At 42.1% G+C, this 144179-nt stretch overlaps 2 protein-coding genes across 4 annotated transcripts in view; one reads left to right on the top strand and one right to left on the bottom strand.

Moving 5' to 3' along the window:
• Positions 1–15898: 15898 nt before the first annotated feature.
• LOC145344162 (uncharacterized) lies at positions 15899–79498 on the bottom strand. Of its 2 annotated transcripts, XM_080191072.1 has the most exons (5): positions 78510–79497; positions 30874–30932; positions 30653–30783; positions 20367–20570; positions 15899–19952 (listed from the first exon to the last, which is right to left on the bottom strand). In XM_080191072.1, exons 1-5 carry the CDS (start codon positions 79298–79300, stop codon positions 17466–17468), a joined length of 3672 nt encoding a protein of 1223 aa, XP_080047198.1. In that variant the 5' UTR covers positions 79301–79497; the 3' UTR covers positions 15899–17465. The 2 variants fall into 2 exon arrangements, with proteins under 2 accessions (XP_080047198.1, XP_080047197.1); XM_080191071.1 differs by having other exon boundaries at positions 15899–20570; positions 78510–79498.
• Positions 79499–114495: 34997 nt separating this feature from the next.
• Positions 114496–144179, top strand: part of foxp2 (forkhead box P2) — a 708352-nt gene continuing 678668 nt past the window's right edge. The window contains exon 1 of one of the 2 annotated variants that reach the window (XM_080191077.1): positions 114496–114533. The gene's annotated coding sequence lies outside the window, so the exon portion shown is untranslated. The remainder of the gene's footprint in view (positions 114534–144179) is intronic. The other variant, XM_080191073.1, reaches the window with a different exon arrangement.

The following is a 144179-nucleotide window of genomic DNA, read 5'->3' on the forward strand; positions in this document are numbered from 1 at the left end:
TTGCAACTATATAATGAGACACTTTGGGATTAAATCTGAATCCCTGTATGTATCATTTGAATTTCCCATATTCATTTAAATAACCTACTTTATCTTTTATTTATATATTTTTCTATGAAATTATCACCAAACTGTTTAGAATTCATGCAATGAAGGGAAAGGTTGCATTTTTGGCAGGTCCTTAAAGACAAAACCTAATGATAGCCTAAATGGGTCTCTGTTAGTTATCTAAAATTATGGTTCTTAGTTCCAAATACGTTTTTCTCAAGGCTTATATAGTTTTAAAATGTGTTGAGCTTGAATGTCCTGTGTGCTTCACTTCTTAATATCAGACTTTTGCAGTCAGACTTTTGCCATTATATTCTGAAGTCACACTTTCCTTCTGTTAAGCTTAAAGTACCGGGGGTATTGCATCATTGTGCATGTGGTACTGAAGCAGTAATTCAGAGTGGACATAAGTTAAATTTCCACCCTGGTAAGTAGATAGTAGGAAAAGACTGGCTTACACCCATGGCATGGTGACACAGTTGTTAGCACTGCTGCCTGATAGTGCCAGGGAACCGGGTTCGATTCCGGCCTTGGGTGACTGTGTGGAGCTTACATGTTCTCTCTTTGTTTACATGTTTCCTCCCACAGTCCAAAGATGTGCAGGTTAGATGGATTGGCCATGCTAAATTTTCCTTAGTGACCAAAAATATAAAGGTTAGATGGATTGACCATGGGAGGTGTGGGGGGGTGATGTGGAGATGCCGGCATTGGACTGGGGTAAGCACAGTAAGTAGTCTCACAACACCAGGTTAAAGTTCAACAGGTTTATTTGGTAGCACAACCTTTCGGAGTGTCACCCCTTTTTTCAGGTGAACGAAGAATTGTGTTCACAAACAGGGCACATATAGACACAAACTCAGTTTATAAGATAATGGTTGGAATGCGAGCCTTTACAGATAATCAAGTCTTAAAGATACAGACAATGTGAGTGGAGAGAGGGTTAAGCACAGGTTAAAGAGGTGTGTATTGTCTCCAGCCAGGACAGTTAGTGAAATTTTGCAAGCCCAGGCAAGTCGTGAGGGTTATAGATAGTGTGACATGAACCCAAGATCCTAGTTGAGACCTTCCTCATGTGTGTGGAACTTGGCTATCAGTTACTGCTCAGCGACTCTGGGTTGTTGTGTGTCATGAAGGCCACCTTGGAGAACGCTTACCCAAAGATCAGAGGCTGAATGCCCGTGACTGCTGAAGTGCTCCCTGACAGGAAGAGAACACTCCTGCAATAGTGTGGGGGTGAAGATGCTCTGTTTCTTTGTTTTGTTTTATTGGGATGCCCATTAAAACTAAATTGATCACCTCCCCTCCCGCCCAACATTGTGACATTATCGGACTTCCTCCTCAACCTTTTTTAAAATCGGCCACTAACAATGCATCCCCTTTTTTTCCCACCTTCTGTGCAACTCTGCCAAAACATGAGAGAATTGCATCTCGTGAAGCTGTCAGTTGTTACCAATGGGTGATTTCTTTAAGCGGGCAGCCACCTTAAATTCTTTGGGACTACCACACACATGTGGTGTTTTAAAGGGGTACATTGCCTGCCACCTTACTTAGTCTGGCCTTTATGTGAGGGTATCCCCACACCACATGATTGCCTTTTCATTTCCTGAGACTAACTGGGGATGAATAATACGTTCTACAGTGTTGCCACATTCCAAAACCATAAAAATGAATTAGGACTCCCGTCAACAAAAGTGGTTCATTTGCATCATACTGAGCTGGCTTAACCTGGTGTTGTGAGACTTCTTACTGGCTCCAAAGGACAGAGCTGTTAGACTGGACTTGTTGAAGGTGTTGAAGGAACTAACAAGAGGGAATAACCTATTGGACCTCATTCTCAACACGTGTATCTGTCAAATATGCATCTGTCCATGAAAACATAGGTAGGAATGACTGCCGTACAATCCTTGTGGAATGAAGTCCTGTCTTCACACTGGGCATACCCTGTGTTACATTTTGTTACACAACTACTGTGCTAAACGGGATAAATTCAGACTCAAAACTGGACATCTATGAGGCACAATGGACCATCAGTGGCAGCAGAATTCTATTCAACCACAATCTGTAACCTCAAGGTCTGACATATCCTCCACTCATTATCGTCAGGCCAAGAAACCAACCCAGAGTCAATGAAGAGAGCAGGTGGGCAACAAGCCAAGAACAGCACCAGACATGCCTAAACCTGCAGTGTCAATCCAATGAAACTACATCATGTGACAGGCAAAGCTAAGCAATCCCATAACTAAAGAATCAGATCAAAGCTCTCCAGTCCTGTCACATCCAGCCATGAATGGTGCTGGACAATTAAACAACGAATAGGAGGAGGAGAATCCACAAATACCCCCATCCAGAATGGTGGGGGAGACCAGCACATCGGTGCAAAAGGCAAGGCTGAAGCATTTTCAATCATCTTCAGTCAGAAGTGCTGAATGAATTGTCCACCTTGGCCTGCTTCAAAAGTCCAGAGTATCAGAGATACCAATTTTCAACCAATTTGATTCACTTCATGGGAAATCAAGGAATGGCTGATGGTGCTGAGTACTGAAAAAGCTCAGGGGCCTGACCACAGCCTGACAATAGTACTGAAGACTTGTGCATCAGGACTAGCCACATCCCTAGATAAGCTGTTCCAATACAGTTGTAACATTGGCAACTACCCAACTATCTGCTTCACCGCTCCAGGGTCCTGGGTTCGATTCTCGGCTCGGGTCACTGTCTGTGTGAGTTTGCACGTTCTCCTTGTGTCTGCGTGGGTTTCCTCCGGGTACTCCAGTTTCCTCCTACAGTCCAAAGATGTGCGGGTTAGGTTGATTGGCCATGCTAAGAAATTGCCCCTTAGTGTCCAGGGTAGCGGAGGTCAGAGGGATTAGTGGGTATAATATGTAGGGATATGGGCATAGGGCCTGGGTGGGATTGTGTTCGGTGCAGACTTGATGGGCCAAAGGGCCTCTTTCTGCACTGTAGGGTTCTATGATCTATCCAACAACATTCTAGAAACTCAATACGATCCAGGGAAAAGCAGTTGTTTGATCAGCATCCCATCAATCAACTTGAAACATTCGGTGCCTCCACCATCGATACGTAACGGCAGCAATGTGTGCCACATCCAATATGGACTGGAGCAATTCACCAAGTGTCCTTCACAACACCTTCTGAACACACAACCTCTACAGACTGAAAGGACCAATCAGAATAGAGGCAATGGGAGGGGAGACATGGTGGTATTGTCACTGAACTAGTAATCCAGTCACCCAGGGCAATCTTCATGGCAGATGGTGGAATGTTAATTCAATAAAAACCTGCACTATACAGACATAGCCACATGGACTGCAGCGGTTCATGAAGACAGTTCACCACCACCATTTAAATGGCAATTAATGCTGGCCTAGCTGGTTACACTACATCTCATGAAAGGATGGGGAAAAAAATTTAAGAGGTGAGGGACAAACCAAAAGTAGGGAATCATAAAATCCCTACAGTGTGGAAGGAGGCCATCCGGCCCATCAAGTTTGCACCGACTACAATCCCACCCAGACCCTATTGCTGCAACTGCACATACTTACTCTGCTAATCTCCCGACACTAGGGTCAATTTAGCATGGCCAATACACATAACCTGTACACCTTTGGACTGTGGGAGGAAACAGGAGCACCCAGAGAAAACCCACATAGACATGGGGAGGACATGCAAACTCCACACAGGCCAGCCGAAGCCAGGAATCAAACCCAGGTCCCTAGAGCTGTGAGGCAGTACTGCTAACCAAACCATCATTGTGCCATCAGAAGGAGCTAGAAAGCTGCCAATGTGGAACTATGAAGGATTGTTAAAAATCAAACATTCTTATTGACCACACAGAGAAAAAAACTGAAAAAGGAATGTGACCATCGATTGATAAAGTAATAGATATTTACCCTGTCCAAGTAAGCTTATTTTTAAAAAAAGCATCAGGAAATTAATTTTACTAATAACATGATGTATTGAAGAAACTGAACTGGACCAATCATATAAATACTGTGGTTACTAGAGCAGGTCACAGGCGTGAAATCTTGCAGCAGATACTCATCTCCTCATTCCCCAAAACTGATGCACCCTGACAGCACTATGGGTGTATCTACGTCTCAGGAACTGCAGTGGTCCAGGAAGGCAGCTCTCCGCCCTCTTCCGAAGGACAAATAAATGCTAATCTAGCCAGCAATGTCCAAATCCCATAACTTAATTTTTTAAATTGCACTGATCACCAGACATTTATTAAAGTTTTTGTTTGAAGGACTAAATCCTAGTCTCTCCAAAAAGATTAACAATGGAGTTGGTGTCACAGATTTTACTCCTTTGGAATTATTTGATTTGATTTATTATTGTCACATGTACTGGTTTACAGTGAAAAGTATTGTTTCTTGTGCACTATACAGACAAAGCATACTGTTCATAGAGTGCATAGGGGGAGAAGGAAAGAAGGGAGAGCAGAATATAGTGTTCCAGTCACATCTAGGGTGTAGAGAAAGATCAACTTAAGGGAGGTCCATTCAAATGTCTGATGATAGCAGGGAAAAAGTTGTTCTTGAGTTGATTGGTACATGATCTCAGAATTTTCTATCTTTTCCCAATGGAAGAAGATGGAAGAGAGTATGTCCAGGGTGCATGGGGTCCTTGAAAATACTGGCTGCTTTTCTGAGGCAGCGGGAAGTGTAGGTGAAGTCATTAGATAGGAGGATGGTTTGCATGATGGATTGGGCTATGTTCATTCATCATAAATGGCGGCATGGTAGCACAGTAGTGAGCATTGCTGGTTCACAGCTCCAGGGACCTGCGTTCAAATCCTGGCTCGGGTCACTGTCTGTATGGAGTTTGCACATTCTCCCTGTATCTGCAAGGGTTTCCTCCGTGTGCTCCAGTTTCCTCCCACAGTCCAAAGATGTGTGGGCTAGGTTGATTGGCTATTCTAAATTGTGGCCCAGGATGCATAAATTAGAGGGATTAGTGGGTAAATATGTGGGGATAGGTGGGATTGTGGTTGATGCAGACTCTATGGGCCAAGGCCTCTTTCTGCACTGTGGAATTCTATGAGAAATAACCAGGTGGGTGTAGCATAGAATTGCACACAGAGTATACCCACTTTTACATCCATGAGTTGGCCAAGCAACTCTTTACGCGTAAGCATAAAAGAGAAAAATCTTCACTGATAAGTTTTCCTGGAGATTATAAGATGAACACAGATTCACATAGTCTGGACATCAGCAATGTGCACGATTTTCGAGGATGCACCAGCAACATTTAGTTCATCCAGTATATCAAATGCCTCTCTTCTGTTGCTAAGATATCATTTCATTCAATATTAATTGAAGAAGAGTTTCAGAACAAATTTATAATGCTTCAATTGACTAAAAGGCTTTGTATTTGGCTGATATGTGTGTGCGTGTGTGTGTGTGTGTGTGCGTGTGTGTGTGCATGTATGCATGCATGCACATGTGTCCATGAGGGACAGGAAGCAAGACAGTCAGACAATGGCCGAATTCTCCCACCCTGCCCACCATTGGAATTTTAGCAGGTGGATTGTGGACAATGTGAAACCCCATTGACAGTTAGCTGGGAATTTCCGGCTTTTAGACCAGCACAGCCAGAGAATTCCACTGCACATGACAGTTAGTGGAGTGGTGAAAAAGGCACATGGGGCACTTGCCTTCATCAATTGAGACATAGATTACAAAAGCAAGGAAGTCATGTTGGAGTTGTATAGAACTTTGGTGAGGCCACAATTGGAATACTACGTGCAGTTCTCACATTATATGAAGGATGTGACTGCACTGGAGAGGGTACAGGAGAGATTCTACAGGATGCTGCCTGGGGTGGAACATTTATGTTATGAAGAGCAGTTGCATAGGCTTAGGTTGTTTTCGTTGGAGCAGAGACGATTGAGGGAGAAACTGATTGAGGTGAAAAAGATTATGAGAGACATGGACAGGGTGGATAAGGAGCAGCTTATCCCCTTAGTTGAAGGACTAGTCACAAGGGCACATAGGTTCAAGGTGAGGGGCAGGAGGTTTAGGGGGGATGTAAGGGAGAACTTTTTTACCCAGACGGTGGTGATGGTCTGGAATCTGCTGCCTGGTGGAGGGTGATAGAGGCAGATTGCTGCACATTCTTTAAAAGGTATCTGGATAAGCACTTGGCATATTATATCATTCAGGGCTATGGGTGAAGTGCTGGCAGATGGGATTAGGTGGGATTCAAGTGTTTCTAATGTGTCGGTATGGACCTAATGGCCTTTTCTATGCTCTATGATTCTGTGAGGTACCAGGAACAAAATACTGAATTTAGTATTTACAAAGACCTTTTAGAAACTGACAGACCACTGATGCTTGACTTGAACCCCCCTCACCACTCCCCAAAGTACCTTCAGACCAGCAGGCTCATTCTTTCCTCACTGTTTGGTTCTATCAGTACATCCAACCACACATTTCTCCTCTGGCTTAGTCGTCCTCCATAGTGATGACAGACCAAATAATTCTCATTCTCAAACCCAGGATCATTCTCACGTACATTGGCCATTGCTAATACTCCAGCTCTACACCCAGTCTGGGAGTTTCTACCTGGTCTGTGTGACAAACCCCCCAACCCCAATCCCCATCTTACTTTGTACCCCACCTTCCACCTGGGTCCTATCCTGATTCCTCCAGCATCTGCTTTCTGCTCTAGTGCTCCATTCTTCACTCTCCACGAGAACAATTGACACTCTCCTATCCATAACCTTCTCATGCTTAATTCCCAGTACTGAACTATGGCTCCAGAGAGCATTTTTTAAGGTAAAATCCCACAGCAATTTCTGAAATAAAATGAGGATTTATGATGAAAATGCTTGAAACTGTTCCTTCAATACCTTCTGGACTCCAGCTTTGTACTTCACACTCCTATACCTTAAGATCAAACTTGTACCCCAGTCCTAAGGGCGGCTCTGTGGTAGTTAGCACTGCTGCCGCACAATGCCAAGGACCCAGGTTCGATACCTGGCTTGGATCACCATCTGTGCAGAATCTGCACGTTCTCCCTGTGTCTCCATGGGTTTTCTTCAGGTGCTCTGGTTTCCTCCCAAGTCTGAAAAATGTGCTGATTATTTACCATTTATATAGATGATCTAGAGGAGGGAACCAAGTGTATGGTGTCGAAATTTGCTAATGACACCAAGATTGGTGGAATGGCAAATTGTGCGGAGGGTGTGGAGAGTCTGCAGAAGGATCTAGATAGGCTGGGTGAATGGGCCAGGAACTGGCAAATGGAAGTTAATGTTGGCAAATGTGAGGTTGTCCACTTTGGTAAGAATAATGGTAGGAAGGACTATTACTTACATGGCGAAAAACTGCAGTAGGTGACGGTGCAGAGGAACCTCGGGGTCCTTGTGCATGAGTCGCAAAAACCCAGCCTGCAGGTGCAGCAGGTGGTCAGGAAGGCAAATGGGATGCTGGCCTTCATAGCGAGGGGGATTGAATATAAAAGTAGGGAGGTCTTGCTGCAGCTGTATAGGGCACTGGTGAGGCCGCAGCTGGAGTACTGTGTGCAGTTTTGGTCACCGCACATACGCAAGGATATTTTGGCCTTGGAGGGAGTGCAGAGGAGGTTTACTAGGCTGATACCGGAGTTGAGGGGGTTGAGCTATGAGGAGAGGCTGAATAAACTAGGCTTGTACTCGTTAGAGTTTAGAAGAATGAGGGGAGATCTCACTGAGACAAATAAGATGATGAATGGGATGGATAGGATAGAGGTGGAGAGGCTCTTCCCGCTCAGAAAGGACAGTAGGACTAGAGGGCACAGCCTCAAGATAAAGGGGGGACAGTTTAGAACGGAGTTGAGGAGGAACTTCTTCACTCAAAGGGTGGTGAATCTCTGGAATTCTCTGCCCGTTGAAGTGGTGGAGGCTGCCTCACTAAATATTTTTAAGACGCAGGTTGATAGGTTTTTGATAGGCAGGGGGATTAAGGGTTATGGGGAGAGGAACTGAGACACGACAGATCAGCCATGATCTTATTGAATGGTGGGGCGGGCTCGAGGGGCTAGATGGCCTACTCCTGCTCCTATTTCTTATGCTGTTAGGTGCATTGGCTATGCTAAATTACCCTCAGTGTATCCAAACAGACACTGGAGTGTGCCACCATAGGATAATAGGATATAGCAATGAAAATATTGGGTATCGCACTAAGAAACATTGACTTCTGGGCAAATTTAGTCATCTGGTGTCAAACTGTTAAGTTCAGAGATAACAACTTGTATTCATATAGCACCTCTGAAGTAATCAAATGCTCCAAAGTGCTTCACAGGATCATTAAAATGCAGAAGTTGAAACTGAGCTGTGTTAAATTTAGATTTTAGGACAGATGACCACTTGGTCAAAGAGATGGGTTTTAAAGGGGTATCTCAAAAGGTTGAAAGTGAGTTAGAGAGAGGGAGAGGTTTAAGGACAGAATTCCACAGTTTGGGGCACTAGCAGCTGAAGACATGGCACCAATATCAGGGATATTTCAAGAGGTTATAATTAAAGGAGTGCAGAGATCTTGGAGAGTTGTGGGGTTGGAAGAAATTACAGGCTAGGGAGGGATGAGATCATGAGTAGATTTGAAAACAGAGGTGAGTATTTTGAAATGCAACACTGATCTACCCGTGTAAGGCAATGAGCAGAGGGACACAGGTCCTCTTCTAGTTAGAGAGAGACTAGACTATTTGGCAGCTAAGGAAAGTTGATTTATTCAGGATTTAAGACAGGATCTACATGAATATTGATACAAAAATCCTCATCAAGGAAATGAGTGGTATATTTGAATAGCAAGATGCAACTTTGAAAATGCAGTGATGAGGGGCCGAGCAAATCCATCAGCTTTCAAGCAAGATGGGATGGCACGGTGGCACAGTGGTTAGCACTGCTGTCTCACAGCGAAAGGGACCCAGGTCTGATTCCCGGTTTGGGTGACTGTGCGGAGTTTGCACATTCTCCCTGTGTCTGCGTGGGTTTCCTCCGGATGTTCCAGTTTCCTCCCACAGTCCAAAGATGTGCAGGTTAGATGGATTGACCATGCTAAATTGCCCCTTCGAGTCAGGGGGGCTAGCTAGGGTAAATGCTTAGGGTTATGAGGATACAGCCTGGGTGGGATTGTGAATGGAACATTCTTGATGGGCTGAATGGCCTCCTTCTGCACTGTAGGATTCTGTGATTCTATGATCAATGGAGAATGACCCCTTTATCAAAATTGCGAGATTACAGGCAAAGTCCTTTGACTGATGGCTGCTCAGTGATCCACATGCACTCAGTCACTAACGTGCCAATTCTTGCTCTGGAATGGGTAGGCCCAAGCCATACCTGGTATTGGATCTCATTGGTATGGGAACGGTGAGTTGCAAACATTTGCTGGGTGCCCCAAACAGCACAACAGAAAAATCAATTTCAAGTTTCGGCCACCGTGTCACCAGGCATACCAATTCTAGAAGAGCAATCCTGTATGTCACTGCAGTCCTGTATGTCACTTTTCCTGCCTTTACCAGCATAGCAGCAGCGGACTTCCTCATTGGATTGTCTTAATATCTGCCATGCACTAAATTGGACTATTCGGCTCCCACTTTACACCTGAGAAACATGCAAAATGTCAATCAGTGCCTAGGCCCAAAATATCCATGATGCCCCCAGTGCTGTGAATCTTGATGCCACTAGATTGGTAGACTGAAATTGTCAAGTTTTTAGCTGGTGGTTAGAATTAATAAACCACCATTGCAGGCCATAGCAACATTACCCACTTCTTCTTCCTGAAGGAATGTCTGACCCACAGCACTACAAGCAGATTTTCACAGTAACTTCATTGCAGTGTTAATATGTCATACGTGACACTAATGAATAAACTTTAAAAACTCCACCAGGGAGGCAGGTACTGAATCCCCCTCATCGAGTACAGGAATTGAACCCCATGCTATTGGCACCAATCTGAGCCGGCCAGTTGTCCAGCCAATTGAACCGACAAGCCTCCCAGTGAGTCAGACAATATTGCTGTGACAATATAACACTTTTACAAGCAGATGATAGCTATGGATAGTGATGGTAGAGACTTCAATTTCTTTCCATCACATCGTTGACCATGGGGTAGCACAGTGGCACAATGATTGGCACTGCTGCCTCACAGAGCCAAGAACCCGGGTTCAATTCCGGCCTCGGGTCAATGTCTGTGTAAGAACATAACAGCATAAGAAATAGGAGCAGGAGAAGGGCATCTAGCTCCTCGTGCCTGCCGCACCATTCAATAAGATCATGGCTGATCTGAAGTGGATCAGTTCCACTTTCCCGCTTTCTCCCCATAACCCTTAATTCCCCTGTCTATCAGAAACCTATCTACATGTGACTTAAATATATTCAGCGAGGTAGCCCTCACCACTTCAACGGGCAAAGAATTCCAGAGATTCACCACCCTTTGAGTGAAGAAGTTCCTCCTCAACTCTGATCTAAACTGCGCCCCCCCCTCCCCCCTTATCTTGAGGCTGTGCCCTCTAGTCCTGCTATCCTTTCTAAGCGGAAAGAATCTCTCTACCTCTACCCTATCCATCCCCTTCATTATCTTATATGTCTCTATATGTGTAGAGTTTGCACATTCTCCCTGCGTCTGTGTGGTTTTCTCCAGGTGCTCTGGTTCCTCCCACAGTCCAACGATGTGCGGGTTAAGCTGATTGGCCAGGCTGAATTGACTATTGTGTCAGGGGGATTAGCAGGGTAAATCTGTGGTGTTACAGGAATACTGGGTGGGATTGTGGTCGGTGGAGACTCAATGGGCTGAATGACTTCCTTCTGTATTTGCAAGGATTCTATGACCCAGAATCTCTCCTCTACTTACTACCTGCCGTTGGTATATGTTATTAGGATTTACAAGTTGATACCTGTTTTGGTCACGTTATGAATGGAACTTTCTTACCCATCAAGTCCTGGAGTGGGACTTGAACCTGGAGCTTATGGCTCAGAGGTGAAAATGTTGTGCTGCAAGACTTCCCTTAGGAATTATTTTGTGCTCCAAGACATCTGAAACAATCTATGCTTCTAATACTGAAGTAGGAATGTGACAGAATCCAAATCGAATGCATAAGCAATGTATCATTCAGCACTGAAAACCAATTGTTGACACATTGAGTGAGTCCCTTATGCATCCTGGAATTCATTCAGGAAGGTTTCTTACAGTTTAATCTATTGCACTGAGCATCCAGTAAAAATCTAAAATGGATGTAATTGCTTTTTGAGTTGCTTTTGCTCCTCTGAGGTCAAGCAGATGAAAAACTGATGATCAGCCTGACTGATCAATGTACCCATGTCTTGACTAATGGTGTTACACCTGACAGACTAGCTGATGCTTGCAAAATCCCCAGTGAGTGCCTATAACAAGCCAGTGGCAGAAAAGTTGGGCACTGTGGTCACTTTCAAAGAAACTAACGCAAGAGTAGCAATGACAAGCTCACCTTCTCAATGTTGTTGCAAATAAATCCTCGTATAAATCAAGCACAGCTCCTTGTCTGTGCAAAAATGTCCTCCAGGTTCTTTTTCAGTTCAGAGCAACAATTGATCTTCTGAATCTATATATTTCTTTGCAGTGAATCCACTGCTGCCTCTGTTCCGGGCTTAGATTCTCCTTTTAGTTTAATTAGAATCAGTTTTTTTTAAAGTGAGTGTTAATTGCTTCAGTGTCCCAAACGAATAGTTAGAAGGAGGCAATGCAACAACATTTGAAACATTAATGTGAGATTGTCAGAATAGCATTATGCTGTCACAGCCCATTTTGTCCAGATGATAAATCCTCCCTGTGTTTTGAATACAGATTGATCCATAATCCTTTACTTGAACTTTTCCATGTATTCATGGTAAAACATATCTTGTAGCCGTAATGAAGTGGTAAGGAACAATAAATACATATCTTTATTTGCATGTAATTTTCTCCATGTAACTGGTTAGCACCATAATCGATTGACACCTTAGCAGTTCGGAAGAATGAAAGAATGTAGCCTCTTAACCAGTGGCCGTTGGAGCCACATAATAATGTTTCAGTCACCTGTACTCATGGTGTTTATATTGAATAATGCTTTAGCAATCATATGACATCAATCTGGAGCTATAAAGTATATTGATACTATTCCCACACATACAGCGCCCTTCAGAAAACAGATAAGAAAATCCACTTTAGCCACCAATTTCATGAATTATTAAGAGCTAACAATGTCTTTGTTTGCTTTACTTTGTGTACAGTATTTTAACCCAACAAAATTATCAAATAGGAAGATTATACAGTGGAGTAATGCTGGTCACATGACATTATAATTTTGGTTCAATTTTCTCCTTATAGATTTCACATATTTCTTTACAGAAACTAAGGTGCAATGATCCTTGCTAATTTAATGTGAACCTATCAACGTGACATTGATCCATTGTGAAGTTACTAGTTAAGATTACTATTATTTTTTCCATTGTATTTAAATTGCCCCAAAATTAGTTTTATGCTTTGGAAAGTTGGTCATCTGTATTGGGTAGAGCAAAAATTCATAAGTCTCACTGGGTGAGAAAGGCAAATGCAAAAGGCAAATCTTCCCCTTTAAGAGAAATGGTCATGAAATGTTGGGATTTATTTTACCAGCAGGAGTGATATTTGTGCCAAATTCCTTTCTCCTTGGCCAAAATTACATCATGTAATAATGGAATTTGAAAAATTGGCCAGGATGTTATGGTATCCAACAGAGTGTGCTGGCAGAACAATCGGGGTTGGGGTGGAGGAGTGGTGAAGAATTGGGTAGAATGGAATGGCATGTCCATCGCCTTCTTGCCATCACTATCAGGGGAAAAGGTAACAGAAGGACCTTGTTCCTGAGGCCAACTGAGATCCTTTAAATGGCCACTTAGGACCTTTTCCCACTATTCATTTGCAATGCGATCAGACCACCCGTCCTTGTGGGCTGAGAGAAGAGGCCCTCTTGACCCACCATCCCATATCATCAAATCCCTGCCCTCATGAATGGCACTGCCCTCTCACCCAGCAGGGCCTACCTGGGTGGCCCTGACAAGTATTGGTTCCAGGGCCTCCTCCATTGCGGCTGCTGATGCCTGATTGTGGTCCCAGCAGTGGCCACTGCTCCCTGTAGAGCTGCTGGGACTGAAGAACTTCTGGCCATCCAATTGGCTAACAGCTCTTGGGGCAGGACCTCATCTCTTAAAGGGAAAGGAGCCCCTACAGCAGGTAGTTAGTTGCCTGCTTCATTTAAAATCGTGTTGGGTCTCCCTCAACTGGCAGAAGCGGGGTGGCTGATTAATGTCTTACAGACAGGACCATTGCCTTAGCTTGGTATCCTTTAAAATCCCAACCATGGCATGAGATATATAAAAGCTATATAATTACTGCGCCTGTTTTTATCCTCCAGCTTACACATTGTAAGTCCTAGTTGAAGGTATTGTCAAAAGTTAAAGAACGCTCTAAATCATCTGGACATGGATAGCTATGATGGTTTCATTACGGTTTGGCATAACTGTGTCGTTCTGGAGAACACTATGGGCGGGATTTTATGGCCTCACTCATCCCAAACTGTAAAATCCCGCTTGAGTCAATGAGCCTTTCCACGGTCCACCCCTCTCCTGCTCCAATTCCTATGGTGGACTGGATGGTAAAATTCCAGTCTATAGTTTTATTTTATCATGTTATAGTCGCTGAATGGCCAGAATTCTCCGGCCTTGCCCATGGCTGGGATTCTCCGGTCCCGCAGCTGTGAATGGAGATTTGGCTGAGCACCATATTCCCTGTTCTCGCTGGCAGCAGTGGCAAGGTGTATGACATTGGGGAATTCTGGCCAACGTCAGTTTTGGGCGCCGTACTTACGCAAGGATATTTTGGCCTTGGAGGGAGTGCAGAGGAGGTTTACTAGGCTGATGCCGGAGTTGAGGGGGTTGAGCTATGAGGAGAGGCTGAATAAATTAGGCTTGTACTCGTTAGAGTTTAGAAGAATGAGGGGCGATCTCATTGAGACGTATAAGATGATGAATGGGATGGATAGGATAGAGGTGGAGAGACTCCTCCCGCTCAGAAAGGATAGTAGGACTAGGGGGCACAGCCTCAAGATAAAGGGGGGGCGGTTTAGAACGGAGTTGAGGAGGAACTTCTCCACTCAAAGGGTGGTGAATCTCTGGAATTCTCTGCCTGTTGAGGTGGTGGAGGCTACCTCACTAAATATTTTTAAGACGCGGGTTGATGGGTTTTTGATAAGAGAGGGGATTAAGGGTTATGGGGAGAGGGCGGGAATGTGGAACTGAGCCAAGACAGATCAGCCATGATCTTATTGAATGGCGGGGCAGGCTCGAAGGGCTAGTTGGCCTACTCCTGCTCCTATTTCTTATGTTCTTATGTCTTGTAACTGTCAACCAAGCTCAATCTTGTAGGTAATTATTTTCATCTTGTAACTCTAGGAGGAGCAGGGATATGTGCAGTACTTGCCAATGGCCCCCTGTTCAAAGTAATCACATTGCACCAATCACACACCATTGTCTTCCATTGTATTACTTTGTTACTCTTTGACGTAATAGTCCGAAGAGTCTGGAAATAAAAGCAACTCGTTATTACTGCATCAAATTGATTGTTTATTCGGGTGAAACAGAAATGATGAGAGCTGAAATGTGCATCTGGCAGAAGGATAGGAGCATGCAGCTGTGCAAAATCTCTTTAACCAAATTTCCTAGCTCAGTTTTATTGAGGGTCAGTGTGGCTGGCAGCTCTTCTTCACCAAAGAGAATTCAACAGCATTGTTTGTTGTAACACCAGGACATATTATTTAGAAAGGTCACTGAATTTCTATGCCTTCAGAACATTCCAGGCACAAACTGATGGCATTAGCAACATCGCTCAATTTGATGTGCACTGCTGCACAAGGTAAAGAGGACTTTTCCGAAAAGCACAATCAATTTATCACCTTTGCAGCGGATGAAACTAAATAAGAGGAAAGTGCTGAACTTTCTAATCATTTCTTGCTTTATCTGCTCACATGAACTTATAAAAAATGTATTCTTTCATGTGATGTGGGTATCACTAACAAAGCCAGCATTTGTTGCACATTCTTAATTGTCATGGTATCTCTACAGAGCAGAAGAAGGTCATTTGGCTCATTGAGCCTGCACCAACAACAATCCCACCTAGGCCCTATCCCCATAAGCTTATGTATTTACTTTTCTAATCCCCCTGACATTGAGGGGCAATTTAGCATGGCCAATCCACCTAACCTGCACATCTTTAGGGTGTGGGAGAAAATCGGAGCACCCGGAGAAAACCCATGCAGACACAGAGAGAATGTGCAACTCCACAGAGACATTCACCCAAAGCCAGAATTTAACCCTGGTCTCTGGCTCTGTGAGGTAACGGTGCTAACCGCTATGCCACCATTTCTACCCTTGTCATTGAACTGAAGCCATTTCTGAGGCAGTTGAGAGTCAACCACATTGCTGAGGGGCTAGAATGACATGTAAGCCAGACCTCATTAATGGACTAGATGGGTTTTTTACGACAACCAATGATAGTGCTCATGGTCACCATTATTCAATTCCCGATTTCATTCATTAGATTTGAATTCCATCAAATGCAGTGGTGGGATTCCAACTTGTACCCCCAGAAAACTAGCATGGGCCTCAGTTGGCATTACCACTATCTCTCCCATGTTATTAGCAAAGGTAATAACACTTGACACCATGTTCTATAATCATTCACAGATGTTTAAATACTAGGAGCAAAGATGTGGGAAAGTATTAAGAACATTTTGCAGGAACAGAATTGAAATGATGACGATGATGAAAAATTGAATTTACAGAGCCTAAGGAAACAGTAGCTGATGGTGCAGCAAAAACTACATTTATTAACAAAATTATATAGAAGATACAGTGAAGAAAAATACTACATAGCACCAGACAAACCTTCTCTACAGGGTGCAGACAAGGCTTAGACAATCTGCTAAGAGGAAAGTAAAACTAAAATGAGTACCTCCAAATAACACCTCGTATACAGAAAAGTACCGCCGCCGATAACTCAAACGTCTTAAAGACAGAGAAAGTTGATGACTAACTTCTCCTGGATGAAGAAAATTTCTAATTCTGTGAGGAGGCTAAACAAATGAGAAACATGTCTCAGCAAGAAAAATCACACTGTCCCAACCACTTTCCCTCAATGGGGACATTTTTGAAGATGCACTTAAAATTTATTTATTAGTGCCACCAGCCCGTTTACTTTAACGCTGCAATGAAGTTACTGTGAAAATCTCCTAGTCGCCACACTCCGGCACCTGTTGGGGTACACTGAGGGAAAATTTAGCATGGCCAATGCACCTAACCAGCACATCTTTCGGCCTGTGGGAGGTAACCAGCGCACCCAGAGGAAACCCACACAGAAACAGGGAGAATGTGTAGGCTCTGCACAGTGACCCAAGCTGGGAATTGAACACGGGTCCCTGGGGCTGTGAGGCAGGGCTAATCTTTTATCACTGTGCCATTCCTAAACCTATCTATCCACGTGGAAAAATACTGTATTTATGACCTGCTTCTCCTCCTCCCCCAGGACACCTACTTCATGTCTCCATAAACAACTGAAAGTCAATTCAAAAGCACCAGGCACAAAGGCAGCTCTAACTGTTGTTAACTGGAAGACACAATGTATAGATATCAGGAACAGGAAACAAAAGATGTGTTTTTAAATCATTCATAACAACTTTAATGTCATCTACCATTTTGAAAACCAAATCAGATTTCCACTCAGACTATATAACAGGCAAAGTTATATGACTTCAAATATTCAGTAATTATTGGGCTAGCTAATAACACAAATTCAGGACAACACAAAAGATTTGGTCTGAAATTATTGTCTGAACTGCACTCAAGTGAGAAAAAAAGTGGTCATATTAGGAAAATTTTAAGCCAACTTTCTTTAAAAAGTGAATGTAAATCACATTACTTTATACAAAGACAACAGGCTATGAAGTCAATTTTCTGTAAAGTTTTTTTCTCCAAGGCACTTTTTAAAAAAATATTCTTTTATGAAAAAGGCATTTTGCTAGTACTGTTGTTACTGTTCACTGTTAAACATTTTGAGAACTGCAATATTGATTTATTCTTGATTAATATCACAAAACAAGGTTATAATTGTTTTGGTTTATTCCAAGAATGTTATGAATTATAAAACATTACATGTCATGAAAATGTGATTAATTCTACCTTGTAATATTGGTAGAAATGTAGGTAATCATTTTGTTAATGTGTGAAACAAACAATGTACTGAATGCATTCTGAAAAACAACGGCTATTTCAGTACTCAAATGGTTAACAATTCCAAAAACCAATTCAGTTCTTCATAAAATGCAACAATTGCCTTTCCTTACATCATTCAGTAAAATGCTAACACCCAGTATCACTCCTTTTTGACGGAATCAGTGCTTGTCTCTCCTTCACAATACAACCAATACAATGAAATCAGGTAAAGTGCAAAACACCCTATAAAGTCGTAATGATAAACAGTAACTAGAAACACAATGAACAAAATAAAATAGCAAACTTTCCATACTGTGTTTTTCAAAGTAATTTCGTCTGCAAATGGCTCACCCTGTGACCATGATTCCTCACTCCTAACGTTACTATCACAAGCTTCATTTGCCTGCTCATTCTCAAGTATTTTCTCATTACATTCCCTGGATTCTAACCCTTCTGAATATGGGTGCGTATTACAAGATACATTACTGCTTGTTTCCCTTTTCTCATCCTCTTCAATGGGTGTGCTAATTAATATGGCTGGACCTAAGTTTTTGTCATGACTCCATGATTCAGAATTCTGTGGTAAAGTAGTAATTCTACATTGCTTCTCTCTTGATGCATATGGGGTCGAGCTTATTTTTGTAATATTTTTAGATCTTACTGCATTTTGATTTGTGCTCTCATTTATTTGCCCTTGAGTGTCATGACACATTTCTGCCATTTTGAGACTCTGGGCACCTAATGATTGAGAAAATAAATCAGCTCTTTCTCTGACACCGTCCATACTATTTTTATTCCCAAACTCCTGCATATCAACTGCCTCATACCCTATGCTGGTTTCATGATCTGCATCTTCTTCTGTTATCTGCTCAGGAGCAAACAGAAATTCCTGTATTGTTTGAGATGTACCAGTAACGTTATGTAACTGGCTAAAACCCATTGATCTGGATTCATCCGTTCCACTGTAGCGTTGCAAAATGTTTTTAGTGCTCAATGCTTCTTCTCCTTTAAGTTCTACTTTTCCCACCTCTATAAATTCATCAACATCTGGCACACTGTAATTTTGTTTAAGGTCCATTTCCGAAACATTACTACTCTGTGCAAAGTCGATATCTCTTTCATTCTCACTGTAATGTGCTTTTTCTGCTGGGAGCTCAGTAAGGTTAATAGCCCACTGCTTTGCAATCTCTGCTTGTGCTTCATTAACTTCACCATTTTCTGTTATTTTAAGTTCCACGGATTCAAGAATATTTTCTGGAATGCTCTCATTTGTATTGGCAATTTCACAAGAGAGGCTCCCTTCTGTTTCGTCTTGACGATCAGGAATCATCTTCATTGAATTGGCAACATCTTCCCTAATGTCTGCTGTAATTCTGGCTTCACATTGATTCTCCACAACCAACTGAAGATCAGTCAACTTCTGTGCGACTTCTAAAGGTTGTCCATAACTACAAGATGCACCTGGATGTTTTATATCCTCTGAAATTGATGTAGATTTCTTTGTACGTAGATCTATCGTCAAAGTTCCTTCTTTGTTTCTTTGAGGAGTATCAGATACATCTTGTCCCATTGCTACATTGGCTTCAGGTACATAATCACCAAGCTGCGAGACACCTTTTGCATTTTGTTCATGATTAATGTGGATTTTTAAAGGCTGCTCATGTTTTGATGTTAAGTGGAAAGCTGTGGTCCCTTCCTGAATGGGATTTGAAAATTGTCCTCCACTTGGCAAACGCTGCACGGATTTCTCTTTTTGTGATATGGATATGGTGGGCCTTCCTTCATCTCTGGTAATTTCAAACAAAGCCGCTTCTATTGCTTCCTTTACTACTGTGGCAGCTAACACACACGGTGGAACACTACTGGGTTGTCCTGAAATTTGTGTGGCTGCTACTTCATTTCTATTTTGTTCATTAGCAATGTCCTTGTTTATGGAATGAATCTCTGGAATTTGTGTCAGAGTCTTATTCATTTCACAAGGGTCTTGGTACTTTTCTTCTAAAGGTCCCTGCAGCACAGGCATTTCTGTTGTCATCGCAGTAGTCTCAATATTTGGCATATTTGTAACTTCCAGCCATTCACTAGATGTGATCTGGGGACCAGTCCCAAACTCTTTTCCTAGATTGTGATAATCTGCCTTGTCTAAAGCACTGTGCATATTTATATATTGTGTAAATTCTATGACACCTGTGGTGTCTGTTGCAATCCTTCTGTTACTTGAATACGTACCACAAGAATTTTCCTCTTTTGCCTGAAGTGTAATGTCCACTTCTTCTCCAATTTCTGATTGATCACTGAATCTCTCTTTTGAACTGACCTTGGGAGCTCGTTTAATTGCATTTTGCTCTTTCTTTGTCAAGTTAGGTTTCTCAGAAAAATCATTTTCTTGCTTTAAACCCTCCAAATTCTCAACTTTACTGTAATATTTGAGGGGTTCTTGCGCATCACTTTTATTTGCATCGGAAACCTTTCCTTGCTTCGATAAGGTCGGGCTGTGGACTGAAGAATTGCCTCTATTTGACTGAAATTCCACATCAGCATTGGTGCGTGCTGCAGAACCAGCGATGGACTCAGATTCATTGTTCGTTAACGTACTGCCAGTTAAATAAGCACATTCGCCACTTCCACTTGCAGCCTTAGCGGTCTCCTGTAGAAATTTTATGGGATTTTGTGTATTATTAGGGAGCTTATCACATTTATCTATAGCATCCTGAACAATTACCAAGTTATCTTGCATATCATTAGCAATGAGACTGTCAGTGTTGCTTCCTGAGAAACTATCCCGTTCTAGTTCAAGTTTAGCTGGTGTATCAATTACACGTGATGTAACAGTTTCACCCCTTTCCTGAGAGAGAAGGCTGCCTTCATGTAGTATATGTGGTTCATCACAAAAATGAAAAGATTGGGTCATTATATTGTCATTGCCTGCTACATCATTAGCACTAGCTATTTGTACTGTTGTATTTATACTTCCCTCGTGAATCTGAGTTGACAGATTGGAAGTGTTTTTATTACTGTCTAATAGGAATTCAACCCACATAGTTTCTTGCTCTTGCTTTACCTCGTTCTCTGCGTAGTTATTTACACTTGCAAACTTGTTATGTTCAACTTCTGTATCATTCTGTTGACTAATTGGTGATTCACTGGCTGCAGTGGCATTCTTCTCATTTTCTCTTTTAACTTGATAGCCCGATCCTTCAATAAGTGTTAAATTAGTTTCCTGATCTCTTGTGGTGGCCAATGAAATGCGCCATGGAGGATTTATCTGTGAAAATAAATTAGTCAGTAACAAATTTACTTGCACACAGTTATGCCTTCATCAAAACCATTTTCACACATTTAATAACATTTAACGCTTGTGAACACCCACAGACAGCCATGAAAATAAAAATCTCGCGAAATAGAATCTCATTGCTGAATCAACTTACTATGGGATTTTAAGCCTCTTCTCACCCAGAAAAGTAATAGGTTTTAGAGATTTAAATGTGCAGTCACAAACAAAATATGTTCAATACACAACCAACAGCATAAAACAAATAGACCTGTGGTCCATATCAGACATAAGTTATTAATCAGAACCCATCCCAAGAGTTATTTAAATGATAAGACCATAAGATAAAGGAGTAGAATTAGGCCATTCGGCCTATTGAGTCTGCTCCGCCATTCAATCATGGCTGCTTTGATTCTCATCTCCATTCTCCAGCCTTCTCCCCATAACTCTTGATCCCCTTATTGATCAAGAACCTATCTATCCCTATCTTAAATACACTCAATGACCTGGTCTTCATAGCCCTCTGTGGCAATGAGTTCCAGAGATTCATCACCCTCTAGTTGAAGAAACTCCTCCTCATCTCAGTTTTAAAGAACTGTTCCTTCACTCTGAGGCTGTGTCCTCAAGTTCTAGTCTCTCCCACTAGTGGAAACATCCTCTCCATGACCATTGTATCTAGGCCTCTCAGTATTCGGTAAGTTTCAATTAGATCCCCCCTCATCCTTCTAAACTCCATCATGTTCTTCTCAACTGCTGCTCATACCCAAACCCTTCTTTCCTGGGTTTATTCTTGTGAACTTCCTCTGGACCCCCTCCAAGGCCAGCACATCCTTTCTTAGGTATGGGCCCAAAACTGCTCACAATACTCCAAATGAGACCTAACCAGAGCCTCATATAGCCTCAGCAGTACAGCCCAGTATTCTAGCCCTCCAGTAACGTAACTTTTTCATCTGCAAAGAGTTACAGAAAGAGAAAGTTCCCTCACAATGAAATCTAATATAACAACTGCACCTCAGTGAAAAAAAATCAACTTGACCATTGGACTTAAAAGGAACATTTTGGCAAGGTGCACCAGGAAAAATCAACATAACATAAATTCCTTCATACATTCCTTTATATCACACATCGTAAAAGAGGAAGAATAAGGTTTAAAGCATTAGTTTGCTCCATAGAATCTATTCATTGTGATTCAAAATCAAGAGGTTGAATTTAATCCTAGGCAGGTTTCAGTTGGCTGAGAATGCAGTGAGTGTGAAATGCACCTACTGACTCTGGCATCAACAACATGCCACCTATCTGCTGCTTGTTGTCATGGGTAGAAAGCAGCAGTTGGCTAGTAGTTAGGGGAGAAGTTCAGGTGGTTGGAATGGCATGGTGATCAACTACGATGCAGGATGACATCATGAGAGACAAGATGGTGCGGTAATGGTGTCTGGGGCAGGCCAGGCTGTGGCCCAAAGAAACATCCCTCCACAGAATAAAAGTTAATCTGGAGAGGGCCTCTTTTGTCTGCAGCCCAGCAACCAATCTGTCTCTTTTGATGGGAAAGCCACTGTGATTACCCCACCCACACCAAAATTAAAATGCAATCAAGTATCATTGATGTAATGGCATCCTTGTTTGCACAGAGTCATAAGGTGCCCCTTTGGCCTACAGAAGGCTACAAGGCAAAATGGCCTGGCAAGCTTAAATAAACTGATTATTTTTACCTTCCCATTTTTGCTTGGTGGGGAGGGGTTAAAATTAACCTCCAGATATATTTCAACAATGGAAAGATTGAATAGATGATGAGATAACCAATTAGGCATAATCATATATAATCAAGTTCATTGATCAGTCATTTGTGTCTCAAGTAAATTGAACTAAATTATCCAGGTAAATGTTAAGTCATAGATTATCAAACCATTTTTTGTTACAAGTTGACAAACATTCAGTAATTTTAACATGTGTCGATTCTTTACATTATCCTGTTTGACAAGTTATAAAATCAGGTTTGTCAACTTGTAACAAAAAATCATAATTGTTAAACGAAGCAATTTTCATGTTGACTTTCCCAGCTCAACATTCTGCAAGAAAAGAGAATGGGCATTAATGACCACAAAGCAACCACAATGAAGTCCTGTTGAAGTTTGATCACTGTCCGAGTGTAGGCAGTTAATCTATGCACTACAGGGCCCCATTTAGGATGGCACGGTAGCACAGTGGTTGGCACTGCTGCCTCCAGCTCCAGGAACCTGGGTTCAATTCTGGCCTGGGGTCTCTGTCTGTGTGGAGTTTGCATGTTCTCCCCATGTCAGCATGGTTTCCTCTGGGGGCTCTAGTTTTCTCCCACAGTCCAAAGATGTTTAGGTTGATTGGCCCTGCTCAAATGCCCACAGGGAGATTAGCAGGGTAAATATGTGAGGTTGCAGGGATAGGGCCTGGGTGGGATTGTTGTTGGTGCAGGCTCTATGGGCTGAATGGCCTCTTTCTGCACTGTAGGGTTTCTATGATTTTATAAACAGAAATGAGAGGAGATGGATTTTAGTGAGATCAGATGATCTCACTAAATAGGGCAACAAAAATGGGAAAACTCACCTGCTATTCTTTACATGCTGCCATGGGGATCTTTTATATCTACCAACAAGGCAGCGGTGACTACTGTTTAATGTCTTACCTCATAGAGGGTACATCTGATAGTAAAGCACTCCCATAGTGCTGCACTGGAGTGTCAGCTGTGATTAAGTGTTCAAGTCCTGGAATGGTACTTGAACCAACTACATTCTGACTTAGAGGTGAGAATTCTGCTACCGTGCAAATGGTAAATGTGCTTTCCTGGTACATAAATTGATGATTAATAAATATTAAAACACTTTCAAATTTGGAATGTTCATCAGAGTCAGTGATTTCAGTAAACCCATGTTAATCTATTGTTTTGCAGCTGATATTCGAAAAATGTGATAAAAACAAAGCATAAGCATATTGCATTATTTAGTATTAGCTGAAAGTCACATTTAAAACAGACAGAAATTTGCATAGCTAATATATTATTTATAATTTCAATATGAAAAGAGGACTTAAAAGGTCATTTCGCCCAAGATGTACCATTTATTTGACAGGCTCATAAGAGTAAAACCCTTTAATCAACACACAGTGTTCATCTTTATTTGGAATCAAACCTTCACAGACGCTAACTAGTGAAGATGCTAAATTATCATGTTATAGAAATTTGACTGTATTCTATTTTCCATTGAATAGCTTACCTCTGACAAGCAGTGCTTACCATCTTATAACAAAATGAGTACAATTAAGTGTTTTGTATATATTGTTGATTGTGGTAGGCAATGTGGTAGTCAAGGTTTGATTCCGAGGAAACAATGACCATTTTACAGAAATTACCAATAAATGTCACAAGTAGGTTTATATTAACACTGCAATGAAGTTACTGTGAAAGTCCCCTGGTCGCTGTACTCTGGCGCCTGTTTGGGTACACCAAGAGAAAATTTGGCATGGCCAATGCACCGAATCAGCACATCTTTCAGACTGTGGGAAGAAAGCGGAGCACCCAGAGGAAACCCACGCAGGTTCAGGGAGAACGTGCCAATTCCACGCAGAGACCCAAGCCGGGAACCTAGGTCCCTTGTGCTATGAGGCAGCAGTGCTAACCACTGTGCCATTGTGCTGCCCTAGAAGTGAATATGAATTGACAATGGGGTGGATAATTCTGCTCCTCCTTAAAACAGAGCAAATGGGGCAAAACATCATCTGGGGAGAAAGATATGGGGGCATGGCAAATATCCAAACTTTAATACCTCAGCTCACAAAGTGTAAGATTGATTAAACTTTTTGCTCGCTTACTTGAAAAAAAAATCTGGCTAAATCACAATTCGGGTGTTAGTTCTGGCCAAAGCAGCTGAAATTTGGGTCAGTCACATGCAATGAAAATTTACCAGGAGATAAACGTAACCATTTTATCCAAACATTTTGCTGCTGATGAGTTCATGCAAGATCTACTAGGATCTAAATTTAACATTAGTGTGCGCACTTTATGAGCCTAAAATGGGCTCAGCAATAATCAATTTAGTAGAGCAGAGGCCTGCATCTGACCAGCAACAGCCACTGCTCAATTAGTCAGGGCCTTTCAGGCAGTAATGCAAAAGGTCAGATTGATATTTCTGGGTCTTTTAAGCCTAACAACCTTTAAGGGGACTCTTGGGAGGTTATTCAGAAATATGCAACAAGACATTTAGGAATACTGTGAAATTGCCTTAACAAAATGGTCAGCACTAACTGTTGTCCTCAACCCATCCCAATCACCTTCCCTGCACCCAGGCTTATTTGTAGGCCAAAATTGGTGAGGCCCTGACAAGTGGGCTGCACTGGGGTGCCTGACGGGAGCCATCACTCACCCAAATTATTATTTTAAGCCCTGAGAATGTATTTGTTTAGGTCTTCTCAATTCCAGCACACCATTACCAAATGTCATTGGAGTTGCACTTGATTTGGGTGTTAGCATATTTAGGCCTCACAATTTCTAAAATAAAGTGTTAGCACCTGAATCTCTTCTTGCATTTATTTTTGTTGTTCAACATCTATGTCTTTAGCTTCTATTCCTGTGCGTTCTGCCTCAAGTAGGTCTTTGGCTCATTGTCTGCTGATGTCTCATCCTGAATTAATTTCTTGGCAGATTCTGTCAATGGTACTTTATTATCACTTTCTCCTCTCTGAGGCAGGCCGCAAGTCAACCTCACCTGGAGTGGGAATTAAACCTGTGTTGTTGATGTTATTCTAAACTATATCCAGCTAACAGAACTAACCAGCTCCCCTTTAGTTTCTATGTATTACTTAATTTATGTTAAATTTAGATCCTAGTAGATCTTATATGAACTCATCAGCAGCAAAATGTTTGGATAAAATGGTTACGTTTATCTCCCGGTAAAATTTCATTGCATGTGACTGACCCAAATTTCAGCTGCTTTGGCCAGAACTAACACCCAAATTGCGATTTAGCCAGATTTTTTTTTCACGTAAGCAAGCAAAAAGTTTAATCAACCTTACACTTTGTGAGCTGAGGTATTAAAGGTGGGTAATGTAGCTTTAACCTAGGCACATTAGTCAGTAGCATGACAGTGATTATTTTAAAAGGAATGGGCATTCTGCATATTCTTCAGGAAACAATTTACTCCCAGCATATGTTAATTGTGAAATCTAGGCATGCTGATCCATCAACTTGTTCTGGAAGGTGCCAATCCTGTGGTAAGCAGTGAGGAGAAGAGGAGATAAATATGTGTTGCCCTGTCTTGCAATAGGAGAATGCATCAACAGAATGAGTCTATGTCAAATTATGTCTAGTATTTTTGGTCAGGCTTCGAGAAATATCTGAACTCCCTGCTTACATAGAGTTGCCCATTTTTGCATCTTAAATTGTGGGCGGTTTGACTTGCAATTTCATATTCCCCACCCCCAATTTTCTACATTGCAAATTACGAAGTTTCAAGTTAATAAACTACACCAAGTCCCAGTCCAAAGCAAGATTAGCAGATTTATTTCCTTTCATTTCACAGAACATGTATCAAAAAATAATTTTTTGTATATGTTCCATGATAAAATACTTCTCATCCTTTTCTATTTTATCTTTGTTTATTTTAATCATAATATAATTAGTCACAGCAATTTCTAGCATCTTGTCACATGCTGTTATTACCCACTGGGCCCCAAATGGGTCATTGCTTGTTATTATAAGGCTTGTTTTAATTCAAGCAATCCAGGATTTAATTGAGCAGATAATAGGAAACAGAGGGTAGTTATCAATGATAATTGTTCTAATTGGTAAGCAGTGACTAGTAAAGACCCACTCCCCCTCCGCCCCGCCTCCCAGTGAGAAGGCCTTATAACCTGCTTGTTAAACCTTTGATGAGATTCTTGTAACAAACCATCTAGATTTAAGGATGACAACATTTCTGGCTAAACAGTACACTTGAGTGTAGGAAAAATCTATAAACATTTAACAATTTCAGCAGATGAATGTCAAATAATGGTTCATAACAAGAAACAGGAGATTATCCATATGGCTCCAAAAAAACAAATAGATGATTACAAATATAAGGGATGCTTTGTTACTAAGGTGCTGCTGGTCTATCCATGCCAGATGATTGGGATCACCTTAAGTTGAAAGTTTGATTATATTTTATAATGATAATTGACAGGAATGCTGACTCCATATTCCCTGTGCTATTATTAAGTTAATGAAACACTTGAGGGCTTCCACCACGGGAGCTGGAGTGTATCATCACTCCCGACAATGTCATTTTAATTCATTAAGTTTCCTTTAACATTTTTGGTTTTAAAGGGATTGTTTGTTTGTTTATCAGTACTTCATAAGATGCATTATGTAAATGGAACCTGGTTATTGTCAGATATCATCTGAAACCTTAAAATCAAACACAAAGTTCTGTATACAGAAATCTTGGATATTAATATTATTTAAAATATTGAGCTCCTGTCAATGCCACTTTCATAGAATCCCTACAGCACAGAAGGAGGCTATTTGGCTCATCAAGTGTGCACCGACCACAATCCCACCCAGGCCCTATTCCCATAACTCCATATATTTACCTTGCTAATACCTCTGACACTAGGTTCAATTTACCATTGCCAATCTGCCTAACCTTCACAACTTTGGAGTGTGGGAGCACCTGGAGGAAGCCCATGTAGACATGGAGGGAATGCGCAAACACCACACAGACAGTGACCTGAGGCTGGAATTGAACCTGGGTCCCTAGTCCTGTGAAGCAGCAGTGCTGACAACTGTGTCACCATGCCACTCTGGTAATTTTACCAAAAAAAGTGTCTAAGAAACTCTATCTAATTGGTATGATTTATCTGTGATCTCAACAAATTCCTAAGAGTGTAATGTCACAATAAGAGATCCTGTGTGCAGTGGGTGGTGGTCCCCTAAGCCAGAAGCACTGGATTCAAGGCCCATTCCAGGACTTGCTGGGCAACAGACTGAGTATTAATTTGTAAATCCTTCCATTGAATGCTAATGGCAGGTGGTCAGAGAGGCAGAGATTCTCGATCAGCCGCATGATGGTAAGAATATTGGTGCCTCCACCATCACCATTTATACTTCTGGACTTCAAGATGCTTGTAAGAATACATGTTGCCTCAGCAACTTGCACTCTGGGGCAGGGGGGTGGGAATTAGGTGGGCAAGGGTGAAGGGGGGGCAGGTGGGCAGGGGCAAAGAGGGGCAGGTGGGCAAAAGTGAAGGGGACAGTTGGGTAGAGTTGGAGAAGTTTGCTGGATGGCTATTGTTGATAAGATTGGTGCCAACATCATTGGGTTCGATTTCCACTTCCATGGTGGAGGTCATGGTGCTGTGGGTCGAACCTGCCTTCTGACATAGAACTGAAGAAGTGTCACTGTAAATGATCAAAGCCATGGAGAGGTGATGGCCTAGTGATATTATTGCCAGACTATGAGTCCAGAAACTCAGCTAATGTTCTGGGGACCCTGATTCAAATCCCACCATGGCAGAGGTGGAATTTGAATTCAATAAAAAATATCTGGAATTAAGAATCTACTGATGATCATGAAACCATTGTCGATTGTCAATAAAAAAGCCCATCTGGTTCACTAATGCCCTTTAGGGAAAGGAATCTGCTGCCTTTACCTGGTCTGCTGTCTTTACCTGGTCTGGACTCTCAACTGCCCTCCAAGGGCAACTAGGGATGGGCAATAAATGCTGGCCAGTCAATGACGCCCACATCCCACGAATGAATAAAAAATACATTAAAAAACCTTAATAACAAGAACAGCCTGCACTTTTAAGAAAATGATTTTGGATAAATGGCTGTAATACAAAAGATCCTGATTCTAAGGAAAGGATAATTTTAATTTGTTTCACATAGTGTCAGTGCCAAGCATTCCCTCAACATGGTTCATCTACATGGTAAAATTCTCTTTATTCTGTGTCATCATTAAACCTTAAAACAGCTTGAGAAGCACATGCTTACTGTGTCAGCCTGATATTTCTACTTCCCACATTAACCAATTCTTTTTGAATTGAAACAGACCAATTTTCCAGATGTGTGCTCCCGGTAGGAGTCCACATTCAGCAAATTGGTCTTGGAGTACCTGCTTCATGTCTCACAGTTCTTTGCAAAAGACTCATTTTTGTTAGAAATTGGGTTACAGACGATCAAAATCATTTTACTTTCAGGCAGTACAGTTGACAGAGACTGATGATTTTGCTGCATCTAACTGGAATGGATTTAAACAAAGGTATATCCACTCTTCACATATATCTTTTCAATTCAAAACTGAAACACTAACCTTAGACTCCAACTCAGGAATACATCAGTTAATTCATTAATTAAAGACTTCTACAGCTAGGATTTACCATCTATGCTACTGTACAATTATTTCATAGGTAAGTTTCGAGATATAATGAGTTGCCGACTAGGTGTGAGGAAGAAACATTATACTTTGTTATGGAGAAACTAAGGCCTGGAGTTTTTGACTTTGCAGACACCTTTTGGTTTAAAATGTCCTATTATGTCCAATTTTCACTCTTGTTGAGTTCGCTAACCCCAGAAGTAAGTCATTGGTGACCATGAGTCAATTGTGAGGGGGAGTTGATTAGAAAGTCTGCCTTGGTTATTTGGAACTTGTTGTATTTGTATTCAAAGTAGCTAAGCCCTTCAGCCCTAAACCTCTCACACCCCCTTCACCTTGCCCTTTCCATGGCTGTTCCCTGTCCATTCATCCAATACAAACAATGTTATTATATGGCTCAGATTCTGTACAAAAGTATTAAAATACTGAGACAAAATACCCATTCAAAAAATTTGAAAAAAGAAACTACTGTTCCTATAATCTATAGAAATGTCAATCAGATAAGGCTATCTTAGCATCAGTAACATAAGCTTTAAGCACTTTACACTTCTTAACATTCTCCAAATAAACAGTCAGACACTGATAAAAAGGATCACAGAAAAAAAACTTATTATGACAACATAAAGATGGCAATCAAACAGAGCAAACACTCCACAATTTGTCAAAAAAGAACCCCATGTTGTACTAATGTATTTGTGAATCTTGGAACTCACCTATAATTAATAAAATCATTTGATAAATTGTTTTAGCAGTAACCCATGGCTGGACATATTGATCGTAATGAAAGTTTGGCCAAGTTCCAAGATTTACAAATGCATTAACTCAACAGGGTTCAGTTTTGGCAACAGAGTGGAGTCTTTACTTTGCTTGATTGACAACTTTATGCGCTTATAAGAAGTTCATTTTTCTGAGACCTTTTATCAATGTCTGAATGTTTACTTGAAGTGTGCAGCGTTCAAAACTTACTGACATTATAACTGCCCTGTCTGATCCACATCTCTTATAAGACTGCAGGAACAGCAACTTTTTCAAAGGTTTCTGGAAATAATTTTTTCTCAGCATTTCAACACTTGCCATTGTTTTACGCCTTACTTGTTCTGGACATAGTACATAGTACATACTGGATGATTGAACTGGGAAGACATGAAGGTGGCATAGCCTGGAGCTAGCATGGATGGCATGGAAAGTGCATAAAGGGTATATGTAAGGCCTTTTAATCTTACCTTTCAAAATGTTCCTGAATCAAGGTTGCTCTGAGGGGCTATGAACCACAACACATGGAGAAGCAGGCCCAACTCCACAAAAATTAGGACTCCATGAAAATTGCGCTGGGCTATGGGGTGTCTATCCCCCCACTCCTGGTCCCTGATGCTGGCCAGGTCGGATGTGTTGGTTGAGGGTTTGTTACCCGTATCCTTGTCCTGCACTGGTGAATGCAGCTGGCGCCAGGAGTTGGGGAGGGGCAGGAGTTCTGGAAACGGGTCCCATCCACCATTTTTAAATGTTTTTGAGATCGAGCCAACTCTGCGAAAGTCTGCAGGTGAGGGTCGAAGTCATTAAGAAAGTTAATACTCCTTTGCTAACTATCCCAACTGAAGACAATAAATCATGTCTGGGATAGAGGAAATAAAATCAAACTGGGTCAAAATGTAAATATAAAGCACAATTTACAATGACCAATGAATGAAAATTCCATACCTGCATGTCTGTTTCTTGTTTACATCTCTCTTCTTTCTCTTCTGTATTCTCATCAAGCAGGTTTTTCATACTCCATTGCGAAAATGTGTTGGTTTCCAAAGTGGCCTCTCTAGTTGCCTGTTTATCTGTGTCTGGGTAAATCCAGAACAATATCAGTAACTTACCATCAGCAGCAATGTTATGTCAAAGGTAGATGCAATTTAAAATGGAGCAAGTTATACCTTCACTGTGTGGTAGCATCGTAGAGCCATCATCGGAGAAGGTTTCCAGGATCTCTTTGCTTTAAAGAAAACATATGACATAATTTGTAAGAACAATATCACAATATGCCTTGAATAAAATTGAACCAAAGCAGTCGAAGGATGTTATCTAACCAGAGTTTCCAAAATATATTGTGATCTGGATTCCTTGCTGTAATCCTACATAGTATCACAGAATTCCTAAATGCAGAAGGAGGCCATTCTGTCCATCAGGACTGCACCGTCAACAACCCCACCCAAGCCCTATCCCCATAACCTTATGTATTTACCCTGCTAATCCCCCTGACACTAAAGGTGGAATTTTCCCATCCTGTCGACCATGGGAATCGTAGTGGAAAATGGGCAGACCATGCAAAGGTCTGTTGACCTCGGGTAGGAATTTCCAGCCTTGGGGCGAACCCCAATTTCGCATGGCCAATCAATCTAACCCAGACATCTTTGGGGGTGTGAGAGGAAACCGGAGCACTCGGATAAAAGCAGCACAGACATGGGAAGAATGCGCAAACTCCACACAGTAACCTGATGCTGGAATTGAACCCATGTCCCTGGTGCAATGAGATGGCAGTGCTAACAATTGTGCCACCGTGCCATCCATGCAAGAGACCCATGTTGTATTCCCCTAGGATCACTGCAGACTTCCCCTTGTCAACTCAGTAAACAGGACAGACCGCAGCTTCCTGGTCCATTTTACTTCCAACTACCATTATTCCCATTGCTCCCCAGAACCACTTGGTAGAAAATGGTATCATCTAGCTTTACGAGTGGTAAGGCCCCAAATTCAATGGAGGATGAGGCCTATAAAGTGACTATGTTTCTCTATCTTTAAGGCTGCTCTGCTTCCCCTGGCCATTACTTTTGATATTATAGCACTGCTTCACCCTGCCACCAACCCCCACACCTTCCTCCTCAGTTTCTATGACTTGCAATGAAAGCTCATTCTTGGTGGCAAGGCTCTTGACAAGAAGTTTAAAGTTTATTTATTACTGTCACAAGTAGGCTGGCATTAACACTGCAATGAAGTTACTGTGAAAATTCCCTAGTCGCCATATGCTGGTGCCTGTTCGGGTGCACTGAGGGAGAATTTAGCATCAACAAATCAGCATGTCTTTCATACTGTGGGAGAAAACCGGAGCATCTGGAGGAAACCCACGCAGACATGAGGAGAACGTGCAGACTCCACCCAGACAGTGACCCAAGCCGGGAATCAAACGCAGGTCACTGGTGTCGTGAGGCAGCAGTGTTAACCACTGTGGCACTGTAGAATCTGCCTTGCATAGCAATTGACCTTGCATCCAAGGAAAATGGGTTAAATTTATGATGGGTCAAAGCAGCAGACAGAATTCTGGTCCTGCTTCTGCTTTGCTTCACAAAGAGGAAAATAGCATCATCATGTCTAAGAATACTTTTAAACCCAAGGTACAATTTGCCACAAATCTAAACACATTCCTGACTTGATAGTCTCAGTGCAGTTTAAACCATACGTCGAGTAGTTGAGGTCTAATTGGCTCCAGGTTCAATATGACAAACTCCCTCTAGTACTGGAAATTGATTTCCACCTCTCATGAATACCAAGCAGAGTACTGCAATCGATGCTGATGATATTAACATGAAATATATCCAGCAAGGAGATAAACTTCTCATCTGCAGCTCTGTGAGTCTCAGTTAAACCCTTTCCACTGTTCAAGTCTCAATTGTCTCTTCAACATTCTGTTGCCAAGTGTCAGGTGAGACAGCATTAACTATAAAGCTTCCTAAAAGTCAGCTTGTCAAAATATAATGGACTTTCAATTAGCCAAATCATGGGGGAGACACAGTATCAACCTGGATCGTAGACAGGCTGCTTCTCTTTAGTAATAAAGGAACATACTCACACGCAGTGCCAGATAATACGAACAGATTTATTCTTGTTCCCTCATATTACCATTGATGTGTTAAAATGGTCTGATTTACCTGGTGGAGGAGTTTTTGCCCCCATTTGAGGGCAGGTACAGAGGTGGGCACAAGCAAGAATTCATGTTGTGGGCTGACAACCTGGATTGCCAACACCATCCTGCACCAAAGCCATTTTCCTGAGGTCAGGACGGGGGTGGGGGGGGGGGGATCGTAAACCCTACCTGATAAAGTTGACAGAATTCATTGTGGATTAGTGTTAACTTGTATTTGGCTGTGAAACTCTTGAGCTGAAAAGTGTTCTTAAGGCCACCAACTCACAAGCAGCTAGTTAAGATAATTAAATGACCAATTAAGGTCAACTAACAAAAGCTGACTGAATTTTTTGGCAGCCTGGGTTGTGCGAGTGCACAACATTCCAATCAGGCTGGGAGACCCTCTGAACCCACCAGACTATTGCAGTATGTGGCCACAGCTAGGCTGCCCTCTAGAGAGGTTCTCCCTCCACAATGGTTGCCTGGCAGCTGTAACCATTTTGAAATTTTAAAGGGTTCAAATGTTGCTGAGATGACAGCACAGGACGGAGACACCAACTCTCTCTTTCTTACTTGAACTGCAGGCCGCAGATTTTTCTGAGCCAGAGGGCTTATTAATCAGCTTCGAGAATTTTTAATTGGACAGCGAGTGACCACTAACTGTGGTCACTCGCCAATTCAGGGAAAATTTGCTGGGTTATATTGTGGGGTTGTACCCCCACGTGACTGCACAGATGGAATCCCAATTAGAGTCATGGAGTCATACTCATAGAGCAATACAGCATGGAAACAGGCCCTTCGGCCCAATCAGGCCTTGCTGACCATGAAGTCCTTTCAGCTAGTCCCTATTGCCTACATTTGGCCCACATCCCTCTAATCCTTTCCCATCCATGTACTTATCCAAATGCTTTTTAAATGTTGCTGTTGAACCTGCCTCAACTATTTTCTCTGGCAGTTCATTCCATATTCGCACTACCCTCTGCATGAAGAAGTTGCCCCTCAGGGCCCTTTTAAATCTTTCCCCTCTCACCTTACACCTATACCCTCTAGTTTTCAGTTCCACTTCCCTCAGGAAAAAGACTATGTGTGTTCATCCTATCGATGGCCCTCATGATTTTACTCACCTCAATGAGGTTACCCCACATTCTCCTACATTCCAAGAGATAAAATCTGAGCCTGGCCAACCACTCCCTATAACTCAAGTCCACTAGTCCTAAAACCCTGTCCAATATATCCAGTATTTCTCCATGTCCATTATTACCTTTCTTATCAATCGCAGTTTTAAAATCAAACATCGATTGGGCATCAATTGCCATTTGTAGAAGGGAGTTCGATTCCTGAAAGGCACTGCTCTCATTTCTAGATTTTTCCACCCCTTCCCAAGTCCTCCACATCTCTCCAATCAGAGGAAATAGTTTCTCTTCAGCTTTATTTAAACATTCATTTATGGGATGTGGGCATTGCTGGCTGGGCCAGCATTTATTACCCATCCCTAACTTCCCTCCATTCCAGAAGGCATTTGAGAGTCAACTGCACTGTTGTAGACCTGGAGTCACATTATAGGCCAGACAAAGTAAGGATGGCAGATTTCCTTCCCTAAATGAACCAGCTGGGTTTTTACGACAATCGACAATGATGATCATTAGACTTTTTAAAATTCCAGATTGTTTATTGAATTCAAATATCACCATCTGCCGTGGTGGGATTTGAACCTGGGTTCCTAGATCTTACCTGGGAATACTCTGGGTTACTGATCCAGTGACAATACTGCTACGCCACTGCCTTCCCTTAAATGGCTAGCCATCTCTTGCCCCAAGTCAATTGAAAATTTCAATCAAGAGTACTGCTTTGTAGTCTGCAGCATTCAAAAATGGTCCAACCTGGGCCATGGTAGTGATGGGTAACTTATAAAGGGAACTAAGGGACTTATTAAGGACCTTCTCCAGTGCTGAATGGCAGACCCACTACAATGGTTGAAACACAACTGGTGAAGGAAGGCAGTTTCCTGGCAGAAGAATGGGCAGCCAGATTTCCAGAGATATTTAGAAACCACCCTCCTCGGTGTCAATGTGGAAAGTTTGCCACAGCTGTGGATGATTCTGCCCTATGTAAGGGCACCCCCTCCATGATAATATTCTGGCAGCTGAATTTTTAAGTTGCTGTGTAAGCACCTCTATCTTGATGTATCCTATCGCTCCTTTACCTACGCTGATAGGCTGCCACTCTCAGGGCAGAATTCTCCAATTATTGTTCGAAATGCAGTGGTGGGTCATTCTGGCAGCATTCTTCCCACTGGTCTGAATGGTGCCAACTTGCAGCTGATTCTCTACTTGGAGCCTCTAGTTATGCACGAACATCTCTCCAAATCACCTGGGGGTTCAGGAGCTCATTCATCTGCCTGCTGTCAGCTAGCAGGTTCAAAGGTCCAGATATCATCTTAAAAGTAGGCCCAGCAAACTCATGTTACTGTCTCCAGCCCACTGGTCTTCACAAGGCCGTGCAAGATGTCCAAAATTCAGAGGCAAAATGTCAGAAACCTCAGAAGTCTGCACTTCAACCATTATGCTCTCGAGGTCTTAATTCAAGGAGTCTGGAATCATGTCCTCTACTCAAATGAAGGCTCCAGAAAGCACACCAACCTCACCTCTCTGGCCTGGGAGGGCATTGCCCAGAAGGTCATCATGAGTGGCAACTGTGCCAGATGCACCATATAGTGCAGAAAGTGGGTGAATGATTTTATCAACTCCGCCAGGGTAAGACCTCTCTCAGCTCCCACTATTATCAACTCTCAATGTGGCATCATGTACAATAATTCTCTTCACAAATACGATAGATGCATTAGCAACAGACATATCAAGATTCATTCTCTCACAAACACTTTCACATCGCTACCATCCTATCTGTCATGTTGCACATACTCCATCCTCTTGTCCTTCTGGGGAAGGCTCACCTCTTTGCATGGTCAGATCCATAGAATCCCTACAGTGCAGAAGCAGGCCATTCGGCCCATCAAATTTGCACTGATTCTCCAACAGCATCTTATACAGGCCCACCCACTCCCCATCCTATCCCCATAACCCCATGCATTTATCCTGCTACTCCCCTACCACTAGGGACTCCAAGGGGCAATTTAATATGGCCAATCCACCTAACCTACACATCTTGGGATTATGAAGGGCACAGCAAACTGTGATCATGTGGGATGATGACCCCAGTCTGGGGTGCATTTCAAAAAGCTACCTGAGTGGTCCAGGCATCTGTATCAAATTTTGAGATGTCCTATGGTCTGCTCTATGTGAGTGTGTATGGTAGATGAGCTGTGTTGTCTATCTCCTTGCCATGAGTCTCAGGATGGAGCACCAGAGTCATCAACCACTGTTTAAGTGGGGAGTCCTTATCCCCCAGCAATCACCCTTGCAGACATTCTGTACCCAGTAATTGCTGTTGAGGACATTCCACCATCCGCCCTTCACCCACTGTCCTCCCCACCAATCCCATCACCTGCAAGGCACCCATGCCCTATGTGGACCTCCACCGACCTCATCTGGTGTCCTCATGCATCCCCTTCCATTCAACAATTTGATGTAGCTTTGACCCTCTTGTTTGAGAGCATTTCAGGTTGCCTTGTCAGGGTCCAATTTCCTTCCCCTTGGTCTTCCCTTGCCTTCCATTATTCCTCAACCACCTCCTTACACCTCTGCCAACTAACATGCCCCCTAGCCGCTGGCCTCCCCAACACAGTGTGCCCCCCCTTCCCCCTCCACCGCACCCCCCCCCCCCCCCCCCCCCTCCACCACCAAGCACAGATCGCTTTCCACATTGGTGCCCCTAGTCAATGTCAGCCAGCCACCTGCCCATCCACCACCCCCCCATCACCTGGCACCTCACCCCACATGAACTTTGGTCTGCCCCCCCCATCACCTCCCATCTCACCTCCAGATGAACTTTGATCTGTTGGAGTGGAAAGAACAAGAGTCCTACAGCACAGGAGGACCTGCTTGGCAGGCAGCTGGAGGGCAGGAACCGGTCTGCCCCAGCAGAGTGGTACTCAGCACAATAGGAGTGATACAGCATATGGCAGTTAGGCTATTTATGATGCACTCACCTCAGAGTCTCGAGTGAAATGAGGTCTGCTTTGTGAATGCCACTTATTTTCAAATGGGACTTGAGACCGGGCATGATTTCTCACTGGAAGGCCTGATGCGAGATCAGAAGGCCTGATGAAATTCCGGTGAGCAGCTGTTTTGATGAGAATTCATGAGGTGCAAATAGCGTTCACACCACCATACAGTGGGAGAACTGATCCACCATTAACCTGCTATTGGGAGATTATCATACTGTCAGGAATGCCAGTGGGTTTTCAATGTTTCCGCTCCCACTGGATTCTCCACTGCTGCCGGCCATCCGATGTGGGCAGGATGGGAGAATTCCAGGCTCATGTTGGAAGGCCTCCAACTGACCCTCCAGCACATCCATTATCCTTAATTGGATGATGAGCTCATCCAGGAATTGTTCATTCCTTTGAGGATTGGGTGGAATGGCTGTTTGCAACATGATGCAAAGTGGTGAGCTGACAGTTCTCTGGATGACAGTTTCCCAATTCCAGGACAAGAATTCTGTCCAATATGTTGCCAGTTGTACAAAGTCAGGACTGATTAATTGAAGCATGATCATTTATTCCACAAGGAATATCCTCAATGCCATGCTTAACTGGGATATGAATTTATCTTGGGCAGCAAATTCAAAATGGATGCTAGTGAATCCACAATATGTTTTGTCTACCTTCCCATTTTTTTTCATTAACTTCAATAAGTTAGGCAAAGTTGTAGATTCAAAATTTAATCTGCGAAATGGTAATAAAAATCCTGGAATATAACTTAACAAAATTAGGATTTGGCATGTTATCCCTCACAGCATGGATGCTGACCGGGATTCCCCAACCTTGTCCATGGCTCTAATACGCCGGTCCCCTGCTGTGAATGGAGATTTGGCTGAACGCCAAATTTTCCATTCTCGCTGGCAGTGGCGGAGGGGCTACAAGATCGAATTCCAGTCACTGTTACTAAAGTGGTGCATCTTCCAATTCATCAAGAGCAATGGCACCAGATTTCTGATAATTTTCCACCATAGCTAAAAAATCTTAGATCAAAAAACATATTTATGTGAAGCATAAAATGTTGCTATATTAATGGTATTGGAACACTGAGCTAATTTTAATCTCACTTGCTAAGTGAAAACCAAACACATGGACAATAAAATCGTAAGTTGAGTTGGCACAGTGATTAGCACCGCTGCCTCAGAGTGTCAGGGACCCAGGTTCAATTCCTGGCTTGGGTCATTGTCTGTATGGAGTTTGCATGGTCTCCCTATACCTGCATACATTTCCTCCAGATGCTCCAGTTTCCTCCCACAGTCCAAAAGATGTGCTGGTTAGGTGCATTGGCTATGCTGAATTCTCCCTCAGAGTACCTGAACAGGCATTAGATTGTGGTGACTAGGGGATTTTCACAGTAACTTCATCGCAGTGAGAATGTACACCTACACTAATAAACAAACTAAAAAAAACTTCATAAATTTTACTGTATTCAATTTACAACCATCTAAACCAGAAGAATCCTTATAACTAAATGGATCAGGATCCATTAACACCAGTTGTCCATGGCTACAATTTTAATTGTGGCCTGAACAGGGAAGACATGTAAAGACAGCAGGAAGTGGATCTAGGAACATTTTAGATTATTTTTTATTTTACTTTCCTTGTCGGGCCAGGAGTGCTTCCCTGGGTCCCACAAGGAAAGATGAAACCTCATCTAGCCTGGACCTCTCAGTGCTCCCCTGCCCCCACACAATTCTTTATCTTCCACAAGACACTCTGTAAACTGTTTCTCAGTACAGCTAATGTGGTTCCACTATTTAAGAAGTGTTGTAGAGATAAATCAAGAAACTACAGACCAGTGAGTCTCACATCAGTGGTAGGGAAACTATTGGAGAAAATTCTAAAGGAGAGAATCTATCTCCATTTGGAAAGGCAAGGTTTGATCAGGGATAGTTAGTATGCCTTTGTCAGAGGGAGATCATACCTAACAAGTTTGATTGAATTTTTTGAGGAGGTGACCAAGTGTGTAGATGCGGGTCGTGTGGTTGATGTCGTTCATATGGATTTCCACAAACCCTTTGACAAGGTCCCACATAGGAAGCTTATAAAGAAAGTAAATGCACATGAAATACAGGGTAATTTGATAAACTGGATTCAAAATTGGCTTAGATGTAGGAGACAGAGGGCTACTTTAGTGACTGGAAGCCGGTGTCCATGCCATACCATAGGGTTTCATTTTATTTGGCATTTATATAAATGATGACTATGTGAGGAGTAGAATTAGTATGCTTGCGGATTGCACAAAGATTGGCTGGGTGGTTAACGGTGAGGTTGAATGTATTGGGCTCCAGGAAGATATAGACAGGATAGGCAGATGAATGGCAAATGGAATTTCACCCTGAAAAGTGTGAGGTGAAACACTTTGGAAGGAGTAATTTGACAGGGAAATATTCAATGAATGGCATGGCACTAGGAAGTTCTGAGGAACAAAGGGACCTTGGCATGTTTGTCCCGAGATCTCTGAAGGCGGAAGGGCAAGTTAATGGGGTGGTGAAAAAGTATATGGGACCCTTGCCTTTTTCAATCGAGGCATAGATTACAAAAGCAGGGAGATCATGCTGAAGTCATATAGAACTTGTTTCATTGGAGCATGAAAGACTGAGGGCTGACCTGGTCGAAGTTTACAAGATTATGAGAGGCATGGACAGGGTGGATAAGAAGCAATCGTTCCCCTTAGTTGAAGGGTCAATGGTGAATAAACACAAGTTCAAGATGATGGGCAGGAGGATGGTGGTGATGGTCTGGAATGCACTGCCTGGGTGGCTGGTAGAAGTGACATTCCTCACATTCTTTAAACAGTACCTGGATGAGCGCTTGGCACATCATAGTATTCAAGGCTTTGGGCCAAGTCCTGGTAAATGGGGTTAAGTAGGTTGGTCAGGTGTTTCTTATGTGTCAATGGGTGACTCAATGGGTAGAATGGCCGCTTTTGCATAGTGTGATTCTGTGCTTCATGACCTACCCACTTGCCAACCTCACCTTGGTGATGGCAGTGGGTTGCTGCCACACAAACTTCCGTGCCTACCGACAGGAAGTTGTCATTTCCTGTTCATTTTAGGCAGTCAGTTAACCAGAGGCACAGAAGTTACAGTCACCCAGACACATCAAGGTCAGCAGAAGAAGGTTTAGCGCTCTATTAGCTTCACCTTCCCAAATTCTACCCTGTGTTAAAATCAGCACAATGAAGTCTCACAACTTTTCCATCTATCATAAGTAGGATCATACAGAATATATGACAGAGAAATAGGACATTCGACCATAACAATCCCTGCCAAAGTTTTTATTTCAATCCAGCATCCTCCTTTTCATCTCAATCTCTTGGCATAATTTTCTATTTCCTTTTCCATCATGCACTTACCTAGCTTCGCCTTAAGTATAAGAACATAAGAAATAGGAGCAGGAGTAGGCCATCTAGCCCTTCGAGCCTGCCCCACCATTCAATAAGATCATGGCTGATCTGAAGTGGATCAGTTCCACTTTCCCGCTCTCTCCCCATAACCCTTAATTCCCTTGTTTGTCAAAAACCTATCTACCCGTGACTTAAATATATTTAGCGAGGTAGCCTCCACCACTTCAACAGGCAGAGAATTCCAGAGATTCACCACCCTTTGAGCGAAGAAGTTCCTCCTCAACCCCGATCTAAACTGCCCCCCCCTTATCTTGAGGCTGTGTCCTCTAGTCCCGCTATCCTTCCTAAGCAGGAAGAATCTCTCTACATCTACCCTATCCATCCCTTTCATTTTCTTATACATCTCTATAAGATCCCCCCTTATCCTTCTAAACTCCAACGAGTACAGACCCAGTCTATATAGTCTCTCTTCATAGTCCAACCCCCTCATCTCCGGTATCAGCCTAGTGAACCTCCTCTGCACTCCCTCCAAGGCCAAAATATCCTTGCGCAAGTGCGGCGACCAAAACTGCACACAGTACTCCAGCTGCGGCCTCACCAGCGCCCTATACAGTTGCAGCAAGACCTCCCTGCTGTTATACTCTATCCCCCTCGCTATAAAGGCCAGCATTCCATTCACCTTCTTGATCACCTGCTGCAACTGCAGACTGGTTTAGCGACGCATGCACAAGGACTCCCAGGTCCCTCTGCACCGTAGCATGCGTATATAACTATATGATTTGCTTTGACCATTCTTTGTGGTAGTGAATTCTAATTCTTAGTTCCCTTTTGGCAAAAATGTTTCTTCTGAATTTCCTATTGGATTTCTTGGTGACTATCTTAAATAGATAGTAATGCCTTTCTCACAAAAGAAAACATTCTTTTTGTGTCCACTTTATCAAAAACTTTCCTAATTTTAAAGATCGCCTTTAAAATCCCCTTAAGTCTGTTCATCCTTTCTTGAAATGATATCAAACCCTCACAATTGTTCTACCAGCCTTGTAAATCTCTTTGCAACTTCTCTGATGTTTCTTAATAAATCTTCTTAATAATATGGTGACCAGAACTGTAGATGTGTCCACAGTTCTCTAAGTGTGGTCTAACCAAGGTTTGGTACAGATTTAGCACAACTTCCTTTCTTCTCAATTTCATCCTTCCCGAAAAAAGCTTTAGTTTCTGATTTTTTTTTACAATTGCCCAGCAATTTTGTGGTGCAATTTTAGTGACTGGTGTGTTTCCTCTACCGCGCCTTTGTTAGCTATTTGCCCATTCTGCGAGATTATTAACATCCTGTAATTTGTTGCGGTCCTCCTCAGTATCTATTACCCACCACCCACTCCCCCTCATAATTTGGTGTCATCAGTAAATATAGAAATTGTATTTCTGATTCCTAAATCCAAATCGTTAATGTAAATTATAAATTGCAATAAGCCCACTACCACCACCAACCCTCCGTCACTGTGACTAACCACACTTTACTCACACTCTTTGCAGTGTCTTGAAGCCAGCTAGCAATCCATTCTACAACTTCTTAACTCTGCACTCTGATTTATTCATTAGTCTATTATGGCACACTTATCTAACACCTTTTGAAAAATCCAGATAAATTATTTTGATGAGGTGAATTGCCTATCAGTCATCAACAATCATTTGTCATCTGGTGTGAGTATTGAATGCCACCCAGATAGAAAACACATGAACCTTAGTCTCCTTTCATAGCAAAATTAAAGTGACCATCATTAACATACACAATCTATACTTTACAATTGACTGCAGTGTCATTGCCCACTCTGCACCAGATTTACAACCACTTTCAATCTCTTCAATTCTGCATATGAGAGACTCAGCCTGACCTTGAAAGTTGCCAAAGCAAAACTCATGTACAAACCCACACCTGGTGAACTCAGTATTCCACTTGCCATATATGTTGAATGAGAGACTCTGGCATGTGATGAGGGCTCCTTATATCTTGACAGCCACCTCTGTCAAGAGATTACAATTCATGAGGACATCCAACACCAAATCAGCTGAGCCAGCTAAACTTTCTATAAAGTAAGGCAGCAAATGTTTGACAACACAAACCTCCACCAGTCAACAGAAATCTTACAGCAATGAGCAGTTGTTGTCACCGCACCCCTGGACAGCAGTGAGGCTTGAACTGTGTATCAGCGACACATAACAGCGCCAGGGAAATTCCATAAGGATTGCCTCTGCCACGTCTTCCAGATTAAATGGGAAGTCCATCAAACACAGACTCATGTTCTTCTTGAATCCAGTTCCACAAACATTCAGGCAAAATTCAATCAACTATAGTGGACTGGACATTGTGTCTTGATGGCTGAAAACCATCTACTCCACCAGGTCCTGTTTTCTCAATTCCTGGGGCGGGGGGATGTGTGTGTGTGTGAAAAACGAAGACAATGCTTCAAAAACAATCTTAAGTTCTACTTAAAGCATGGCGGTAATTGAAGAGCTTACTACCAATCATTCAACAACACTGGGAACACTTCATTGCACTTAGTGACCTGACCAAAGCATTTGACTCAGCATCTCAAAACAGTTCCAGCCGTATCATTATATTTTAAATGCATTACTCATCGTCCAATGTTGTGTCCAACTGCTCTACCTGCCTGGTAAATACTCAAGCTGTAGTAGCGGGCCCTTTTAAGAAGTGAGGTTTCAGAGGCCCATGAAACCTGTTTGGCCAATTGGGCCTAAGTATGTGAACCCTGGGGCTGAGTGTGGCCTCTTCCAGTAGTTTGGAGACTGGACTCGAAGTTCTCATTCTTTTCTCATTCTTATTCCTGTTAATAACCAGTTCTTTAGTTACTCCACTTGGTGGCCACCACTGTTTCCAAGATATTACATTTGGCAATGAGGATCAATGGAGCACTTCCATTTGCAACAGAGAATGACCGGGCAGACCTTGTGTATAAGTCATTGGAAGTTCTTCTATTCCGCAGTCAGTGAGTTGAAATAAATCTTCTTGAACCATTCACCCCTAATTAAAGTCTGCACCGACTCTCTCTGACAGAGTACCTTACAATGGCCCATCCCCACCCTATCCCTATTACCCCACACATTTTTCTAAGGCTATTATAGCTAACCTATACATTTTGGTTATGAGGGCAATTTAGCATGGCCAGTTAACCCAACCCACACATCTTTAGACTATGGGAGGAAACCGGAGCAGGCGGAGGAAACTCATGCAGACAGAAGGAGAATGCCCCTTGTGCTGTGAGGAAGCAGTGCTACCCATTGTGCCACAGTGTGAATTAAGGTCTGCCCTTAATGAGATGTGGAGAGACCGGCTAGTGTGTGGGATGAATAATACTGTCATACAGAAGAAACTGTAGGCAGAAACAGAAAAAAGCTCCTAAAGAACGCACTAGAAATTGCCCTTGCTATGGAAAGTGCAGCAAAAGCTGAGGTGGAACTTCAAAGTGTGCAAGCTTGTGAGGTCCACCAAGTTTGGAGGGAATCTGCTAAAGGCAGTTGTGCCAGGGATGTGAGCGCAGATTTTAACAAACAAAGAAGTCTAGAACCAGGGAGAGTGCAGAGGTGTAAGAAATCCGGTCTACAAACCAAGAACTGTGAAGAATCCTATCGATGTGGAGGAGTCCATCCCCTCACAAGTGTACATTTAGGGAAATTGTGTGTTGTGCCCATGATAGAAAGGAGCAGATAAAAAGCAAGGACGAGACTAAACAGGATCTGCCTGGTGCTAGAGAAAATAAAAAAAAATCAGGCTCCAGTGCACAGCATGGAGAATAATTGAGGAAGAATCAGTTATATGTAGGTTGAATAATATTAAGGTGGGCAAAGTGGCTCCCGTCACAATCATACTGATGGTTAATGGTCATCTGTTCAAAATGAGGAGACACAGGAACCTCTGCCACAGTAATGGGAGAACAAACTTATTGATAACTACAGGGAGTGGCCCAGCCCCTGAGATTAAAAAACAATGCAACCAGACTGGTGATGTACATGGGGAAGCTGTACAGATTTTGGGAATCAGAACAGCACCTGTAAGTTACAAACAGTTCCACTCAACTGTCTTTAATTGTAGTTGAGGGTCAAGGGCCAAGCTTGAAGAGACAAGATTGGTTTCAAGAAATTAGATTGAATTGGCTAGAAATTTTCAATATTCTATTTATTGATTTATTAGTGTCACAAGTAGGTTTACATTAACACTGCAATGAAGTGACTGAAAATCCTGTAGTTGCCACACTCCGGTGCCTGTTCGGGTATACTGAGAGAGAAATTTAGCGTGGCCAATGCATCTAACCACAATATTAATGGATGGGACCTACATGACATCCTGCTGAGATACTAGGAGGTATTTTAAGAAGAACCAGGTAAAATACTGCACTTGAAAGCCAACATTTAGATGCATCCAGAGGCTACATCAAAATTTTATAGAGGAAAAGCAATACCCTATTCACTATATGAAAAGGTGGAGACTGAACTTAAACGGTTAGAAGATTTGGGCAATATCAAGCCTGTGCAATTCGTGGAGTGGGCAGCTCCCATTGTGCCAATGCTTAAGTCAGATAAGACTGTACAAATATGGGGGGGACTATAAATTAATCAGGTGGCAAAACTGGACAAGTATCCTATACCTAAAATGGAGGACCTCTACGTTAAGCTTACTCAAGGTCTAACCGACAATAAGACATGACCAATGCATACCAGCAGCTGGAACGGTATGATGCATCCAGGGGTTTTGTTACTATTAACACACATAAGAGCCTTTGCCATTACACCAGACCTGCAGTTTGCAGTCTTATCAGCTTGTGCACACTTTCAACTTACAATGAAAAATGAATTTACTTAAGATAGTTGTTCACTTGGATGATGTGTTAATCATAGGAGCTGCAGGAGAAGAGCACCTAACCAACCTAGATGAGGTTTTAAAAAAGTTCCAGAAAGCTACAGTATGATTAAAGAGAGAGAAACACCTTTAAGGCAAACAATGTGACTTATCTGGGGTTTGGAGTAGATGCAAAAGGATTGCACCCAATGGAAGATAAAGTTAGGGCCAATAAAGAAGCACCTGGTGAATTTTTACAGAAGGTTTATTCCAATATTGGCACCTCAACTTGCATTATTAATAAAACACACCACAGATGATACTGCAAGACACAGCAAAGCAAAGTCTTTGGACAAGTGAAACAAACCCTGCAGTCTTCCTGCCTTTTAGTCCATTTTGATCCTTCAGAACAAATCATTCTCACTTGTGATGCATCTCCTTATGGAATTGGAGCTATTTTGTCACAAAATGAAGGATGGGTTAGAAAGATCCATTGGCTTTGCTTCACGGATCCTAACTGATGCAGAAAAAGCATACTCTCAGATTGAGAAAGAGGGGTTGGCCATCATGTTTGAGGTAAATCAATTCCACCATTATATTCATGAGCATTTCACCGTAATTACTGATCATAAATCCCTGCTAGGTTTACTTGGGGAAAATAAAGCTATCCCACATTGTCGGAACAGCTCAAATACTGGCCTCAGAAGAATCCAATATTGTCCGGAATTAAGCATATGGTTCTTCATGATTGCGTTACGATGACAACTAAAACCTTTTCGATCAAGGAAGGCTGAATTGAAATTCAAAGGCGGTGTCCTGCTGTGAGGAATGAGGGAGTTGGCCCCAAGCCTGGCAAGAGATTATGATTGGAGGAAGTACACAGCATCCACCCAGGGATGTCCAAGCTGAAAATGTTGGCTTGCAACTATGTGTGGTGGCCCGGATTAGACACAGGCAAAGAAAGCTTGTTTAAACAGTGCAACCAACAGTGCCAGGTCCAACAAACATTACCATCAGCAGCCCCAACTCACCTTTGGCAGTGGCCAAGACTCCACGTTGATTTTTTCCAGGCTCATTCTTGGGCACAATGTTCCAATTTATAGTGGATGTGCACTCAAAATGGCTAGACATCTATGAAATAAAGTCCATGGCTGGAATTTTATGGCCCCACCCACCACAGGAATGGGAGCGGGTGAAGGGCGGACCATGGAGAGATCTGTTGACGACGGGCGAGATTTTACAGTTTCGGGATGAGCAAAGCCATAAAATCCCATTCAATGACTTATTTTGCAACAGTGGAAAAGGGACCTAAGAGGGGGGAGGAACATAGTAGTGAGCCCCTTCAAGAGGAGAGGCTTCAGAGGGTCATATGATCCTTTTGGCCAATCGGTTCAAAGTATGCAAATCTTGGGGCCAAGCGTGGGCTCTCCCAGGCAGTCTGGAAACTAGAGTCAAGGTTATTGGTAGCATTTTTCTCATTCTCTGTATATAGTTAATAAATAGTTCTTTAGTTATGTCACTTGGTGGTTGCCACTCTTTGAGGTATTACAGAAGCAAAATAATTATTTAATATTTCTGTCATGTCTCTACCGTTAGCTTTCCTCAATTACCTTCCCCTCCCCCATTTCCCAAAAGTTTCATGGAAAACATCTGCCATGAAATTAATCCTAGGCCCACACAATTTGACAGGCACATCCAGTATCAGCAAGCCATACTTAGAACAGTCATCATAGAACTCCAAGTAGGCTCTTGTGTTCAGTCTCAAAATAGATTTCTTTTAGTTATTGAAACTCAAGGCTTATCTGAGCTATTCCTGCAAAAAAATTGACAGATGAGTTTCGAGATACTTTCCATACAAGCCATTTTCTTTTAAAGAAGAAGCTTGTGAAATCTGTACAACACATTTTTAGATCTACGTTGAAAAACTGAAGTTATGAAATTTGATACTTAGCTGCAATGCCATCAATATTTTACGCTGAGCCTCACTTGAGCTTCCAAAGGAACATGACTTTTCAGCAACTACTATCTAAAACAACACGAATATTTGCACAGCAGCTTTAACACAATGAAACCTCCCAAGGCACTCCACGGGAACATTATTAAATGAAGCACAACTCTGAGCCACAGAAGGAAATATTAAATACATGACTAAATTGTTAGTTGAAGAGGTAGGTTTTAAAGAGTGTCTTAAAAGGAGGAAAGTGAAGTAGAGAGGCAGAAAAGAGCAAGGAGGGAGTTGCAGAGCTTGAGGCTTAGGCAACTGAAAACATGGTCATCAATAATGCAGAAATTATGAGGCAATTTTGTGCCCACACGAGAGTAAATGGAGATGCAGGCACAAAATCCCGCGGGAGTCAGAAAATGAGATTCTTGCAGGCGAGGCCTAATTTCTCGATTTCCTCACCCCTTGCCGGTGACAGAACAACGTTCCCGCCCCTCATTTAAATATATTTTAATAAACGTTCATATTATTAATGGGCCTCTCTGCGACTTGATATCCCCCTCATTGAATAGTCACGTTGGTGAGGTCTACAACAGATTCATAAGAATGTGATTCAGTTGAGGGGATCCTGCAGAGGCACTGAGGTAAGTATAGCACCTGGGGGAGAGGGACATGCCCAGGCAGTGCCCAGTTAATGCCCCCCCAGCACAGGTTGTCAGAGCCAATCTGGCAGTGTCAACCTGTGTCAGGGGCAATGCCAGGGTGGGCCTTCTGAGAAGCCCCACTGTGCAGGGGGTTGAGAGGGGGTGGTTCCCATTATGTGTGGTGCAGGGGAAGGGGAAAGAGCTGATGCCTCTTGAGGGGTGGGGAGGACTTGCCGCTAAAGGGGAGAGTGGCCAGCGATATGGGTTCAGTGGTGGGGGAGGGGAAGGGAGAATTCCTGATAACTTTGTGGTGGAGTGGTCACCCAATGCCTGTGGTGGGGGTTGGTGGGGGGGGAGGGGGTGGTGTTGTGGTCCTCTATGTCCATGGGGCTGGGTGGGGGGGGAGTTTAAACTCAACATCGATGGGGCACCCTTTAAATGTGGCATCCCAATCTCTGTGCAGCTGGCCTCAGATCCTGGTTTGTCAGAGCGGTTGAAGCTTGACACTCTGACAAATTATGGGAAATTTCTGACACATGAATGAGGACGTGGGGTTGGAGAAGATTACGGAGTGGGCTACGGAGGGATTTGCAAACAAGGAGAATTTTAAAGTCAAGGCCATGTTCACTGATACAGATCAGTGAACACAGGGAGGATAGGGGAACAGAACTTGCTGCAAGTTAAGACATGAGAAGTAGAGTTTTGGATGACTTCAAGTTTACAGAGGGTAGAATGTGGGAGACCACCCAGGAGCGCATTGGAATAGGTGATCTAGAGGTAACAAAGATATGAGTAAGGATTTCAGCAGTAGCTGAACTGAGACAGGTGCTGGAATTTTACTGCCCAAGCCTCGTAAGATCCCACCCGAAGCCAATGGAGAATGCTGTTCTGCCAGCTATGCCTGCCCCGATTCGGGGTGAAGACGGATAATGCTACCAAAGTTGAAATCGGCAGCTTTAGTGATGGCAAGAATAAGGTTAGAAGCTCACCGCAAGATCAAACGTGACACAAGGTTGCGAAGAGACTGGCTTAACAACAGGCTGTTGGGAGATAAATGGATTGTTGGCTGGGTAACAGAGTTCAGACCAGAGACCAAAAACAATGTCTTCAGTCCTCCCAATAGTTAATAGGAAGGAATTTCTGCCATCCAATATTAAATGTCAGATAAGCGACCTTTAGCAACAGATTTAACAACAGTGAAGGAGTTGACAAAATGGTGGTGAGGTGCAACTGGGTGTTGTTAGTGTATGCGGATTTTCACAGTAACTTCATTACAATGTTAATGTAAGTTTACTTGTGACACTAATAAATAAACATGTGAAAATGAGTGCTGTGCCTTTCAATAATATTGCTGATTTGCAGCATGTGGATGAGGAATAGATGGGGGAAAAGAACTGATCCTCAGAAAATCCCAGAAGTAACCTTGCTGGAAGAGAAACCATTGCAAGTGATTCCCTGCCTCTGATTAAATAGCTAAGAATTGAACTAAGAGCAGTCCTAGCCAGCTGGATGATGGTGTCGATGTGTTGGAGGAGGATGGTGTGATGAGCCATGTCAAACGCTCCAGACATGTTGGGAAGCATGAGGAGAGGAAAGTTTACCTTTGTCACAGTCCCAATGGGTGTCACAGAATCATCATAGAATTATAAATCACCTAATGTTCAGACGGAAGCTATTTGGCCCATCGAGCTGACAACAATCCCAACCAGGCCCTATCCCCATAACTCTGCAAATTTACCCTACTAATCCCCCTGACACTAAGGAGCAATTTAGCATGGCCAATCAACCTAACTCGCACATTTTTGGACTGTGGGAGGAAACCGAGCACCTGGAAGAAACCCCACGCAGACACAGGAAGAACGTGCAAACTCCTTACTGAGAGTAACTCAAGCCAGGAACCGAACCTGGATCCCTGACACTGTGAGGCAGCAGTCCTAATCACTGTTCCACCGTGCACAGTCATTTGTGACTTGGATCAGAGTTGACCAAGCTATGACAAAGATGGAAACCCGATTAGAGACATTAAAACATGGGAGTTTCAGTAAAAATAGAAACATATTTGGGAGACAACAGTTTGTTCAAGGAATTTGAACATGGAAAGGGAGTTTGGAGATGGAATGTTACTTTGCAAGGATGGGGCTCAAAGGTTATTTTATTGAGAGGCCGTGATGATTACAGATTTATAAAGAGGGGCAAAACTAGTTTATACTTACGATATTGACTAAAATTTCATCGGATGAAAGGCTATTGAAGTAAAACATTAACTCTGTTTCTGTCTCTACAGATGCTGCCTGATGAGAGTATTTCCATATTTTCTGTTTTTATTTCTGATTTCCACCATCTGCAATATTTGCTTTTGTATAAAATTCAGTTTTGAATTCACGAGTGAATATTAGTTGTCAATGAAATGTCATGTACATATAGTCAGACTAATACAGAACTTATTTTTTTCAGCTCTCCACATTATACTACGAAACTACTTGGTTTACATGTACTTCTACTATCCATCTACTTCTACACGTAAATCATCCTAATTATCTTTATTTCCCACGCACTATTTATAGGGGTTTGCTTTATTTGAGTATAAATGGAAAATCAACAAACGAGTTGAAACATTTTACATTGGGACTGCTGCCTCGAAGCGCCAGGGACCCGGGTTCAATTCTGGTTTTGGATGACTATCTGTGTGGAGTTTGCACATTCTCCCCATGACTACATGGGTTTCCTCTGGGTGCTCAGGTTTCCTTGTACAGTCCAAAGATGTGGAGGTTAGGTGGATTGCCTGTACCAAATTGCTCCAAGATGTGTAAGTTAGCTGGAATAGCGGGGTAAATGCTTGGGGTTATGGGGATAGGGCGGGGGTTGCCGCGCCTGATTAAGATGTTGGAGATGTCTGTCAGAGAATCAGTACAGATTTGATGGGCCAAATGGCCTCCTTCTGCACTGTAGCAGTTCTATGATTCCAAAATGGAATGAAGAGTCTTCAAACTCCAAATACTTTTCATCAACTAACAAAGAGCGTAGCTGTAGATTGGCATCAGTTATGTCTCACACTAAGAATTCAGAATGAAAACCTGCACTAAAGCAGTTAGGTGCCATTTTGCATGACAAACGCAAAGGGAAAAGCAGACGTTTGTCCATCTAGTATCCTAACAACAGCAAGCAGCCCATATTCTCCTACACGCTTAGAGATAGAAATTATCTTCAGTTCTAATTATTTGCAAGTACCTACAACATTAGGCCAAATTTTCCCAACCCAGTGACGGCAAGCTTGAAGTCAAGAAAATGGGAGGGTGAGAAGGTGATGGTCTGATGCAGTGTGGCCACCTGGGAACATTCCCAGGGATAGGCTGGAAATCACGCCAGCTGAAATTACACTTGTTAAAGCCCCATTTCAGGCCTTTCCTGCAGTTTACTGTTGACGTCCCCGCTCTCCCAGCAACCCGCTGCATCCAAAGGCTGCGGGGTCAGTGGAAGTGGCCAACCTGTGACAGGCAGATGAGTCTTCAGAGCCAAGTTTCCATGCCTCAATGACAGAGCTGCAGCTAGGAAAGGTCGCTATTGAGGCTGAACCCAATTCAGCAGAAGGATTCTGTCTCCATCCCTATACACTTGCCAGTCTAGGTTTTGCTCACTTCTGTTTTTATTTCCAGCATCTGCAGTATTTGCTTTTGTTGAAGATTCAGTTTTAAATTCACCCGTGAATACTAGTTATCATTTCCATTGAATACCATATATAGTCAAACTAACACAGGGCTTAAATTTCTGGGTCATCACATTATAATGTTTGAGTTACTATAAATTGGGTGATAAGGAATTCAATTATTTAATCAGATTAATGTGTTTCCTAGGCAACATTTATGGTCCTTTTTCCTTTATTTCAACAATTGTTACTTGAATCCAGAAAATCAACAAATAAGTTCAAATATTTTTGTGTTTATAAATGGAACTATTCAGCCCAGTCAAGATGCCTCCATATTGAGACAACTTCATGGTCCTGATTTGCCTCAGCGATAGTGGTGTAGTGATATTGTCACTGGACTACTAATCCAGAGACACAGGGGACCCAGATTCAAATCCCACTAAGGCCAAAGGTGAAATTTGAATTCAATAAAAAAATCTGGATTTATAAAATCTACTGTTGGCCACAAAACCATTTTGTAAAAACTCATCTGGTTCACTAATGTGCTTTAGGGAAGGAAATTTGCTGTCCGTACTTGGTCTGGCCTACATGTGACTCCAGATCAAAAGCAATGTAGTTGATTCGTAAATGCCCTCCAGAATATATCAAGCTACTCAGTTCAAAGGATAGACAATAAATGTTGACCCAGGCAGGAGTGCCCAGATCTCCTAGACGAGTAAGAAAAAGCATACCCATTCTCTCAGTACAGCTGCCGAAGGCACTCTGACTTTTTGCCAGGGGAAAGATGCAGCATCAAAAAAATTGCACTATTATCCCTAAAAAATATACACGCAACCCATCTCCAATGTGGGGGTCTATGTTTAGGATAACTAAGTTGCTCAAAGTAGAATAGACTGCATAAGTTGAATATACCTTTCATTCTTTGAGAAGACATGTAGTACGAGAAATATGGCTGTACGATGACCAATGCTTGGGTGCTGAACAGTCCCCCTATCCTCCATTATCCTATTTGGTATAAACCAGCTGAACCTCAGCCTCTATTATGGTGGAGGCATACTGGGACCCAGCACTGTCATATTGGTATAAACCACCAAAACAAAGTGTGGCATGGTAAACAAACAGTCCTTTGCATCTTAAAAACAAGAACCTCAAGTCCGCTTGAGGTCCACACTATCAGGCTGGTTTCCCCAAGGCACGTCTGAATTTGTAGTCCATTTATTGGAATCATAGAATCCTTACAGTGCAGAAGGAGGCCATTTGGCCCATTGAGTTTGTACCAATCACAATTCCATTCAGTCCCTATCCCCATAACCCCATGTATATACCCTTCTGGTCCCCAAACACTAAGGATCAATTTAGCATGGCCAATCAAACTAACCCACACATCTTTGGACTGTGGGAGAAACTGGAGCACCCAGAGGAAACTCATGCAGACATGGGGAGAACATGCAAACACCACACAATCACTGAAGACCAGAATTGAACCCAGGTCCTTGGCCTTGTGAGGCAGCAGTGCAAACCACTGAGTCACCCTATTAAAAGATTTTATAGCAATGGCCTTAGTAGCAATGTTCTGCACAAGGATAATCCAATTTGAATAATACATTTTCCCACTTCCTTACACCTTTCGGTATCATGCAGTTTTACCTGAGTTATCTTGAGTTCATTTATAGGTTTCTAAGGCATTTAGTTCAATGGATCTTTTATTCTTAGCATCAACATGTTACGATACCTTAAAAGTAATTACAGCATTATAATGAATAGAATTAAAGGTAAAGATAATTTTTAAATTAGCAATGAAACTGAAGCAGGGTAACTAGAAGTGATGAGAAATTTTATTTAATGAAAATGTATAACTTTTTACCAACAGGCTTATGATGACATCAGGATAGTTAATTTACAATATTAGTTAGTGGGAAAAATCACTTTGAACTTGTTTTAACAAACGGCAATAATGACCATCTTTAAGAGATACTTCATAAGAAACAGGTCCACATTAAGGAATTATTTGCCAGCGGGCTTAGAATGAAAACCTCCTTTCCAAGTAAATTCAGATTTACTAGCATGAGGACAACAATGAAAACCACATAGTTGCAGCTTAATGGCTTGTAATTGCTTTTGGATTGAAACAGGGTTTGCTATAATATTCAACCGGCAATGGGAATCAAAGTAGGTGGATGCACTTAATTGTGCAGGAGGTGGATTGTCAGGTTAGTGATAGTGGGATAAAAGTAGGGAATTTAGTTTGCAGCGGATTAAAGGCAGATTGATGAGCTGTCTGACAACAAGCAGTAGGAACTTATTTTTAATGCATTTGCATATTATGCATGCTCATTAAAGCATGAGTAAATGGTACATTTGCAATTAATTCTGGAATAAATAAGTATGTGCCTTCAAATTCATGATTGGTTAAAGACTGCAACAGATGGGGTGCATTTGGACTGAATGGGAACTGATTTCCTTTCATGGGGAGCTTTTTTGGACCATAGATTCACAATAGTGCAGAAGGAGGCCATTCAGCCCATCAAGCCTACACTGGCAACAATCCCACCCAGGCCCTATCACTTTAATCCCACGAATTTACCCTGATAATCCCTTAATCCCTCTGACATTAAAGGACAATATAGCATGTCCAATCAACCTAACCTGCACATCTTTGGATTGTGGGAGGAAACCTATGCACACAGGGGGAGAATGTGCATACTCCACACAGACAGTGACCCAAGCATGGAATTGAACCCAGGTCCCTGGCGCTGTGAGCCAGCACTGCTAGCCACTATGCCACCCACAAATAGGAGAGGAGGTACTGATGCATTGAGATTATGTGGTGGCAATGCAAAGGGATCAGCACATGGCTGACCATGGAGGGTGCTAGTTGTGCAAGGGTATCGGAGCATGGCTGATTGAGAAAGGGTTGGTCATGATGGACCTACAAGAGCTCATGGGAGTCAGAGCAAGGAATGTGTGTATTACACAGGGAAAGTCACATTATTACATTTCTTTCCACAAACAATCTATAGTTGCTCTCAGCTTCCAATTCCCTTGTCCCCATTTCACTGAGTGATAACTTTAAGTGACAATCTCCAGGTACTTCCCTCCGTTTTTGGTTTCTTAAATCCGCCTCTAACAGTTAACTGATTACGATGATTCTTCTTTCCCTATGCCATGATCAACTAAATCTAAAAGAATTAGGGGGCTGCTTCCCTTCAAATAGAGACTCTCCTTCCTGCACCTATGGTAGTAGCTCACAAAGCCAATCAGCAATTTTTCTGTGCCTTCTCAACAAAACAATCCAAGTCTCCAAGCCTTACTGTCAACCGATCATATGACCCCCTTCCTTTATCCTAAGTTTAAAGCTAAAGCTTCAAAATATACCAATCTTACATGGTTCAGTGTGTGAGCGTGTGTGTGTTGAAGGAGACACTTTCTAGATATAGAGTTTAATTCTAGTGTTATAAGTTCTTGGTCTCAGAAATGTTGAATTTTTACTGTGTGGCATCAATAAAGTCCTGACAAAAGGTCATTTGCCAATCTTCCTGATTAGGGAATGGTTGCTGATATAAAAGAAGCCAAAGTGTCAATGGTTCAAATTTTGTATCATCAGCATTTCAAAAATGTTGTTTGCATATCAGTACTTGCGCACAAATATCTGCTTTTATTCCTCCAGCAGTCCATATGTCTGTGTCATGCTAGAATGCTCTCAGCAGCAAGCAGACAAAGTGGCAACAAGTAGAGCGTAATGGCTTGGAGCAAGGACATTACCTTGAGTGTACTGTTGCATCCATGCAAATCATTAGATTGAAACATGTTGAGCCCCTTCCACTTTGCCAAAACTAGCAGATAAAAAAAAAATCAATGCAGGATTTAAGCTTTCCTACCTACCCTAGTTGTATTAGGTTCTTCTGGCTACATGCAGTTGTGCTGGAGGTGTTCCTTTCACTGACCTCAGCCACTAAGTTAAGTCAACTCCAGGAAATAGTGTCTGTTGGAGACTATTAAGGCAGCATGTGGCGTCAGTGTTGTGTGGGTTTGATAGAATATAGGCTAACACTGAAATAGTATAAGGGCAGAGCACCTGAGACTGCCTGATCCAGAATATAGAATCATAGAATCCCACCCAATGTCTTTTCAATTGTTAGCTTTCTTTGAATGTCAACTTTTCTGACTTCCAGGTTGCCACGTATAAATGTTAAAAAAACAACAATTTGAATTTATAAAACATTTTAACAAATAAAATGTGTGAAAGTGCTTCACAGGTGAAATGTCAAACACAATGTCATTGAACCGCATAAGGACAATCTAAGTGATCTAAGAAGTGGGTTTCAATAAATACCTTAAAGGAGGATAAAGCAGAAGAGAGGTAGAAAACTTTAGGGAGGGAATTCTAGAGATTAAGACCGAGACAGATGAAGGTATGGCCACGAATGGGGAAGTGGCTAAAATTGTGAATGCTCAAGAGGGCATTGGAGGATTGCAGGTATCTGGGAATGTTCTAAAGCTGGAGAAGAGTACAGAGGTCGGAATGGATAAGGCCACTGAGGAATATGAAAACAAGGATGAGAATTTTAAAATTGAGTCAATAACTGGGAGCCAATGTTGACCTGCACACACAGGATTGACGGGTGACCAAGACTTGGTGCAAGGTAGGACAATGGCAGCAGAGTTTAGATAACCTCAAGTTTCTGAAGAAAGGAACACGGGAGGCCAGATCGGAGTGCACTAGAATTGTCAAGATTAGACGTAACAAAGGCATGGATGAGAGTTTCAGCTGCAGATGAGCTGAGATGGGAGCAGGGCCAGATAATGTTAGAGTGATGGAAATAGGTAGTCCTAGCAATGGTGTAAGAAGTCTTGTGGTGCATTGGGTAGCAGTCCTGCCTCTGAGCCAGAAGTTCTGGGTATGAGTCCCAGGCCTTGACCGTGGGAGATGCATTCATAACATGGTGAAAAGGTTTGATTGTCAACCTGCAAATCCTTCAATACACCAATGGCAGGCAGTAAGATCAGGAAAATCTCCTGGAGAGTCAGGTTTAATGTGGAGTGGTGCCTCTTGAGCTGTAGCTTCTGGTGACAGGTACATAAGAACATAAGAACATAAGAAATAGGAGCAGGAGTAGGCCATCTAGCCCTTCGAGCCTGCCCCGCCATTCAATAAGATCATGGCTGATCTGTTGTGGCTCAGTTCCACTTTCCCGCCCTCTCCCCATAACCCTTAATCCCCTCTCTTATCAAGAACCCATCAACCCGCTTCTTAAAAATATTTAGCGAGGCAGCCTCCACCACTTCAACGGGCAGAGAATTCCAGAGATTCACCACCCTTTGAGTGAAGAAGTTCCTCCTCAACTCCGTTCTAAAACGCCTCCCCTTTATCTTGAGGCTGTGCCCCCTAGTCCTACTGTCTTTTTTGAGCGGGAAGAGTCTCTCCACCTCTATCCTATCCATCCCATTCATCATCTTATACGTCTCAATGAGATCTCCCCTCATTCTTCTAAACTCTAACGAGTACAAGCCTAGTTTATTCAGCCTCTCCTCATAGCTCAATCCCCTCAACTCCGGTATCAGCCTAGTAAACCTCCTCTGCACTCCCTCCAGGGCCAAAATATCCTTGCGCAGGTGCGGCGCCCAAAACTGCACACAGTACTCCAGCTGCGGCCTCACCAATGCCCTATACAGCTGCAGCAAGACCTCCCTACTTTTATATTCAATCCCCCTCGCTAGGTAGTGATGAGTCCCAGGAAAAACTAACAATGGAAAAAGGCATAAGTATGTGCTTCATGTACGTCTAGATGCAGGAAGGGAACTTAGAGAGAGAGAGAGTAATAATGTGCGTTTGAAACTCATTTTGTCCTTGGATATGGCACCAAATTGTGAACAATCTGGTTCAGCCTCAGGCAGTTGACAGGAAGAGGAATGGAAGTAGGAAACAGAATTCCTGGCGGGAACCAAAGACAGTGGCTTCAGAATTTCTAACATTTACTTGGAGGGATTTTCTGCTTATCCAATACTGGACAGACAACCGGGCAATTTGGCAGAGGGATCAAAAGAGGTAGTGGTGAGGTAGGTCTGGGTATTGTCAGCTAGGTATGGAAAGTGATGCAGTGCCTAAGGATGATATCAAAGAAACGGTATTTCGATGAGAGACAGGGTTGGGGAAGGGAGAAGGGCGGTAGGCAGAAGAAAGTAAAGTTTATGCGTCACAAGTAGACTTACATTAACATTGCAATGAAGTTACTGCGAAAATCCCCTAATTACCATACTGAAGGGAAAATTTAGCATGGCTAATGCACCTAACCAGCACGGTCTTTGGGAGGAAACCAGAGAACCTAGAGGAAACCCATGCAGATATGGGGAGAACATGCAGATTCCGCACAGACAGTGACCCAAGCATCAAATCCAGGTCCTGGTGCTGTGAGGCAGCAGTGCTAACCACTGTGCCACCGTGCCGCCCATATAGATGCTTGATGTTGAAACAGAGTGGGAAGACATGGCATTAATTGCACAAAATCAAAGCAGGAATGTGTACAATTGTGATGGAGCTGGCCACTTCATGAAAGACAATGTTACAGCATAAAGAAAGCAATGAATATATCAAGTCAGTGGAATAATATAGAAACAAAAGAACAAAAAGATATGGACAAACATGTTGCATAGGAGATTTCTGGAATCATGGATGTGGAGATATTGGAAGGTCAGGACTGAAATGAACAGTGGCTGACAGTATGATGATGAAAATTAAGACAATGACAGAGAAGATGTTGGGGTGAGGTATTAAATCATCAGATCATAAAAAGTTCAGGGTGAAATGCATATGCAAGGCCTTTTCTGGAGTCACAGTAATGTCACCCGCTGCTTCTTGGGCTAGGATTAGTGTTACAGAGGCTGAAACTGAGAATAAGGCTTGACAACTTTTGTGACTTCCTTTGTTCAAGATGCAATATCGTCCGCTATTCACCTTGGTGGACAGGAATGTAATGTGGAATACTGACTGAAATGAAGGTCAGGAATGGGTTCTTAATATCCAACTCATTACAAAATATTCAGGAATGATGAGGAAGACAGGAACAAGGAGGGACTGTAGTAAGGATGGTGTTACAGTTCCAAGTAAAATGGATTTATTAAATGGTTCCGAAGACTAAATCTGCCTGACTTGAGCTGAGGAACAGTGGGGGAACTGTTAGTTCATTGGGAGTTTTTTTTATAGAACTCCAAACAGTGAGGACATGGATGAGGAAATTTTTTGGCAAATTTCAAAGCAATGTAACAAAAATAGCACAGTAATATTAGTAGTCTTTAGTTGCTCTAATATAGACTGGGAAAAACATTATGTTATTGGGAGGGGAGGAGAATAATTTCTGATATTTGCTTAGGAAAGCTTTCTTGATCTTTATGTCTCCAATCCAACAAGGGAAACACAGTTTTGGATCTGGTCCTGGAAAATCAAATCAGGGAAGTGAGTGTGAGAGAGCATTCAGCTTGCAGTGGCCATAACACAATTTGATTGAAAGTAATTATAGATATTTTCTGATCTGTCCCACGTAAAAGTGCTCAACTGGGAAAGAACTATTTCTAGTGATTTAAGAAAAGGATTGGAAAGGGTGATTTAAAATGCGATGGAGATTGAAAACGACGATTTCAGGGTAAAGCAGTAGCAGAACGGTGGAAAGCATTCAGGAAAGAGATAATTCGGGCACAAGGCATTTTCCTTTGAAGGAAACAGGCAGAGCAGCTAACCCAAAGCTAATGTGCCCTAAATGAAAATGAAATAAAAGTTAAAACAGAACAGGAAAAGGAGGCACGTGACGAATAGCAAGAGCAAGTTTCAGTTAATAACTAATGAAATGATGAAAAGTGCAGGAGGGAATTTAAAAAGTTCACTCAGGAGACAAGGAGAGGTTATGAGAAACAATTAGAAGGCAATGTTAAATTGAACCCCAAAACATTAATATAAATATATATGTCAATTTTTTCCAGCCATTCCTGCTGGCGGGATTTTCCAATCCAACCAATGGTAGGCCCCGGCCATGGGTTCCCCAGTGTGGAGGTGCAAACAACAGGACAACCCGTTGACAGCAGCCAGACTGGAAGATATTGCCACCAGCGAATGATGGAATGCTCCGCTGTCGTAAAAGTCACACAGGATGGGGTGGGGTGCCAGGTGCATGGGAAATCACACCCGTAATGTTTAAATGATTTGCCAGGGTAAATGTTCAGCCAATTAAGGACCTAAAATGAAATGTTCATGTAGAGGTAGAAGGCAGGATATTAAATGAATTTGCATCCATCTTCACAAAAGAAGCTGATGATGTTAAGGTTACACGAAAGGAGGAGAGGGAAGTTATACTAATAGAGAGGGCATACTAAAAAGACAACCTCTGCTGAAAGTTGGTAATTCACCTAGTCTAGATAGAATGCATCCCTGTGCTAAATTGCTGAGTGAAGCAAAGATAAAAGTAGCAGAGGAATTGGTGAGAAATTTTCAATCATCAATGGATCCAAGGCTAGTGCCAGAGGACTGGAGGGTTGCTGATATTATGCCACTATTGAAGAAAGGAAAGAGGGACAAACAAGGAAACTACTAGCCAGTTGGCCTAACAATCAGTGATGCAAAAGCTATTGGATTTTTTTTTCAGTGCATTGTGCAGTTTTACTTGGAGCTAGTGTACTTGGTCACCGCCTTTGTTCCCTCTGACATGGCGTGGTTGGCCAGTTCCCTGGGCGGCAGCAGGCGCACGGCAGTCTGGATCTCCCTGGAGCTGATGGTGCTGCACTTGTTGTAATGGGCCAGGCAGGAAGCCTCACCCACAATGCGCTCGAAGATGTCATTGACAACGGTGTTTATTGGAAACCAAGGTCAGAGACAGAATGAACTTCCATTTGGAGGGCATGAGTTAATCAAGGGGAGCGAGCATAGATTTGTTAAAGGTAGGGGAGAGAGGAGTACACTTCCAAAAGAGGTACCCCACATCTGCCCAGCAGCATCCCACACTGTCACAGCTGCCTGACTGCCTGCCTTGCTTAAAAGTTAAGTTGAAGTTTATTTATTCACAGGTAAGGCTTACATTAACACTGCAATGACGTCACAGTGAAATATCTCTAGTCGCCAAACTCCGGCACCTGTTTAGATCAATGCATCTAATCAACATGTCTTTCAGACTGTAAGAGGAAACCAGAGCACCTGGTGGAAACTCACGCAGGCATGGAGAGAACATGCAAAATCCACACAGACAGTGACCAAGCCAGGAATCAAACCTGGGTCTCTGGTGCTGTGAGGCAGTATGCTAACCACTGTCCCATTGTGCTGCTTCTGCGCCAGGGACCTAGGTTCAATTCTGGCCTCGGTGACTGCCTGTGCAGAGTGTGCATGCTTTCCCCATATCTGCTTGAGTTTCCTCCGGGTGCTCTGGTTTCCTCCCCCAGTCCGAAAGACGTGCTGGTTAGTTGCATTGGCCATGCTAAATTATCCATCAGTATACCCAAATAGACACCGGAATGTGGCAGCTAAGGGATTTTCACAGTAACTCCATTGCAGTGCTAATGTAAGCCTACTTGTGACACTGATAAATAAACTTTAAACCTTTCCTCACAGAGGAAAGAATTGCATCAGGGGCTAGAGTGAGGCCCTAAGTCACAGTTAATTGTCCACTTGAGGGCCACAATAGGCCTAGGGACAGGTGAGCTGTCTGGCACCTTACTCACCTACCGTAATAAAGAGAAACAGGTCTGGTGTAGGCCCGAAGACAGCAAGCTGGACACCTATTTTATTAGCCAGCTTTGTTTTACGTGCCCCCACTGCCAATAAAATTGGCTGTAACATCTATCCCTCTGTTTGGTTAACTTGATTGAATTATTTGATGAAGTGACAGAATGGTCATGATGATAATGCAGTAGGCATCTTTTTAATATATATTCAATAAATGGATATTTGGAATACATTTAACAAAGTGCCACACAGGAGGCTCACTAAGAAGATGGAAACACATGGAATTAAGAGGAAAATCATGGTATTGATACAACAAAATCGAATTGATTGAACATAAGAACATAAGAACATAAGAAATAGGAGCAGGAGTAGGCCATCTGGCCCTTCGAGCCTGCCCCGCCATTCAATAAGATCATGGCTGATCTGTCGTGGCTCAGTTCCACTTTCCCGCCCTCTCCCCATAACCCTTAATCCCCTCTCTCATCAAAAACCCATCAACCCGCTTCTTGAAAATATTTAGCGAGGCAGCCTCCACCACTTCAACGGGTAGAGAATTCCAGAGATTCACCACCCTTTGAGTGAAGAAGTTCCTCCTCAACTCCGTTCTAAAACGCCCCCCCTTTATCTTGAGGCTGTGCCCCCTAGTCCTACTGTCTTTTTTGAGCGGGAAGAGTCTCTCCACCTCTATCCTATCCATCCCATTCATCATCTTATACGTCTCAATGAGATCTCCCCTCATCCTTCTAAACTCCAACGAGTACAAGCCTAGTTTATTCAGCCTCTCCTCATAGCTCAACCCCCTCAACTCCGGTATCAGCCTAGTAAACCTCCTCTGCATTCCCTCCAAGGCCAAAATATCTTTGCGCAGGTGCGGCGCCCAAAACTGCACACAGTACTCCAGCTGCGGCCTCACCAATGCCCTATGCAGCTGCAGCAAGACCTCCCTACTTTTATATTCCATCCCCTTCGCTATGAAGGCCAGCATCCCATTCGCCTTCCTGACCACCTGCTGCACCTGCAAGCTGGGTTTTTGCGACTCATGCACAAGGACCCCGAGGTCCCTCTGCACCGTCGCCTGCTGCAGTTTTTCGCCACGTAAGTAATAGTCCTTCCTACCATTCTTCCTACCAAAGTGGACCACCTCACCCTTGCCAACATTAAATTCCATTTGCCATTTCCTGGCCCATTCGCCCAGCCTATCTAGATCCTTCTGCAGACTCTCCACACCCTCCGCACAATTTGCCGTTCCCCCAATCTTGGTGTTATCCGCAAACTTCGACACCCTACACTCGGTTCCCTCCTCCAGATCATCTATATAAATGGTAAAAAGCTGAGGCCCCAGCACCGACCCCTGGGGCACTCCACTAGTCACCATCCGCCAATCCGAATAGCACCCGTTGACCCCCACTCTCTGCCTCCTATTTGACAACCAATCCTCTATCCACGCTAACACCCTACCCCCAACTCTAAGTCCCCTGACCTTCTGCAATAACCTCTTATGAGGTACTTTGTCAAACGCCTTCTGAAAATCCAGAAAGACCACATCCACCGGCTCTCCTCTATCGACCGCCCTAGACACATCCTCATAGAACTCCAGTAAATTTGTCAGACACGACTTCCCTTTAATGAAACCGTGCTGCATCTGCTCTATCAAGCAATTCCCTTCAAGATGCCTCGCAATTTCCTCCTTAATGACGGATTCTATCATTTTACCTACCACAGACGTTAAACTAACCGGCCTATAATTCCCTGCCTTTTGCCTGGCACCCTTCTTAAACAACGGCGTAACATTAGCCGTTTTCCAATCTTCCGGCACTTCCCCGGAATCCAACGATGTCTGGAAAATAACCACCAATGCATCCACTATAACCTCCGCCATTTCTTTCAGAACCCTCGGATGCATTCCATCCGGTCCTGGGGACTTGTCCACAATCAGCCCCTCCAGTCTGTCGAGCAGACCCTCCAGTCTGTCGATTGGAAGCAAAGGGTATTAGTAGATGGATATTTTTCAGAGGAGGTTTGCAGTGGTGTTCCCTAAAGATTAATTTTGGGTCCATTACTCTCAGCGATTTTTGTAGGCAACTTAGACTTGGATGTCGGGAGCAGCATTTTAGAGTTTTCAGATAATACAATACTTGACAGTAGTGGATTATAATAAGGAAAGTTATAGGCCTCACGATGACATGTAAAATTGTAAAATTGCAATGGCCGAGTGGTAGAATCATTAGATTATTAATCCAGAAATTCAGCTAATGTTCAGGGACCCGGGTTCAAATCCCACCATAGCAGATGGTAGAATCTGAATTCAACAAAAAAAATCTGGAATTAAGAATCTACTGATGACCATAAAACCATTGTCAATTGTCAAAAAACCCATTTGGCTCACTAATGTCCTTTAGGGAAGGAAATTTGCTGTCCTTAGCTGGTCTGGACTACATGTGACTCCAGAGCCACAGCCAATGTCGTTGACTCTCAACTACCCTCAGGCAGCTAGGGAAGGGCAATAAATGCTGGCCCAGCCAGTGACACCCATGTCCCATGAATGAATAAAAAAAATGAAATGGGCAAATGTATGGCAGATGGAGTTCAATGTAGAGAACAATGTGATGAACTTTGGAGGAAGAAAATGAAAAGTTAGCATACTGTAAATGGCATGTTTTTGAGCAAAGGGACCTCATTAACCATATACACACTTCCTAAATGTGTTGTTTAAAAACCATATGGGTACTTGGGTTTATAAATAAAGAAATATAATATAAAAATAATAAGATCATGCTGGAACTTTATAATTCATTGGTTTGGGCTTTGTTGGGGTATTGTGCACAATTCTGAGCATCTTACTTCAAGAAAAATGTAAAGACAACAGGGAGGATTCAGGCGAGGTTTATAAAGATGTTACCAGGGATAAAAGCAAAATAGAATGCAGGAATCAGCCATGTGGCTCATCAAGCCTGCTCCACCATTCAGTAAGTCATGGCTGGTCTTGTATTTCAACTCTACTTTCTTGCACCAACCTCTTTATTCCCACAGTGTCAAAAATCCATCAATCTCTGCGTGAGTATTCTGAACAATTGAGTGTCCACAGCTTTTTGGGATAGCAAATTACAAATAAACACAACAGATCAAATGAAGAAATTTCATCCTCATGTCAGTCCAAAACGATTGCTCCTTATTCTGACACTGTGCTCTTTAGTTCTTGACTCACAAGCTGAGGGAAACATCCTCCTCCCATTTACCCTGTTGACCAAGTCCTTTAAGATTTTTATTAGTCTCAATGAGATTATCTTTCACAAATTCTATATAAAATCTACTCAATCTTTCCAAATATGGCAAACTCTTCATCCCAAACTGTGAACCATTGTGCACTCACTTGAAGACAAGTATGTCATAGAAGTTAGAAGCAGAAGTTACCCAGTCAGCCCTTCGAGCTTGCTCCTCCATTCATTTCATCATGGTTATCATCGAATTCAATATCCTGATTCACCCCCATCTCCCCACCCCCCCTCCCCCCAGCCTCCATATCCCTTGATATCTTTAACCCCAAGAGCTATATATAGCTTCTTGAACTCAGACATAGAAACCTAGAAAAAGAGCAATTTTAGCATGGCCAATCCACCTAAGGGACAAAACTGGAGCTCCTGGAGGAAAGCAATGCAGACACAGGGAGAACATGCAAACTCCACACAAGCAGTCACCCGAGGATGGAATTGAACCCAGGCTTCTGGCGTGGTGAGGCAGTGGTGGTAACCATTGTGCCACCATGCCACCCTATTCTTCCTTGGGTGAGGAAATCAAAACTCTACACAGTACCCCAGCTGTGGTCTCACCATGGCTCTATCTAACTGTTGTAAGATTTCTTCACTCCTGTGTTCCAATCCCTTTATAACAAAGGCCAACCTAAAATTCTGCTTTTATTTTTCCTTCCAAAATGGATAGCCACACAATTCTCCAAATGACATTCCATCTGCCATGTTCTTGTCCGTTCATTTAACCTGTCTGTATACTTTTGCAGCCTCTTTGCGTCCTCCTTTCAACATACTTTCCTACTTGACTTCTTATAGTCAGCAAACTTGGATATGTTACACCTGGCCCTCTCACTCAAGTCATGGATATAAATTGTAAATAGCTGAGGCCCAAGTACTGATCCTGTGATACCCTGCTGGTTACAGATTGTCAATCCTAAAATGACCCCTGTATTCCTACTTCCTATTTTTTCTCCTGACGCAATAGGGTGAAGGATTTCAGTAAAGTGCGGAGGCTGAAAAACACAAGAGGGTTTTCAAGATGATGAGAGATTTTGATAAAATAAATAGGGAATAAATATTCCCACTGCCAGGTGGGCTATAGGTACAAAATCATTGGAAAAAGTTTTAGTGGAAGAATCAGAATTTGTTTTCACTCACAGTTGTCAGGATCTAAAATACTCGATCTGAAGAGGCGATGGAATTTGGTTCCACAGATAATTTTAAAAGGTAGTAGGGCAACATGGTGGCACAGTGGTTAGCACTGCTGCCTCACACTGCCAGGGATCCAGGTTCAATTCTGGCCTCGGGTGACTGTGTGGAGTTTGTACGTTCTCCCTGTGTCTGTGTGGGTTTCCTCCAGCTGCTCTGGTTTCCTTCCACACTTCAGAGATATATGGATTGGGTTGATTGGCCATGATAAATTGTCCCTTAACGTCAGGGGGATTAGAAGGGTGAATACGTAAGGTTGCGGGGATGGGGCCTGGTTGGGATAGTTGTCAGTGCCAAATAGCGTCCTTCTGAACTGTAGGCATTCTAGGATTCTATTTGAGTGCTTGGAACTGACAGGGTTACAGACATAAAGCAGAGATGCATGACTAAGCATTTCAATGTACCAGGGATGACGAGTCAAATGACCTCCTTCTCTGCTGTAGGTTTCTATGATTCTACAAGAAAAATAACCATCGCATCAGTGTGCTTCAGAAGTTGAAGATAAATTGGTGCACTGGAGCAGTGAACTGGAAATTTTAATCTGCGTCTTACCTGTGTTTCTCCTAAACAAGAAATTCTTAATGCTAACATTGGATGTAAAGTGTTTAATACTCTGTTACCTATAAAGAGCTCACATCACAAGCTCCTGATGAAACTATGATATGTTGACACATGATTAAGTAACAGAGATGACCTGGAGGAAAGAGTTCAACCTGGCGCAGTTTCTAAGATGTACCTGGAGCTGCAAATACTACAAACTACAGTCTTAAGTAACACACTGAGGGAAAATAGACAAACCCCATTAAGATCCTGAAAAAACACAATGAAACACGGTGGCAGCTGATAGTAAGAGACTCAGAAAAACTGCAATCAAAGATTACAAACCTGAAAACCTATACATCTTTGAAAGGAACAGACTGAAGACTCACCAAAAAAGATGGAGCATTATGAATGCAGCAGATGCAAGCTGAGACACAGAGTTAGAGTCTGGACAACAGCGAGCACAGATGAGAATCAACCAGCAACACACTGAAGCCGCAACAAGTCGAGAACTTGGTACATGCATGAAATCTATAATGCCGCTGCTAGAAACATGTCTAAAGAACTGACGACTCACAACAAGATCAGCAGTGGGACAACGGGAGAAAGAGGTTTTCCAGGTACACAACCACTTCTGGTTTGCACAAGAGGAAACAAAAGGAACAGTCAGCACTTTATTCTATACAGTTAGAGCTATTGCTAATGATATAATAGTGCGATAGCAAGATGTTGAGCCTTCAAGTTCTTTTGATGAGGTCCTCTAGGCATTTGATTCATATTGCAGTTTGCAAGAATCAACTTATAGAATGGAAAGATTTAATAAGTGAAAACAAAGACCAAATGAAAGCATGAATTTGTGCATTAATGATGTACACAGGCTGGCAGAAAATTGCTGCTACATTGAGGGGTGAATTGATTCATGATCACATAGTAATTGTGTCCTAAATGAAACTGTAACACATATCTTGCAAACAAGAGAAAACAGAATTCTAATTAAGGCAGCACAAATTGTGAGGCAAACTAAACTCAGGAAACAAAATAGTTGTTTATTCAGGGCGAAAAGAAATGTACTTCTCCAAGGAAAGTTATGGAGCAGATAATAAATATTGGAGCATTAAACTTGAAGTGGTCGACACCCCACAGAGTTTAATAATAAGACATAGTCAAGTGTTTCAGTCTTATCTGACAAAGTAAAGTGGCTTACATACACTACATTGCAGCCATCATCCCTCCAGATATAACCATTTTAACATTTTGATTCCAAGTGCTGGGCAGACTTGAAACTGGGACTGTTTCAGATCCAACTTTTAGACCCATTCTCAGATGCCCCCATACACACTCTGTCTGAGAAAATATTAGCGATTCCGAATTGTGCTGCAGAAGCCTATGGGCGGGACTTAATGTGTATGAAATCCTGCAGCTCAGATCGACGCTTCCAACTGCGCATGCACAGAAAAATGATAGAATGCTGCTCCTTGCCACATCGCTTCAGGGCTGGATAATGCCTCCTTCTGGGCTCCACAGACATTGCCCCACCCCCGCAACATTACTGATCTCATTATCTCCCCACCCCCGCCACCACCCAGAACAATCATGGGCTCCTCCCCTTCACTACTCACAGGCAGAGTGGCAGTGGACCCCCTCTTCCCCCTCACTGATCACAGGCAGAATGGCAGCAGACTGCCCCTTCTCCCTCACTGATCTCAGGCAGAGTGGCAGTGAACCCTCCCTCACCGATCTCAAAGCAGAGTGGCAGAGAGAGGTCGGACATTCGGCACTTATCTCCTCACTAGCTGGAGGACCCGAAATGGACTTCTGTAGAGCATGTCTATTTCACACCAGATCTGGATGGGCGATCGCAGTGGTAAAGGGGGAAGTACCGGTAAGGTTGGGCATGCAGCTTATTAAGTCAATTTAATGTATGTAAATACATTTAAATTGCCATTGTGCCCATTTGGGATATGGTCTCAATCGCGGCCATTTTCGGGCCTTGGTAAAGGGGAAACCAGCACGGAGGCAGGCACGGACCGCACTATTTGCCTCACACCCAACATTACCAAGTTTTTGCGCCCAAAAATGGGCAGAACGTGATGGTAAAATCAGGCCCAAAGTCTACATAAGATAACACTCAAAATCATAGGAAAGCATCTGGTAAAATTAAAATTAATGGATAGAGAAACCGTTGAATCTCTGTACATCACACAGAGCCAAGGATCATTGTTATTAAGCAGGAAGGCACACCTACACTGGAAGCTGATTTACAAAGTTGATCAGGTTGCTGATGTGCATAATGGTAGCACATTAAGGAATGAACTTCCGAGATTATTTACTGGTTTGGGGAAATGGATCACCATGTTACCCTAAGAGCTGATGCAAAACTAATTTGTCTGAAGTTCCCTCCCCCATTCCTGGACAAAGTCAAGGGTGAGACTGGGCACAAGCTATAGGTCAGGGCTACTTCTCCAATAACCATACTGACAAAATGGTGTTCTAGAAAGGTCATGGTCCCTAAGCTAAGTAGCACAATTAAAAACCACATGGGTTCGACTCAACTAAGCAAATCAGTGAAACATGAGATCCACCTGATGGCATTAGTGATGGTGAGAGTCTTACCAAACTGTGACGAAGTAGCCTATTCACCTAATTAAATGCAAACAACTGTCTTGGCAATTACCTCTGTAGAAAGAGTCCAGACTGTCGGCAATATTCAGTGATTATTACTTCAATAGCTTACCCTCTGGAACTATGTCTTCTCCAGGAATATTCCAGAGGACAATGTCTCAAACCCTAGAAGACACGCAAAGAGTAATATGCCATATGGATGACATACTCGTACACAGCTCTATAAGGGAACAAGCATGACCATAAATTGAGTCCTGCCCTGAAAGTTCTATAGGATGAGGTTTGACATTCAGCAAGAAATATGTATTTGCAAAACCTATGATTAAATTTTCAGGGTGCATCATGCAAACCTTAGAGATAACAATTTACCCATGAAAAACGAAGGTGATTAGAGAGTTTCCACATCCCTGGTGCATAACAGAATCAATGGTAGCCATGATGTGGAGATACTGACATTAGACTAGGACAAACAAGTAAGGAGTCTCACAACACCAGGTTAAAGTCCAACCTGTTGGATTTTGAAGGAATCAAAATAGAGGGTTTGAATTTCAGTGAGGAGGTTGAATAAGAAGTGTTATGAGATTTCTTACTATGCATTACAGAACCATAGAGATTCCTCAGAATGGTCAACCAAGATCATTCACAGGCACAGAGAGAAGATATGCAACAATTGAGAAAGAAGCATTGACAGCAACATGGATGTGCAAGAATTTCTCAAATTAAGTGATAGAATGTTGTTTCAAAATTGAAACTGACCATCAGCCGTTCTTCTGAACATGAAGGAGATTGCCAAGTTTCTTCCTCAAATTCAGTACTTCAGACTGAGACCAATGAGATACGATTCAGTACCTGAGCGTGTTCAAGGGAACTGCCAGATGCATTATCAAGAATGCCAGTTGAAGGAATCAAAATAGAGGATTTGAATTTCAGTGAGGAGGTTGAAGCACACACATCCTCAATATTAAACAGCTACCAGATGCTGGAAATATGCTGCAAGAGATAAAACAAGTATGGCAACAAGATCATGAATATGTCCAAAGATATACCATCAGGAGGGATCGCCAGATTATCTGCCTAACAATCCAGAAATATGGAGTACTTTGAATAGAGGAAATATCTCGCAATCATTGGTTTTAATGACATAATAATCATTTCAAAAACAATATGTTTTGATATTCTCCAAAACAAAATCAGCAAGGTTATTTAGGATAGCAAAATATTAAGCAAGAGCCCAGCAATCAGTCTGGAAGCCAGGCACTGCTCATTCTGCTGACAAACTAATTTCAAACGGCCTTAAATGTGCATTGATCAGCCAAGAGCAAGTTAACCATTGTCACCTTCCACTTTTTCATCAAGTCTGCGGGAACAGTTAGGAATGTATTAATATGATTTTAAAGGCTAGGCATATCTTATTTTCATTGATGACTACTGCAGATGGATTGAAGTAACCAGATAACACAGAATTTCAGCAGAAGCAGTCATTTGCTCATTGATAATAACCTATATAACACAATCTTGGAAGTTGTGGTGTCAGACAATGGTCTACAATATGCTAATGAATTATTCTACGACTTTGTGATGAAATGTAGATTAATTCACATGACTAGTTGAGCTCAGAATCCTGAAAGAGGTTGAGAAGCTAACAGAGGTGTTTGAACCATCAACGACTTGAGGAAGAATGAAGATCTCAACTTAACCCTTCTTGTTTATCAAACCTCACCATTACAAAATGGATTTTCACCATCAGAGGATGTTAATGGGAAGAGGATTGAAAACACAGCTTCCAGCTCTGCAACGGCAACTAGAACCAAATATAACTTCAAATGATCATGAGAAAGTTAAAAAAGTGAGGATATACAGCAACACAAGCACATAACATCAACTTCAGGCACAGAGCATAAGACATATCAGTGGCACTGCAAAGAGAAACAGAGAAAGCGACCAACAGAAAGAAGGTACAGTAACAGAAAGAGCTCCACAACCAAGACAGGCCAGAGAAATATAAAGAGAAACTGCAGTATCTTAATAGCCTTGGAAAAGGAAACCATTGGAACTTGGGCTTACTATCCAGATCCAAAAGGAGAAAAGGAACAGGAAACAAGATAAAGTTCTACAACCACCTAGGAGAAGGACACTCATATCAAACAAAAAGAGGGACAGAATGTCCTCTGCTTCAGAAAGATCAGATAAAGATCAGGCAAACAAATCCTTTGAAATCTAAGACTTTGAGGTGAGATGTAGGAGGCTGTATACAGTTGGGATAATGACTTGTGGGGAGATGTAAAGGGTTACCAACAGCACCTGCATATTTGAATTGATGTAACTATGATGTAATGACACATGACTAAGTTAGAGAGACCTGGAAGGAGGGGAAGTCCAACCTTCTGTATAGTTCCTAAGATGCATATAGAGCTATAAATAAATAACAATGACTTGTAACCTTAGCTATTGTACTTAGAGAAAATGGTCAAACCCTGAAGAACCCCAACCAGATGCAGAACATGCAACAAAACATTAATCAGCATTGGCAAATTTTAAGTTGATGCAAGCTACAAGATAACAAAAAATTATGTTGACCGTATTCAATCTTTCTATACTTAAGCCATCTAAATCTCTAAAATAAACATGTAGGGTGAGGTTTTCCAACTGTGTTTGCCCAGAAACTGGAAAATCCTGCTTAAGGTCAACAGACTGTTCCATGGTCCGTCCCTCACCTGCTACGATTCCTGTGGCGGGTGGAATGGGAGAATTCACCCCATATTCTCCACATAAAGTGACTACACTCCATGTTCCTTGACATATATTCTGTCAAGTTAATAAAAAAAATCTTTGTTACATTACAAAGGAAAATGCTTTTTTGAACTTTTGCCAATAGAATTCAAAGGGTATCCAACTTTCTTCAAACAGAAATTCTTTATTTTAATGATAACTTATCAAAACAATTTTCATTTTACCCACATTGCCAATGTTGTTACTTGCATCCACTTACACACCAAAAGCAATACTATATCCAGCTCTACCTCGTCACCATCTCCCTTCACCAATTTGACCTGATATCAAGTCATTGATGAATCAAATGACCCTCTCACTGAACATCAAGGAGACAAAGGCTATTTTACTATTTTCAGGCTCTGACAAGTTGTTAGGGGTTTTTTTTGTTTTATTCCAATTCAATCCAATCAAGTCCAATTCAGAGTCTCAACAAGTTGAGACATTCCCGATCCAAGCTGACAAGACAGGGCTCTCACCTCCTGTCTTGGGCTTGATCTACATGATCCAAGTTGATTGGAGTAGGCATAGCTCCTCCTCCAAGGCTTGATCTCATTTGCATCTTAGCCAAAAGGCCAAGATGCCACTTTTAAAAATTGCTTCAAATGAAGCTGAAATGTAACCTAATGACTTCAACCAAATGCAGCATGTTGATTCCACACTTAATCTTAGCCAAAAGGCCAAGAAGCAATAAGTTACTAGGACCTATTTATACTATCATACCTCAGTTTCCATATTAAATACAGCCTAGCCCATGAAACATGCAGGTGTTTTGACACCTGGTGGCAGGGTCCTTTTAAATTGGAGCTTGGTTCATTGGCACTGTTGACATTTTGAGGCTATGATGGCTCCGTTAAAACAAGGTTATGATATTGGATATTACAAATGTTCATAATCAAGAAAACAATGAGAGTGGAAAGAATAGGGCTTAGAAACTTTTTTAACCAATTTGAATAATTTGCTTGGTTAACCTTCTGCTCAATAAGATATTAGCCAATCCCAGTGAATAAATTTGCACATTATCTAAATAACTGACAGTAATTTGCTTGAGGAGCAATTAATTTGTATATCAAGCAATGAAATGAAAGAAGTGTGAATACATTGTAAATTGGCGAGTATAAATGTCCAGGACAATACATTTGATGGACAGAAAGGGTCAGTCATAGATGCATCGAAGAAATAGAGTTAAAAATACTAATAAATCATAACAGAACAATGAAATGCAAAATGTATGATAGAAGAAAGAATTTTTCATAGAATCACAGAATCCCTACAGTGCAAAAGGAGGCTATTCAGTCCATCAAGTCTACACTGACCACAATCCCATCCAGGCCCTATTCTGTAACCCCACATATTTACCCTGCTAATCCCCTGGCACTAGGGTCAATTTATCATGGCCAATCAACCTAACCCGCACATCTTTGAACTGTGGGAGGAAACGGGAGCACCTGGAAGAAACCCACACAGACGTGGGGAGAATGCGCAAACTCTGCACAGTGATTCAAGCCATGAATTGAACCTGGGTCCCTGGCGCTGTGAATCAGCAGTGCTAACAACTGTGCCACCGTGCTGCCTCATGATTTGAAGAAAGCACTACACCTGCTGAAAATCTGCTTTGTAGGAAAAATCTTTAATACATTCCACAAAGACACATTTCTATCACTAACAACGATGCATTTTTTTGAACAATGGGGTAATTTTTAAGAACATTAGAACAGCAATTGTTAAACGAAGAAAGAGAATGGATAATCTAATTTACCTTCCACCATCTTGTTAGTTGCATGATATAATGGTACTGAAGTTACTAATCATAATAACCAGCTCTATGAATTAATCTCCGATACACCACAATATGACATAAAGAAAACCCCACTGGTGAGGAGTTTTTTTTTAATTAGTGTCACAAGTAGGTTTACATCAGCAGTGCAATGAAGTGACTGTGAAAATCTCCTAGTCGCCACACTTGGGTGCTGTTCAGGTACACTGAGGGAGAATTTAGCATGGCCAGTGCACCTAACCAGCACATCTTTCGGATAGTGGGAGGAAACAGGAATATCCGGAGGAAACCCATGCAAACAGTGCAAACTCCGCACAGAAGTGATCAAAGCCAGGAATCAAACACAGGTCTCTGGCGCCGTGAGGCAGTGGTGCTAATCATTGTGCCACCGTTCCACTCGTAAATTTCACCTGTTCCTCACAAGCATGCTACCCTGCTTGTTTTGTCATGCTATTACTTATATATTGTATTCTAAAATCTTAATTATTAAAAGAAATTTTCTTATTTACATTTAACTGAGTCAATACTAACTTTTGGATAGTAACAATGCTAACTAGCCTCAGCTGTTTATTACACTTCAGGTGTAACTTTAATATTGAGATACAAATTTCTCATTTTAATTCTACACAGGAGAAGCACTCAAAATGTGAAAATGAAATGCAGGTGTCGGAAGAATTAAAGCAAGTTGTTTCAAATTTCAAAGAGCTGGACTGTTAAATCCCTGGATTGAAAAGATACACATTGTCATACTGAAAATGCTTTTAGCACTTTACTGATCTCTTTTCCTGTTTTACTCTTATATGTAAATACATAATATATTTTGCCGCTACAATTAGTCCAAGTGTTTTTGTTATCTCCTTAAACATTAAAAATATCCTTTACTCCCACTTAAAAAGTTTTTATCTTCGACATACCTGAAGTTCAGTACTAAATATTTGTCTTTATCAGTCATTGCATTTTTGCATGCTCTGGAACTTTAGGGATCACAGGTAAAGCATAATATACTTTTCCTTTCCTCTGTGTATATCTCAGATACAACCCTCCCCCACTCACGCTAGCAACTGATAAGTAAAGAAAAAACAGCTGATGGCCAGCTGAGGAAGAATTGTGGGAAGGTATGGTCCAAATCACAGAATTATATAGTAATTACAACATGGAAATTGGCATTCGGCCCAAGCAGTCCGTACTGGTGTTTATACTCCACACAAACTGTAGTCCTAATCCCTGTTTGCATAGTCCTTGTAACCGCACCTTCCCTCCCCCCAACCCACCCACCACCACCATCCCCATGTCTTTCAACAATAATTTTGTCACAGCCTAAGGCAATCTCTTTCAGACAATGGTAGCCTACTACTCCTCAACCAACCAGCAACTTTCCCTCTGTAGCTGAAAATGTTATCTTTGCTTAAATATATCACTTTCCCTTTTAAAACACTGTAATAACTTTTCACCCAGTACATACTTCTGAAATTAGTTCCAGAGATGGAGGAACGTATACAATGGGATCGTTCATGCCTTGGTATTTGAACAACTACCAGTGTTTCCTGATATATATATTGGTTATTTAAACTTGGTGTTACAGGGCCTAATATCAAATTTTAAACAAAACATTGAAGTATTGCGAGCTGTGAGGAGGGCAGTGACTGACTTCAATAGGACATAGCCTTGTGGAATAGGCAGGAGACAGGATAAATTTAATGCAGGTAAGTGTGAAGTGCTACATTTGGTAGGAACAATGGGGACAGGCAATATAAACCAAACAGAGCCGAGTTCATAAGGTAAATGCCGTTGCAGCACTGCTTGTGGGCCAGGAGGAGAAGGAGTGTTTTCCCCAGGCTTAACAAGATACCCACAAACTTTCGCCTCTCCCCCATTCTGCAGTTGGAATCTCCCACCATGATTGGATGCCGCAACTAACTGTGTTCCTTCACCCCCTCTCCTACAATTAGAGCCCTACCCTGCGATTGGACCCTCCCCAATTACCAGCCACTCTTCCCGCTCTCCACAATTGAACCATCTTTAATCAGAACATCCCCCTCCCCAGCTTTTGGACCACTTCCCCGTAATTGGATCCTCCTCTCACACTCAGTGTCCCTTTCAACTAAAACCCATCCCACCAGAATCTCTTCCAACCACCCCTTCCCCACAATTAGACCAATTTGTTGTGTTTCGGGATTCACCTGATCAGACTGACTATGGTGGGAAAACCACAGTTAAAAATTACAGGACACGCAGGGAACCCATTCTCCCCAGTTTCTGGACTAAAGTCTCCCCATTCCCTCCCCACCTCTTAGCTAATATGTCTGACTTCTTATCCTAACATCTCTCTGTCCATCTCAAATGATTTTAAAACCTCATATCCCTAATAAGTCCATGCTTCTCTAAAATAAATAAGCCTAACACTTAGAACACATCCTCATGACTAACTCAACAGTTGCCAGTTATCCCAGTTCTCCTCCTATCTTATCCATACCTTTGATATCCTGTATATTGATCATGTCCTTTGATTGATGTTATGTGCTCGAGACTAAACACAACCAAAATACTAACCATAAAGAAAGGTACAATTAGTATTGAGGACTTTATGTTTTCTTATTTAGGGTGGCATGTGGTCAGCACTTCTGCCTCACAGTGTCAGGGACCTGGGTTCAATTCTGGCCTCAGGTGACTGTGAAGAGTTTGCACGTTCTCCCTGTGTCTGTGTGGGTTTCCTTTGGGTGCTCCAATTTCCTCTCATAGTCCAAAGGTGTGTGGGTTAGGTTGATTGGCCATGTTCAAATGCCCCTTAGTGTCAGAGAGATTTGTGCGGTAAATAAATGGGTTAACGGGGAGAAGGCCTGCTGGGATTGCTGTCAGTGCAGGCTTGATGGGCTGAATAGCATCTTTCTGTACTGTAAGGATTCTACGAATAGTTTTTGTCAGCATGAATTATTACTGGAGCAGGCAACTATTCTTTATGCAATGCACCAGAGAGTATAGATGGCTGCAGTTCTGTAGTTGAGAATGAAGTTAAATCAATTTGTGATTGTCAGAAAACACCAAAAATTGAATTCTTACCTTAGAATCATAGCATTTGTACAATGCAGAAGAGGCCATTTGGCCCAAAATGTCTGCACCAACTCTTCGACTAGCATCTCACCCAGGCCCACATCCCAGCCATATCCTTGTAAACCCCAAACATTTACCATGGCTAATCCATCTAACCTACACATCTTGGCACACTAAGGGAGAATTTAGCACAGCCAATTAACTAACTCACATGTCTTTGGACTGTGGAAGGAAACCAGAGCATCCCAGGAGGAAACCGACACAGACACCGAGAGGATGTACAAACTCCGCACAGTCACACAAGGCCGGAATTGAACCTGGGTCCCTGGAGTTGTGAGACAGCAGTGCTAACCACTGTACTATCTTGAACACACTGTGAACCTATTTCTACCAATTTTCCTTACAATTTTATTCTCTACAACTCCCATTCTGAAAAGAAGAAATAATGAATTTGTATTGATTTTTTTAAACAATTTGTTCATGGGACGTGGGCATTACTGGCTAGACCAGCATATGTTGCCCACCTCTTGAGAAGATAGTGGTGAGCCACCTTCTTGAACTGCTGCAGCCCATGTGTCATAGAACCCACAGTGCTGTTAGGGAGGTATCCTTCACATTGCCTGAATTGACCAAATCAAGTCACAATCAGTGAATTACTTTTGAAGGGCGGTCAATGTTGGAGGCATGGAGCAGATTCAAATCTGTACACAGTGAGATCCTACAAACTGGCAAATCAGATCATTGACCCAGTCAACCTGTTTTTGGTGACGTTGGTTGAACATAGATTATGACTGGGTTTAGATACAATGGCGAAACCAAACCTTCTGTGCCAAAATTTCTGTTTGGATTCATGCTGGCAGGATTACTTACAGTAAAAAGCCTGACAACACCAGGTTGTTGTTCGCAAAATGTTGTTGTCAGACTTTTTACTGTGTTTACACCAGTCCAATGCCGGCATACCCACATCAGGATTACTTACAGACAGTGATCAGAGGCAGAATTTCTGCCAACTCAATTCCGTTTTAACACTGTCAAACTGCCATCAGCATTGAGTTAAATAACACAGCCATATACTAACCAAAGGTTAAGTGTGGACTTCCTCCAGTCATCTTGGGTCAGTGACACACCGCACAGTATATTTACCCGAGAGAAAAGTTAAGTTAAAGTTTATTTATTAGTCACAAGTAGGCTTACATTAATACTGCAATGAAGTTACTGTGAAAATCTCCCAGTAGCCACACTCCAGCACCTGCTCAGACACACTGAGGGAGCAGCACAGCCATCGCACAAAACCAGCACGTCTTTTGGACCGTGGGAGGAAACCGGAGTACCTGGAGGAAACCCACACAGACATGGGAAGAACGTGCAAATTCCACACCCAAGAGAGTGCAGATAGTGACCCAAGCAGAGAATTGAACCCGGGGTACCCGGCATTGTGAGGCAGCAGTGCGAACCACTGTGCCACCATGCCACCCCAAAGTTGCTAACATTAGAGAGATGGTGTGATCTGGATTAAAAAAACGATAAGACCAGAATGCCATAAGAACTGAGGACATTTGTCATCTTAAGAAGTCTCACAACACCAGGTTAAAGTCCACCAGGTTTATTTGGAATCACGAGCTTTTGGGGCACTGCTCCTTCATCAGGTGAGTGTTACTCTGACTTGCTTATGACATAAAAGGAGCAGTACTGATCCCAAATAAACCTGTTGGACTTTAACCTGGTGTTGTGAGACTTCTTACTGTGCCCACCCCAATCTAACGCTGGCATTTCCACATCATTTTTCATCACATGAATGCTATGGCAGTAAGGGGCTGCTGTCACAATGCAGGAAGTAGGATATATACAGTACCTATTGTTGCATATTGAAGAAATAATTCATTTGGTTTTATCTGCATGGTCTGTGCCCCTCCAACCAGAATCACTACAGAAAGCAGAGTTCATGGCAAAGAGATAGAAGGAAGATGGTGATTATAGGGAAATGGTACACCTGTCATCTACAAGTTTGACACTGAATATAGTGAACGCGATTAACCTTGGAGTTCCTGACCAGGAACACAATGTCCACATCAGGCATTTGATGTGGCATCTCCACATCAGGATTGCAATGCCAGGGATTGTAAAGGAGGTGAAACATTGTAAAAACTTTTGCCAGTGCCCGCTCGGGACTGCTCACCTAGATGGGGTCTTTAGGCAGCTTTTTAAGTTTCGATCGTCCAGTTCTTCCAGAGATTTGTCGCTCGCGTTCGGGTCGTCTTTCTTGTGACATGAAATCACGTAATTTTTGTGATGGTTGTTTGCCCAGTAAACAGCGCCCGGAGTTTCATATCGAATGGCAAATTCGACTTTGGCTCCGTTTTTAAGGTAAGGGGGGACGATTGAGATCTTAAACCTGAACTGGTCAGTTTCACCGTCACAGGAATCGGCCACATAATCGGCCAGAATGTCATAGTAACTGCCCCAGTTGTTTAGTGTCATCCGGATGTACACCAGCTTTTCGTACGATATGTTCAACACGCGAATGACCCCTTTCATGCAGGTTGTGCCCGGGGGAAACTCCGTTGATTCCAGCTCCACTTTCTGGGCGTAAAGTTTCTGCATCAGGTCCTCGTGGGTGGACGGCAACTCAAAAAGTGGCAATAGGAGACATTCTTCCAGGAGTGGCCGCTCACCCTGCGGTTCACTGCCCAGAGCCCCACCAGTAAGCATTTCCCATTTGTCATATTCCCTGACAGACACCAATTCCAGGCCAAACGCATCAGCAAAGGACACTTTTCGATTGGGAGTGAGGGGAGGCTCAGACCCCTCGTCTGAAGAAGAGCTCCGTCTCCGCGGCAGCGGGGAGGATTTTGGCTTTATCAAAATTTCATTCGAGTCTTCATCCTCAGCGAACACATCATCTTCGGCTGGCAGACCCAGCAAACTGACCGCAAAATGTTGCCTCGGGACTTTCTCCGCCGACTCCATTAGTGCGTGGAAAGTTTACCGAAGCAAGACCTCTCAACTAGTGGCTGTGGATATTTCAGGCAGACGGGCTTTAGCACAAGGTCTTTGGTTACAGTTGACATTGTAAGAGAGCTCAGGCCTATTAATAGCGTCACTGACTTGTAAACTATGCTCGTCTGCTTTCGCCCAGTTTCGCTCCTGCTAACATCAACGTTGTGTTCTGGCTCCACTCAGTGCAGGGAGTTGGGTCGGACCACGTTTCCCAGATAACACAAAAGAAGCAATGAAGTAAAGCGAGTCAGGAAATCAGGACTTAATGTTTGTTTTGTCACTTTAAAGTAAAGTTTATTTATTAATCACAAGTAGGCTTACATTAATGCTGCAATGAAGTTATTGTGAAAATCCCCTAGTTGGCACACTCTGGCACCTGTTCGGGTACACTGAGGGAGAATTTAGCATGGCCAACGCAATTAAACAGCATATCTCTCAGACTGTGGGAGGAAACCCACGTAGACATGGGGAGAAGGTGCAGACTCCACACAGACAGTGACCCAAGCCAAGGATCAAACCTGGGTCCCTGGCCTGTGAGGCAGCAGTGCTAACCACTGTGCCACCGTTTAATGGTGAAGTAAGCAACTCTCAGTTCAGACAAATCCTTTTTTAAATGTTTTTGTCAATTGCAAGTATTGACATGAATTAAGACACAAATAAGTAAAAGCAAAACAAAAATACTGGAAACACTTAGCAGGTCAGACAGCATCTGTGGAATAAGAAACAGAATTGACAGCTACTAGGTGACGTGGTGGTACAGCGCTCAGCATTGCTGCCTCATAGCACCAGGGACCTGGGTTTGATTCCAGCCTTGGCTTAGTGTAGTGTGTGTGTGGAGTTTGCACACGAACCCCGTGTCTGTGTGGGTTTCCTCTGGATACTCCGGTTTCCTTCCACACTCCAAAGAGTGCAGGTTAGGTGGATTGGTCCTGCTAAATTGCCCCTTTGTGTCCCAAGATGCATTGGTTAGATAGATTGGCCATGGTGAATGTCTCAGGTTATTGGGAGAGGGTCTGGATGAGATATTCTATCACAGAGTCGATACTGACTCAATGGGTTGAATGGCCTCCTTCTGCACTGTAAGGATTTTATGGTTGCTGATGTATGATCAGAATTGCGTCTGCATGAATCCCTATTGCAGGAGGAACATAAGTTGTGGCAATGCTTCCACTAAATAATAAGGAAATTAAATGTTTCAAAAATGTTATTGCTGAGTAATGTGAGAGAAAGGTTTCCATTTACACTGCACCTTTACCATCAGCGTGCTGAGATTTTAGGTTTGCATCAATACTATACAAACTGTAACCCCCAACCCATGATAACAGCAGTCTGAGTTTCCACTACAGGACTCAGAAATTGGGTAGCTGCTGTTACTTTTGCAATGGCTGCAACATTGACCATCAGATCCTGCCATCATGATTGGATCCACAAGTGTGAAAGGAGTTGGCCACCACTGCTTGCTAGAAGGTATGGGCTCCCAGTTCTGCACAAAACTCTGTGCTAAGTTGACACTGAACATCTCAGTCAACATAGACATCGATCACATCTTTCCTGGCAGGCTCACCAGTGGACCTACCATTTACTTGTGCACACCCATCAGCCTTGTTCTGTCGGTTACACCATCAAAGTCCTCATCTTGTCCACCGTTACACAAGCCATGCATGACTTTTCCCTCCAGTGAGCTGGTGCCTATGCTATGTCTCCATCATCACGTTGTTGTTACTCTACTGGAACAGTACAGTGGCACAGTGGTTAACACTGCAGCTTCACAGCGCCAGAGGTCTGGGTTACTGTCACTGTCTGTGTGGAACATAGAACATAGAAAACCTGCAGCACCAACAGGCCCTTCGGCCCACAAATTGAGCCGAACATATCCCTACCTACTAGGACTACCTATAACCCTCCATCTTACTAAGTCCCATGTACTTATCTAAAAGTCTCTTAAAGGACCCTATCAAATCCGTCTCCACCACAATTGCCAGCAGCCAATTCCATGCACCCACTACCCTCTGAATGAAAAACTTACCCCTGACATCTCCTCTGTACCTACTCCCCAGCACCCTAAACCTGTGTCCTCTTGTGGCAGCCATTTCAGCCCTGGGAAAAAGCCTCTGAGAATCCATTCAATCAGTACCTCTCAACATCTTATACACCTCTATCAGGTCACCTCTCATCCATTGTTTCTCCAAGGAGAAAAGACAGAGCTCTCTCAACCTATCCTCATAAGGCATGCCACCCAATCCAGGCAACATCCTTGTAAATCTCCTCTGCACCCTTACTATGACTTCCACATCCTTCTTGTAATGAGGCGACCAGAACTGAGCACAGTACTCCAAGTGGGGTCTGACCAGGGTCTTATACAGCTGCAGCATTATCTCCCGACTCCTAAACTCAATTCCTCGATTGATGAAGGCAAAAGTTTATACATTCTCCCCATGTCTGTGTGGGTTTCCTTTGGGTGCTCCGGTTTCCTTCTATAGGCCAAAGATGCGCAGGCTATGCTGATTGGCCATGCTAAAATGCCCCTTAGTGTCATGGATTAGCAGAGTACATATGTGGGGTTTCGGGAATAGGGCATGGATGGGATTGTGGTCGGTGCAGACTCAGTGTGCTGAACGGCCTCCTTCTGCGCTGTAGGGATTCTATGGATTCTATGGTCTACGTGGGTTTCCTCCAGCTGCCCTGTTTTCCTCCACGATCCAAAGATGTGCAAGTTAGGTGGATTAGCCATGCAAAATTGCCACTTAGTGTCCCTAGGTGAATAGGTTAGGGGGATTAGCAGTGTACATAGGTGAGGTAACAGGGATTGGGTCTGGGTAAAATGCTCTGTCGGAGAGTCAGTGCAGACACAATGGGCTGAATGGCCTCCTTCTGCACTGTAGGGATTCTATGAAGAAAAGATCTAGTAACATTTACTGGTTTTAGTTATTGTACTTCACTTTTGTATTCATTATGCCATTTTCAGTCAGGCTTTGTCACTCGAATATTCCCATACTACAAATAATTAATTATTTTGATTCAGAAATGCAAGGCAATATTTCATCAGCCCACACTGAAAATGAGACAGATACATAGTTACTGCAGAAAACACAAAATTTTGGACATCTGGACAAGTCAAATGATTAGTCCCTAGAGGAATATTGTCCCCCACATTTGTCAGAATGCTTAATTCCAGCAACCCTGCAGTCATTTGTTTATCCAGCTTCTTTGGCTAAAATTAACTATTCATTTTAGTACAGAACTCCAGACATTATTGTATTTTGAGAAATCGTGAGACAAAAAAAACTTTTTTAAAACAAATATCTGAAACAGAAAATAAACTATTTTTCTATCCAACAAAATATTTCATGTAAATTGATTGCATTCATTAGTTTAATGTATTTTTATGGTAACTATTTATATCTAAAATCATTCATGGGTCAGTTGTAAGTGACATGCAGTATTCAACGATTACACTAAATTGCTCAAGTTAATTTGCACTTGTTCATCTGTTTGCAAAGATTCACAAGAGACTGGTATGAAAAGATTGACCGTTTTTGTAACACAACCCTGACAGGACACTCCGTTACTGCAGTTTTTAATTATCAAATTATTCTACACATTTTCTTTTCCCTCTTAAATATCTTGCCCATTTACCATCATACCCCGACTGAGAGAGACAACAAACAACCGATCAGTTCAAAACCGTTGTCAGTGTTCTAGCAATAGCAACTGGGATTTGTGTGATGGTAGTCATAGATCATTCTCTCTGAAATATTCCATCCCACCTCTTCTTCTTATCTCCTTACAGTGTCTATGAGTTCAATGTTTGAAGAATTTTGCATACAAATTCAAATCCAACTATTTTGTTGCAAGTACATTGTGCTAAACCCCGTGCCACAGCTGCATTCCGTAACAGTGCAATTGTTTTCAACTTAACATTTGCAACAACTTTATAAAGACCAGTTAACAGATTAGCAAGATACCACAGTAATATAATGCAATGCTGTCTCAGCACCCAATGTTCAAATGGTTACTTGAACTGGCAACTGCAAACTACAAAGTAAATGAAATGTAATTTGAAGTAATTATGACTAAATCAAATGAATTAAAACAAATCAACAGTTCAGTTCCTGCATACAAGAGAGTTTTAAAGAGCATGAAGTCATAACCAATCAATAAATATCTTTACACTGTGAGTAGTTCCTGACACCTCATCTTAGGAAGAATATGTTGGCTTTGGAGGAAGTGCAGTATAAATTTACAGAGTGACACCTGGGCTCCAAGGGATAAATCACAAAGAGAGATTACACAAACTATGGTTGTATTCTCTGCAAATTAGAAGAATAATGAGTTATTTGATCAAAATTTTAAAGACATTAAGGGAAACAGATTGGGTAGATAGGGAGAAACTGGTCTTGCTTGTTGGAGAGTTCAGGACTGGGGTCATAGTCAAAACATTAGAACAAGACCTTTCAGGAGTGAAATTAGGAAACATTTCTACACACAAAAGGTGATAAAAGTTAAAAACTTTTTTCACAAAAAGCAATGATGCTAGATTAATGGTAAATTTTACATCTGAAATTGGTGGATTTTTATTTTCCAAAAGGTATTGGTGGATATGCAGTAAAGCCAGGTAGCTGTGATCTCATTGAATGGCAGAACAAGCTCAAGAAGCTAAATGGCTTCCTCCAATTCTATGTTTCCATGTTTGGAGCCCCTCAATATTTCTCACATTGTAATCTTTTCATAGAATCTCAGAAGGAGGCCGTTCAGCCCATTGAGTCTGCTCTGATTCTCTGAGCAATCTACCCAGCCCCTATCCTGACAACTCCTCGTTACCCTGCTGGTCTCCCTAACCTACATACCTTGGCACATTAAGGGGCAATTTAACATGGCCAATCTACCTAACTTGCACCTCTTTGGACTGTGGGAGAAAATGGGAGCACCCACAAGAAATCCATGCAGGCACAGGGAAAACATTCAAACTCCACCCAGACAGTGACCCAAGGCCAGAATTGAACCTGGATCCCTGGCAGTGTGAGGCAGCGGTGCTAACCACTGTGTCACCATCCCAAGTGATTTTTTGGAACCTTGCCATACAGAAATTGATTTTGTCAAGTTTAGCATTGTTGCACACTTCTTCAGTAAATACCAACAAACCCAGCTTAAACCAATATGGAATTTAAATAAATGTGTTGATCTTAATGGCCAAGGTTATGTGGTGAATGGCAAAGCAGCAGAACGATGGTGCTTGCTGTTGACCTTGAAGAAAGTTGGCCTCAAAGCTTTAGCAATTTCTATGGCATGGATTTTCAAATGCCAAACATTAATTTGAACCAGTCAACAAATCAATGGGATCACCAGGCATTCAGCAACGGTGATGGTTGAGCAGCCAATCACATTGAAAAATTCTCACAGACAGCAAATCAGGAAATAAAACTATATTGACTATCTTTCAGGTATTAGAAATTTTACAGGTAGTGAACCAAAGGTTGGAACAAACACTTTAGAAGTTGGAATATTAATGACTAACATTTTTTTAAAAGTTTTATTGTATTGGAAAACTGTATTTTTATCATAATGGAAAACATTGACAATGTGCAAATATAAAATTAATTTTCCAGAGGGGGTGGGGGGGCGGGTGGTGGGAGGGATGCTGTTCAGCAGTAATTATTATTTTGTATATCATTAACAAGAATGCCCGGCCTTTGAGCCAGAAGCTCTGGGTTCAAGTCTCACTCTAGAATATAATGTCCAAGGAATGTGTGCTCATAATTCAGCCAACTATTGATTATCAACTTGTAGATCCTTCCAATATTTATCAACGGCAGGCAATAAGAGCTGGAGAGATTTCTGGTCAGCAATGGGATGGAAAGAATATTGGATCTCTAGCCTTGCAATTCATGTCTCCAAACTACAATGTGTGTGCATGTTGCAACAACAATCTGGACTTCTTGGGTGGCCATTTTGCTCAGAGTGACCAACTTTTGGGGAAAAATGTAAGTGACATTGTCATGGCAAAACATAGGACCATAGGTGAATGTTGGGGGATGGGACTGTTATCCATACTGTGGGTGTGCTGCAGACTAGGGCGAACAGGGAAAAGGTGAAGGCTGTCCAGATTGGGAAATCTGGGGGTGGGTGGGGGGGATTACATAGAACATAGAACACTACAGCACAAACGGGCCCTTCAGCCCACAAGTTGCGCCAATAACATCTATACCTACCAAGCCATAGAACTATCTGTAACTTCCAATGCCATTAGATCCCATGTACTCATCCAGAAGTCTTTTAAAAGACCCCAGCGAGTTCACCTCTACCATCACCAATGGCAGCCGATTCCACTCACTCACCACCCTCTGAGTGAAAAACTTTCCCCTAACAGCTCGTCTGTACTTGCTTCCCAGCACCTTAAACCTGTGTCCTCTCGTAGCGACCATTTCAGCCTTGGGAAATAACCTCCGAGAATCTACCCTATCTATTCCTCTCAACATTTTATAAACCTCTATCAGGTCGCTTCTCAACCTTCGTCTCTCCAGGGAGAAGAGACCCTTTTCCCTCAACCTATCTTCATAAGGCATGCCTCCCAATCCAGGCAACATCCTTGTAAATCTCCTCTGCACCCTCTTAATAGCTTCCACGTCCTTCCTGTAGTGAGGCAACCAGAACTGCACACAGTACTCCAAGTGGGGTTTGAGAAGGGTCCTATAATTTCAAGACTGTTTCTGTCCAGACAGTTGGCGGGTCAGTGGATGCTCTCCAGTCTGGGGTCACCAAGGGGAGTAGGTTATGCAAAGGTGCTGTGCATGTGTGCAAATCAACTCGGGGAAGTAGGAAGTCAGGAGTCAGATGCAGTCTCCAAAATGAGAATTCAAACATATGGGACAAACAGTGTCAAACAACTCAGGACATAGGATTTACATTATATTAATTACAGGAAGGTCCGATAAAATCCAGGACAGTTGGTTCCCCTGGGTTGGCTGGGCAACCGATGTGCTGACAGATTGATGCCAACAGTTCAGAGTTCAATCCCCATTCCTCCTGCAGTGGTTTTAGGACCTGCCTCCTTTTCCCAGGCATGGTGGAGGTCACGGTGCTGTAGGTCAGACCTGCTTTTGGGCAGAAAACTGAAGAAGGAGAAGAAGATAACATTAAAAATCCAGTTATATCTCATTAACAAATTGTGACCATTTAGGGGGCTTTAAAGAGTGATATTACAAGAATTAAGGAGGACATTTTCATCATTTCTGTGATTTCTAAATGTTGCTGTTTGCAGAGACTATAGTAGCAGCCCTGTGTAAATGCAGGAAATCAATGACAGCAACTTTTGGACTTTTGTAGTTAACTATGTATTTGTATATGGCAGAATTTGTTCTCAGTTTCATAGTGTATTGATAGAAAATATTGACAGTTTCATCATTATTTCAATAAAAAGAGCTGTATGATCTCTTTCCAGCTTTTTTGTTTGTTTAAACACTGTCAACATTGCTAGTAGACCCAACATTTTTGCCCATTCCTAACTGAGAAGGAGGTGGTGAGATTTTATTTAACTGCTGCAGCCCATGCATTGTAGAAATACCCATAGTGCTGTTAGGAAGGAAGTTCCAGGATTTTGATACATAACAGAGAAGGAGCTATATATGGCATATGTCTTGGAGGGGAACTTTCAAGAGGTGCTATTCCCATGCATCTGTTAGCCATGTCTTTCTATGTGGGAATGGCTGAGGATTTGGAAAGCGCTATTGAAGAAAGAAAAAGGTGCTGTTGAAGGAGGAGGCAGCCTTGGAAGTTGAATGCTGACCTTTAGTGGAGGGTTCATCTTTTACTTCTGCTGTATATGCTGCTCATTGACTAACTATGATGGCTGCCACATCATGTAATGCTACATCATTACCTATGATAATTTAATTATTCACCTAATCAAATATTTAAATGCATATACTTTACATATTTGAGGGCCTATTATTAAAACAAAAACTTGGTTTCTAGCATTATTGTAAAGAACTACTATGATTAGACTTGTGTTTGCATCTATATTCCTAGTTATCTTAGCGAGTTGTTAAGAACCCTGCTGATGTCAAAAACTAGAGTATTCCAAATCCCAGAAGGAAATCTTGGAATATCGATTCTTAACTGTATTTTCCAAATTGGAATAATGTGAGGAAAAATATGAAGACTGGTGAGAATGGTTCTGGTCTTGTTGTATTAATTAATCAAAATAGATGTTTAACAGTGAAACACATAGCAAGAAAGGCAACTAAAATCATACACTTAACTACAATAATGGCTACGCACAATATCATTAAATTAACCCAGTTCCAAACCCCTCTATTTTCCTCAGCTCAGAAATAAATCTTTCCAAACAAGTTCCCATAAGCAAAATCTAGCAATAGTTACCACACTAAGCACCTATATCTCTTTTAGGAATTGCTTCTAGTTTAGAGTAGCAACAATTGGCAGTTGCTTGTTTGGAGTGAGCACAGTTTCTCACTGTGTGTGCTTTGATCTTGGACTCACTCTGCTCAGCTCACCTCAGCTCAACTCACCTCATTTTATAGGATGAACCTTGCCCCTGATGTGCTTCTTTTTCTTTTGATCTTTTCTCATTTGAATTACTTGTCTTAGAGATTCCTCTTATTGACATTTCTTACATGACCCCACCTATTTAGAATGTAAATTTGAACTTGACTCTTTTGAACTTTTACCATCTATACTTTAATTCTGTGTCCTTTTGTCCAATTTGCTTGGGTAAATATCAGTTTACAGTTTTGCTAGGCTACTTCGCATTTCAATAAACCTCAGCCCTCTGTCTCCCTAACCAATTCCTATTCATTAGATTCCTTAATTTTCATTTTATCACAACTTCTTAACAGAATTAAATAAAATGTTTTCTTATTCTGGTGAGATGAGAATTAAACAATTGTGACTCATGGCTGAATATCAACACAATGCAATGGTTTCTATAATATAGTACTCTGGGAAGTGTTTTGTTAAGAATGCCAAGGCCACAAAATTCAGTGGAACTGGTGTTTTTGGCAGTATGGATGCCATTTCAGATCCAAGTTCACAAATGTAGCATGCCTGTTCTCTTCTGGTGGATGTATGCAGAGCAGAGAAGTTGTCAAGATACTGGAATAAAAAGGAGGATTCAAGAATTGAGAAAAATCAAGATTAAAAAATAAAATCGGGATCAGTTGCATTGATGGTTCAGTGGTAGAATTCTTGCCTGCCAGGTGGGAGGCCCAGGTTTGATTCCTGGCCAATGCAAACCCAATTTTGGGTGGTACGGTGGCACTGTGGTTAGCACTGCTACCTCACAGTGCCAGGGACCCGGGTTCAGGGGCGTAGCTAGGTTCTAAACTTAGGGGTGGCGAGCACATAAAGAAGGCGCCACGACACACACCAAATAATTTAAAATTCATTATACATTTTTATTTTGTATTTAAAATCAAAACATGATAAAAACATGTGTGTTATTTAATTATTTTACATTTTAAACTTAAAATGAAAACAAAATGAAGCAATATGAAAAAGGTATGAAGCAACTACAACAGACTCTTTCATCTAGGCTTCATTCTAGCAAAGTTATCTATTACTTTATTGTAATTGTAGCCAACTGTCTTTCAATGGAGACCAAAGCTAACCCAGACAATCTATCCTCGCCCATTGTAGAACAAAGGTAGGACTTTATGTGTTTGAGCCAGCGAAAGGATCGTTCCGCAACTGCGCTAGTTATTGGCAAGGTCAGAAAAATGTGGTACAATGTAGACAGGTTAGGATAATCACCAAATGATTTACTCACCCAATCTCAGCTGGTGATGTCTGTCAACGAGGGATGCTTGGTCTCGACTGCCCATTTGTCGCGGTGGCTGCATATTTTTGTCCTTCGTGGCCTCTGCAATTATCCTTGTGATTGCATGCCGTCTCGGGAGATTGCATGCCTTCCTCACTACCTGAAGTCCCTGTACCCGTATCGCATCCTGCGATTGCAGTACACGGATCGAGGACTTCAGATCTCAGAAAGAGATCTGTGGGGCCCGTGAGGAACACCCCATTGAAAAGGTGCCACTTTTGAAGAATGCACACAGGGGAAGCGGTCGCCTCCCCTGCTCCCACTCTAGCTATGCCACTGCCTGGGTTCGATTCCTGGCTTGGGTCACTGTCTGTGTGGAGTTTGCACACTGTCCCTGCGTCTGCTTGGGTTTCCTCCAGGTGCTCCAGTGTCCTCCCACAGTCCAAAGATGTACGGGTTAGTTTGATTGGCTATGCTAAATTGCCCCTTAGTGTCCCAAGATGTGTAGGTTAGGGGGATTAGAAGAATAAATCAGTGGGGTTACAGAGATAGGTCCTAGGTGGGATTGTTTTTGGTGCATGCTCGATGGACTGAATGGCTTCCTTCTGCACTGTAGGGATTCTATGATTCTATGAAAATAAAGAATTGGATAAAAGGGAAACCTTGAAGGGCACATCTGTTTAAAAGTATTTTTGGGATGTGAATTAGCTTAGCAGCAGGAAAACCAATGTTGATCTAAGTGACAAAGGTGTATAGAAATGCGTGTTAAACTGTTGAAGAGGTGAGTTCAAAGTGGAGAGGTAAGAACATAATTCACACCTATATGTGAAAAGTCTGGTCCAAGATTTTATTAAGATAAAATAAAAGTCTGAAACACGTGCCCTCAGAAACAAGAAGAGCTTCTTCCTTGCTGTTAACAGATTTTAGGAAGATCCTATCATACATTAAGTTGATCTTTCTCTTCACCCTCAATGTAGCTGCAACACTATATTCTTCACCCTATCCATTTCCTTTTCCACTATGTGCTTCATGAGCTGAATGTTTTATCTGAATAGCGTGCAAGAAACAATATTTTTTATTGTATCCAGGTACAGGTGTCAATAAATCAAATCAGATCAACTGATCAAAAAGCAGTGAGATTTTTTAAATCAGTACACATTAAGGCACTGACAGAACTAGCAGTATTCAGTTAAATGACTTTAAAATAAGCTAACAAGAAGCAATTTACACATATGAGATGCAGTGATTGATTCAAATAAGTGACTATGATTGTAAAAGTATTTTAAATGTATTATTATTGATTTTAAGGAATATTGTTCAGTTTGGTCAAAGCATTTGACCACAAAGCATCACGGTAAATGTCATTAGGGCAAAGCTATATTTCAAGAGAATATTTGAACACTTAATCGCATATGATAAATAGGGCTTATTCACAATCCAAACGAGTTGGACGAGTGACGAAATGTGGTGTCACAAGTTTGTTTGGCAAGACAGTGAACTTTAAGGGAGCCTATGAGAATGTGAGTTTGAACTCTGGGTTAAGCATCTTAGATTTCTAGGCAACCAGGGTTTGAGGTCAGCCATGACAGGAGTTAGCTTCTGGATTTCAAGGACTAATAAAATACCATTACGTTGAGGAGTGGAATGCTATTGGCCAGAGTATTTGACAGGTATTATTGTTGATTTGTGTATCTTGAGGGTGATTAATTTAAAGTTATTGTAAGGTGAAAATAATTGATAAGAAAAATCTATAATTGATCTGTTTGTCAATTGAATTGTTAGATTCATTGGAGAGGGTCTGTTGCTCTATGCCAGAGCTACTTAACCCTTTGATGATCCCCTGATGGCTGCTAGTTTAACAAAGTTATGTCTTTATACAGAGAAACACTGACTTTGTGAGTCTTGTATTGTCTGAGTTTTTTTGATGTTCACCTTGATACCCCACAACAGAGTATCAATCTAGAATAGGGCTTGAACTCACACCTTTCTAATTCAGAAGTGAGAATGCTGAGCTATGGTTGGTGCCTTAGCATGCTTGCCTTCATTAGCCAGAGCATTGAGTACAAGAGTTGGGAAATCATTTTACAGCTATTTAAAACCTTGGTTAAGCCACACTTGGAATATTGCATGCAGTTCTGGTCACCACACTACCAGAATGAAGTGGAAGCTTTGGAGAGAGTGCAAAGAAGGTTCACTAGAATGTTGCCTGGTCGCAAGGGGATTGGCGATAAGGAGAGGTTGAATAAACTAGGATTGTTTTCACTGGAAAGGCAGAGGTTGAAGGGAGACCTGATAGAGGTCTACAAAATTATGAAAGGCATAAATAGGATGGATTATCAGAGGCTATTTCCAAGGGTAGAAGTGTCAATTACAAAGGGTTACAGATTGAAAGTGAGACGAAGAAAATTTAAGGGAGATGTGCAGGGGAAGTTTTTCATGCAGAGAGTGGTGGATATCTGGAACACACTGCCAGAGGAGGTGGTTACAGCAAACACATTAGCAATATTTAAAAGGCATCTGGATTGGTACATGGATAGGGAGGGTAGAGGGATACAGACTGAGTAAGGGCAGAAGGTTATTTTTTAGTTTAGTTCGGGAATCATGATTGGTACAGGCTTGGAGGGCTGAAGGGCCTGTTCCTGTGCTGTTCTTTTCTTTGTTCTAAAAATAATCCTCCTGGTATATGTGCTGGTATCTAATGTTATCCTGCCTTGGGACAGCTCTGTATTCTAATCATCTAGTAACAGAAATGCTAAGACAGGAATTGAGATGTCATTATAATGCAATAGCTTATCTTTGATATTTTTTCAGTTGACACTTGTCTTTATTTAAATACATTTCACTACATCATTGGCAAAGGGTTTCTTTAGACTCAACAGTAACGCAAATTATTGATGCTTCCTTTCTATAGCTCTGTTGAGAGAGAGAGAAAAGAGGTGTAACATGTTGAGAGTTCCTTTCATGTAGCCATGTTTAAATTACTTTAACTGATGCATTTTGCGGGTCTGAAGTGAAGTCATTAGTATGTAGATCTCATCAGGTGTGTTGGCTCAGAAACAATTATTGGTCTTCTTTGAAGAAAGATATTAAGAGATAGTGAAACATAGATAAGTAGTCATGACTCAGGGCAACAGATAAATAATTAAAAGAAGCAGATTGCAAGGATGCTGACATGGTGCTGGCTCTATGAAAGCATCTATCTGTCACAGGAGCACATTGAACTGTTTGTTTAATCCTGTTAGACTCTACCATATCTACTGGAACTTGCTGATAATTTAGTTATGAGAACTTTATTTGCGACAAAGTAAGACTGGCTAAGATCGCAGAGAGGGGAAGGAACAGTGCAGAAATTATAGAAAACAAAGTCACTTTGTAAAATTATCTTCTAGCACCAGTTGAGAATCATCGCTGAAATGTATTAATGATCAGAGAGCGCCCTCTAACAAAACGAAGAAATTAAAGGTAACGAATGTGTTAAAGAAAATTGATGTAGACTTCAATATTCATGTGTGAAATAAACCTCGGAACCATTTGCTATGATAGTGTGCTTACTCTAAATAAGTCAATATAAAGTTAAAGTTTTTTTTATTAGTCACAAGTATGCTTACATTAACACTGCAATGAAGCTGCTGTGAAAATCCCCTAGTCACCACACTCCAGCACCTGTCATATATCACATGACTTGACTTGAGAAATAAATGATCGCAGAAAAGCTAAGTAACACAGAGCAAAAGTAAATAATAGAGTATGTCAAGTTTGATGAAAACCTGATTCACTACGTTCCACCTACTGAAATGACCAGGATGCATTCATAAAGTGTGGTTGATTAAATTATGCTCTCAATTCACCTGAGGCTAATGGAGAATGCTATTCTGTGAGCCGCACCCATCCTGATTCCAGGGTAGGTGTGGTGGTAAAACTCTGGCCCACAATTCTCATGGACAGGATAATTTTTTTGCAGGCTTCCCCAGTCTCCAACTTGAAATGATGTATCCCCACATTATCCTGTCTGTTACTCACCACCAGCCCAGAATCTTTATCAATAGAAAATTATACCATTCCCTGAATGGGCAATGTGTTTGTGACCACAGGTATAACATCGTGCACATCATTGCCTGGTTTCCTAGCAGCGACCACGATTTATTCATACTGCATTCGTCCTCTGCGCTGTCTTTATTCCAACAGGCAATCAGGTCAAGGGTTGACTACTTGGTAACAAGAGATATCCCCGCCAGACATTGCTCATGACTCCTGTCAGGAGCCTGGTCACAGAGAGCTAGCCTCCAATGAGAGTCAGATCACCACCAGAAATGTAATTCAGCAACATTTCTGATGCCTGGGCCATTCAAGGGGAGCTCTAAAGCACAGCCCTAACCATGTTCCAAAACGTATTATTTAGTGCTGCATGGCCAGTGTACAGAGCGACCAGCCCTTACCATCACCTGGAAGACGTGGAGGAGAAGGAAAAGCAGCATCAAGCATGAGTGCCTCCCCTCCCCCCACTAGGCTCCCAACACTCGTAGAGAGCAACTGACTGAAAAGTATTTAATCACAACCATCCTTCCCATCTTCAATGCACCAGCAGTTCTTACCACCACCATCCTCACTAACACCATTGGTCTTCTTTTTATCCAGCAAACCAGTCTTGCCCTCAATTGATTGTCAATATGAACAGTAACAACAGATACACTAAACAGAAATTTTACGATGATCAACCCATTTCAAATTTGAATATCAGTTAACTGGAATAATTAAGAACCCCCCCTTGTGAAACTCCCCAGCACCAGTCTTGGGTGCTCATTTATTTACCCATTGTTCCTTTGAAGTTAGCTATGGATTAGTAGGTGGAAGGTTGATGACCTTTCACAGAACCTTCAAGTAGCCCTGATGGGTGACCCCCAAGTAGGGCTAGAATTTGGAAGATTGAATAGTCAGCGGCATCTCGCCACAGACAGGGCCTGTGGCATTGCCCTAGGCATTGGGAGAATGTATACCAGGGGAAGAGCAAAGCTGCTTGGAGGGAGGGCTGAAAGAAAACAGCAGGTGCCTTTCCCATTAAAGACACCCTCCTGGGGTAGTACCTGGCCATTCCTACAGTTCTGCGTAAGAACAGAGTGAAGGAACGAAGCTCTCTGATCATCTGCTCCCGACAGCCAAGGTGACAGCCAACTCAGCTTCCAATGCAACCTTTATTCAAGTTGTGTGCAGAGGCAGCATCATGGTGGACCCACTGTTATACCCGTAGAATCGACCACACTGGACAGAGTGGTCCCCATGCTCTGCATGAAGCTACAATACAAGTTGGAGCAGGATTCCTTCAGACTCTCAGACCTGCTGGCAGTCTGAACCAGCACATCCTCCATTCACTGGCATCCCAGCAGCAGTTACCGCTCCCAGTACCACTGTCAGGACTGAAGAGCTGCCAGCCCTTTGACTGGAGACAAGATCCTTGCTTTCAAAGATTAATAGACAGCCGACAGTTAATGGCCTGATTAGCATTAATCCCACTGGAGTGCCCTGAAATGCTTTGGCAACGTTGCTACTGATTCCCCAACTAATGGATCTCCATGAACAGTGTGCGAGTGACAGAGAAGGGAATGGAGTGAAGGGTGTTGCAGTGATTGTATGAGAATGAAGCAGGGGGAAGTGAATATTGAGAATTGTGAGGCTATAGGTTGAGTGGGTCTGAGAAGAGATAATGGATGGGAGAAATAAGATTCAGGACCTTGAAAACGCTGTGGAGGTCTTTAAAGCTGCAACATTGCAGCCTTATTATGGGATCTAAGCTCCTGCTATTCCTTTCTTCAGCCACCTCTGGGGGCTGGAGGCATTGACCTGTCCCCCAGCCTCTTCTCAATTAGCATACAGCTTATGAGCAGCAGAATAATGCTGGTTCATAGAATCCCTACAGTACTGAATGAGACCATTCAGCTATTGAGTCTGTACTGACCACAATCCCACCCAGGCCCCCCTCCTGCAACCCCACACATTTACTCCGCCAATCCCCCCAACATTAGGGTCAATTTAGTATGGCCAATCCACCTAACCTGCACATCTTTGGACTGTGGAAGGAAACTGGAGCACCCAAAGGAAACCCACACAGACACAGGGAGAAAGTGCAAACTCCATACAGACAGTGTTACATATCTGACCCATTAAAATGTGGTACTGGCACTAATGGCATTTGGTAATCACACCCACACGAACAGCTCATGTGGGTGTGTGGTCTGTGCTCCACATGCCTGCTTTCAGGTGTAACTGAGCATTATAAGGTCATAAAAAGTAGGAACAGTAATAGGCCATTTGCCTTTCAGGTCTGCTCCACCATTCAGTGAAATTATGACTGATCTGATATGATATATGGAGTTGAGAATATGATAATTCTCAACTCCACTTTCCTGCCTTGTCCTCAATGGAGATGGTCGAGAGCTTCAAGTTTGTAGGTGTTCAGATGACCAACAATCTGTTCTGGCCCCTCCACGCCAATGCTACAGTTATGAAAGCCCACCAATGCCTCTACTTTCTCAGAAGGTTAAGGAAATTTGACACGCCCACTACAATTCTCACCAATTTTTACAGATGCACCATAGAAAACATCCTTTCCGGATTTGTCAGAGCTTGGTCTGGCTCCTGTTCTGACCAAGACCACAAGAAAGGGTTGTGAACATAGCCTAATCCATCACGCAAACCAGCCTCCCATTCATTGGCTCTGTCTATACTTCCCATTGCCTCAGAAAAGCAGCCCGCATAATAAAGGACCTCACACACCCCAGACATACTGTCTTCCATTGGGAAGAAAACATAAAATCTGATATCACGTATCACCTGAACAGCTTCTTCCCTGCAGTCAAAAGACTTTTAAAAGGTCTTATCACATGTTAAGCTCATCTTTCTTCTCACTCTAGCGATAACTGCAAGGTGGCTTGTGTCACTGCCTGGGTGGAGTTTGCTCATTTTCCTAGTGTCTAATGGGTTTCGTCCAGCTGCTCTGGTTTCCTCCTAAGTCCAAAAGACATGCTGGTTAGGTGCATTAGCCTTGCGGCGCCCAAAACTGCACACAGTACTCCAGTTGCGGCCTCACCAATGCCCTATACAGCTGCAGCAAGACCTCCCTACTTTTATATTCAATCCCCCTCGCTATGAAGGCCAGCATCCCATTCGCCTTCCTGACCACCTGCTGCACCTGCAAGCTGGGTTTTTGCGACTCATGGACAAGGACCCCGAGGTCCCTCTGCGCAAAGATATTTTGGCCTTGGAGGGAGTGCAGAGGAGGTTTACTAGGCTGATACCGGAGTTGAGGGGGTTGAGCTATGAGGAGAGGCTGAATAAACTGGGCTTGTACTCGTTAGAGTTTAGAAGAATGAGAGGAGATCTCATTGAGACGTATAAGATGATGAATGGGATGGATAGGATAGAGGTGGAAAGACTCTTCCCGCTCAAAAAAGACAATAGGACTAGGGGGCACAGCCTCAAGATAAAAGGGAGGCGGTTTAGAACGGAGTTGAGGAGGAACTTCTTCACTCAAAGGATGGTGAATCTCTGGAATTCTCTGCCCGTTGAAGTGGTGGAGGCTGCCTCGCTAAATATTTTTAAGATGCGGGTTGATGGGTTTTTGATAGGAGAGGGGATTAAAGGTTATGGGGAGAGGGCGGGAAAGTGGAACTGAGCAGCGACAGATCAGCCATGATCTTATTGAATGGCGGGGCAGGCTCGAAGGGCTGGATGGCCTACTCCTGCTCCTATTTCTTATGTTCTTATGTTCTTATGTTATGTTCTTGCTAAATTCTCCCTCAGTGTACAAGCGCTAGAGTGTGGCAACTAGGGGATTTTCACAGTGACTTCACTGCAGTATCACTATAAACCTGCTTGTGACACAAATAAATAAACTTAAATTTAATTTAAACTCGGATGTACAAGTATTATATTCTGCATCTTCTCCTTTCCTTCTCCCCTATGTACTCTATGAATGGTATGTTTTGTCTATATAACTCACAAGAAACAATATTTTTCACTATATTCTAATACATGTGACAACAATAAATCAATTTAATTCATAACCCTTGATTCCCTTACTGAATAGTAATTAAAAAATCTGTCTATGAGACCCTAAAGTTATCCCAAAATAAATTATTGAAAATAAATATAGAAGGTGATGTCGCATTGGATCAGAGGCGAGCTGGCAAGATGGATACAGAACTGACTCAGTCATAGAAGACAGAGGGTAGCAGTGGAAGGGTGCGTTTCTGAATGGAGGTCTGTGACAAGTGGCGTTCCTCAGGGATCAGTGCTGGGACTTTTGCTGTTTGTAATATATACAAATGATTTGGAGGAAAATGTAACTGATTTTATTAGTAAGTTTGAGGACGACACAAAGTTGGTGGAATTGTGATGAGGACCATCAGATGATACAGCAGGATATAGATCAGTTGGAGACTTGGGCGAAAAGATGGCAGATGGAGTTTAATCGGACCAAATGTGAGGTAATGCATTTTGGAAGGTCTAATACAGATGGGAAATATACAGTAAATGGCAGAGCCCTTAAGAGTATTGATAGGCAGAGGGATTTAGGTGTACAGGTAACAGGTCACTGAAAGTGGCAATGCAGGTGGAGAAGGTAGTCAAGAGGGCATAAGGCATGCTTGCCTTCATTAGCTGGGGCATTGAGTTCAAAACTTGGCAAGTTTATAAACCTTAGTTAGGCTGCACTTGGAATATAGTGTTCAATTCTGGTCGCCACACTACAAGAAGGATGTGGAGGCTTTGGAGAGGGTGTAGAAAAGATTTACTTACCAGGATGTTGCCTGGTGTGGGGCACAATATCTATCTGGAGGGGTTGAAGAAACTTTGTTCTCATTGGAATAATGGAGGCTGAGGAGAGACCTGATAGAAGTCTGCAAGATTATGAGGGGCGTGGACAGAATGGATAGTCAGAAGTTTTTTCCCATGGTGGAAGACTCAATTACTAGGAGACATAGGTTTAAAATGCAAGGGGCAAGGTTTAAAGAAGATGTACAAGGCATGTTTTTTTTTACACAGAGAGTGATGGGTGCCTGGAACTTGTTGCCGGGGGAGGTAATGGAAACTGATACAATAGTGACTTTTAAGGGGCGTCTTGACAAACACATGAATAGGATGGGAATAGAGGGATATGGTCCCAGAAGGATAGATGGTTTTAGCTCAGTTGGGCAGCATGGTTGGTGCAGGCTTGGAGAGCCGAAAGGCCTGTTCCTTTGTGGTAATTTTCTTTGTTCTTTGTTCTATAGACAGAACCAAATGATATCAAGCTGCATAACTGAAGTATACAATGAGATGGTGAATACCACAATGAGTTGCATTAGTTTGAGTGCTCACAATGGTAATTTTAGACTTGATTTCTGGGTCAGACAATGTTGTAAATGCATATATAATATATATTCTATATATGCCTTCTATACATTTATAATATATGTATACACGTATACATGTATAGAAGGCAGCAACAAAAATTGAAAAATATAATTACCCCCAAGACTTTTATTTTGTTTCTCCAAGGTGGCCAGGAAGGCTAGTATTTATATTTAATTGTGGAATGTTTTTCCAGTGATTTTTTTTTAAGAAATGCCCTGCAAGTTATTAGTGAATCCAGAAGATGGTGCCAAAGAGCTAAAATAATTTGTGTAAAACGATTGTGGCTTACAAGATTTCAGTCTTTGTGTATTAGAAAATTAATTACAAGCAGATGGTTGTTGTTTACAATTAACTTTTGGCATATTTTCAGGACTATTCACTCAAAAGGAATTATGCTAAGATATTTGTTAATACAACTTCTGCTACAGTTTTAATTATAAGACAATTTGTTTACTTTGCATTAGAAAGTAGACACCATGTCATCAGCCAACAGAAACAAAATAGGCAGCACATGTGAAGAACCACATTTAAAAAGGACTTGGTGCAAACTGGGAAACAATGCAAATACATGGAGTCAAAATATTGACTTAACAAAACCTAAGCAATAAACACAGTGTTTACTTTCTCAGCATGGAGTTGTGTCCTCCAACATTTTATACAGGCTCCATGTTGGGATGTATTTTTCTTCTCTGCAGAAAATAAGTCAATGATTTGCAATGTGTTGTTGTTCAAATCCCATCAGAAACTGGCACTTTGCTGCCTCTGGCATTTCTTATGCAAAAATACAGTATTCAGGCAGCAAATTGTATGCGTGTGATAAATGTAGAATGCCGGATTTGTCATGGGATGTTATGCCATGCCAAATCAGTTATTCTACCAATCAGTGATGCGAGATCATACAGCATATGCATATCACTGGTGTGATTGAATTGGATTAACTTTATCATAGGTGCTGCTTGTTGTAAACCAGCATACTAACATGCATTCCATTTATGCAACAGGTATTCACACAGAGAGGAACTGGCCATGTGGAAAATCAGAAGGATTCAAGATCATCCATGAATGGGTCAATAACATTGTCTTATTTACTACTCCCTCTACCCTCACCATCTTCTTAAGTATGTGCCTGCAGCAGTAAAAGGTTTGTGCCTTCAGCACAGATGTTTGATTTGGTTTGATTTTGATTTGATTTATTATTGTCACATGTATTGGTATGCAGTGAAAAGTATTGTTTCTTGCACACTAGATTGATTATGCTGGCTGCTCTGCCAAGGCAGCGGGGAGTACAGATGGAGTCAATAGATGGGAGGCTGGTTTGAGTGATGGACTGGGCTACATTCACAATCCTTTGTAGTTTCTTGTGGTCTTGGTCAGCGCAGGAGCCTTACCAAGCTGTGATACATTTGGAAAGGATGCTTTCTATGGTGCATCTATAAAAATTGGTGAGAGTCGTAGGGAACATACTGAATTTCCATACCTTACAGAGAAGTAGAGGTGTTGGTGCAGAGGTGTAACAGTTTATCAATTAACATCATCAGAATCCAAAGATTGATCCCTGCCATAACCTTTGCTGGTATGATTCAATGCGGGTAATTTACACATGGCACTTTATATCACATATTTCAGAAAATGATGGAGGAACATTTAGCTCCCTTTGCTAAAATAAAGTGCTGCACATACCGCCAGTGGCTATGTTATTGTTGCCATGTTCTTGAGTGAGTTAGATTCCTGGCCGACTTGGGCAAAGACTACGTGAGTATATGGAAATCTGGGTCCTGTGTCTTAGTTGAAGAATAGGTGCTAATATACTGCCTGCCGAGTGGACACTCTGCTCTGTAAAACCTGGCTGACACTGGCAAGAGACCATCGGATAAAGTTAAAACTTATTTTCCTGTGGCAAGACCAGGAGGAGCACCTCCACACCCCATGAGCAGGTTTCGGACCATTGTCACTCCAAGTCAACAGATCTCCATCACCCCTCCAACTCAAAAGAAAACTTCCTGAACCTCGCTGTGACTTATCTGATTGTTGTTCTGGAAGCCTGATCTTTGGAGACCTGAAAGAGCTAGTGAGTTGCCTTTAGGTGCCTGTTTTGGACGGGAAGCTGATCAAAGGATGATAATGAGATAGGACCATTACGTTTCACAAAGCCTTCCACTGCCTTTTTGCCCAAGCATTGGAAGTCCCCCTATGAACCACATGGACCCAAAATTTGAATGGGAACATTGCTCTGCCAGAAGTGCAGCAAGGCAGGGAAAACTTCCACCCACAACGATGCTCTGTTAGGGATTCCATCCTTAATTACAGGGCAAGGTAAATAGTGTGCAGTCCATAACTGAATGGCCATGACCTGCACACTATTCAAAGCCAGTTTGCAGTGTCTTAGTTATGCTGTGAGGTGACATAGGAAAGATGAGGTAGTGAGGGATTAGTGGGTATAATATGTAGGGATATGAAGGTAGGGCCTGGGTGGAATTGTGTTTGGTGCAGACTTGATAGGCTGAAGGGCCTCTTTCTGCACTGTAGGGTTCTATGGTTCTATGGTAGTTAGGCCTCCAAATCTGGCACAGGGGCATGGAAAGCAGAAAGTTGGGGGGAGACCTGAACAACATGTACCTATATAGTGTTTATACCACGATAATAGTATTTTCAAGGCACATTGACACTGAGCCACATAGGAACGTTTAAGGACAGATGACCAAAGGTTTGGGTAAAGGTTTTAAGGAGCGTCTTAAATGGGAAAGAAATGGTGTGGGCCAGAGAGTTTTGAATGGGAATTCTAGAGATTAGAGCCTAAGCAACGGAAGGCAAGGCAGCTAATGGTGGAGTGCTTAAGGTCAGGAATGGTCAAGAGGCCGATAACTCAGAGGATTATGGAGCTGGATGAGATTACAGTGATATGGAGAAATCAGGATCAGGCTACAGAGAGATTTGAAACCAAGGATGAGAGTTTTAAAATTCTGGCACTGTTTAACTACAAGCACATAGGTCATAGCTGATAGCATTTGGCACAAGTTAGGAGATGACCTAAAGCTTATGGAAGATAGAGAGTGGGAGGCTGGCCAGGAGTGAGTTTAAATATTCAAGTCTAGGCATAACAAAGACATGTAAGAAGGCTTCAGCAGCAGAATAGCTGAAGCAAGATATTGGCCAGAACTTTACAGCCCCACCTGCTGCAGGAATTGGAGCAGGTGAGGAGCGGACCATGGAAAGGTCCATTGACCTTGGGTGGGATTTTACAGTTTCAGGACAAGCGAGGCCGTAAAACCCCACCCATAGAATATGCAGGAAGGAGAGACTGGTGTTGCTAAATGGCAGCACGTGAGGAAAATGACATCCTGTACGCTAAGAATATCAGAATGATCCAAGAGAATACAGGAAGCATAAAGGAGTCTGACATAGCTCATCCAATCAACAGTGTCTTCACTACGAGGACATCTATTTGGAGTAAGGGTAAGAAACATGCTAAGAAATGTGGAGGAATGTGTTACACAGCAAGGAAACTACTGAGTTTCTCTCACATCATTTTCAAAACATTTCAACTATCTCACTTGAGTAGACAACACAGCAACCTGTTCACTACAGACCTCTCTTGGAGTCTCTTTATGGATAGGTATTTCTTCATTATACTTTATTACATCTCCTGCGCTATTTCTCCTGTTTTTCTTTCAAGAGTACAATACTGAGTTATGGGAAGGTCAGAATTTATTGTTCATCAGTTGCCCTTGGGAAAGTGTTGGTGCCTTATTTGGCAGCACTCTGAACTCTGAGACAGAAGGTTATGTGTTCAAGTCCCACTCCTAAGACTTCAACATTAAAGCCTAGGTTGGACTGAGACAGAGTCACTCTGTTGAAGATGCTGCCTTTCAGATCGGGAAGTAACAGAAGGCAGGCAATGGTAATTTATTTGGTTGTTCAAAACGCCTTCAATGAGCTGCTCCACTAAAAACTAATGAACAAGGTCAGTCAATGTGGAGTCAGGGAGCAAGTGGCAGAATGGATTGCCAATTGACTTCAAGGCAGAAAGAAGAGACTGGGAGTCAGAGGGAAGTTATTCAAGGAAGGTAGGCAGTTGATTTCCACAAGGAAACAGTGCTGTTCAAACTTTACCTTAGTGATTTGGACTTTGAAATCAAAAACACAATTTCTAAACTTGCTGATGACACAAAATTTGGGGAGAAAGCCCAAAACCGGGCAGCACGGTGGCACAGTCGTTAGCAATGCTGCTTCACAGCGCCAAACCCAGATTCAATTCCAACCACTGGTGACTGACTGTGTGAAGTTTGCACATTCTCTGCATGGCTGGGTGGGTTTCCTCTGGGTGCTCTGGTTTCCTCCCACAGCCCTGGGATGTGCAGATTCAGTTGATTGGCCATGCTAAGTTGCCCCTTAGTCTCAGGGGGATTTGCAGGGTAAATACATGGGGTTATAGGGATAGGGCTTGGGTGATATTGTTGTCAGTGCAGGTTCAATGGGCTGAATGGCCTCCTTCTGACTGTAGGGATTTTATGAGTGGAGGACTGCAGCAAATTACAGAAGAACATTGATGAAATTGCAGAATGGACAAAAATTGACAAGTGATGTTGAACACAGATAAATGTGAGGTAGTAAGTACATTTTGGGAGGAAGAAGCGGGAAGTTACTTATTATTTGAAAGCTGCAACTTGTGGGTAAAGAAACAGAGTGATCTTGGAGAACATTAACACCAAAACTATAAGTTCGACCACAGGTTAACAAGGCCATTAAAAAGCAAACCAAGTACTTGTTTTATTTTTAGATATAACTGAAAAGTAAGGACGTTATGCTAAATCCGTATCAAACCATGGTTAGACCATACTAAAGGTACTGTATGCAGTTCTGATTGCCATATTATGAAAAGGATATAGAGGCAGTGTAGAGGATGCAGAGAAGATTTACACGGATTATTACAGAAATGCGTGAGTACACATATCAGGAAGGGATTGACAGGCTGGCTACCTTTTCCCTTAAAAAAACGCTGAGGGGTGATGTGATAGAGATCTTTAAAATGATTAAAGGTTTGAGAGAGTGGATACAGAAAGAATGTTTTCTCTTGTAGGGAAAGACATTACTCAAGGCCATCAATGTAAGATAGTCACCAAGAAATCCACTAAGGAACTGAGAAGAAACTTATTTGCCAGAAGAGTGGTGAGAGTGCAGAGTACACTATCACAGTGAGTGGTTGAAATTAATAGTGTAGATGCCTTTAGGGAGAAATAAGACAAGTAATGAGGGAGAAAAGAATAGAGGATAAAGGAACAGAGCTACAATTATACATTTAGATTAGGAAAGATGGGAGGAGATTTGACTGGGACATTAACCCTGGCACAAGTCTGGTTCGGCCAAATGGTCTGTTTCTGTGGTGTATATTCAATGCGATGTTAAACTAAAGCACTTCAAAAGCATTGCATTGACTTTGAGATGTCCTGAGATTGTGAAAGGTGCTATCTAAATATGTTCCTTCAATATGAAGTCACAATAAAATTATTTTAGTATTACCATTATTCTTATTTCTCAAGGAGAATTTTTGGTGAGCCTCCTTCTTTGAAAGGCTGCAGTCCATGGTTTGAAGGTACTCTCAATATGCTGAGGGGAAAATGAGATTTTGACCTTGGACAAATTTGCTATCAATAAATCGACTGATTTTCCATAATGTGCCAGATATAAAGAAACCGTTCTAACTCAATGCAGTTGCCCTTTCATGACTTTTGCTTGCAATGCACCACATGCTTTGCTTTGTGTCTCTCCTTCTGGCTGGAGTAAGTGGCCCTGTGATACTGTGATGGGTGATTTCCTATCATTGTAACTCTGACTCTTCACAAAGAATGAAGCTTGGAGACCCGTGTGGCTGGATCTGTTGAAGGAGGAGGTGAAGGAGAGACAATGACAGCTGCAAGTTTGTCTGTATCACCTGCCACTCGCCTGTGTTATGGTTTGGGAGAATAAACACTGCAGCAAGAAACATGATCAGGCACTTTGAAAAGCTTTGAGGCATTGTAACATCTCTTCATTTCCTTTCTCTGTGGATAGCCCAAAGCAGATGCCAAGGAGAATGAAGGAAACAAGGAGGTCATTCTTATTTCAGAAACCCTTAATACCCTTGCTAAATTAATCGTGATCAATCTCAATTTTGGAAGTTTATTGCATTGAAAAGTCGTCCTTACAATGCAGGATAGCTCGATGTACTAACTCAGGGTGGCATGGTGGCAAGTGGTTAGCACTGCTGCCTCAGTTCCTGATTCCCAGCTTGGGTCATTTTGTATGTGGAGTCTGAATGTTCTCCCTGTGTCTATGTGGGTTTCCTCCCACAGTCCAAAAGATGTGCTGGTTAAGTGCATTGGCCATGCTAAATTCTCCCTCAGTGTACCCAAACGGGTGCTGGAGTATGATGACGAGGGGATTTTCACTGCAGTGTTAATGTGAGCCTACTTGTGACACTAACAATAAATAAAATAAGCTTTACTTAGCAGAGTGATGTTTGTGCAGCCTTTTGTGAATAATGGAGTTTTTATTTGATCTGTTGGCATGGATATTTCACATATTAGTACTTGAAAACGTGGAAAGGTGCTTTCTACAGTTTGTACATTATATTGAAGTTAACTTGCAATACAATGCACTCCAAACAGGATTTCATAGAAATATTTTTGATATATCATCCCAAAATGCTTAAATATACCTGAAGTTGGTTCTTCCTTGACGAGATGCTCCCTTTATCTGTGAAAGGTGTGAAAGAGAGGGACTTACATTGCTTTTCTTCTATCGTTGTGAAGGGGTGCTGTTTTTAGCTTCAATGACTTGCTAGTGGCGATTGGAGGAAGCAAACTGTACCTTATCATGCGACCTTATCATTCTGTCTCCTCTTGTCAAAACACAAACAGGCCTTCTTGGCCGAATATACATTTTATAAGGAGGTACACTTAAGTGCAGCTTACTTGGTAGCTGAATAGAACTGTTTTCAATCAATGCTGATCGTAGTTATAGAAATGATAACTTTAATGGATAAAATGGATGTGTGATGCCATTTCTGTTATTTCAATCGCAACCTACAAATATTTTCAATTCCTTTTGTTTTAAGAAAGCTATCGCTTTTAGTTAATTACAGAGGAGCCGGAACCCACATTTCGCGCGCGTTCTTTTAAACCCGTGCAGTGAATCTAACATTGAAAATCAATGATATCGCTGCACGCATCATAAACAGGTTTCCCGTCTAAACCAAAAACCAAGACACTGTGCAGTACACCTGTAGAAAAGAATCGATTTTCATCTCAGCATCCATTAAAGATCCGAGATCGCTTAAACCATTTGAAAGCAATGCTGTAAATGGAACAAGCGAGCGATCCAGAAATGTAGATGACCCGTTCCTGAATAATGATTCCACATTTCCCCGAACAGGACCTGATTTTTAAACACCGGCATTTTATGTAAACATAAGTGTTTACCGAAAACACAAATTTTGCAGCCAAGATTCAAATAGCCCTGAAAGCCCTATTTAAAAAAAGGACTACGAGGATTTCGAAAGTAGACGTTTTAAGACACGGGGGTTTAAGTGGAATGTGATATGTGTGTGTGTTGCTGGCCGTGTCAGGGAGTCCCCAGTCAGGGAGTCCACTTGTTGGAGTAATCATCTGCCCAACCTGCCTAAATTGGCCGCTACATCATACATGTCCCAAATCATCTACTGTGGTTAAAATTATTTGTTTTTAAAGTTGGACAAGACTGAACAATGCAACCATAGGTAATTTCCTTTTTCTACCTACACGCTTTAACTTCCTAAACCACGGCATTTCAATTAGTTAATTAATTAGACTTAATTCGAACACTGCCGCATTTCGGAATTAAGGATGAAATGTCGTGTGTTTTCACACACACACAGTTAAAATTCAGGCAACCACCTGACGTTTTATACAATCATTTGTATCTCGTACTTCTCGGTACGACAGAGTTGTTGTCGATGCCAGGTCAACTAGACCAGATATGATTGAAGAGCTGTCATGTTCTCGTCCGCACAAGTTCCACCAAAACACTGAGATAGCGTTCGCGTAAAATCCTGAACCCAGCGAAAAATTGTTTCCCAGATTGAGTTTCCATTGCTGAGCGAAGTGAAGATTGTTAATCCAGCATGTGTCAATCACCCATCATTCAGCAACAACTGGGGGGTGCGGGGAGCGGGGGGGTGTCTTTTTTGTAAAATCAAGGATTGTAATTAATTTTAGTTTGGGCTATGTGCGTGTGAGAGAGATGGGCGCGGGGGCGCAAATATTACCCAGTCCTCCCTCACTTCATATAAACAAACTAAAACTCCCAAAAGCATGCCCCACATTTCTTAACAGGTTAATAACGTGCACGGCTGCATTGGAGTCTATCCAATCTTCGATTATAATCGACAATGTTTATTTTCATTACACCCCTTCACTTTAAAAATAAATATATATATATATCATCCAAGGTAGCTTTTAATTGGTACTGAACCTTTGCAAAGCCGAATACAACGTGTTGATTATTCATGATTTTTTTTCCCGCTTCCTCTTCGAGCTAGAAGTGCTTCAAGTTATTAATTAAAATGAGTTTTGGTAATTATTAGGAAAATAAATCGCAACAGTCGTTTAACAATCGCATTAATGGCTTTAAAATTAGGCAGCTTTGAGCAAGCCTTGGTTTCCATAGTGGCTTAATGCCACAAACCCTGTTTATGATTCGCATGCATTGATGGCAAGTGCATTCGTGGAATGAAGAGACTGTTTTTTTCAATTAAGAAATCAAGGTGAAGAGCCGATGCCCGTGGTGCGGGACCCGCCAAGGTCGGGGAAGATTGGAGCAGGTTAGGGGTAAACCGGGAAGCAGTGATTAGCTGATGCTGAGCGTGTGTTTCGAAGCCTGGCGGTTCTGGCAGGAAGGGGAGACTGCGGGGAGCAAGGAGTTACAGAGCAAACGACAGTAACATGATTATTATGTACTGTAAAAAGGCCAACATCGCCGCAACTAATAACTGTGGATCTCACCTTTATTCTCCAAACGCAAGGGTCCCTGAGCGCTTATTGGAATGTTGTACAATTACCACTGATAATAACTCCTCTCTCCCAAAAGTTAACATTAGCACCACTAACTCCCGGGAGCACCCTCCCGCATAAGGCTCAGCTAGTGTCGTGTGGCGATATATACACGCAGCCGATTCTCGGAGCCGTCAGCTACTGATTATATCTTTAAAAAAAACTATTGTAATATTTGACTGCCTGTTTGAATGCATCTTATTCGGGAAAACATTGGCAATTGCCGAACATTGTTGACAAAACACCCCTAAACAAACACGTCTCAAAACAGACTTACACCTTAAAAAGACTTAACTCCCAGTTTTGGAAAAAAATATTTGTTCTGGACACTTACATCCACTTTTTCCGCATCGCATTTTATTTCGCCTTTATATTTCTTAAAACAAATACGTTTTGTCCTTCATTGCCACTCATGTCTACACCTGTTACCCGTTGTGGAAGGAACCGCAGGAACGGTTATAACAATCGTCCAAATTCCTGACTTGCTTAAACTCAATGATAACAGCAAATAAACAATAAATGTAACTATTCATTCATAAAAAATACACACTGTGTAAATAAACCTGATTGAGCATTGCAATGTTTGGAATATATATCAAAAAGTCAAGATCTGTGAACATTTTTGGAATAATTTAAAGAGTTTTATTTGTGATTTTTAAATATATATATCGATCAGCAAGTTATATTTTGCATCAAGGAGGGGTGACTCTGACCTGAAAGTGTTCATGCAACCCCAGAGAATGCAGAGTGGGTGCAATGTTGTGTGAAATGTTCGCAAGTTCTAATGTTTAAAAAGTCCCATGCTGTAAGATTGCGAAAAGTTGTTTTTCAGAAAACTGCCGCCGCGGTCCTGAAACAAATCTGGCGGAAAACGTTCGCTGACGAATTCAATGTGAGGTGATCTATATGCACCATTTCAGAAACTTTGCTTTTTAAATAAAAATGCATTACCTATTATGACAAGTTTTGTCTCGATAATGCCAAGATCTACCAGAGATCAACGGGTTTGGCTGGATTGTACAAAACATTATTCAGGCCGCTTGACTTTGCACATTCAATTCACAAAAAGTCCATTTTAAACTGGCCATGTGGACATATGTATTGAGACAGCACCAGTGGTGTTAATGTCCTCGCTGAGTGGTTAAAGAGAACAGTATTTCCACTGGATTAGTTTTTTGTGTGTCTCTAAATATCCCAATGCTCCCCCAAAAAAAGCCCCAAACTCACACTTCTAGAGCTTAGACCTTGCACTCTGCCCCCATCCTCCCTTAGCACATTTACAAACACAGTTCAACTGCCTTCACTTATGTATAGTCTTCCAAAAAAGAACATATGAAATGTGGCGCAGGCATTTTTTTTATCCTTTACGCTTGCTACTCGTGATAAGAAAATGCCAAAAGCTTATAACGACGTCGGCATAGCATGTTTTCTCAGTCTTTTATCTTTTCAGGTGTGTTTCCTGGGTTTCAGTTCTTCCTGCATCGCGCGGGTATTTAATTTACGGTCGGCAGGTGGCAGCAGCATCCCACGGTTCAGTGAAATGATTATTGCTGGTACCCAATCTAAGCGCATTTGATGGAATAAGTGACGAGAACTGCGACCCGCCGTGCAAAAAGAGTTAGAAAGAAGCGTGGTAGAGACAGACCGCTGCATTTGTTACATTCAGAAACAGTAACGTCATTCAAAGTAACACCACAGAACTTAGGTTCGGCTCTCTGCTCCCGTTGAAGAAAACACAGTGTCGAAAGTGTAGCCAAAGCACAAACGTGTTGAAATTAATAAATGACTGCTCGACTATGTTGCGACCCAAAATCTATCTGGTTCGCACCTAAAAAAAAATCGCTTTTAATCTTGAAAAGGCGGCTTCGAAAGGGTGGATTGTGACAATTGTGTAGACACGGTGATGTAAAATGACCCTCTTTTAACTTTGACAACATGAAATGGTCCGCAAATTCTACATCTGAATTTTTTTTCTTTCGCCATAGTTATGCTTCTCCCGTTAAAGCGGGGAGATCCCAAATGTTTCAGCGAAGCACGCAGTTGTTTGGAGTGCGGAAAAAAAGGTGTGTGTTTCGCCCGAAAGATGCTCGCTGCTCCCGGGTACCTTTGCTATCGCGTTCATGCCCAATTTCCAGCCTTTCATCAATACATTTCGCTTTGACACATGAATGAATGAATGAAGTCCGGTTTTTTTTTCGCATCCCATTCACAATTTTGGGGAGAACACGTTCGGGCAAACGCGAGAATCGGTTTCATTTACAAAGACGCTGCTGTGTTAATTATTTTCTTTGGGGGGCGGGGGAAACAGGTTTCCTTTCATCTGAAAAGATCATCATTCGCACATTTTATTAAACACTTAACGTTACTACACGAGCAGCGTCTGCGATTTCCAGAACAACGTATCTCTTAAATTCGCGGTTTTATTAAAATAGAAAAAAAAACCGGTCAAACTGAAATCTCACCCAACGCAGCACATCAGAGGCACAACACATCAGGTCACTGAGTACAGAAAGCACTCGTTCTCCTAAATGCGGGATTCGGTGGGCCTTCTAAACTTGTGTCGTTAGATGGAGTGGCAAACCCATCGTGTTTAATCAGTTGGCGACTTGAAACACAATTTGAGAGGGGAGGGAGGAGAGAGAAAGAGAGAGAGAGAGAGACAGTCACTGCTAAAACCTTCAGCTGCCGCCTGATTTAGGTAGAGCATTTCACCGCTCGAGTTTTATTCACACAATCACCCAACCCAGCGGTTTGTGGAGTGCGGGCCAGTTAAATAATTGTCGCGGTTAGTGCTAACTTGCAACGGGAGACAGGACGGAGAGCGAGGTTAATCTCAGGTGGTCAGCCTGTCCTCGGTCACTTCTCAAGGCAGGTGTCAGGTTCTCGAAGCCAATGTGCTGGGCATTGCCAACACTCACTGCCAACGCACAGGTCCGTGCGGAATCTAAATCTATCCGCTACCGAGGAGGGTTTTGTTTATTTATATATAAATGCATTGGGAAATTGTGCCGCTGTTGTGTGCAAGGGAATGGGGCTGGGGGCTGGGGGAGAGAAGCGGGAAGGGGGGGTAAATAGATGGATAAACTAATAGAGCGGCCCCCTTTTTCCGTGACTATGAGAACATCCGAATAATGTGCCTGCTTCTTCTGCAACCCTAAACCGCCAAGTGTCGCTGAAATAAGACAGTGTAGATCAGACATTTGCATCCCCCCTGCTTCTGTCCGACTGAACTCCAGTGCATTTCGAATGACAGGTTTTAATAGGGAAAACTAAATCACCTGTACAAGCCTTTCACCTGCTTTTATATTTTGGGATTGTTGCCGGTTTTCGAGGTCTTCCGATATAACTGCGTGTTTCAGTAAAACCGCCTTTCTCAATTGCTATATTTGAAATAATTTGTTCGGTTTGTCTAAAACAAAATATAGGTGGCGGGGGGAGGGAGGGGAGGTGCTGCTGGTGACTGACCAGGGAGGGGGACACGGCGACAGAAGTGAAGGTATGATTCAATGCTGGCTGAACTTTTTAAAGAAATGCGCGGCCCCAACTCGCCAGAGGATATTTTATTATTGAACTCTAATATTAACACGTAGGGATAAAACACTGCGGACACAAAATGGAAAATTAACTGGGACGGCTCTGCGAGTTATTTCAACACAAATGATTAAAGCTTATTTCCCGCACCAGCGTGAGTTCCAATCAAGAACAACTCTTCAGCGCCGGCTCATTTTCCTTTTTGTTAAGAAAAGTAATATATGTTGTAAACCGACGGGATTCTTTCAAAAGGAGTAAGTCTGCTAACTGAGAAACCTCCTCCTGTCGAGGCTAAATATTGTCAGACATACAATAGACAAAAGCTACTAACAAAGTTGATTTTAAAAGGCGATACGGCTTAACTAAAAGCGATTTAATGAACTTCGGCATCAGCCCGTGAACAATGGGATGTGAAAATGAAGTATCCACTTTATTTTTCACCTCCCCCCCCCCGCCCCGCCAACCCACCCTTGTCGATCAGCGAAATGATTTTGAAAAAAAATTCTAGCAGCCACGCGTCACTGGAGGAGGAGTTCAACTTGGATTAAGCCGCCTGACGATGTCCAAAACCCTAGGCACTTTCAGGAGCTGCGGATGGAGTTTAGAAATAATTGCACATGTCCACTGGAGCCCGGGTACATGGTCCGGCGCGGGGTGTGCACCCAACGCCGTATACCGTCCAAATACTCTGTCCTTGCACTGAACTTTCACCTTGCGAACCCATTCAGACTTCATTGGCTAACAGTTAGAAAAACACGGATTCCACCACCCCCTCCTCCTTTACCTCTTTCGTCTGTCCTTGAGTGCTACAAGCACCGCTACTTTTCTTGTCACTGGGGGAGGGGGGCTTTTACATCGATACGAAATAGGGAAAAGACCCCTCCCGCCCAGCCCCGATTAACTAAGGTCCGAGGGACAATGACTGTATAATATAATCTGGGATATAATCTAGAGGGGGAGATTTAGGGTTAAAAAGGGAATAGTGTGTGGGTTACCCAATGTTGCTTTTTCTCAGCAAGTTGAACCATAAGTTTATTTTAAGGAATAACTTTTTTTTAAAGTGCAGCTTCGCAAGTTTTAATCGATTAAGTGAAATAACTTGCGATCCTCAGCACTGTTGGCATGAATCCATAGAGGCTGGGGTGGGGGTGGGGGGGAGGTAGATAGACTGGTAAGGGGGGAGGGCGGGGATGGAATGTGAAAGGGGTGAATGAGGGACAGGATGAACTGTGAGTAAGAGAGGGGGTAAACTGGGAAAGGCTGTGAGGGAAGGGGAGGGGTGAGCGAGGAAGGGGATAGATTATGATGGGGGTGAGTGAGTGACGGGTGTTTGAGGGATGGGGTGAGTTAGGGAGGGGGGATGAACCGGGAAGCCGGTGTGGGAGAAGGATGGGGATGGAAGAAGGAATGGTGATGGGGACGGGCTGGACTGGGGATGATTAGTGGGGAAGGGGTGTGGGGAATGAGGGGTGGGGTGAGGGGTGTGATGGGAGGAGGTGTCAGGGAAAGGGGTGGGAGATATAGTGGGGTGGACTGGGGGAAATATAGTGGGTTGGAGTGGGGGAGGGGGATGGTGAGTGGGGGGAGGTGTGAGGGGAGGCGGTGTAGTGGGTTGAGCTACAGAGTGTGAGGGGGTCGGGGTGGTTAGTTTGGGGAATGGGTGGAGAGAGAGTTGGGGATGTGAGGAGAGGGGTTGTAGTGTAGGTGGGGAAGTGTGGGAGTGGGGATGATTTTGAGGGAGTGGTTAGTGAGGTGGGGTGGGCTGGTGGAGATAGATTTGGGGGTGATTAATGGGTAGAGGGTTTTTCAGGATGGGGCTGATTTTGGGGAAATGATTAGTGGGTAGGGAGTGTGTCGGGATGCAGTTGGTGGGGGTGATTAATGGGCAGGGGATGGATGGAGCGGGTGAGGGTGTAGGGTGGGGGTGGGTGGGAGTGGGAATGTGTGGGGGTTGGGGGTGTATGGGGTGCAGGTATGTGGCGGTGGGGGTGTATGGGGTAAGGGGTATGTGGGGTGGGGATGTGTGTGTGGAGTGGGGTGTATGGGATGGGGGTTGTGTGGGGGTGAGATGTGGGTGGGGGGGGGCTGGGGGATGGATTTGCAGGGTGATTAGTGGGTGGGGGTGGGAGTGTGTGGGGCAGGGGTGTGTGGGGATGGGGGTGTGTGGGGTGGTGTAGGGGTATATGGGGTGGTGGTGTATGGGGTGGGGTGTGTGTGGATTGGAAATGGGGGTGTGTAGGGTGGGGGTGAGTGGGGTGGTGGTGTATGGGGTGGAGGTGTGTGGGGTGGTGTTGGGATGGATTAGGGATGGGGGTGTGTGGGATGGTGTGGGAGTATATGGAATGGTAGTGTGTGGGGTGGGGTTGTGTGGATTGGGGATGGGGGGTGTGGGAGTAAATGGAGTGGTGGTGTATGGGGTGGGGTATGTGTGGGGTGGGGTTGTGTGGATTGGGGTGTGTGGAGTGGTGTGGGAGTATACGGAGTGGTGGTTTGTGGGGTGGGATTGTGTGGATTGGGGATGGGGGGTGTGGGAGTATATGGAGTGGTGGTGTGTGGGGTGGGGTGTGTGTGAGGTGGGGGTGTGGGAGTATATGGAGTGGTGGTGTATGGGGTGGGGTTGTGTGGATTGGGGATGGGGGTGTGTGGGAGTATATGGAGTGGTGGTGTGTGGGGTGGGGTGTGTGTGGGGTGGGGTTGTGTGGATTGGGGATGGGGGTGTGTGGGAGTATATGGAGTGGTGGTGTGTGGGGTGGGGTGTGTGTGGGGTGGGGTTGTGTGGATTGGGGATGGGGGTGTGTGGGAGTATATGGAGTGGTGGTGTGTGGGGTGGGGTGGAAGGGGTGAATAGTAGGGGTGGGGGAGGGTGGATTTGATGATGAGTGAAATCCAGCTTCTTTTGTTGACAGAGCAGGTGGATGTGACGTCACGGGGAGGCTGCAAAGTGGCAGAGAGAAGGTAACAATCTGACAATCCGCTTTTCACTCTGTAACCAGCTGCAGAACAACAATAACATCTTCAACTCAATAATAACCACCCTGACTAACTCCACACTGACCAACCTGTGAGGGAATCTGTCAGACACAGGCACGTGTGAGGTGAATGTTCTTGTTGAGATGGGGGGGGGGGGGGGTGAGGGTGAGGGTATATTTGGGGAGGGGAGTGGAGTGGAGGGGAGGGGGTCTTCTGGAAGGTTTGGTGTTAGTTAAGAAGCAAATACACTGGAGTGAAGGGAGAGCGCGAACCCGGGCAGCGCGAGCTGAGCGGAGCTAGATTGCTGAATATTTATTGTGCATTCCCCCCCCCCATGTACACAATAGTCTTTCTTTATTCAAGGGGGAAAAAAGTGCATTGGCAAAAAAAATGAATCCAGTCTGAATAATAATTTCATCCTGTAGCACCCCCCCGTCCCCCTCCCTCTCCGATTAAAGCGCCGCTTTCACTTGTGGTAAGTTTTGTTTTAAGTTTTCTTTCGCTCCAACTCAAAAACAAAGTTGAGTGGTGGTTGAGGCTTGCAAGGTTACAATTTTTCTCTTTCTCTCTCGTGTCGGTTTTATTATAGAAGTATATTCCACTCCCCCCCCCCCCCATGCATATTGAGGACATTGTTGCCCGCGGCCCCCCCCGTGCTTGTGTTTTTTTAATGCAGTCTTTTCGCCTTCATGCTTTCTCACTAATTTAAACGGGACGCCCCCCCCCCTCCTTTCCTTCCCTTCCACACTTCTCAGAGACACAAGGACTGCGTTATTTTGTGCAGCCGGCTTCCCCGCCAGCCACCTCCTCCCCAGTCACTCGCACAGCCCAAAGCGGGACGAAACCATTCTTGTCCAGAAGGGTAACTCTCTCTCTCTAATAGCCGCAGCCCAACCCCCGGCTCCCAAAGTCAGCTAACGCATTTTTCCGCATCGATTTAAACCTGTCTGCTTTTTTTAAAACAAAACCCCAAGAGATGAATTATTAACCAGCCCGGACGACTGTTGACAATCTCTCCACTGAGAGAAAAAAATCACAAGTAAGTTGCAAAGAGTCAAGGAAACTCCGCAGGCCTTGATGCGAACTTTTGTTAACCTCTTAAGTGCACTGAAGCCCATTCAAGATTATTCTCTCCGCACCCCCCCCCCCCCCCATTTTCCTCAGTTATTATTGACATTATGGTGCATGGTTTAATTGAGAAGTTAGGCTCAGTGTTTAGTTGAGTGTTGGAAATTCCATTTATTGTAAGGAACAGCTGAGCTAAAGAAAGTTGACAAATTGAAAGATGTTAGTGCCTCTCCTCTTGAGGCAATATGAAGTTATAAAGTTTACTTGTTGGTCACAAGTAAGGCTTACATTGAATATATGATATATTCGGAGAATTTATTCACAAACAAAACTTGGGTGAGGGAAAACTGACTCATTTCATCTGCAAATCAACATGTTTGAGAGATTTGTGTTCTCAAGTGTTAGCCTGGTTATAAGAAAAGTGGAGGGAGGGAATGGCAGTTTGTTTGTTTTTGTTGCAAAAAATTGGTGAAATATTTCTGCACTTGCATCACAACTTTCCAGAGTTCAATTGCCAACTGTCCACCTAATGTTGCAAGTGTTTGCGAAAACAAAACCCGAATGTATAATCTTGCGAACGCACACCACTTGAGCTGCGTGACATTAGCTGTATACAAAATCTTATAACTGTTGCATGTCTGCAGCCCATTGACAAGTTATTTGTATGGTAGCAAGTTTGGCAGGTCCAAAATCTGAGGCAATCAAAAAGCATCTGAATATCAGTGCCTCTGAAAAAAAATATTTTTATAAGTGTTTTTGCTGTTGGCTCCATATTAACACAACACGTCATAAGTGAAACACTTTTCAAAACAAACCGCATATACTTGCACTACATTTTAACGTTCCTTCACTCTTCTTTCCTTAACTCTCGCTTTGCACTTTGCTGGGTTTCTGGAGCTTTGACCTGAACTTCCCCATCTTTTGTATCTGCTGTTCAGTGCCATTGTCAATCGTGACCCTCAGGTTAAATCACCACCAGTCAGCTCTCCCTATCAAAGTGGGGAGCAGCCTTATAGTCCTTTGGGACATTTCATATAGTGACTGTTGCTGTTACTTTGTGCAGGTGGTGGGTATTAACTAGGGATTCACTTGTGCTCCTATGAATGGAGAAGACTGAAACTGTGCTTGTTGGATTAGGAGGTGTATACTTGTAATTTGTAACTCTAAATAAATGCTTATGAATATTGGCTGTAGTTCTATCCTTGACCAACTGGCTTTCTGAGGCACAACAACCACATTGGTGCCACTTGCAGCCAGTTTGGTTACGCACAAATACTGTGTGAGCAACCCTTCCACATCACACCAATTTACAGTGGTAGCTGCTTCAGCAACAGGCACATTATTAATCCCCAATGTAATTTTCGTTGAGGCCATAAAACATTTACGTCTGCAAGTTATATTTTTGGAGCAGTTGTGCATTTTGTCACCTCTTTGAATTCCATGCTCAATGTTCAAACAACAGTGCTCAAAAAGGGTGCAGTACTGGTGCCAGGAAGTAATTGCAGTCAGTTTTGATTGGGATGGGAAGTATTTTATAATTACAGTTGAAAGATCTACATGTTTCACATCCTGAGGATGTTTTAAAACACTTTGCAGTTAATATGGTACTTTTAAAGTGTAATCACTTATTTTGTAGGGCAACATGCAAATAATTTAGAGACTGCTAGTTCTCACAAGTAACTGTTTTTGATAACCTTTATTTTGATGGCATTAACCAGGACATTAGAATAACTCGACTGCTCTTCTTCATGTCAAAGCTATGGCATCTTTTGCACACACCCAAGTAGGTGCATAACGTCCTCAGTTTAATATTTTATATAAAAATAGTATCTCTGACCATGCAGTGCACCTTTGGAACTACATTGGACTGTCGGCCTGGAACATCTGCCCAAATCATGACTTGAAACCCAAAGCACTTATCAATGTGTTGATGCTGACACACAGTTTGTACCTCTTGCCTGCTCATGCTTGGCTCCATTGGACGCTGATCCATGGAGTGCATCAGCTTCAAATTCATTGCCCTCTTTAAGATTGATCAACCTCCGTATGACCAAGAGATGTAGGAGTAGAAGTAGGCCATTTGGCCTATCTTCCTTTCATCAGTGAACCCCACCACTTTGCTTTTCAAACTTCAAATACTCGCTATTCTCCACTGCACAATTTCCTGCTCCAAGCTTTCAGTTATCTCTGACTCTTACTCCGGAATGTTCATTATAACCCAATAGGAAACCTTAAAATTAACCTCTTAAATGCTTTAAGGCAGCTCCCCTGTGGTACCACTAGTCCATCCAAATTCTCCCATACTCTGACTTCACGATCCATGCAACAGCATAATTTTTGACTTATAATGACTAATGTTGTGGGATATCCACTGGGAGGCATCATAATGCTTAGCAGATTCAGATATATGACCTGATGTACATTCAGTTCTGAAACTGCTCTCAGATTTATTAATTTTTATGAAAAGTCAAGAGTCTAAATCAATTCCCATCATCATACCTGATGTAGCTATATGGCTTTTTTGGTAAACAGTAAAATATAACTACTTCAACATTATCAGAATTGCTCAATTCTTGTGCACCTTGGGCTTCTAGTCAAATTGGGTAATTGGAGAGTCTGGACTGTTTGCAAGGTAGTGAGGCCAAAAGGAGTAATGGACACTGCCATTTTGCAGCATTCCAAAATCCTTAGAACTACAAGCTTTCTGGCTGTTTTTGGACAGTACCTGGAAGGCTCAGCAGCTGGCAAACATTATCATTGCTGGAGAATTCTCGAGGTTTCCAGTAGCAGCTGGTTTTCAACCCATGGTTTTGGATATATGTTCCTACCAATTTATTGCCTGTACCTGGGGAATATTGGACCAGTGGTAGTGAACTGAAGATAGAATTACAGGCAGCAGGCATTTGGTCATGATCCACATAATGTGATGTGGGGAAGTGGAATATTGGGCCATGGTGTGTTTCAATTGCATGCAAAGTTTTGAAAGCCTGCTAATATAATTTATCATTGGGTTCCAATAAACACTAGTGAGGGATTTGGTTAATCTAGCACAATGTTTCGCAAGCAGAAGTGCAATAAAGTCTAAAAGATAATTTCCTCTATGTGCCTGACCCACTTATGCCAAAAGAATTTTGGACTGATCTAGACACATATTTATACTGCAATTATCACTACTTTGTACTTTTATTAATGGGACTTTAATGTTGTTGTGAGTGAGAATTGAACCCTTTTATAAGTTTGATTCACATTTATCTAGGAGTTCATACAAAATAAACTCAACTTTGTGATGGTGGTGTGCCTTTAAGAAATATATTTTTTATCATGTTCTCTGCACTTATAAGAGGGTTAGAAGTCTTTTTATTGCTATTTAAATGGTGTTTTGTTTATTTTTACTCTGTGCCTTTTGTACTTTCTGGGATTTTTATGACCATAAATTGTCGGGAAAAGAATAATGGATAGGTCAGGTGCCTTTGGACAGTTTTTTAGTTTTGCTTTCAGTTTTGGGCTGCTGGCTGCTGTGTTTTAGTTAGAAGGTGTTTTCACTTTAGGCTGGCTCGAGTATTCTTTCTCTCCTTGGTATTGTAAATTCTGCTGGCTAGTTGGAAGCAGGTCTTCTTGCCTTCCTGGAGTGAAAATTCTGCTGGCTAGTAATTAGAATGTCTCTGTCCCTTGAAGTGGTTTGCTGGAGAAAAACTAGAGGCCAGTAGTGGCATTATTGCTACCTTGAGTCTACTGGGAGTTACAAGGCTGGGAAGTCAGACTTTCAATTTTCCAACCAAAGGACTAAGTTCCAGCATCACGTAAACATTCTTATTTTCTCTTTTTACACCTGTGGCTGAGGTATATTTTTAAGGAGGTTTGTTTGATTGGAACATTTCATACAGCAAAGATTTATACAATATCATGGTTGGTTTTTCTTGTTTGTAATTAGTAAAAGTTATTGCTATATGTTAACTGTATTCTGAAATAAACTTTGTTTGATAAAAGCTCCTTAGTGGGTCAGGTGAATCATATCTGAAGTGAAACATCTCATGCTTACTCTAGCCAAATTCAAAATACAAAACCTATGATCCAGGCAGACTTCATAAAACACTTTGGGGTTTCTGAACTGAATTATAACAAGATCCTAAAAAAAATCTGATACCTTTTTCCCTTTGACTTTGTTCTTGATTTGGAAGTAAAATATTATCGGTCCAGCTGGGAAATATTGGCTAGAATTTCACCACCCTGCCCATCGTGACAACTGGAGCGGGGTGGGGGCAGAACATGGAAAGGTCTGTTGGCAGGATTTTATGGTTTTAGGATGAGCAAGGCTGTATAATCCACCCATTTAGTCCAAACTAAAATACTGAATAACATAATGAAAATGTTAGTGTTAAATGGCAAGGGATGCATCCTGATCTTTATCTTGGGGAGAGAGAAAAATAAAGTGAAGGGCCAAGACTCACAGTGTCAACACCACTTAGGCTGAAAGGATTAAAAGGGGTGATGAAGTAAATTGGCAAGTTGTAACTGGTTGATGTTACACAGGGGTTTAAAATGTTACAAGGGTAAGGTGAAGTTGCGGTAAATAAAGACATTCACAATTCTGAAGTCACAGGGACAAAGGAGTTGGGAAAGGAGACTTCTGATTAGGCTTTGTTTCATTTTGAAGATGTAGGAAACGTAAGATGAGGTATTTGCAGCTCAGTGGGAAAAAAAGGGATGATAGTTTAGAGAAGTGCTGGCAAAAGAGGACAAGGAAAGCAATGACTAAGAGAAGGAAGTTGGAGCCTGGGAGCAAGAGGGGAATCATTTTATTGTCTCTCATTTAGATGTAAGGAGTTAGATCCTTCCTACCTATTGGGCTGTTGTTCACTATAACCTTTTTTGTTATTCATTCATGGGACATGGATGTCACTGGCTGTTCAGCATTTATTGCCCATCTCTAGTTGCCTGAGGACAGTTGAGAGTCAACCACATTGCTTTGGCCCTGCAGGTCAGAGTCACATGTAGGTCAGACCAAATAAGGATGGGGGATTTCCTTCCCTAAAGGACATTCATGAACCAGGGACTTCAAAATATTTGAAAGGGAATGGTTTAGCATAATGAGGACAGACTGATTGAAGGAAAGATTTAAGACAAGCAATATCAGTCATTGAGAAGGATAAAGAATGGAGCCATCAAAGATCAAGAGAGAATAGCTATTAGCTAAACATATGAGCATCCTGATGAATCTGTACAATCAATAAAAGAAAAATGAAAGCAACAAAGGGATAGTTCATTATCACTGTTGTGGGCAATCACTTGTCTTTTGCAAAGCCTGCCTGTTTTTCATTGCATTGGGTTTGATTAATTTGTGAAGAGCTGACAGTTGAATCTGCCAGATTATTGCCCATTGGTGAGGTATAAAACCTGCCTCCATATTTTCTTAGTCCTATCAAAATGTGTGGGGAAAGAAAGAAGTAGTGATCTAAGTACTTTGCTGAGAGAAAAGGAGGCTGTATGTGAAGAGGATGTGAAACAGAAGGAAGGTGATGAATATAGAATGGAGTGAACAGAAAATAATAAAAATCATCAGCAAAAATGGGCAGGATTAGATGATGATGAACGAATGAGGTAATTGATATGAAAAGGAACACAGAGAAAGTCTTCAAGAGAATTCTAATGAGCAAGAGGATGAGCTAACAGTTACATTATGGGCAGTCTAATTGGAGGGAACATTTTTTAGTGAGAGACAATTTATTTGTAACTTAGTCGGGGTGCATCATGCTAGACCCCGTCAAAATAAAATACTTTGAATAAATTATTCACAAAAGTGTTCAAGATCAGACTTCAGTTATGCAACCTAAACAACACATCTTCAGTAGAATAGACTTGTCAGAAAATATGCTGTAGGTCATGCAGAAGGCCATAACTTTGAAGATGATTGGTTAATTGACAGTAGCTTCCATCGATTTAGTATTGATATAAAGAAGGGAGATCATTGATTCATTTTGGCAGGATGAATGTGGAGAGAGTGCGTAAAATAAAGGGAGAAACTCTTGAGGTGTGTAGGAACAAAGGAACTCCTGTATATACGTACTAATGTTATTGAAGATGGCAAGACATTTTAAGAGAACAATTAGTAAAGCAATTGGTATCCTAGGTTTTATTAGTAGGGACATTGAGTATAAGAGTATGGAGGTCAAGACACGAGTTAGGTATCATCTGCAATATTGCATTCAGTTCTGAGTGCCACACTTGAAGAAGAACGTGAAGGCTTCGGATAGAGTACAGAAGAGATTCACAAGAATGATTCCAGTGATAAACCACTGTCACTATGATAGACTGGAACTGTTTTGAAAAGAAGACTGAGAGAAGACTTGAGAGAGATATTCAAGATTCTGAGGGGAATGGACAGGGCATATAGTGAGAAACTGTTCCAACTAAATGGTACACCAACAACTAGCAGGTACAGATTCAAAATAATGGGCAAAAGGAGAGTGATGAGAGGAAAGCTTATTTTAATTAAGAGGGTGGTTGGAGTCTGGAACAAAGTTTCTGAGATGGTGATGGAGGCAGGTTTGATTGAGGTATTCAAAAGAGAATTGGATTACTATCTGAAAAGAGAGAATGTGCAAGATTATGGGGATTAAGCAGACGAGTGAGACTAGATAGAATGCTCTTTCAGAGAGCTAGTGCAAACATGAAGGACTGAATGGCCTCCTCCTGCACTGTAAAGATTCTGTGAACACCTTTCTTGGGATTAATTCCAAGGCTGAGGTATTACATTTATATGGATAGACTGGAGAATATGAAGTTCTTCTTCGAGTACAGTAGGCTAAGTGGTGATTTGATAGAGAAGTTTAAAATCATGAAGGGATCAGATAGATTTAATAAGGGTGAATTAGTTCCACTGGTTAAAGGTTGACAACCTGACAACACATTAAAGGTGCCATGCCACAGAGGGTTAGGATTTAGAATGTACAGCCTGATAGGGTGGTGGAAAACAGATTCAGTTATAGCTTTTGAACAAACCTGTGCAAGTCTGATGGACCAAATAGTCTCCTGTACTAAGATAATGTACACAATATAGCTAAGTTTGAAGAATCTTGACCATATAGAAATGGATGTAATTATATGGTATGGCAGAGGATCATTCGTGATCAGCAGTATTATTGAAGTCTAAACTGCAAAAGACCCAGTGCGCCTGCTGGGGTTACAAACTTGGTTCAGTGACAGAAAGAATGGTCAGAGTCTCTTTAGGAAGACCATTGAAATTAGAATTGGAGGAGAAAACTGAATTGTAAATATCTGCTTTTTGTGGAGAATGGAAAGAAACTGTACCAATTGGAAGGAGAATTTTTAGATTTTATTAGAGATATTTTAGGCAAACAACCAAAAAGAACAGCTGTTGCAAAGAGTAGAAAGCTAGAACTTGACAGCTAGTGCTTTCATTAAAGTTGCTTTTGTTAATGCTACCTATGGAAATTGGCTTGGAATATGTCAGTCTGACCAAGATGCCAAGTACAATAGGTAGAGTTTTCTATGAGGGGTAGTAGAATAGCGAGCATGATTGAACAACGATGTAGTTCTAGATATGAAGGAAGGAGAACAGCAAAGTAGAAAATCTTCCATGGAAGCAAGAGCAGTTATTTATTCCACTGGCACAGATAGATGAATCCAAAGAATAAGAGCAGCGTAGTACTGCTGAAGAGATTCAAATAATTCTCTAAGATCACCATAGTTGGCAGTCATTCTGAACTATAAGAACTAACTGATTTGCTTTTTGAAAACAGCTCTGCAAGAGGCAGATAATGAAATAATGGTCATACAATTCAGATAAATGCATTCAAGTTGAGCTATTTTCGTAAGCATGATAACTAAATAGACTAGAGAGGAGGAGTGGTTTGGACTTTGGAAGAGCTTGCAGAGAGTTGGCTGTAAGTTTTTGTTTTCTAAGCTTGAGCTGAGTTTATATTTTGTCTTCCTTAAGAAAGGAAAAATATTGTCATGTAGATCCTGCCAATGTAGCAAGATGAGACACAGTCATGCACTTGTGGAATTTGTTATAGACGTATATCTGTCCTAAATTTATACATTGGTCTGAAGCTGGAAAAAGTGGAAAATTTTATGCATATTTGAAGGAGACCCAAGATAAAACAGTTGTTAGTCGAAAAGGTGATGTTTCTTAATGCAGGACCATTTACACTGTCAGTACCTTTTCCAACAACATCTTTCCTGTCAGTTACACTGGTGCTTCAGCTCCTTTTGATAGTGATTCAACAACTGACATAATAATTGAATGCAAAGTAATTAATTTAAAGAGAAACAATCCACCAGCCTAAGTTGGAGAATTTAGATTAATGCAAATGTTACAGTCAGCAGTTGATGGCATCAGCAGACTTTAGAAACAGCAAAAAGTTATGTACGTGATCAAAATGTACAGAGTGATTTAACCTGCTACAAATGTATAAGTTGTGAGGGATCACCATTGGAAAGAAAATAAACACTTTTTCTTTGACACTCGATTGCTTATTGTGTGGTGGCAGTCTCTACATCTATGTTCTTTTCTGTAGAATACTTAACATTGCAGCTTCATTCTCCAGGTAGTTGATGTGCCTGGAAAATATTTAGCTCAAGGGTTGTAAAAGCACATTAATTATTCACTTCAGCGAGAAATTTGTTACTTTGATAAAGCTAATGGACATCTGTTTACATAAGAGTCTTTGGAAAGTTGATTGACAGGATCATGTGATAATGTGGTTAATGTGCAGAGTTGGGTCTGTAGCAGGGAGAAAGAAGCTTTTGGAGTTGCTGTTGGAGGTCTGCTAAAGTCAGAGGTGTGTGTAGGCTGTCCCTGAGAACTTTCTGTCTCGCAACAAAGTCTCTGAGAGCTTCAAGAATGTTAACACAATTTGTAGCAAGTATGCCTGGGTTTGCTAACTATTTGCTTAAAATGCATGAATGGATCTTTTTTGGAACTGGAATAGTCATAAGCTAGAAAGTAAGTTGCTTCGTTTCATTTTTAAATATTGTTTAACTGATAATGGTTAAACTGCTTCATTTGTTAGTTATATTTAAACTGTATTAAATAAAGTTTGTTCTACATAAAAGATCCAGGCCGGAATGTTACAGCCATTCACACTGGTGGGATTTGCCCATCCTGCTGAAGCAGAGATTTGGCTGGGCACCGAATTCTCTGACCTCGCTGCAGCAGGAGCATGCTGTGAACGGCCAGTAAGATCGCATTCCCATACTTTCAGCGGAATCACTCCTGGAGAGAAGTATCCCATCCTCACATTGATGTGAAAAAGAAAAATTGTTGGAGTCTGTTCTGGAATCCTGATGTAGCTTAGGGTTCTGGTCCAGTATTCTAACAGTTGGCATTAATAAACTTCAGTTCTGGCTGAATTCTGTATTTGTATCTTAGGCATCTGAAATTGTTGTCCCCCTGTTGATCCTGGGTGACATTTTAATGGCCTCGCTCATCCCAAAACTGTAAAATCCCACCCGAGATCAACGGATCTTCCCATTGTCCACCCCCCACCAACTCCGATTCCTGTGGTGGGAGGGGCAGTAAAGTTCTGGCCTCTAAGTGACATTTTAGGTATTTTCAATCTGGATCCGAGTGAATGCAATTCCATGGGACAAACCTGTTCGCAGTTTTCTGCTGAATACTGACAAACCATAAGGAAAATTGGTGTGGGAAAAGAAACATTGGCGTCTTATCAACGATAATAGGGACAAACATAATTTGAATGCAAATAAACTGGGCAATTTGGCTCTTGTTTGCACAACACTGACACTGTGGATTTCCAATCATTGAATTTGTGTTGAAAAACAATTAATAGCCTATTGTCTTTATGGATAATTCAAAATATGCTCCCATTTTTATCCCAATAATTTGAAATAATTCTAATGTCTGAACATGAGTAGGATATTCAGCTCCTTGAGGATGTTCTATAAACAGAAAACTAATTTCAGAGTAACAGTAAGTAAAATCACAGGAGCAATGGAAGACTGATAATTAGTAGCCTTTCTTTGCAGTGTGCTCTATATATAGTGTGTGGGTATATTTTATATATATATACATAAATAAACAAAAACTCACAGTACATAGTCATGGAAATGTGAGGCAGTAGTGCTAACCACTGTGCCACCCCATCTGGATATTTAACTGCTAGTGTGCATGTTTCTTTGACTATCTGAAACTCAGGAGTTTGAAGGGGGATTGACAAGGCTGAGAAATTAACTGGCTGGAACACTTCCAAACACTGAGATCTGAAAGCTGATTCTTCACCAAACTTGCTCTGAGAATGTGCTTTCGTTGCTTTAGACATGATGGTAGGAGTCATGTATGGCACAAAGGAAGATGATTGCGGTGGTTGGAGGTCAGTTATCTCAGCTCCAGGACATCACTGCAGGAGTTTCTCATGGTAGTGTCCCACATGCAACCATCTTCAGCAGCTTCATCAATGACCTTCTTTCCATTGTGAGGACAGATGTGGGAATGTTCGCTGATGCCTGCACAATGTTCAGTATAATTCATGATTTCTCAGATATTGAAGCAGTACATATCCAAATGCAGCAAGATCTGAACAATACCCAGGCTTGGACTAACAAATGGCAATAACATCCATGCTACACAAATGTGGAATAATGGCACAGTAGTTAGCATTGCTGCTTCACAGCGTCAGGGAGCCGGGTTTGATTCTGGCCTTGAATGAAAGTCTGTGTGGAGTTTGCACATTCTCCCATGTCTGTGGGATTCCCTTTAGGTGCTCTGGTTTCCCCCCACCGTCCAAAGATGTGCAGGTTAGGTAGATTAGCCATGTTAAAGTTAGATGGATGAGCCATAGTAAATGAGCAGGGTTACAAAGATAGGGCATGCGGAAGGGGAGGAGGTGGGCAAGTTGGGTAAGATGCTTTTTTACAGAGTCTGTGGAAGGTGCAGACTTGATGGGCCAAATGACATCCTTCTGCACTGTAGGGATTCTATGATTCACACAACTGCCAGGCATTGACCATCTCTAACAAGTCAGGATCTAACCATTGTCTCTTGATATTTAGTAGCATTACCACCTCCGAATTCCCCACTGTCAACATCAAAACTGTGGCTACCAGGGTCAGTCAAAGGCTAGGAATCCTGCAGCGAATAACTCAACACCACCCAGGGCAAAGCAGCCCACTAGATTGCTACCTCTTCCACAAATATTCATTCTCTCCATCACTGAGGAACAGTGGCTGTTGTTTGTATCATTTACAAGATGCACTGCAGCAATTCACCAAGGTACTTTAGATGACACCTTTAGCCCCTTAGCCACTAACATCTAGAAGAACAAGAGCAGCAGAAACCTGGAAACACCTGGATGGTTCCCTCCAAGTCACTCACCATCCTGACTTGGAAACGTTGTCATTCCTTCACTGTCACTGGGCCAAGATCCTGGAATTCGCACTCCAACAGCACTGTGGGTGTACTTTACACCTCAGGGACTGCAGCAGTACAAGAAGGCAGCTCACCACCACCACCTTCTGAAGGGCAACTAGGGATGGGCAATAAATGCTGGCCTAGCCAGCAACTCCCACCCACATCCCGTAAATGAATTCAAAAAGATGATACTTTGGAAATCATTTCTACTACTGTGCAGGTTTCAATATTTATTTGCACTACCCAGCTGTCAGTCTTTGCAGCAGAATGGGAGCAGCTTGTGCAGATCTAACCTTGACCCTTGATGAGGGATAGAATGAATAGCACCAGTACCATCAGCAAGAGCAACAGCAGCTTTCTCCTTAGTCACCTGATGGTCCACAGGACAGAGGAATAAACACTAAGCTCTGGCTTGAAGAAAATGTTCCTAGCACAGGATATATAGTCTGAACTTTCTGTACATGGCTGAGCACTAGCGCTTCAGAAGGCTTACAGACTTGAGGGGCAAGAAACTACAAAAGGTTGTGAACGTAGCCCAGTCCATCATGTAAACCAGCGTTCCATCCATTGACTGTCTGCACTTCCCATTGCCTTGGAAAAGCAGCCCCCATAATCAAGGACCCCACATACCCCAGACATACTCTCTTCCATCTTCTGTTGGGAAAAGATACAGAAGTCTGAGGACGTATACCAAAGTGAGGGACTCAAGAACAGCTTCTTTCCTGCTGCCATCAGACTTTTGAATGAACCTGCCATATATTAGGCTTCTCTTTCTGTACATCCTATCTGTAACTGCAACATTATATTCTGCACCCTCTTCTTCCCCTCCATGTACTGTATAAATGGTATGTTTTGTCTGTATAGCACACAAGAAACAATACTTTTCATTGTATCCCAACACGTGTGACAATAATAAATCAAATCAGAAAATTAATGCAGCTGATTGCCAACATTTATAGCCCCCGGAACAAGACCTCCTGCCAAAAGTGGGCATGCATTGCCATTGGTGGGTAAGGTTACCGCAATCTGCAATTTCTTCTCAGTGATCTTCTTTATTCTTTCATGGAATGTGAGTGCATAATGCCCATCCTAATTGCCCTTGAGAGGGTAATGGTGAGCTGCCTTCTTGAACAGCTGCAGTCTATGTGGTGTAGCTACACCCATAGAGCGCTGTTAGGGAAGAAATTTTAGGATTTTGACGCAGTGACAGTGGTGAGAGAGTTCTGAGTCAGGATGGTGTAGGTAGTGGTATTCCCATGCATCTGCTGCCCTTGACCTTCCGTGTGGTAGCAGAAGGTGTTATCAAAGCAGCCCTAGTGAGTTGCTGCAATGCATATTGTAGATGCTACACTATGCTGATACCGTGCATTAATTGGTGCTGGAGGGAGTGGATGTTCATGTGGGGGATGGTCTGCCACTCAAGTGGGCTGTTCTGTCTTGGATGGTGTCGAGCTTATCGAGTGTTATTGAACATTCACTCATCCAGGCAAGTGGAGAGTACTCCATCACAGTCCTGTCTTCTGCCTTGTAATTGAGGAACAGGCTTTAGGGAGTCAAAATGAGTTATTGTCTTTAGAATGTCCAACTTCTGATCTGTACTTGTAGTTACAGTTATTGTATGGCTAATCCAGTTCAATTTCTGGTAAATGATAATCCACGGGATGTTGATAGTGAGGGATTCAGCAATGATAGTGTCATTGAATGTCATGAGAAGATGGTTAATTTCTCCCTTATTTTGGATGGTCATTGCCTGACACTTGTGTGGCGTGAATGTTATTTGCCACTTATGAGCCTGAGTCTGAATGTTGTCCAGGTCTTGCTGCAAATGGTCATGGACTGCTTCAGTATCTGAGGTGAATGATGCAATGAACATCTCCACTTCTGATCTTATGATGAAGAGAAGGTCATTCATCAGTCAGTTGAAGATGGTTGTGTCTCAGACACAACATGGAGAGACTCCTGCAGTGATGTCCTAGAACTGAGATGATTGACCTCCAACAACCACAACCATCTTCCTTTGTGCTAGATAGGACTTCAACTATTGACACCAGTTTTGCCAGAGCTCTTTGATGTCACACTTGGTCAAATGTGGTCTTGATGTCACGGGCAGTCGCTCTCACCTCTCTTCTTGAGTTCAGCTGTTCTATCTGTGTTTAGCCTAAAACTGTAATGAGACCAGGAGCTGAGTCCCCTGGCAGAACCCATTCAGCTCCTGATCTCACCTCCGGTGGTGACATCCATAGAATCTCTGAGTCTACTGCACACAAATGTATCTCCAAGATGCTTGATGATACATTTACCAGGGCTGTCACTTACATCCACTGTGCTACTGATGAAGCCAGTCAGAACTAGACAGTACTTGGATTTGCTGCTCTATAACTGTATTCCCATAGGTACACATGCAGTAATGAAAGTACCCTCAGATCAAGCAGCAGTATTCATCAGTAGAAACTCCATTAATGTTAATCTGGTAGGTAGCCACCAAAAGAAAATCACGTTTGCTGAAGATATCTAGGAGATGCCTTGATGCCTTCACTCTGAACTGTCAAGACTGCTCAAGATCTTCACGTCTTCTTCAACAGAGTCAGCGGATGGTTTCTTGGAAATAAAAGCTACTGTCTAAGAATATGGCTGGTGTCTGTGGAGCAACCTTGTCCTTTCCTGGTGATACATTCAGAGACACATGAACACAAGAATGGTCACTGACTGATCCATTGGATTGCTGAAGATGTAATTCAGGTGCCTGGATAGATCAGGGGGCACACTTTAGTACGTGCCTGCAAAAATGTCTAGAATGATACTGATCTACATAGAAACATAGAACAGTACAGCACATTACAGGCCCTTTGGCCCTCGATGTTGTGCCGAGCTTTGTCCGAAAACAAGATCAAGCTATCCCATTCCCTATCATTCTGGTGTGCTCCAAGTGCCTATCCAATAACCACTTGAAAGCTCCTAAAGTGTCTGACTCCACTATCACAGCATCTATATAGGGTTGGGGAGAAGACCACAGCTGCTGGAGGAAAAGAATCTTGCAAAGGCTAAGGTAAGGTCAGCTGCAAACTTAGCTACTAAGAATGCATGACATGCTTCAGCTGATCTGAGATTCTAAGATGTATAGAATCCTTACTGTGCAGAAGGAGGCCATTTGTTCCAATGAGTCACTGACTGACAGAATATCCTATCCAGGCCCTCTCCCCTACCCTATCCCCGTAACCCCACACATTTACTATGGCAAATTATTCTAAACTACACATCTTTGGACACAGTGGGGAAATTAGCAGTGCCAGTCCACCTAACCTGCATATCTTTGGACTGTGGAAGCACCCGGTGTAAACTCACACATGGGGAGAATGTGTAAACTCCACACAGTTACCCAAGGCTAAAGTTGAACCCAAGTCCCTGGCACTAACCACTGTGCTGCTGTACTGTCCTTGATACGTTTTAAGATTAATTTTGTATATATTTTAAATCAGGAGGCTGGAGATATTTGTGTTCTTGATCTGATACTTCACAATTTGGTATTAACCACCAGTTAATGGAGAAAGGCTGGGGCAGAAGTTGTAGTGGAATTTATTTGTATAGTGCAGTTGGGAGGAATTTCCTATTTTTTAAAATAATCTTGTGTGATTTGATACGGTGCAGCATTTGGACAATGGAAGCGTTCATAAGATCTGTAAGTGTGACTTATGAGTTTGACATTTGGAGCAACAAAATGATCAAATATTATCTCCGGAATGTTTGACCACTATTGCACAAGCTTGTCAAATTTCAGCAAGTATTGTCTGTGCTGAAGTTGAGAAAATTTTTCAATCGCTTAGTTGGAAAATAGTTTTTTTTAAAAGATATAGTGGCAGCCAAGTCAATGTTATGTTTATAACATTCCTTTTAACTATCTTCACTTTCTTCTCTTGCTATTTTTGCCCTTCATCTGAAAATCTTCTCTAAAATCCCTAGCTCATTTGCTTTTTAAAATTAATTTTGTTTGTTTTCATTTCTCTTATTCTCATATTTTTATTGTCTTGCTGTGTTTTTACCATTCGAATTCCCGCATATATGTCTGGATGGATGCCATGCTTCACATTTTCTTTTCCCTCATGTTCCATGTCATTTTTTTTCATTCACCTTCTTCTCTCCTCCACTCACCAGCATTCAAATAATGCAACTAACCCTCTGGTATGATCTTGAGAAATGTGCAAATCAAGGTTTCGTTTAAGAAACCTTCAGAGGTGCAGCAACTGAATGTTCCCTGTGGTCTTGGTGCCTTCTCTCTTTTTTTAAACTATGCAGTGATTTGCATTTCCATATTACTCCCTATGGACACAAAAGGAACTTGGAGTATTTTGCAGGGTTGTGAAACACAGATGGATAGCAAGCAGGAAAGACAAAAGGTAAGAGGGTAATTAGATGTGAGTGCAAGCATGTTGAAACAGAAGGGGAAATCAGCTGCTTTTGATTGCTGTGAAACAATATGGGGGTAGGACATTCAACCCTGCAAGCTTGTCTGCCATTCTGATCTGTACCTCAGTTCCACTTACTGGACTTGTTCCATATTCTGTGTGTTCTTGTCCAATAAAAATCTATTGAGGAAATGGAAATGCTGTGCGAATGAGTTCTACAAGGCAAAAAAAAAATTGCACGTTGGGGTGTGCAAATTCCTTATGATGGACTTCTATGTGCAACAGAGCAACAAAATCCTGCTTGGATTATCCAGCATCTTCATACTGTCACCATTTCAAGTGTCACAAACTCTGAAATTTTATTCTCTTCAATTTCTTTTTTGTACTTCTTTGGAGACAGTCATTCTGCCTATTCAGGTTTCAAAGCATTGAAAATGCACCTCACAGACAGCCAAAATATCTATAATTCTTAATCGATCTGGTGGCATTGTACACAGTATAGATAGCATAAAAGTACAAAAGAGATATTGATAGACTAGGTGAATGGACAAAACTATGACAGATGAATTTCAGTTGTAAGTAAGTCTGAGGTTATTTGCTTTGGACCAATAAAAGGATAGATCAGAGTATTTTCGAGATGGTATGAAGCTAAATACAATTGATGCCCAAAGAAATTTGGGGGTTGTTAGGGTGCTAGATCAGAAACCCCAAGGTTTAAACATGAAAATAAACAACTTTTAACATCTAACGTATCACTATTCCATTCCATTCAAGCAATATTTCTCTGATAGACTTAAATCCCACTTTGAAATTAGTAAGCAAATTCAGGTATACTTGTTTTTATTTGGGCTTTGGAGCTTTCAGAGAGAGAGCCTTTAACCAACTGCAGTTAACAGCTTCCCTTAAAATGAAAATGAAACTGGTTTTTGCTCCAAGCCTACGTCCTCCCATTTCTAGTATCACATGATTCTGTCCCTGTATTCCTGACTCAGCTTGTTACTTTAATCAAAAAACACTCACTAAGCCTTCTGCTAAATAAACACATCCATAAAATTAATAATTATACTGCTTTCCAGTATCTGCTGCATTCCTGCCAGACAAACCAACTGCTTCTAACAAGATACTGCATCTTTAAGCAGTCCCCCGTACACATAAAATGTATTAAAGCACAATATCATCACAGGGTTCAGGGGCATAGATTTTTAAAATGCCACGTATAGGTGCAGAAAATAATAAAAGCAAATTAAATGCTGGCCTTTATATCTAGAGGACTGGAATATGAGGATACAGAAGTTATGCTGCAGCTGCACAAACCCTGGTTTGACCCCACTTGGAGTGTGATGAGCACATCTGGGCACCTTAGGGAGGGTATACTGGCCATGGAGGGAGTGTAATCTAGATTTACCAGTATAATACGTGAATTCAGGGTTTAATTATGTCAAGAGATTTTATAAGTAAGACCTGAATTCTTTAGAATTTAGAAGGTTCAGGGGTGATCTGATCACAGTCTTCAAGATACTAACAGAAAAAGGCAGTGTAGATGAAGGAAGCGATCTTAACAAAAACATTCTAAGTGCCAAACAAGCTTCAGATTCGTTTTTTGAATATTGAAGTCAGCATCACACCCTTTGTTGGAAATCTGGGCCTGGTAAGATCGTGAGAGGTGAGAAAATAGGCACAAACCTGATTTCTTTTTTGCCTCTTGTGCAATTGGCTTGCCTTGAGACAAACTGGTAAGGTTGCCCCCAAAGATGAATCTCCAATCTGTGGAAATAGTTTTAGAACTGTGAGGTATAGTCTCAAGAATTAGGGCCAGAGCATTCAGGAGAGATGTTAGGAAGCAGTTTCAAAATGTGGTAGAGGTTGGAACGCTCTTCCATGGGTGCCAATTGATGGTTGATCAGTAGCCATCTTCCAATCTGAGATAATGTTTTGTTGAGCAAAGATATTAAAAGGATATGGGCCAATGGCCGAGTTACATGAAGTAAGGTCACCGATTATTCTCATTAAATGGTGGCACAGGCTCCATGGGCTGAATGACCTACTCCTGTTCCTATGATCTAGCCAGTCAGACTTCAAAACCAAAGAACATCAGGAAATCTGACTAGCAACCTGGAGAGTAATTCAACTCAACAGTAATTTTGCTTAATATTGACTTTGAACATTGTCAATTAAGGAAATGGTGACATAACGGTGATGTAATTGGATTATCCAGAGACCCAGGCTAATGTTCTGGGGAGACGGATTCAGATCCCACCAGAAAGATTGGTAGAATTTAAATTCAATTAATAAAAACCTGGAATTAAAATAGTGTCCTTTAGAGAAGGAAATCTGCCATCCTTATCCGCTCTGCCCTAAGTACAACTCCAGAACCACAACAATGTGGTTGACTCTCAACTGCCCTCTGAACAAGGGCAATAAATTCTGGCCAACCCGCAACACCCATGAATGAATAAAAAGTTTTGTAGTGTATCATCATTTTTGTGGAGTTGTGGAGATCTTTTCATAGGTTTGTAGTGCATGACTCTCAGAGGTGCTGTGAACCATAGTTTGGATGAGGGAGTTTTTTGAAAGGCAAATTCAGAAGGCCTTATCAATGCCCCCTTGCCAACCTATCCCTCTACCTACCCTGCACTTCTCCGCTCTTACTGTCTATATCAACATACGGCAGTTCCATGCCATTTGCTCAATATGCTCTCTACAGAATTGTTGAACTCCATACTAACAGTAACGCACCTGAAAAACCTTCAATAAACCATTCATCAAAACTGCTTCTATTACAGGTCTATAAGAACATTAAGCAAACACATTCCTTAAAGTATCAATAGCAGAAACTATAAGTAATTGAAACTGCTGTCTTGTGTAAATAAACACTGAACAACAGAACAGATTAGAGAAAAATAGCTGTCAATCAAGCATTGTCTGCTCTGGAAAGCAGCTGTTGCAGAGTAATGGATGTCTGGGCTTTCAGCCAAGAATACATAATGAAGTTTGGCTGAGGTCTTGTCTTATTTACTACACCTGGTACAAAGCTGCCTTTGAAGACTCACATCCATTTCCTTATAATTCTGTTAATTGTATTGGTGTTGCAACCACCCTCAAGTGTGTGTTGATGGGTTTCATGATCTATGCTGGGAGCGTAGGGTCAAGGTTCAGTTTTGGATGCAATGGTCAGATCTTTGTCAAGGAATACAGGTATTGGGAACAGATCACAGATTTGGGCCACTGATTAAATCAGGAGCAGAGGCGAAACCCAAGTTGAACGAGAATCATAGGAATAGCAGCAAGATTGAGGCTGCCTTGGATGATTGAAATCAAACAGTCATTAAGATTCTTGTTTGCATATGCAACATGACTAAAACACCTGTTTGAGCCATGGGAAAAGAGTTCCTCATAAGACCTTGCCCAATATGGCAGCTGATACACTGCTGGCCAAAAATGTGCGCACACTTTCTACCATCAAGTTGATGCCTCAATCATCCAAGAAACATTCAAACATCAACACTGCACAATTTCTAGGTTGTTATGTTCAAGTCCTCGAGTTAAGCTTGTATCATTGGAGGCTCTTCGTCAGGTGAAAATAGCTACAGAAAGATGAACACACTAAAAAGCATATTCAATCATTGGCTGGGATTTTCCGCCCCTGTTTGTGTTGGGTGGATTTGATGGAGAGAGTGGACGATATCGCGAATGCTGTAGTCGTATTTCCTGTCAACATAAATGCAAGACATGATCATCCCTTCCTCCCCCACTCTCAATCAGTGCAGACTGTTTCCGCCATTCAACAATGGGAATGGCATGATAGCACATTAACATATTGGGCCCACATGTCGGAATCATGCCCCCTGTCAAATAATGTGTCCATGATGGTGTGACATCATAATGGCATGATGTACGACTGGCACATCAGCAAGCACTCATGCTGGCACAGCACTCTCAAAGAGGCTCTGCATCTTTGGGAGGAGATGGATCAACAGAAGTTGGGGAGAGGGGTACATGGGGTGAGTGGGGAATATAGGGATGATTGAAGGGAAGGAATGGTTTGAGTAGGGCAGGGACAGGAGATAAACTTGGGTGCAGAATCTTTCCTCGATCTGGCAGCCTTATCTCCATTGAACTCCGAAGTATGCTAGTTTTGTGAGAGGTTGGCTTTAAATATTACACCTGGCTCAATGAAGTTTTGAGGTGATAGCAGGACAGGTGAATCAGAGGCCATACTCCAGTGATAACAGTGTGGAACCCTGCTTGCCGATTTGTTTTTTTCTCTCTAAATCCCATTATTATTACGGTGGAAAAAGTGGCCATTGCTGTCTGTGGACATTTCCTGTCCAACATCGGACTTGGCCAATATTGGAGAAGATTCGCCCATCGTGAAACGTGAAACTTTATTGATTCTGAAAACTGTTTAAAACTTTGACTGAGATTTGAATGTCCAAAATAATGAAAAATACTTAAAATATCTTTTGAAAGAGATATGTGGGAAACAAGAGTGATAATGTCAGGTCAGTGCTTTCATTTAACGCTGAAATACTTGTTAGAGGACCATCTAGTGTACAATGTAAGTGCTAACAAATAAGTAAAGGGCTGGATTTAATGTGGCATCGTGATCCACACCATTTTTCCCTGTACTCCTGCAGCTGAAAGATTGGGGAACCAGTTCACAGTCCCAATGGTTATTCCACTTCATTTTAACATTGCGAGCAACATTGATTGCCTTAGAGCTTGGATGGCAGGCAGCTCTGGAGCCTTCTCACCACCAGCCAGGAACAAGGCCACTGCTGCGACGACTTGGCCATCATTCTAAGAAGCCAATGTAAGGCAGGGGTCTTGACGAGAGTGCTGAGGGGGCTGAGGATGAGATTCAAGTGGCCAGGAGGTTCCGCAAAGGAGGTTTCCATGACTGGTTATTGTTTCGACAAATGTCTTCCTGTGCACCTGTTTGAGCTGGTCTTGGAGATATCACACATTGGGTGGAATTTTGTTGCCTCTCCTCTGATGAGTTTGGTGAAGGACACATTTAATTAGGCAGGAGGATGGTCAGTGGGAAGGACATCCTGCCCTGATGCCAATTCATGCCCTTGAGTGGGCATTACTCATCCTGCCACCAATGGCACTAAATCAGTGGTGGGCAGTAGGCTTGCCATGCAAGGAGCATGAAAGCAGAACTTGATGTGTTTGCATGCAAGTTCTTGGGACCAGAGGGTTGAGGTGGCGGTGGTGATATATTTTATTCAAAGGCACTCAGTGCCTGATCAGAGATCATGTGGTGCAGTGCTCATGGTGTGGTGCTGATGTCCCTATCTCTGGGCCAGAAGCTCTGGGTTCAAGTCCCGCCCAGGATTTGTTGATCACAGAAGGAGGGCCTTGGTTCAATGAACTGATGATTGGCTATAAATTCTTCCCAAATCTCCCCAAAATAGTCACATAGATACACTAAAATTAAAGTACCCAATCAAGGGTCCAGCATTGGGAAGCAGTTGGTCTGCTGAGAGTCAACCCCTACCCTGGATGTTGACCTCCCCCTCACCTCCTGCTATCACTCACCCTGTGCCAGGGTCCTTGACCCAAGGCCTTGGGTATGTGCTGGTAGCAATCACCAACTCTTTAGTGGCACTGCCGAGTACAGAAGAGCTGTTGGATTCTGGCTGGCAGCTACAGACAGGGTGGCCTTCTGCCCTCTTGGTCCTTGATCCGAGAGGAAGGCCTAATGTTAGCATTTTAAGTTCCTGAGTGATACTTGTAGGTTGCCTTGAAAAGAGGCAACAGAAATGTCTAGGTGTCTCTCCAGCTGACGGCAGTGAGCCCTGTTGCCTTCACAAGATTCTCTGCCAATTCCTCATTGAGTCAGTAATCACAAATTCAAGAGATTGCATTTTCTTTCCAGTTTGGATTGTTACGTTTTTACTCTCCTGTTCCTTTCCATTGAGTGTTGACTCCTTGCTCAAATGTAGTCTCACAGGAAAATGGGCACAATACAAGTGTTGGCAATGTATTCACCTATGGATTGGCAGCCTAGCTGAGTCAGATCCTGTCCTTACCTAATGCACTCTCCTCACCATTTGTAGTAGGAGTTACCAGATGCCAATTTAAAGCAGAAATTCTGGTTGATTTTTCTCTTCTTTAGCTCGGTGACATTTTGACCAATTTTAGTGCTGCTTTCAACTTTCTCAGCTATGAGCTGCTGTATGTCACGGCTACTCATTGGATAAACTGACTGAGTCAGTGGGGATCCTTGTAAATGTCCTTTTTATTAACATCACTCAGCTTCTTTTGTCCTGGATAGCTGACAGGCTCTCATTTGTCATGCTAGAATTTGCAGATTTGAATTTTTATCCCAACCATTTGCACCTTTGCTCCCACCTTCCCTTCATTCATCTCCTGTCTCGACAAATTTTAATAATAGCTCGATCCAATTTCCTGCTCACAACTACTACAATCTACTGCCTCTGACGGTCCAATCCCTTAACTGGGCATCAGGGGAAATGTGCTTTATTATGCTTATTTATTTAAGTTATATCTTCCGACATGGTAGAAGAGCAGGCTGTTAGCCTGTTAGTGCCAGAGTGGTGCAAGATGCTTGTGGGGCTACACAGGTGTTTCAGAGGCTCTTCAGCTGGTGGCCAAGAACCTTGTCATCTCCTGTATTCTGTCTCTAGTTTCACCTGTGACACCTGCTGTGATTCCTCACTTAGTCGGTAATCACACAAGTGGAAACTAAAGAGGTCGAATTTTCTTTCCAGTTTAGATTGTTAGCTTTTTGTTATCTTCTCTTTCTCACCTGTGAGCGTTGACTTCTTGCACAGCGTTTGTTTCAGAGGGAAATAAAAGACTGACTGACTGAAAAAGGACGCAAGAGATTTTGATATATTATACACAACACTTTTTCACCAAGGTAATTTGAGGTGGAGTTATATGATGAGAAGCACTTTCTTAATGAGTTGTATCATAATGGTGATATCTCACTAATAATGTCCTATTAATCACTGTCCACTGATTCTAACCAGTCAAATCACGATTAATAAATTAAATATTACAGGAGTTAAAAACAAGCAGCAACTTAAATGATATCCTAAGTTAATTTTGAGAAATAAATCTGTTACACCTATATCATTTTGTGAAATTCAACAAAACAGATTTCAGTGAGATCTATTTTGAAAGGATTTTGATGTTTTATCTACTCCTAGCATGCTGGACACCAGACTATTGTTTGTTGATGTATGTTTTTGTGGTTTGAAACTGAACACATTTTGAAGTGTGAAACGATGTGGTCATTATTATTTTTTAAATACAACATAAATAATTTCAGTCTCGCTTGAACAAAACCGTAAAATCCTGTCCAAAGGGTCGGATTCTCTGATCTTGTCCATAGCTGGGATGCTTCCATCCCACTAGAGAAAAAGGAGATGTGGCTGAACGCCAAATTCTCCATTCCCGTAAAAGCGGTGGTGGGATGCGAACGGTCGGAGAATTCCAGTCACTACTGTAAATCTAATTTAGACCTGTGCAGCTGTCATCTTTTAAATGTAAGTATAAAAGATTAGATCCCAGAGCCATTTAATCAGTTGCATGACAATTAAGCAGTGGAATTTTATTAATAATTGTACTGTAGTCAGTTGGTAATATGAGTGAATTTTCCTCTCAAGACCAGATTTCCAACCTCTAAGAGCCTCCCTTCATTATTCAAACTCCTAACTCGCATTTTTATGCAATTTGGAGTGAACTATTTCTCAAAGATAATTTAGGTTTGCAGCAATTTGAGCAATATTCCACACTATTCGGGCCAATAAGTGTGGTGAAGTCCTCAACACGTTTGAATGTTTTTAGCTTTGACATTTTACTTCATGACAGACTTCTAGTGCAACTTGCTTTATGATGTCGGTGATACTGCTGGAGGATTGCTAAGAAATGCATACCAGTTTTCTTTTCTTCCCTCGACTTGCAAGTCCTGTCCTGTCCTTTAGAGGCATAGCCTCATTTATAGATTGGGGACACCCTCCATTGTGTTGTGTGACACTACCATTGTGCTAAGTGAAATTCAGTACAGATTGAGCGTTCAAAGCTTGACATCTGGGCAATATTTGACAGTGTGGCATCAAATCCTTTGGCTTTAGGAAACCACCTGATCCACAAAAGTCCCAGGCAATGAGCATCTCTAACAAGAGATAATCTATCTCCCCATGACATTCAATGACATTACCATCACTGAATCCCTCACTGTCAACATCCTGAGGGGTTATCATTGACCTGAAACTGAACTTGACCAGCCGTGTAAATGGTCAGTGGCTTGTAATTTTGTGGAGAATAATTCACCATCTATCTACAAGGCACAAGTCAGGAACAAAGAAAAGTACAGCACAGGAACAGGCCCTTCAGCCCTCCAAGCCTCTGCTGATCATGATGCTCAAACTAAATTTAAAAGAAATTTTCTGCCCTTACTTGGTCTGTTTGCCTCTATTCCCTCCCTATTTGTGTACACATCCAGACGCCTCTTCAGTATTGCTAATGTGTCTGCTTCCACCCGCCTCTGACTGCATGTTCCAGGCACCCACCACTCTATGTGTGAAAAACTTCACCCACATATCTTCCTTAAACTTTCCCCCTCTCGTCTTGAATCTGTGCCCCCTTGGAATTGACACGTCCACCCTTGGAAAAAGTGTGATGAATACTTGGTACTTGGGGGCTGGTGACTCCAACCCAATCTTGGGAGAGTTGGCAATATTAAAATCATGGACAGTAAATGCTGGACTTGTTAGTAGCATACAAGTTCCATGAATTAATTTTAAAAATTTTCCACACTGGTCAAAAAAAAAAGAAATGCTTATTCTGTAGCTCAAGGATGGTCCCTGTTTCATTTAATTCCTTAATGTGGAGTCTGTGTGTTTTTTGTGTCCAGTATCTATTGATTCTGTTGTTCATGATCCACTTCTTGTAGAGAAATATATACAAGTTGCCAAAACAATTTGGGTAACTTTTTTAAAAATAAATCAATTTCTGGATCACCTTCAAACATAATTATGAAATAACTGTGAAACAAGCAGTTATTTATATATGTAGAGAAGACCCAAACAAAATTTAGTAAGAGTAATTTTGAAGTAATTTTGTAATTTAGTAAGTTTTTTGACGACACAAAGGTTGGTGGATTTGTGGATAGTAATGACGACCATCAGAGGATACAGCAGGATATAGATCAGCTGGAGACTTGGGTGGAGAGATGGCAGATGGAGTTTAATCTGGACAAATGTGAGGTAATGCATTTTGGAAGGTCTAATATAGATAGGAATATACAGTAATTGGCAGAATCCTTATGAGTATTGATAGGCAGAGGGACCTGGGTGTACATGTACACAGGTCACTGAAAGTGGCAATGCAGGTGCAGAAGGTAGTCAAGAAGGCATATGGCATATTTACTTACATTGGCTGGGGCATTGAGTTTAAAAATCGACAAGTCATTTCACAGCTTTATAGAATATTAGGTAGGCTGCTCTTGGAATATAGTGTTCAGTTCTGGTCACCACGCTACCAGAAGGATGAGGAGGCTTTGGAGAGGGTACAGAAAAGATTTACCAGGATGTTGCCTTGTATGGAGGGCATCAGCTGTGAGGAGAGGTTGTGGAAACTTGGTTTATTTTCACTGGAACAATGGAGATTGAGGGGCCTGATAGAAGTCTCCAAAATTATGAGAGGCATGGGCAGAGTGGATAGTCAGAAGCTTTTTCCCAGGATGGAAGAGTCAGTCACTAGAGGGCACAGTTTAAGGTGCGAGGGGCAAGGTTTAAAGGAGATGTATGAGGCAGATTTTTTACACAGTGAGTGGTGGGTGCCTGGAACGTTGCCAGGGGAGGTAGTGGAAGCAGATATGGTAATGTCTTTTAAGGGGTATCTTGACAAATACATGAATAGGATGGGAATAGAGGGATAGGCCCTGGAAGGGTAGGGGGTTTTAGTTCAGTTGGGCAGCGTGGTTGGTGCAGGCTTTGAGGGCTGAAGGGCCTGTTCCTGTGCTGTAATTTTTTTGTTCTAATTGAATTATTTGATAGGCTGTTTTACTTTCAGCACATTTGTCTCATGTTGCCTTCATTCTTCTGTTATATTTGTTCTTTATTTCCATTTTCTATAGAGATTAGAAAATCATAGGGTAATTTTTTTTTACATAGAACCCAGCTTTGTGTACTGGGAACATCACAAAATCACCCATTATGCAAAATGGATGGAAAATAAGAGGGAAGTTTATACTTTTTTCTGGTTTGCTACACTTGCCGTGTTAAGACCTATAGCAGGAGCACTACGATGAAGATTTACCCTGATATGTGCTTTGTGCTTTCTAAAGTATCGCTTCTCAATTTCTGGATTATTTTGCTCGTTTTTCTGGATACTGCTGTCATTAAAATATTTATACCAGCTGTCATTCCAAAAATTACATTTATTTGTGCAAATAGTTTGTTGTGTTTTCATTCTGGATATTACAGAATTGAACTGGAATGGAACTTTTGTACAGTATACAAATAAAACAATCATGTTTATTTAAGTGTATTAGTGTTAATAAAGTTATATCCACATATTACTTGTAGCAATGAAGGCATCAGACTGATTTGCGCAAGTCCGTTAATAAATAATTGGCTTAGTTGGTGTTAAAGCTGATCACAAATGAAATATTGCTTGTCTATCAGTAAATTTAGCTATTCAAAACTGAATGCTGCTTTTCACTGTCCTAAAAATTAATGAGACTCAGGGAAAAAAGAATCTCATATTCTTTTGATTAAGATCATTCTTCTGAGATACTTGCTAGATGCATATGAAGGGCAGTCACTAATTTATCCCATTACCTAATTTACACACTTGTAATTCCACTGGCTTAGGGTAGTTGGAGCTGGGATTCATTATTTTAAAGACCTTTAGTTATAATTGCCAGTGATATTGCTAATACATTGTGATTTTACTTATTTATCAAATGTTTGTTTTTAATTATCGGTGGAGTCAAGCTCAGATACCCTGACACAAATGTCATTTTCAACATGGACAAGCTGAGCAAACTGCTGCCACCCACCTTCAACCTGATCCTCTTTCATAGACTGACTGCTGGACAGTGACAGATGCAATAAGCTCACTTTCTGTTCTCCACTTAACTGATCCTGAGAGGTACAAAACAGAATGGGTTTGAGAGAGGCAGTGGAGCAAGCAGTTATAACAAAAGTATACTTGCAGTTTTTGCTTTTGTTTAAGAAAGTATTCTCCAGAGTGCTGAGGGTGTAATGCATGTTTTGTTATATAAATAAATGTATACCTCTGCTTTAAAGGCAGGTACCAGTCTCCAGGCAGATAAGGAGGTCCTGTAAGAGGAGCATATTTGCTGTAAAACAGGCAGATGAGATGATTAGGCTCGTACTTGTCTATTCTGAGCCGGTTAGGCTTTGCCTGTGGGGGTGGATGTCAACAGAATAGAAACATAAAATCAGTAGTTTAGAATTGAGAGCAAGTAATTTTCTGGATTGACGAGGTGAAGAACTGCCACACTTCTGCCAAGTTGTAACCGGTTCAATTATAAGCATGGAGATGAGAACACACAGTCTGTAGAGGTGGAGAGGAGGAGGAATAGAGGAGGAGGATCACATCTGATAACTTTCACGCCAGAGAAAGAGTTATTTACTCTCTGCTATGAGGTTGTAGTGCAGTATACAATTGTCTCTTCTCTCCTCTGTTTCTCCCCCATGTCACACGTAATCGCATTTTCACAACTTTTAACATTCAAATTCACAACGCAAGGGTCAGGAAACTCATTCTTCCTTTCAATCCTTCTAATTAACATGTGTGTACTTATTTATGTAGTCATAATCACAAAATATTTGGGAAAAAATAAGTGATTTCTGCAGACAGCTCATTTAAAAATTGTACAGTGACTCCAGTATTTCCAATATTGGAATGCATTGTGTGATTAAACAATGCTTATCTTAGTGTAATAGTAATTAAGTTAGAAGTATTTATCAAAAGGGAGCTTCACAGCAGTGTTTCCATGACAACCTCCATGTTAGTTAAGGCCATGAGAGGTGATCAACAGTTTATATTTTTTCTTTTGTGAAGATTAGATTTGTGCTGACAGTTTTGGCTTTAATAGCACTTTTATACCATGTGAAAGTATTTGTTTACTAGATCATATGCTGTTAGCTGTCAACTGCAGATAGATTAGTTGCTTTGATAAAAGAATGGATTGAGGCAGTGTGTTCATCATTAATGCAATTGTGAAATAAAATTGCTAAAAATACGTCTGACTTTTTAAGAAGCAGATTTGCCTAAACAGAACTTGAAATCACCCGATTTAAATAATATTTTGCCAATTTTTAATATATTTGCAAATTAAAGAGCTTCTTCAGAAATGGGCACCTTTTAAAATATTCTTATTAGTGACAAGAATCATAGGCTCAGTTCAGATTTCTTTTGCAAATTCTTCTGCAATGCAGAATGCACTTTGGCCTTTAAAAACAATCAAAAAAAAAGCAAAATGACAGGCACACCGATATTGAATTGAGTTATTTATTGAAGATGTTTCTCCATTTATTTAGTTTGCAGCCAAAATTGAGAATGTACAGATCCTATCACTAGCAATTCTATGATTTTTTTAAAAAGACTTCAAAAAGTGATGGAACTGGTTTAGCTCTTGTCAGGTCCCTCCTTTTTCAATGGTGTCCTCACTACAAGTGACCCTTAGAATTGGATTGGCAATGTGAAGAACAAGGGACCTTGCCTTTTTTGATATATTTAATGGTTTAGAACTTGATCTGCAGCGGTGTGCGGGGGGGGGGGGGGTGGCGGGTGGGGGAGCACAATTTCAAGGTTTGCAAATAACACAAAATTTGGAAGTAACATAAACCATGAAGGGGACAGTGTAGAACTTGAAAAGGACACAGACATGTTGTTGGAGTGGGCAGATAGGTAGCAGCTGAGGTTCAATGCAGAGAAGTGTGAGGTCATGCATTTTGGTAGGAAGAACATGGAGTGAAAATATAAAATAAGGGTTAAAATTCTTAAAGGGGAGGCAGGAGCAGAGGGACCTGGGTGAACATGTACATAGATCACTGAAGGTGGCAGGACAGGTGGAGAGAGCAGTTAATAAAGCATATAGTAGCCTGGGCTTTATTAATAGGGGCATAGAGTGCAGGAGCGAGGTTATGCTGAACTTATCCCAAGACACTAGTTAGACCTCAGCAGGAATATTGTGAACAGTCTGAGCACCAGGGGGAATATGAATACATTGGAGAGAGTACAGAAG

The sequence above is a fragment of the Carcharhinus amblyrhynchos genome, chromosome 6 (genome assembly GCF_965287045.1).
Source record: "Carcharhinus amblyrhynchos chromosome 6, sCarAmb.v2.hapA, whole genome shotgun sequence".
In the NCBI taxonomy this organism is placed as follows: Eukaryota; Metazoa; Chordata; class Chondrichthyes; order Carcharhiniformes; family Carcharhinidae; genus Carcharhinus; species Carcharhinus amblyrhynchos.

Coding starts and splice junctions, on each gene's coding strand:
- LOC145344162 (XM_080191071.1), bottom strand. CDS start 79,300: ATGGAGTCGGCGGAGAAAGTCCCGAGGCAACATTTTGCGGTCAGTTTG. Junction 30,933..78,509: donor TGCCTAAAGACCCCATCTAG/GTGAGCAGTCCC, acceptor TTTTCTTTAAAG/CAAAGAGATCCTGGAAACCT. Junction 20,571..30,652: donor AACAAGAAACAGACATGCAG/GTATGGAATTTT, acceptor TTATTTTCACAG/ATAAATCCTCCATGGCGCAT.